General features: G+C 40.4%; 3 protein-coding genes across 4 annotated transcripts; 1 reads left to right on the top strand and 2 right to left on the bottom strand.

Moving 5' to 3' along the window:
* Window positions 1–3,778: 3,778 nt before the first annotated feature.
* On the top strand, window positions 3,779–33,372 carry BRCA2 (BRCA2 DNA repair associated). Its single transcript, XM_086476354.1, has 18 exons — window positions 3,779–4,966; window positions 5,860–10,545; window positions 11,696–11,788; window positions 13,952–14,021; window positions 14,410–14,828; window positions 15,827–16,017; window positions 16,627–16,814; window positions 20,043–20,213; window positions 20,521–20,872; window positions 21,566–21,721; window positions 24,112–24,256; window positions 27,572–27,693; window positions 28,731–28,932; window positions 29,167–29,333; window positions 29,428–29,563; window positions 30,193–30,449; window positions 31,387–31,539; window positions 32,737–33,372. Exons 1-18 carry the CDS (start codon window positions 3,787–3,789, stop codon window positions 33,370–33,372), a joined length of 9,324 nt encoding a protein of 3,107 aa, XP_086332480.1. The 5' UTR covers window positions 3,779–3,786.
* Window positions 33,371–49,226, bottom strand: N4BP2L1 (NEDD4 binding protein 2 like 1). Of its 2 annotated transcripts, none has more exons than XM_086476372.1 (5): window positions 49,095–49,226; window positions 40,165–40,289; window positions 39,230–39,318; window positions 37,935–38,011; window positions 33,371–35,856 (listed from the first exon to the last, which is right to left on the bottom strand). In XM_086476372.1, the coding sequence occupies exons 1-5, from the start codon at window positions 49,214–49,216 to the stop codon at window positions 35,706–35,708; spliced, it is 564 nt and encodes a 187-aa protein (XP_086332498.1). In that variant the 5' UTR covers window positions 49,217–49,226; the 3' UTR covers window positions 33,371–35,705. The 2 variants fall into 2 exon arrangements, with proteins under 2 accessions (XP_086332498.1, XP_086332491.1); XM_086476365.1 differs by having other exon boundaries at window positions 33,371–35,934.
* A 9,369-nt stretch (window positions 49,227–58,595) lies between these two features.
* LOC104345568 (NEDD4 binding protein 2 like 2) lies at window positions 58,596–100,148 on the bottom strand. Its single transcript, XM_009950054.2, has 10 exons — window positions 100,126–100,148; window positions 97,090–98,561; window positions 87,727–87,851; window positions 83,589–83,677; window positions 83,164–83,240; window positions 79,508–79,651; window positions 63,099–64,909; window positions 60,421–60,506; window positions 59,665–59,710; window positions 58,596–58,759 (listed from the first exon to the last, which is right to left on the bottom strand). Exons 2-10 carry the CDS (start codon window positions 98,559–98,561, stop codon window positions 58,599–58,601), a joined length of 4,011 nt encoding a protein of 1,336 aa, XP_009948356.2. The 5' UTR covers window positions 100,126–100,148; the 3' UTR covers window positions 58,596–58,598.
* Window positions 100,149–131,373: the final 31,225 nt, after the last annotated feature.

Raw genomic sequence — 131,373 nt, forward strand, 5'->3', positions numbered from 1 at the left:
CTATTTGGTTATGTGTTTATATTCCTTGAGCCAAGAATAAAAAATTCTGTCACTTTCATTCTAGGCTCTCCTGTCTGGCTATTTTTAAAAGTTACTGCTCACAAAATTAAACTTGCAAAATCTGTCTGTAGACTGTATTCTCAGAAATAACCTGCTTTGAGGAATATTTTTGCTGTGTTTTTTAAAAAAACCACCAAACCCACTTGGATCCAGCAGCAGTGGGAGTCATTCGAAGAGAAGTCAAACCTAGGACTTACAATATGCTGCTTATCTGAGGGTTGGTTGGTTTGTTTTTCTTCCTCTTTTGTCAAAGTTTGGGGAGTTGTTGTTTGGCAATAACTTCTTGTGCTTAGTGACTACACCAAGAGTTGAAATTGAATATTAATTTCACTCCTGTGATAGTGCTAGGGAGAGTTCTTCCATAATTGTAATTTTACTCTGCGTGTATGAAAGCTGAATGATTATTTAGACTGAAAACCAACGATGGCGCTAATAGAATTCAATTACAAATTTACATTTGTTTCTTAATTAGCTGAAACGTCACAGTTAACAAACCGTCACAAAATAAGCAAAAAGTCCTCCTTCCTCATATCTCCTCTGCTGCTTTTTGAGAGGCTTGCTTACAGCCAACTGCTGAACCTGTTCACTGCCCTTAAACTGACTGTGGAATGGAACCTGATTTGCATTGAAAATGGGGATTATCTGCTTATTTATTTTCGAGTGTACCCATGAAAATGTTACCTCTCATTTTGAGAGATGCAGAAGTAAATGTTTGTAGAGTTTTGTGTTCTCCTGCTGAAGTGACACTTACTGGCCTGTCTTTGGTTTACAGATTTTGCACAACTTTTCTTCCAACCATGATAGATGTCCTGGGATGAGTGATACAAGTATGTTGTTCGTACCAGAGACAGTAAATGCTGAAGATGACATCAAAGATTTTGGTATGCATTGATACTTTACTACTGAGTATACTGTGAAGCAAGACTGAGGGTAAAGTTACGTTGTATGTCTTGAGCTGATCCTATGGCTTACGTCCTCTGCCAACTGTGTGCTCGCACATCCTGAACTGATTCAGATTTGTAAACCAAATCTGGCCATTAAAAAGGGAATCAGTTTCTGTTGAGTCAGTGAATTAAATCAGGTTATCATGCTACTGGATGACAACCAGATTAGTACTGGTGTAAGTGAAGGCATGAGACTGTATGGGAGAGCTGAGAGAGAAAAATGGTACAGGCTCAAGGGGGAGCAAGACTGCTATTTCTGGCTGTTGAATAGGGTTAGCTTTATCATGAAGTTTCACCCCAGTACTCATTATTCTGTGGTGAGCTTGTTTTTGAATTTTGCTGTATCCTTTCTTCATTTACTTCACCTATTAGTAGTTCAAAACATGACAAACCCCTTAGGAAAATGTAATGTTATCCTTTTTTTAATGAATGCAGAAAATGCTCAGCCAAGGGAAAAATGTTTTCATTCTATATTCTCAGACCATGTTAGTGAACCAGTGAAAACATACACTTCAGTGTGAGCTTTTTGATTTTTGTTGAGAAATGATGGCAGAAGGGAAGAACATTAACAGAAATTTATTCAGCATGCATGGGTGTAAAAGGGTGCTGTAGAGACTGACACAGGCTAGACAGCTGATGTCTCCTTATCTGAATTGAATGGACTGCCCCAAAAATACTGTTTGGTGGCACATGTGAGAACTGTGAAAGAATCTGCTTAGAATTTGATGAGGTTGGCTGAGATTACTAGGGTTAGCAAGCGTGGTTGCTTGCAGAGAGATATATACTGCTGGTTTTGGATTGTAGGTTCAAACATGGTGAGAAAAAAAAATGGGAGTTGGTATAAACATATTCAAGCAATCTGTAGTCTGTAACATGCTTATAGAAATGAAAGACAAATTGATATCCTGTGCTGTGTTCCAAAATGGCTTATTACATCCCATACTACAGCAGAGAAGGCTAGTTAAAACACAGTGTCTGAGTAAAAGTCAGAAGAAACATGGTTTTTTGAAGTACAAAATGTTTGCCAATGTCTGTCTTCCCCCACCCCCCCACCCCCCCCCCTTCCCCTTTTGGTAATAGTTGCATTTGAAGATGCAGTGTGACAAGCAGGATAGCTCAAACCTCCACATTTGTAGCTTTCAAATGTTGGTTTTCTCTGGAATAGTGTCATATGATTGTGAAAGACAATCAGGTTTATTAGGTATACGTTTTGTTTCAGTCAAAGAAAATAAGAGAGATCATAATATCGATTTGAATACCTACATGATTTTAAGGATATAATGAGATTATTTATATTGTATCAGTTGTGTCCTTAAGAGCAGTGAGACTGAATATATGCACTCAGTCCAAAGTACAAGAACTACCAAATATTTCAAAGATTGTTTTTTTGCTGGATTTTTTTGATTTTTACTTGTAATAATTTGGGGGAAGAGGAAAACATTTTAAACTTTACATTTGGTGTAACCATGGACTGCAAGATACACAATATCATGTATTAACACTTTGGAATTTGCATATAGTCATTAAGCACATTCATTTATAACCCAACCATTCATTCCTAAGGTTCATGTCCCTAGTTTAAGTTAAGTCTAAGGCTGGTCACTGTAACGCTGAGCTTTAGACATCTGGCCCTTGTAGCAGAATTGAAGCTTTACTGTAGGTATGGATTCAGAGTTAAGATTCTTCAAATATATAATAATCAGCATGTTGACTGGGAAGCTATTTAGTTGAGAAATTAAAGGGAAACATGGAATTCTGTAACGTTTTACGTACCCTGGCCTGTTTCCCAAAACTTCTTATTTAAACTCTTTAATTCAAAAAACAAAACCATCTTTCATTCCCTTTATAGCCCTGATGAGAGTAAATGGTCTGTCTTTAACCTCAGTGTCAAGAACTGTTCATGATGTAGGAGGAGTAGGTTCAATACCCTCTGCTAATAAGGATTCAAACCTGAAATGGGACCGTGTATCCTAACAGTCAGTCAATATATGACAATTTCTTTGATATGAAAAAGCCTTAAAAAGTACTTTCAAAATAAAACCTAGCTATCTTTTTGAATTTGAAATACTTTGATAGGTAGGCCTAGTTTCATGCATTTGAGAGGGCAATATTTTTATTTGGTATGTATAAGCTTTTAAGGCTGCCGACGAAGTAGAATTTAGTTTTTTTCCCACTGCATATTATTTCTCTACGCAAACAAAAAATTCTCATTATTTTTCTAATATTTGTGCCAATCATTTGGAACTTGTTAAAAGTTTCCTCATCAATTAAAATAAAATAATTTTCCGAATCCTTCTAGACATTATACTATTCTATATCAAAGCAAAAGATAGTTTAATAGAATCATCCTTAAATAAGTTTCCTTAGCTGTCAGTTATGACAAAAATAGGCAGCTTCGTAAGGTGTTTGGTGCCTACCATCTGGTATAAATTTTGGAGGAAAAATCTAGACATTTATATTCTAAAATTTCCTGCTTATTCTCCTGTCTGTAGAAAAAAACCCCAAACTTCTTCTGAGGCAATGAGGTTTCATCTTGGAAACCTGTTTAATCACCCCAGTCCTCAGGAGACCTCCTGTCTCTAACAGCTGCTGTTGGAGAGTAAGCTTCTTTAAAGACATGTAGATTTATCTTTCCAAACTCACTCCTGAGTAAAGGTAATTGCCATGAAATTGAAAGCTGTATTTTCTGATAAAAATTCGATGCTCTTCCAAAGTTATTTCCTAAGACTTAATTTTTTTTCTTTTCCTCTCCCCAACTTCTCTAAACTGTTTAGAGTCAGAGATGTTAGATGTCTTGTTTGGTGAGATGAATAGCTTTGAGGATACGTTCAACGTGCCTGCGAAGTCCAGTGGAGCTCTTCTGCTGATGCCACATGCTCTGGATGCGGTAGAGAAATGTGAAATAAACACAGATCAAGCACAAGGAAAGGGGGATGTTCCTTCCTGGCAGCCTATTGGAAGAAAAACTGACATTTCACAGGAAGTGAAAACAACGAGCTGGACTGAAAAAAGCCACTCTACTGAAATGAAGGGTTCTTTACTCCAAAACACAGATGAACCTACAGGGCATGGTAAAGATAGCTGTTTAATAGAATGTGAAAAGGAATTGGAGTCACTTAGGATCGTGGGAGATATGCAAGATTATAGGACACACAAGCCCTCTGAGAACGAGAAGCCTTTGAAAGAAGACCTGCAATCTTCGTCGAGCCAGTGGTCTCAACTGAACTTATCCGATCTTGATGTAACTCACTTGGAAATGTCTGTATGTAGCTCTCCACCCTCGGACTTGCTTAGAGAGAAAAATTTAGAAAAGAAGTCAGTACTAGTGAGCAAGGATGATGCTGTGGAAGCATCTTTACTGAATACTTCGGGCTTGATAAAAGCACAAAAGCTGTTGAGTGTCAATTTGTCAGAAAAGCACTATGAAGTGAAAAATTCTGAAAACAACCCAACATCAGAAATAACTCCAGTAAAGTCTGTATCTCTGAGTGTTCGAGATCCAAAGTTAGTAAAAGGTTGTGTAGCTGAGAAGGTTTCCAAAATGAGCTTCTTGAACTGTAATTCTTTTTTAATTGAAAGTACAAATGTCACAGAGTATTCTGTAGTCTACAATGGCAGCTTTTCCAAGCATTTAAAAGCAACCTCTAAATCTGTCGTAACGGATGTTCTGTCTCACCCACTTGTATGTAGTGCTACATCTCCGGATAATTTCAGTGACTTAAATTTAACAAACAGGGAAAATACCCTTACAAAGTCCAGCTTTAAAAGCCTGAATACATTATCCAGCTTCAGAAAGAGATCAAAGAGATTTATTTATACGATAAATAATACTTTATTGTATCAAGAAGAAAAAATACAGAAAGGACTAACATCTGAATCACCTACTCATCATGTATGGCCACATTTGGAATCTGATTCGTGTGAACTTAAAGGCTGTCGTGTGGCCAGTGTTGAAGAGCAAGGTACATTATTAGGCTTTTCGTAATTTGTGGAGCATTCTGTATTGATTCATTAAGAAGCTTTTATGTAAATGTTTCAGATAAAATAATGTAAAATCTTGTGTTCGTGGCAAAGTAGCTCTGCAACTAGGAATCAAGATACGGAATTGGTCTGTTATAATGAAGTGACAGAACAGCATTATTTTCAAATAGTGTCGTGCTAACGTATTGGTTTAGTCTTGGATTAGTTTCTGGAATAGAAACTTCCTCCTTGAACCATTATTCTAATTGACAAGCTTAATTATCTTTGTCAATGCTGTTTAGATGGCCACAGTGTCAAGGGACATCCGGTCTGAGTTGATAACTTCTAAGAGACCATAAAGAGTGGCAAAGCTGTATTATTATTTTCCTAAATTGAGGGGATTTAAGACTGTATATCTGTTTCTTCCAGAAGCACAAAATATGTTCAAAAACCAAATTATATAGTGAAAGCAAGCACATGTTCCTATTTTATTTGTTGTTCTTGCCAGAAGAATTACATAATATTGGGAACTGACCTACTTCTCTTCAAAGTATGAAACATCCTTATGTTGAGACGCAAGGAATGGAAGCCTATCTCTTCAAATTTCATTACAACTAAAAATTGATTTTTTTTATTTTATTATTTTTACCTGATAGTGTGAACTGTGGGCTACTCACTTATTTCTGGCTATTAGAACATGATTAGACTAAACAGATCTCCAATCTTGTCCAGGCATTTACGTTTGAAAACAAAAGTGTTATTTATGGTACCAGTGTTAAGCACATGTAGAAATGATCTTATGGGCCAAAACTTATGAAAATCTGAATTTGCATTTGTTTGAATAAATAACTACTTTATTAACATGGTTTTTTTTCTGTAATGTCTTCTCTTGTAGACTGGTTGTTTCTTGCTGAGGGAAAGCATTTGCAATCGACTATCAAGGAAAATAATTTCAGCACTTGTACTTTAAAAATGGATATAATGGGTAACTCGTCTGGTAATTCCTTCAAAGATAGGCTGAAGCAACAAGACCCGAGAGTCTTGGAGGAAAACGCAAGAGAGGATCACCCTGCTACATCAATAAAATGCTTAGAAGTATCTAATACACAGAAAGAAGACACAACAGATTCTTTAAATAGTGAAATAATTTCAAATATAAAACGTAGAGTTCTAACTTCAGCGTGTCTCATGGCAAGAAAGCGTTCCAGATTGCTCCCTAAAGGCCATTGCTTAGAGAAAGGCACAGAAGGCAAGTATATGAGTGCTGATGTGAACGATGGAGCTACTGTACCTCAGAGCCTTAAAGAGCCACTTGCGTGGCCTTCTCCTAGGGATAATGGCCGCTTGATTGATATGCACCCCGACGCCACGGCTTTGACAAACGGCAGCTTCAATGATACTTTGAGTCAGATCAACTTTGGCATAAGTGGAGGCAGTAGTGATTTTTGCAATAAAATACCAGCTGATAAAAGGCACGCTACAGACCAGTGGTCAGTTGTTGACTGTAGAGAGGTACTTGGACCTTTGGGAATAGACTGCTCAGAAGATGGTAGTACTGGATTAAAACAAGGGGACAAAACAGATGCAGCTGCCTTTTCAGAAGTTGTAACTGAAAATCAAGAGCCAAAGTCAGTTGAAAACAATGAAAGCCCTCAAGCAGCTGCTAGCAATAATGTAGCTGGAGAGACTGCTGAAGATTGTATAGATGACAATTCTTTAAATGAAGTAATTTCTGAAGAAGGTAAACAAGTAGCACCTCTGTATTCCAGCACAAAGTCAAAGGAGAACCTAAAGTATAAAGGGAAATCATCAGGAAATCTTAACACATGCAGTTTGAACCTGGGCTTTGGTGGCTTTCAGACAGCTTCCAATAAGCAGATTAAATTCTCTGAAGTTAGTATAGCAAAAGGCAGAATGCTGTTCAAAGATATTGAGAATGAATACTCTGAAGCCTCTTCCACGGAAAGAGTCAGAAGTTTTTCAAATCAACTTAAAAAGGAGAATAATTTTTTCTCAGATTCAGAAAGCAAGTTGGGCAGTAATTTATCTGATTCTTTAGAGTCACAGACAGGTTTTCTTGAGCCCAGGCATTCTCAGTCTATTCCACATAAAGTGGGCTTGTGTAAAAGCTTTCCTAGAAGTCAACAGTCCTTGCAAGAAGCAAATCAAACTTTGACAGCCAGTCAAGAAGCTGAAATTGCTGAACTTTCTAGTATCCTGGAAGAAACAGGTAGTCAGTTTGAATTTACACAGTTTAGAAAGCACAGTAACATGGTACAAAGTCATGTCTTTCAACAGTTTGGAACAACACATGGAACAACAAATGTGGAAAAGACTTCTGAAAATCCAGTAAAAAATGACAGGTGTTGTACTAGGCAGGAAAACATAAATGAAGACTCTAAAATGGTGGAATACAAAGAAGAAAATGCAGTGGCTTTCCATAAAAATGACAAAAAGCTTACTTTTACTAACTTAGACACACATGCTGATGGGAGCTTTCCAGTACCTAAACAGGACAGCTTTTCTAATTATGGAGGCTTTATTTCAGCTGGAGGTAAAAAGATAAATATTTCTAAGGAGTCTTTGACCAGATCTGCAGAGCTTTTCAGGGACTTGGATGATGATAACTATTTGTTTAAATCTTGTGAAACTAGTACTAGATGTCACAATTCAAATGGGCATATGTCCTCTAATGGTAATTTTGTCAGATGCTTGACAAAAGAAAACAAAGGAAAAACGGTTTGTGTTTCAGATTTCAAAAGCAGAGGTGCCATTTCCCACCATGCGCAGAAAAAAAATGTGGACAATATTAGCACACAGTTCAAGGAAGATATGGAAAATAGAACAAAAATATCAATAAATGATAATGAAAATGTTGATTTCAGTAGTACTAACGCTATCGTCAACAGTCTAACATCCATTAAAAAACGTAACCAGAATCATAAAGCTTCCAAACAGTTCTTGAATCAAGGAGATTGCCAAGTTGAAGGTAGCTTGCAGGAGGACTCATCAGATGTAACATGTCTGGGAGATGCTACGAAAACTGCAGAAGAATGCAGTTTATCAGATGAAATGGAAAACCTGTCTCCTAATCAGAAGGGAGAAGACAGAAAGGAAAATGAACGCTTGTCACAAGATTTTCGAACTCCAGCCAGTGGCGATATATCCATTTCTGATGCAGCTTTGGATCATTCTCTGCACTTGCTGAATGTACAATGTGGAGAAAGAGATGTAAATGTTCTGGAGAACTCTGATAAGCAAAAGACAAATCATAAAAATATGGAAGGAGAAGCCACCACCCAGGATATAAACCTGTTCATGAATGAAAGGAGAATAAAAACAGGTTCTCACCATCATCATCAAATACCTTTCGAGCAAGAAGTGGATGTTGAAAAAAATGAAGTGAAAGGGAGTTATCTGACTGCTTTTCATACTGCTAGTGGCAAGAAAATAACAATTGCTGATGGATTTTTGGCTAAAGCTGAACGGTTTTTTGCAGAAAATGTTGATGAAGGAAAGGAACAAAATGGCAGTTTTGAGAACCCCATAAAGAAAAGGAAATGTGGTAAAAACTGTTTCAAAGATTGTAATTTATATAGTGAAAGCATTGCTCAATGTGATCCAGAAAAGCTTAATTTTAATAAAAAGATTGTTCCTGAAGTACCTGGAGATCAATTTAAGGCAGTTGAGAGCAGTCCCATTAAACACGCTGTGATTCGTGATACTGTTAAAGCAGATACATTTGTTAATCCAGGTGAGGATTGTGGAAGAAGTTTGGTAACTTCATATATGTATAAAAAAGCTGATGTCAGACCTGGAAAGTCAGGACTGGAATCCCTTCCCGGACAGGAGAGCGATGCTTTAAGTAGAACTCGTTTGTCTGAAGATGGAAAACTGTTGGCAGTGAAAGAGATGGAATACTCGCCAGAAAAGACGGATGATGGTTTTCCTGTGCACTCTGCTGCAACTCTGCATTCAATGAAGGTATCAAATGACCTTGAAGATAATTCTGTGCCTGGAGATACAGAAAATACTTTATTTGTTGGGGATAGTAGCAACAAATCTAATCAATCCCTGCCCTTAACTTCAAAAAGTAGCTGCGCTTATTTGAACTGTAACAGTAAGGAATTTGACTTAGAACATTTAAATGAACCTTGTGCTGGTACAAACTGCTTCACAGACACCATAGTTAATGCCTGCCAAAACCAGTCACTAGACAGTCTTCCTAAAGGTGAAACTAATTTAACTGCGTTAAAAGAAACAACACCTAATGTTGAAAATCAAAAGGGTGATCTGAAACAAATTGTGTTTAGTACAGCAAAAGGTAAAGCAGTTTCTGTTTCGGAAAGTGCATTAGCAAGAGTCAGACAAATGTTTCAAGAAGACTACAGTGAATCTGTAAAATATGAAATGGAGACAAACTCAAGAATTAATCAAACAGAAATTGCTGGAAATTCATCTTCCGTCATTCATGCTGAGTGTCCTAATTCTGCTAAGTATTTTAATGCTGCAAGAAGTGAAGAGCTTAATTCAGCCACATCCCATTTTATTGAAGTAAATGCAAGAGCTAGTGAAAATGGTCACCAAGATACGGACATGTTTGCAGATGCAAAGTCTGTTTCAAATTCTCAGAGGCGATGGTTTGAACAGAATATTAAGCTTTTAGGGCACTTGCCTGGTCCAGATAAGCAGATAAAGCAGGCAGATTCTTCTGCAAGCAATCTGGGATTTTTTAGTACAGCAAGTGGTAAGCCTGTACAGCTATCGGAAGAGTCACTCAGGAAAGCTCGACAGCTCTTTTCAGAAATGGAAGGTAATAATAATACGTCGCATGAACAAGAAGCATTTTCAGTTGAGGAAGCTGTTGAAAAGTCTGAAACGCCCACTGAAGTAGTTCCTAGGAAAATGTGGACAGCGTTACCAAAAGGGGAAGAAAATGCCAGCACTGAATTGATTTCAGAGCCTGCCTTTGGGTTCAGCACTGCAAGTGGAAAGCAGGTAACAGTCTCTAAAAATGCCTATCAAAAAGCAAAGGCAATTTTAAAAGAATCTGATGACTTTTTGAGCAGTGGGCTTTGCAAAACAGATCAACTGTATTCAACTAAAGACAGTGGTCAACATGTAAAATCTTTAACTGATGGAGTGATCTCAGAATCCAAAATTGAAAAAAGCTGCAATGAAGACTTTGACTTAAAAACCACCTACCTTGAGGAAATGACGTCTTTTCCAAGCACTCACCACGTCAAAATGCCTGAGTACGTACCACATAGTAAGAAAAACAAGCAGTTAACATCATTCAAAAATAGCTTTCAGCAAGAGAAGACTAAGGCTTTTGGAAAAGGGCAGCTGAATCTGGGGATGAATACAGAGCCTGCAGCTGTTTCATGCAGTGCTACTGCTAAAGCAGAAATGAGTCTTCTCCAAACTCCAAAATATTACCTGGAAGTGGAGGCTGTAGAAAGTGCAAGAGCTTTTATGGAAGACGATTTTTCTGATTCTGCACAGTCCTCCAGTGGCAGACTGGATAAAAACTTTCCGAATAAGACCTTTGGGAAGAGGCACTTTGAAGAAAACTCGCTCGGTAGGTCTTTGTCTTATATATGTTCAACTCCGTACTTCTGCACAGTGGGTTGTTTGAGGGGTTTTTGCATGTCACATTGATTTTTAGGTCATACAGAAGTTGAAGTTGTTTCTCTAGGTGTCAATGACAAAAATTCTTGTTGCTGCAGGCAATAGTTGATCCACTCTTCCCAGCCTTAAATGCACAGTGCAAGCTGAATTTGTGATTGGTAATTTTGAAAGTGTGCGGGTTTTACTGTTTTATTGTAAAGTTGCAGAAGGAAGCCACTGCCTCTTTTCTCTCTGAGCAGGCTTCCTTCTTTTTTTTTTTTCTGCACAGATCTACTGTTTTTTCATTGAAAGACAAGTAGTAGTACTTCCATTATCGCCTTGTTTTGCTCTGTAGTTGAGGACAAGGTTTCACTTGTATTGAGATTGCTAATCACATGAAAAATAGTTGTTAGTCTAAAAGTGCAGTTTCTTACCACCTGAAACTGATCTGTCTCGGGGATGAAGCGTTGGTACTGAATGCTTGCACAGTCACCCAGGCCTGCTCAGGGACCTGTGCTAGCTGAAAACTGTTTATGGAAGGGCAGATTGCAACAGTGTCACTGCCCAGCTGCACAAGTGCAGGTCGGGCAGGCAGGTGTGGCAGAGCTTGGGTAGGTGTGAAAAGGCAGATAGGGCGCTCTCAGTCCAACCTGAAACAGCTGTGCCACATCCTTAGTTACAGCATCTGAAAAAGATGTTAAACATTTTTTTTTTAGAATTCTGGAGGGACTCTGATTACTGAAAGTACAAAAAAAAAGATGCAGGTGAGCTGTGCTGCTGAAGCCTGCTGTGGTGCACTTCCTGAGGCAGGCTGCCTCGAGTATGTTTGATAACTTAAGGTTCACAAATTTTGATTTATGTGGGACAGACCTACTGAGCACGGAAGATTCTGCAACCAAGTTAATTGGTAATGAAATATACAGTCATTCTGTACGGAAGAAACTTTTGCAAATTGTAGTGAAGTAGCTCTGTGTTCAAAAAGGCTGTTTGATACAGACGTGTGATCTGAAAACTTGCCACTTCTGCTTGCTCTGACTTCTTGAATGTTTTATTTAGAGTAAGTTATACAGCATTGGTAAGAAACTGAACTTAAAAGGAACACCTGTGTTTTTTTATCCTAGGAGAACCTCCAATTAAAAGACAGCTACTGCTTGAATTTAACAGAGCAAATAATCCCCCCAGATCGCTAGAAGCTTTGAAAAGCACCCCTGAAGGTAATTTTAGTCTTCTTGTGTTCTAAGCAGTAATCTGATGCTGGTTGTTATCTTTAGAATTCTTTTAATTTCCAATAAACTAACATAATAAGGTTGCTTAACTGCTTCTTTTATGAATATAGTCCTGGAAATTCAGGGAAGCTGCTATGGTGGTAATGTCTCTGCTGACTTGAAATCACATGGTTAATAGTATGTCTTACTGTGTAAAATCTAAATGTGCTACAATGTACTACTTCTGCAACAACTCTGGTTTAATTTCCAGCTCAGTAGGAATTAATTCAGTTTCTCACAATCCTAAATCTCACAAATTCTAGTGTAAGAATATATTTTCATAGAACCATAGAATGGTTTGGGTTGGAAGGGACCTTAAAGACAGTCTAGTCCAAACCCCCTGCCATGGGCAGGGACACCTTCCACCAGACCAGGTTGCTCAAAGCCCCATCCAGCCTGGCCTTGAACACTGCCAGGGAGGGGGCAGCCGCAGCTTCTCTGGGCAACCTGTGCCAGTGTCTCACCACCCTCACAGTGAAGAATTTCCTCCTAATATCTGATCTAAATCTCCCCTCTTTCAGTTTGAAACCGCTACCCCTCGTCCTGTCACTGCACTCCCTGATCAAGAGTTCCTCCCCACCTTTCCTGTAGGCCCCCTTTAAGTACTGGAAGGCCACTGTAAGGTCTCCCCGGAGCCTTCTCTTCTCCAGGCTGAACAACCCCAACTCTCTCAGCCTGCCCTCACAGGGGAGGTGCTCCAGCCCCCTGAGCATCTTCGTGGCCCTCCTCTGGACCCGCTCGAGCAGGTCCATGTCTGTCGTATGCTGAGGACTCCAGAGCTGGATGCAGCACTGCAGGTGGGGTCTCACCAGAGCAAAGCTAGAGGGGCAGAATCACCTCCCTTGACCTGCTGGCCATGCTGCTTTTGATGCAGTCCAGGATACAATTGGCTTTCTGGGCTGCGAGTGCCCATTGCTGGCTCACAGTCGGGTTTTCATCCACCAGCATCTCCAAATCCTTTTCTGCAGGGCTACCCTTGATCCACTCATCGCCCAGCCTGTATTTCATTGATCTGTACTTTCTCAATTAAAACCTGTTATCTACAGGAAAATGAGAAGGTACTGGTAATTTCATCGTGTAATGATTTCTGAAGAATATACTTACTGATAGGTGTCGACATTACAGATGCTTTTAATATTTTAAGCCAGTAATATAGAGGCTCATGAAAGTGAAACCAAGTTTTTAAAATTCAAGTTATGCTTTATGTGAAGCTAGTTAGTGATTAGGGTATTAGGATAATGTGATTTTTTGGCTACGGCTTTTGGTTATAGAGTAAGCCATGTTCTTTTAGGAACTTGTTCTTTCCAAGCACTGCATGCTCTCACCTAGAATTCAGTGGCAGGAGTCATCAAATCTATTGACTTAACCAGTATATTTGTTCCTGAATTTGTCCTAAATCTGTTCTAAGCATAAACCCCATGGTTTAAAGAGTTTTAAATGGAATTTGTAAGTTCCTGCCAGTGAATAATTGTATACCCTTCATATGTAAATATTAACCTACCCTGTATCAGGATCTGAACAGTGTTATTCTTTGGTGGAACAACTGAAAACAGTTCTCATCTCCAGTACAGCCTTGCCTCTGACTTCTACAACATTTGGCATCTGGTGTATGTGACTTCTCATGGGACAACGTCCTCTTTGCAGCCAAAGGGCATAGCACAAATTAGTTTAAATTCCAGGCAGATGTGATTTAGTTATGTTGATAATTCCAAGATGAGTATGTCCTTCAGTGATGAAAGGAGGAGTTTGTGCAAATCTGCCCTTTTCTAAATATAGAAAAATGTTGCTAAAATTGAAGGGTGAGCCTACCTGGAATTAAGTATACGATAAACATTACCCTTTCAGGAGCCTAAAGACATCTTGCAGGCTCACAAACAGAAAGAGGGACTTTTGAGAGTTCAGCACTGTGGTCACTTGTCCTTTAGATCCCTCTGCAATTAGTGTGAAGATGTTTTATAGAAAGATTTTATTTAGGGGAGGGGGAGAACAAAACTGTTTAAATCTATTCTGGAAACTCTTTTATATATTTATAACATTAATATAGATTAAACATGCTGTAATTTTCTATCCATGAAATGTACAATTTCAAACTTTTTTTTAATTATCTTACAGGCATTTTCAAAGACAGAAGAAAATTTATGTACCATGTTCCTTTAAAACCCATAACTTGTCAACCTTTTGGGTGAGCAGTTTATATTTTAGAGTTCTTCTAACACAATTTCTTAAAACCTCACAAGCCCTTGTAACTTTTTAAAAATATACCATAATAATTTGCTATGCAACTTTATATAAGACTAATGATTTTACTTCAAAATAAACATATTAAATTACTGTATAACACACATTACTGCTGTAGACCACAGAGATGCTAAACAAATTTTACACTTGAATTTCTCTTCTCTCAATAGAAATTAAGTATTCAGTTTTTAAAATGTCCCAGACTGATATTTTGTCTTTTTATTGATGTAGTGTTGAAAGTTGCATCACTAAATTAAGAATATGGAAATCCTGACAAAGAGTTTTGTCAGGAAGCTGAATCCTGTGTGTTTAAGTGATTTTTGTCTCTGTAGGGCTACTAAAGAACGACAAGAAGTCAAGAATCCTACCCTCACTCTACCAGATGAAGACTTCAAAGGATTCAAATCTAAACCTGCCATTTTTCAGCACTGTGCACTAAGGCAGTCTTCAAACGGTACTTCAGGGGTTTCTACTCCACGTAAGGCCCCAGCGAAAGACAGTGAAGAAATGAGAAGTTTGTACAAATCTGGCAAAACTGCTAAAACTTTTATTCCACCCTTCAAAAACAAGCTGACATTTGCTACAGGTGAACAATGCAGCAGCAAAAGATGTGACTCACCGATCAGCAAAAACAGGCCCGAAGAGACAGAATTAAACCAGACCGCAGCGGAACAAAATACTGCTGAACCTCGGGATCACCAGTCTTGCATCCAGCATGCAGCAGACACTGACCTAGACAGTGGCAATTTAGGTATTTTCAGATTTTGACCCCTTCACTATTGTGACTACTATCAGAATTGAACCTTTAAGGGTTTTGCATGTTCGGTCAGACTTTTTTAAATAAAAAAGAAGCTTCTTTTTAAGCTTTTTTTGGCAGGAAAATTAGGAAATAATTACTTTCCTAATATTTTATATTGCACTCCTAATAACACATATGCAGCTCATCTCCAAAGTTAATTAAGGGTATGAAAAATTTGTTTTCACGCAGTGCTTCAGAAACAAGATGGCTTCTGTTTCATTTGATATTTGATTTTATAAACATTTTAAGTAAAATATTCTAGGAACCTTAAAGGCTAGCCTTGCTACACTTCGTTCACTTTTATGGAAGCTTGTTTTCATTCACTTTTCGAATTAAAATATAAGCTTGACCATATAAATGGCCGACTGTGTAATTTTCAAAGAGGCAGAGTTTAAATGGCCAACTGTTCGGCTTTACTTAGTATGTGGGCTTATAGCTTCTAAACACTCTTGGATGTCCCAGTGTGTATAACTGCTGTAACTATTACAGTCAAATAGTCTGGATTTTTTCAAAGGGCTAGTTGTGTATATTTGAACAGGTGCATGAACATTTGCATAATTAGATCCTGTAATTCCAGGTCAAAACCTCAGGATTATGGACTTTGTAGTTATCATCCATTAATTTCTGTTCATTTGGAGTTTTCTATGAAGACAGAGTTCAGTCTGAGAAAAATATGTGGATTTAAGATTAGTTCAGGGACTTACATATTCATATTCATTTAAAATCATTCACTTGATATAAATATTACTCAAATGCCTTCAGCAAACACCGCTTTTCTAATGCATTAAACTTTGAATATTTACAGTGTTGCAGTTTCTAAAACTCTGCACAGTGGCTTAGAAAATACGCTTCTCTGAATCTGCTTTTATAGTGTGACTGTATATATTAAATGGATGGATATATACTGTAAAAAGTTTTTGATGGTTTGGGGTGCTGTTTTTTCTTTGCAGCTATGGTTAAGATGATGACAAATCTCCGCTGTGCCAGAGATCTGCAGGAAATGAGAATTAAAAAGAAATACAGGCAAAATATTAGCTCACAGCCAGGCAGTCTCTATGTCATTAAAACATCTGCCAGAAATAGAATATCTCTGAAAACTGCAGTGGAAGAGAAATCGCCTCGTTTTTATCCTGCGGAAGAGGTATAATGATATGTGTGTCTTTCCTGGGATCTGTTCCTTAAGACAAGCGAACAAAAACGCAGTACCTTTTGAATAGATGCGTTCTTCAGTTTTGAGATGAGTATTTACAAGAGCTGTTATACCAGTTGCTACAGTTTTTAAGGAGCTTTGCGTATCCACAGTTTTTAAGACTATTCCAAATAGTAAGGGTCATAAATGTCTCTGTAGTGTTATAATCAAACAACAGGAGCATCAAAGGAAAAAAATGCACCAATTGTAGTTGCTGTTGACTTTTAACCCATATGAAGAGCCGTTTCAAGATAACAGTTAAATTTTAAGCTTAGGTAGGTCGTATCAAAAGCCTCTTGCTGTTGGTACAGTAGAAGGTGCAAAACCTATTGAATTTTTTTAAACCCTTTTAAAGCACACTGTGATGCTGTTCTGCTATAATAATTGCTGGGAATTCCTCCATTCTCCTTGGATTGCATAGGAAATGGCAAGGTCAGACCAAAGCTGTCTCAACCTCAGGGAAATATTTTATCTGAATTTATAACATTAGATATAAAAACTCTCAGCTGAATTCTTACTGTATTGTCATTATTTTGTCTTTTTAATAATTTTTTTTTGCAGCTTTACACATACGGTGTTTCGAAACATTGCATGCAAGTTAACAGCACAAATGCTGAATCTTTCCAGTTTCTCATCAACGACTTTTTCAGTAAGGAGTATTTATTAGCTGGAAATGGGATGCAGCTGGCTGATGGAGGATGGCTAATACCTACAGATGAGGGAAAAGCTGGAAAAACAGAGTTTTACAGGTACTGTTACTTATGAACTTGAGACAAGTATGGTATTTGTTAGTTAGAATAAATCCAATGCAGTGATCTTTTTAACTTCTGACTGCTTTTTTCTGTGCATTTTTAGTACACACCTGTTAGTGTAAATAAGGATATTGTGGGATTGTAAATTTACTATGTAGGTAACTGTTTTCAGTGATCTTCACTGACCATTAAAGAAAGCACATAAGAGTCCATTCAGAAAATTTCTGGGGACTCTTTGACAGTGTAAATGGTCTAGAAAAATATTACTATTTTCTGTTAATTCAGCACTTTACCACTTTGTTTAATTAGCATTATTGGGTTTTGATTTTTTTTTTCCAAGGAAAGCAATTTATTTCTGTTGGGCTCTAGAGTTTCTTGATCGGAATGAAGGTGGGCTAGGAGCTTGGGGCTTCTTTGGCAGGTCAGGGCTGAAAATGTTTTTTCAACATAATTTTTTTAAAGCTGATGTATGATTTGAAGGAAGCCAAGACTTCAGTAGCAAATCATTCAAGCTTTCTTTTGAGTATGTGTAAGAAGGAAAAAAAAAAAAAATGCACAAACAACCCTTGCTCTTACACTCTTCCTGGTCCTTCTGTCCCTCCTTCTGCAGGTCACTTAAGATGAGCTGAAAAAAAAAGTGTGTGGAGTGCATCTCTCCTAAACACTTTCATAAAAAATGATGTTTTGTTTTACTGTAAGCAAGTTTGTACATTATAACTTCATCAAAAGCATGTGCAACAGAACAAGGCACTACCGGTGTACTGTTGTTCCAGCAAAACATCAGAAAATAATTAACTGTTATTTTCTGATTTCCTCACTAAATTTGAGATGCTCTTTTTTCAAGTCAGTGCCACTGCTGGTGTTCACTTGCACAAACATTCAAGGCAGGGACCTGTATTTGAGTAGTATTTGTAGCCAAGCATGCACTGCCAACCTACGTGGTATCAGAATTCAAGAGGTTTGCAACATTCGCTTCCCAGTACCAAAGTGTGACAGAGATAGGTCTGTTCCAAGCTCAAGCACTGCTTTTTCTTTTCTGAAAGTTTGAGTTGTTGAAGTTGGTGCCAGGAATCCAATATGGGAAAACTGACTAGGATAAGATGTGTACTTCCACACTGTGATCTGTACTTCCTCATGAAATAGAAATTGCACGCTGCTCTGGAAGTTCTTGAGTCTCTCTGTTTGACAGTGAACCAAGTTTATCTCAGAGCAGTCATTAAAATTGTGTTGTTTTTTTTTTTCTAAACACTGTAAGGCAGAGCTAATCCTCCCACAGTTCCAGTCTGCACCCCGTGGCATTGCCTGCCCCAACAGTTCCATGGACAGCTGGGGGACTTGTAGGCATATGCATTTATGTAGTCACTCAGACTGAGTATGCAGAACTTGACCTAACTTGTTACTTGTCTGTTTCCTCCCTATTTGGCAAGTATTTTGCTATTGGCAATGCCATCCCTGAGTCTGCGTTTCCCTCCAGTGGTGACACAGTTGTTGAATGTTTTGGGGACGTACCTTGCTAGCTGGAATGTTCCTGCAAAGCCCTTATGGTAGATGCATAAAAGACTGGGATGTTCATCCATGGGCAGTTATGGTGCAGGGCCTCTTGCCTACGTCTCAATGTTCTGGAGTTGTGTGCATTCTAGAAAGTGTGCTGGTCATTCTTTTCTCATGCAAAATTGCTATTTCTAGAATGGCAAGCAGCACTGCCACACAAATTATTAGGAAACATGAAGTTTGAGGTTGTTTTTGACAAGAAGCAGTAGATCTCTGGGAACAATGCGTCAAACTGGATCACTGTATTTGCAATCTGCTGCTCAGACATGCTGGAGGTCATCTTGATTAATTTCACACAACTTTACTGTGAAGGGTCATTAAAGTATTTGCATAAAACATCTTATGCCTAGATGTGCCAAATATGCAGTCCAACTTCTTGTTCCAGAGGCAGCTTGTCTTAGTAATCACTTTCAGATGTGCTCCTGATTCTGTGGTCAGGCCATCAGCTGTATGGCTTTCCCCACATTCGTTTTTCAGAAACAGAAGAGAGAAACCACCACCAAGCTGCTAATTATCGCAGCATAGCCACAGTGGTTTTGGTGCCAGAACCTGCTCTGGGTGACAGTGTCGATCTGACCCTGAATATCAGATAGCCTCTCGAGCAGTTTGTAGAGGTTGTTCCCCAAGAGGTTGCCTTCAGTTGCTGTATCTTTTCTGGATTTGTTATGTGTTAAAGCATATTTAGGATCTTGATCTTGAACTGAGTTCTGGCTTTAACTCCCGGATTGCACTGCCCTTCACAGGAGGTTACAGAGTAGCTCCTAAAGTCTGAGATTGCTTTGCTCTCTTCTGATGTAGCAATAATTAATTTGGTGGTCATGCCCGCTCCTTACCTTCCTGTATTTGACTTTTAGGCTTTTTTTAAAATTGTTTCATTTTTTTCACCCCACTGCAATACAGTTCCTTAAAATCTTCTTGAACTTTCTGACAAGTCAGAAATTGACTTTTTGATAGGACCTAACTTGTTCTAATCAGTCCAGTGGCTCAACTATTTGAATGTCTGGTCTAATTCTTTCTGTTCCTGCTTTCATGAAATGGCCTTCCTAGTGACTGAGAGAGCTGGAAAAAATAGATGCTTCCAGCCCAACTCATCCAGGTCATGGTGGTACAGCTCAGACTCAACACAGAGTTGAAGTCCATTTGAGCAGTCACTCAATGGAAAGAAGAAAGTTCTTCAGTTGCAACTGAAAGTTTTTTGAAATGTGTTCTCCACATGCATGCTTAAAAAAAAGAAACAAAACCAAAACACCCAAACCACCACTCTAGAAACTATGAAGCAGAGGGGGATGGATTGTAATGAACTCATCAAGCAAGGAGGAGAAATTCCAGGGCTGAAAGGGAGCTGAGCACACCTCTGTCCCTCTATGCTAAGCACGTAACTGCGTGAAGCAGGCAGAGCATGCCCCGGGAGCTACTGCTAGCGTCAGAAGTCTCCATTTCAAGAACGCGTGCGTGTATGCACTTGCGTGCTGCCAAAGGGGCTGAGGTCAAAACTTCGGTATTCAGACAATAACCAGATCAGGTTATGGAATGTAACCTTCCTGTTCTCGCTGTGATAAATATTCCTTTGTTAACGTTGCCTATGTACATCCACTGAACACAATGCTAGGGAAAAACAGGCAAGTAAAAACTTACAGTGGATTTTGGGTTAATTTATTAACAATTTATCTGCAGAGCCCTCTGTGACACTCCTGGTGTGGATCCCAAGCTAATAACAGAGGCCTGGGTCTACAATCACTATAGGTGGATTGTGTGGAAACTGGCAGCCATGGAAGTGTCTTTTCCATGTGAATTTGCTAACAGATGTTTGACACCAGAAACAGTGCTGCTGCAGTTGAAATACAGGTACGTGTACAGCAACGTATGTGGAGCTGTAATCTGTGATACTGTCTGCTTTTTCATAACATTAAAAAATAAGCAACTCTACCTTGCATTTACTATTTATCAGAATGCCTATATTGTTACTTATGCACATCAGTATTAAACATGTAGTGCATGTTATTTGCAAAAATTTACATAATAATCGCTTTGCTACAGTGGTACTTGATCATGTAGATTGATGAAGCAGTAGTTTGCTACAATTGTTTTTAAGGAAAAACAATGTGATGGATTTTGTTTGCTATAACAAAGCATTGTGAATTCTTTTTTGTAGGTATGATTTGGAAGTTGATAAAAGCAAACGATCAGCAATCAAAAAAATAACAGAAAGAGATGATGCAGCAGGTAAAACACTTGTACTGTGTATTTCTAAAATCATATCACTGGACACCGTTGTATCTTCTAGCAGTAGCAATAACAATGTGGAAAGTAAAAAAGCAGCAGCAATAATTGAAGTTACTGATGGCTGGTATGGGATTAGAGCTCTTCTGGATCCACCTCTCAAAGCTTTCTTGCATAGAAGAAGGCTGACTGTTGGTCAGAAGATCATAGTGCACGGAGCAGAACTCGTTGGCTCTCAGAATGGATGTACGCCACTGGAAGCCCCAGATTCCCTTATGCTAAAGGTAAAACAAAATATTAGTTCAGCTTGCTTGGATTGACCGAGGGGTGTGGTGGATGCTATTTAGCTGAGCCATGTTTTGTAAACAGAAAAAGTTTTGTCAGGGCTTTATAAACAGACGAAGTTTTGTCAAAGTTTAATAACCAGATTTGTAAGATGCAGCACAAGGTAGCTGACGCTATCCAACAGGGCTGGAAGAGGAGTTTCGAATACAAAATTCTGCCAAGTGTTGCTGTGTGTTTTGACAGTTCCAGCTCCTTAATTTGGTTAATCACCAAGTTACAAAAAGGATTTTATCCATCACAGACAATACAGAAGTTGGAGGAAGAATGAGGGGAAAAAAAAAGGTGTGGGCTTGTGGGGGAGGGCGGGACGTGGGTCTTGACTTGTTTGAGGATGATTAAAGTGCTGGGTGAAGTTTCAGCATAAAAATTTTGCTCCTCTGGTATAAAGCAATGGTTTGTCTCATAGGTGCTTATTTCCTAGAGAATTTTAACTGATCAAATTTTTAGTTCCTGTTTCAAATACATTATTCAATGTGAAAAGAAGCCTTGAAATTGAAAGGTAATATGTTCAGGTGCAAAAATGAGATATTCTTAAAGAGGTCAGTGTAAAAATAGTCTTTCTTCTAGATAGGAGTTGGTTATCTTTTTGACCTACCGGTGACAGTTTATCATTCAACATGTAACTTGTTCAGATTTCAGCGAACAGCACGCGATGTGCACGATGGCATGCAAAACTAGGATTTCATCGGGATCCCAGACCTTTTCCTCTGCCTTTATCATCGCTTTACAGTGAGGGTGGTGCAGTGGGGTGTATTGATGTGGTTATTCAAAGAACTTACCCTATTCAGGTATGGTATAAGCATTTTATGAATCTAACAGGTTCCATGAGATCTAAATTCTCTTAGTTAATTGCTGTATCATTCCTCGAAACAAACTATTATAATAGAGATAAAAAAGTTAAGAAACGGTACATTATGTGTAAAATGAACAGGACTGGTTCTTGCAGTGTGCATGTATTTAGCATTTCAGGACTGGAGTATCCTGCTGTGAGAAGAATGTGAGTTTGTGCTTAGTATCTTCTGGTTGGCACTACTTTCAGCTTCAAAAAGCCAGAAATAATTGAATTTGAGTTCTGTACTCTAAAAAGCACAGCGCTTGTTTTAAGGAGAAAAAAAATTGACAATTTCAACTCCAAGCAGAAGTGAAACCAAATTTTTTCTATTAACATACGTATCCCTGCAAAGTTTTAAATATTTATAATCCTGAGTAAGATTACATATAGCTGGCTATATTGTGTAAGATCTAGTATTTAAAAATATTACTGAAAATACAATGTGATTATGGTGTAAAATAGAGTGAAGATCTTTTAAATACCAGCTGATATCCAGACATTTTGAATATGGTCAGACTTCACTGTAACTACCTGCTTTTATAACAATACTAACTACAGAAGGAAACAATATTTTTGTTGATAATCAGTCCTCTTAATGTTAACAGTTTAACCAGGATACAACTTCCAGATTTTGTTAACTTTTTGCAGAGTATGTTGCACTTGGCATGTACATACAGCAGGTTTTTTCCATTGCTTTCTTGCTGAAGTGTTGTACAACTGTTGGTTGATGTGGAACAAATTCTGCAAAGATAATAGCAATATTTGGTTTGGATCAGTACTTTGATATTTAGATCACTACTTTAATGGAGGAAACTGCAGCGCTTACTGTGTGAACTGCCTGATAGACCTAGCATTTATTTAGGTCCCAGAAAGGGACCGTGATCCGTAACCGCATCACAGGAAATGGCTTCCAGGCTGGGGAGGAAAGCGGGACTTTGTATCTCGCTATGTCAAGAGATTGATGTGCTGATGTTGGTCTTGCTGAAACATACCAAAGTAATAGAAACACTTGGGCTGTCTGTATCCTTTTACCTCAAGAGTCAAGGAATGTAGGACTCACAGCAATGGTAATTAAAGGTGTCAAACTGAATAGCGCAGGAAGTAGGTGGCACTCAGTTAATGAGGCAGGCAGTGCCTATTTCAACAATTCACTGCCTCATGAGGATTAGTCCTTCAACCCTGCCTCACCCTGCTCTCATCTCTTGCTGCTTCTCTGTGCTAAACATGGACCTCACCTGATCCTGTTGCTTAGCTTATTTAATTCACTAAAACAGAAGTAACTAATAATAAAAAACCAAACAAAAACCAAACCCAACCCCAACACACTGCTGGCTATTGAATTAAGAAACGGATGTGGTCTACTCTGCTCTTGTGAGACCCCTCCTGTAGTGCTGCTCTGGGGCCCCCAGCACAGAAAAGACAGACCTGCTCAAGCGGGCCCAGAGGAGGGCCACAGAGATGCTCAGGGGGCTGGAGCACCTCCCCTGTGAGGACAGACTGAGAGAGTTGGGGTTGTTCAGCCTGGAGAAGGCTCCAGGGAGACCTTAGAGCGGCCTTCCAGTACGTAAAGGGGGCCTACAGGGAAGGTGGGGAGGGACTTCTTAATAGCACCTGTTGTGATAGGACAAGGAGCAATGGTTTTAAACTGAAAGAGGGGAAATTTGGATTAGATATTAGGAAGAAGTTCTTCACTGTGAGGGTGGTGAGACACTGGCGCAGGTTGCCCAGAGAAGCTGTGGCTGCCCCCTCCCTGGCAGTGTTCAAGGCCAGGCTGAATGTGGCTTTCAGCAACCTGGTCCGGTGGAAGGTGTCCCTGCCCATGGCGGGGGGGGTTGGACTAGATGGTCTTTAAGGTCCCTTCCAACCCAAACTGTTCTGTGATTCTATGATGAGATCAGATACATGCTAGAGCCAGTGCAAGGGAGAAGCATCTAGTCTAGCATGTTAAAACAGACAGCAGTTGATTTGGAAAGAAACTGGGTAGAATGCAGTTCAGGTATACTTTTAAGCATTGAGTTTGATTTGTATCTTACTGGATCTACCAGTGGGATCCACCTATCTTCTAAATTACATCATTGATACCTATTCTATAAGCTATGGTTTCTTCCGCTGTTACATCATGGAGTTTTGACTACTGCTCTATTCTGTCTGTGTATCTTTAAAGTGAAGATTTTTACCAACCAGTGCTGTGGGGTTTTGCCTTTTATCTATTATACTGAAAGAACTTACAATCTACTGCCTGTACATCTTTTAAAATATTTTTGCTGAACAGTGAGTATTAGACAGAAGCTAGACAGGGTTAAAAATTAAGAAAAAGTCTGGGTTTTGTTTGAATCTTTATTTCAGTGGGTGGAAAAAACATCAGCTGGTTCATACGTGTTTCGTAACAGTCGAGCTGAAGAAAGGGAAGCTGCCAAGCATGCAGAAGATCAACAAAAGAAACTGGAAGCTCTGTTTGCAAAAATCCAAGCAGAATATGAAAAGCATGAAGGTAAAGCTTTCCTTGTTTCAGAACATGTAATAAGAACACAAGAACTTTTTTGGCGTTTACAGAACAGTTTAAAGAAACTGGCAAAAGCTTCTCTGATGATACAGAAGCAGAGATAGGGTATTGGGGTGTTTTCTTGGTTGGTGGTGGTCTTGTGTTGTATTGTTTTAGGTTTTTTACTTTCTATGTATCAAGACCTTTCAGTACAAAACAGTTATACATTTATTTGCTTGGCTTTGCAGCTATCTAGGAAGCTTCCTGAATGTGTTGGTAGCCAGGCTACTAAAAAATTACCATTGAGATAGTGCTCAGGAAAGTGCTACAGAATTGTAGAATTGTTAATTCCATTCTCTTTAAAGACCTGACACTGTAATATTTCACCCAGAGGCGGGCGCTGCTTAGGAAGTATCTCAGTAGACCTGAACACCAAGACTGAGCATCTTTCCTCACAAATATTCCAGGACTGTGGAGATACTGAGGTCAGTGGAGCCGCTAAATGGGACATGGACTCTGGTGATAGAATGTGGAGAAGGCTGAGTTGCTGAATGCCTTTTTCACCTCAGCCTTAACTAGCAATACCAGCCTTCAGCAATCCCAGGTCTTGGAGACCAGGGGAAAGTCTGGAGCAAGGAAGACATACCCTTGGTGGAAGAGGATCAAGTTAGACACTACTTACATAAACTGGGCATACGTAAGTCTGTGGTCAGTGATAGGATGAACCCACAAGTGCTGAAGGAGCTGGCTGATGTCTTTGTGAGGCTGCTCTTGCTCCTCTTTTGGATGATAGTGGTCATTGGTAGAGGTGCCTGAAAACTAGAGGAAAGCAAATGTGTCTCCTGTCTTCAAAAAGGACAGGAAGGGAGGACCCAGAGAACCAACTATAGGCCAGTCAGCCTTACCTTAATCCCTGAGAAAGTGATGGAACAACTAATCCTGGAAACCATTTCCAGGCACATGAAGGACAAGAAGGTGGTTGGGAGTAGTCAGCAGGGATTTGCCAAGGGGAGGTCATGTTTGACCACCCCGACGACCTTCTGTGATGAAATTACTGGCTTGGGTGGATGAGGCGAGAGCAGTGCATGCTGTCTGCCTTGACTTCAGCAAGGCTTTGGACACACTGTCCCTTAAGATCCTCACAGAGAAGCTGATGGGCATGGGCTAGATCAGCAGCCAGTCAGGTGGATTGAAAACTGGCTGAACAGTTGGGTCCAGTGTGGTGATCAGTGGCACAGAGTCTATTTGGAGGCCAGCAACTAGCGGTGTACTCCAGGGATCAACCCTGAGTCCAGTCCTGTTGTAACATCTTCATCGGCGATCTGGAGGATGTGGCAGAGTGCACTCTCGGCAGGTTTGCCAATGATACAAAATTATGACGAGTGACTGATACACTAGAGGATTGTGCTGCCATCCAGATGGGCCTCAACAGGCTGGAGAAATGGGCTGACAAGAACCCCCTGAAGTTCAACAAAGGGAAGGGCAAATCTTGCCCCTGGGGAGGAACAGTCCCATGTGCCAGTACATGCTTGGGGCTGCCCAGCTGGAAAGCAGCTTTGCAGAGAAGGCCCTGGGGATCCTGGTGGACAAGTTGAGGAATGCTGCCAGAAGGTCTAAGGAGGTGATCCTTCCCCATTGTTTAGCACTGGTAAGTCCACATGTGGAGTACTGTGTCCAGTTCTGGACTCCCCAGTACGAGAGAGACACAGATATACTGGAAAGCGTCCAACAAAGGGCCATGAAGATGCTTAAGGGATTGGAGCATCTCACATAGGAGGAAATGCTGAGAGAGTTGGAACTGTTCAGCCTAGAGAAGAGAAGGCTCAGGGGCATCTCATCAATGTGAAGGGAGGGTGTAAAGAAGATGGAGCCTGGGCTTTTCTCGGTGGTGCCCAGTGACAGGGTAAGAGGTGATGGGCACAAACGGAAACACAAGAGGTTTCCTCCGGACATCAGGAAACCCTTTTTCACTGTGACGGTTACTGATAGTGTTGCCTAGAGAGGCTGTGAAATCTCCATCCTTGGAGATAACTCAGAAGCTCGCTGGACTTGGTCTTGGGCAGCCTGCTGTAGGTGACCCTGCTTGAGCAGGAGGGTTGGCCAAGATGACCTCCAGAGGTCACTTCCAATTTCAGACTTTTTCTGAACTGGTAATGGGATGATGCTGCACGCCTCTGCCAGGGCTTTCGAGCAGTAGCGCCAGGTCTGCTGTTGCTGTAAGTGCCGCAACAGGCTGCTGACTGCTACAGCTTCGTGAAGCTCACTGCTGCGCCAGAAATGGGTTTGCTTCCCCTTAGATTTGATTCAGCTAAACTGGGATGAGGAAAGGTATTGGTATTCTTGCCACACTGAATATGGGTTCCAGCTTCCTTGATAATCTGGTCTGTTTTTTGGGAGGAGTTTTTGTTGGGTTTGGTTTGATGTTTTGATTATTTTTTTTTCCCCCTCAGGAACAGATAGGATTCCATCACTAATGGTAGCCTGTGCAGTTCAGATGTCACAGGGTCCTATTTACAACCCAGATAGCCTCTCCCTTTCTGTAAATCTTTCTTTTCAGTGATCTGTAGCACTGAGATGTTCTTTAACTGCTTTCTCAGAACCTGGAGTCCCTCACAAATAACAAGGAAAAGACAAATAAAGCCATACCCTAAAAAACCGAAACGACAACCCCCCCACTGAATTCTTTGTTGAAATCAGAGATTTCTTTGTAATTCTTAACTTCACTGATATAAACTTCCACATACCAGTCACCTCATTGTGGTGTTTTATGTTTGACTGGTAAACTTGTCTATGCTGGAGCCTACTACGCTGAAGGAATGAACCAGAATGCTAGCTAGCAGCAAAATGACTTGCCTAAGAGGAGGGTGATAGTTTAATGTAACGAAGTTAACCTGGCTTTTAGCTGGTGTCCTAAGGAGGCTTCATGTGCAGGCCTGTGGTCACCTGTTGTCCCAGATCTTGGTATCTTTGAGACTTCTCTGCTCCAAGAGAGGAAGTGACACGTACAGAAAATGCGATCAAGTATTAATGAAGTTCCATGGTGGCCCTTCAAGTCTCCCACGCTCTCCTAAGTGCAGACACTGATACTGACTTCCCCAAAGTTTGTTTAATATTCTAATCTACGTGTTATGAATGAGTTTTCTTGTTTTCTGCTTGTATTTTTCTAATAGATAGATACACACGTATATTGGGTCCTATATTGGAGTGTTTTGTATTTTTATTCTGGCAAGGCCTAAGTACTATCATGCTTCTTGCATAATTATATCTTCTTTCATTTTTTAAGTGTGATGGTTGTACTCAACATAACGGCTTTTTTCCCAGCAGAGAGAGCTAGCAGAAGAACACCCAGATCACACAGAGTCACAAGACAGCAAATCCGTAATTTGCATGATGGCGCAGAACTTTATGAAGCAATTCAGAATGCATCTGATCCTGGTTATATGGAGGTGACTGTCTGTACCACTGGACTAATTTCAAAATTCTTGTGGAATAAATTACATTTTAATACCTCCTGCTAAAATCAACCCTTAAACTATTATTTATTTTTGCTGCTTTTTGAGATTTTTCTACAGCATCCTTTTTGCTACATAAACTAAGATTTTAAATTTTGAAAATATCTTAATGAAGGCTTGTTGAAATAGATCAGTAATACCTTGGATTGCAAAACAGAATGCTGGTTTCTCTTGATACAAAAATCCAGGATACAGCACAATTAAAAGTTAATGTTATTTGTAATTTTATGCCTTTGCTTTGTCTTGCATATATGAACTAAATGCATCTCGTGAGTCTTGAGTTTCGCACTTATCCTTGCATGCTGTTCACTGAAGTGCTTGAGTGATTATGTTGTCATTGTTCTCTTCATTCCCTGTTCCAGTTCAATCACAACTTTTAAGTGTTTATGCCTTTATTAATAAAGATGCGGGTGATTAGTCCCTGCCAGCTGTTAAAAATTAACTACATGCCTCATGTTTTGCAAGTCAGGGTCCTCGACTGTCACAGAGCCATACGCTCTGTGACTTTATTTGATAAAATGTTAGCATAGCTGTGGGGCTACAATAAAGGCATCTGGATCTTGAAGGCTTGTTCAGAAAGTGTAAACCACTGTCAGCTCAGAGGTAGCAGCCTGCTGAGAGGTGCAACTCTTATACAGAATTTTTTTCTAATATTTCTTTCTTGTGAAACAGGCAAGCATGCCTGTTACATTATTCACCTTAGTTACGCACTCTTAAGCAGTTTTTCACTAATTCTCACTTAAGAACTGTGTGTAATGTAATACTTAAACAACAGAGCACCAGCTCCGTTGTGTGACTGGTGACTCCTGTTGTGTTGACATAGCTCATTTCAAGTCCTAATAAGTGTTGTATCAGTTGAACAATAGATTGCTTGTAAAGGCAAACTCCTAAGAAGGAGGCTATCTAAAAATCTCAATGGGATGCTCTTAGTTAATAAAAAAGATGCTGAATACATCTCCTCTTGGTTACAGGGATACCTCAGTGAAGACCAATTAAAAGCTTTGAATGCTCACAGGCAGCTGATGAATGATAAAAAGCAAACTCAGATACAGGAAGAATTCAAAAAGGCTTTAGAGTCGGCAGAACAGGAAGAAAATGGTTGTTCCAAAAGAGATGTGTCTACTGTATGGAAATTATGTGTGGTAGACTACAGAAAGCACGAAAAACATAAAGGTTAGTACTTGGAAAATTACGAATAACTGTTATCTAAAAATGGTAAGTGGCCAACATAGCAGGTAGATTTGAAGAGTTTCCCAACAGTATTCTAGCTTGCACATTAATATTTCCAGTTTTATTTGGGTTTTGGTTTGGGGCTTTTGGATGGGAGGGAGTGTTGTGGATTTATTGTGTTTAAAAGCCTTCAAACTTGTATTGCCCAGCTAATAGTTATTAATCTGATACTATTAGGAGTGATACTGAGTATCTGGCGTCCACTGCTAGATGTTTGCTCACTGTTAAAGGAAGGCAGCCGGTACAGAATCTACCAGCTGTCAGCATCCCGGTCCAAAGGAAGATCAGACTCAACTAACATACAATTAACAGCAACAAAGAAAACTCAGTATCTACAACTATCAGTAAGTGCATTACGTACATCAAGACATACGGTTAAAATGTATCACAGTCTATATAAGTGTCTTGTAAATACTTACAAATTGTGTGTTTCTTCAGGTGTCACAGGAGGTGCTGGCACAGATTTTCTTTCCACGAAAGGCTCTAAAGTTCACCAGTTTGTCAGATCCCTCTTTTCAGCCACCGTGCGCTGAAGTTGATTTAGTTGGAGTTGTAGTTTCTGTTAGCAGAACAGGTACGTTGTGGACCGCATTCATGTCCTCCCATTGAATAAGCACTAAATTTTATATTTCAAAAGCCAAAATGATCTTGGTGTTGTACCTGCATCTCAGGCCTGTGAAAACCTGCCAATATAGCTCATCATTGTTGATATGCTGGCAGGTAACTGTTTTCCTAAAGCAAAACTGTCTTTACTTACTATTTGCTCAGGATTAATTTAGTAAGGGAGGATCTAAGATCAGGAGAAGCTTTTCTTAATTTTTTTTTCCCATAAATGGTGGATGTAAATTCTCACATCTGTGTTCCGCATCTGCGTGTACGTGAGCTCCCTCTTTTGTGTACAGAGTCACAGAATGAGCGGAGCTCAGGGCCAGGTGGATAATCTTCTGATTAAAAAGGAAAAGCACCACAGGAGTATTGTTTTTTAAGCGCTGGAACACAGACTTTGAGTTGTTTTCTGTAGTCAGTAGGGAGATAGTGCAGAATATGAACGAAGCATGAAGCACCCATTACCATGCAGACAGGCTGCCATGTTACGTTTATCAATTCTCTTTCAAGATGTGACTGTTTTATAGGTACAAATTGCAATAATCAACCTTTACTTGAATAGCTGAGGTATAATTCAGACTTTTTTCTTGCTTTTAGGTTTCACTACTATGGTGTACTTATCTGATGAAAGCTGTAATTTAGTGGCAGTAAAGATCTGGGCAGATCTCAGACACTTCGCTATCGAAGATATAGTTGTGCGCTGTTCGTTCATTTCTGCAAGCAATCTCCAGTGGCAGTCTGAATTCAGGTCAGAAATTCCTGTGCTGTTGGCTGCGGAGCTTTCTGTATTCTCAGCCTGTCCAAAGGAAACCTATCTTCAAGAGAAGGTTAACGAACTGAGAAGCTTGATAGAGGTAAATCTGTAGATTTTTAGTTTAATGATTAGTTTTAGTTCCCACTGTGTTACATTCTTCACCAAAAAGTCCATTAGTACTAACGCATCTTTAAAACAAGTAATGCACATGCTGTGGAATTTGATGGGATTTTCTGGGAGATGGAGTAAGGTGTTAATGGACTTTTCCTGGAGGACTCTACGTATCACCTACTGAATGTGTTTTGATTTTTTTTTAATTCAGCTCGACCAACACTGTCTTCAGGACATGCCACAGAATGTTCTCTGGCTAGCAAAAAACACTTTACCTGTCAGTTGGGAATCTGACATGGACAGTTTGGCTCTAGCCTTTTAAAAGTTGAAATTTAGCAGAATATATTCTGTATCAGATTGTTGATTTCATTATTATTTCAGTTTTCTAGCTGTGCTAAAGAGCACGCCTTGGTCATGCATTCTTACTTCTTACTGAAAAATAAGTTTAAATACAAAAGGATTTTTCCTTGTTAACAATAAAAGGAAGGTGACAGGACAAGAGGTAATGGCCACAAACTGGAGCACAGGAAGTTCTGCCTCAACATGAGGAGGAACTTCTTTACCCTGAGGGTGACAGAGCACTGGAACAGGCTGCCCAGGCAGGTTATGGAGTCTTCTTCTCTGGAGATACTCAAAACCCACCTGGACATGATCCTGTGTGACCTGCTCTAGGTGGTCCTGCTCTGGCAGGGGGGTTGGACTACATGATCCCCAGAGGCCCCTTCCAACCCTCACCATTCTGTGAGGCTGTGTGATATTTCCCTCCACTGAAAGTGCAGCTGTCTTTGAAGTTGTTGGTTTGATATAAAATAAACTTCTAGTGGGATTGCGATGAAAAAATGAAGTACCAGATACTTTGTGAGCACATAGCACTTACACAATTTGAAAAACAACTACTCTGCATTGTAAACTGTTCTCCTTTACAGAACGTGGCCTCCTTTTGCTCTGATGCAGAGAGTAAATTGATGAATTTGCTACGAAGAAATCACTCACTTACACCCGGGTTAACTAAAAGATGTGTCTTGGAATGCCCCTCTCCTTCCTGCACCTCAGGTCTTTATGCAGAGGACAGAAGTCTGGTAAGCTGCTGGAAATTCAGATTGTGTTTACACTGACAGTACGTACAGTAAGGATACAAGCAAGTTTCATACCGATAGCTGGGGTGGATGGTTTCCCTTCTCACTCTGCTCCATACCTTCTCTTGGGGCAAGGCAAAGCTGCTCAGCAACCTCCCCTTGTGGCCTGTGTTTTTCACAGCATACTTTAAATATTCTGAATTTTATATAAGTAAAATGAATCATCCTTTCCCTATAGAAGATTTATCGCTTCCTTGGTTCTGCTGTGGAGATTATCTGATGTGGATGTTACTGGAAGGAAAAAATCTTGATCTGTGATTTTTTTCTTTCACAGCATTCTGTAGTTCCTACCTTTGTTTATAGAATTTACCTCCTGGTCTTCTTTTCTTAGATATTGTTCACGATTTCCAGGATTTAGAAGGGAAGAGGTATCACCTAGTAAATATTTAGATTTTCTAGCAGTCTTGACAAAAATTGAGTTAAATTGTAGTCAAGTTTCCCATGAAGGCTGCTGGTGGCACGTTGTTCCTGATGCGGAGTACTGAGTGCAGTCAGAACAAACACCTTTCCGGCCACTAGTTGCGAGGGAGGCAGAAACACCCTGATGTGAGATCAGTTCCTGGGGACTAAATTTAAGCTTGTAAGGTGTCCTTTTCCATTTCAGAGAGTACGCTAATATTTAATTCTGAGGGTTTAGTTTATATCTGTTCATTAAATACATTAACCAAGTTAAAACAAATGAGACTTTAAAGGTATTCTCAGGTTAAGCATGTGTTTGAATGATGTGCTGTGCAGCGTCCATCTTGTGTGTATTGTTATCTTCAAGTGTTCTATCCCTCTTCTTCAAAAATGTTTCCATTTTTCCCTATGTAACAACCCGTTGAGGATATATCCTTAACTCCTTTTTATGACTGCTTTGATTTCTTACCATCTGCCACATTTAGCTTAGATGGCGGAAAAGAGACTGTAAATGTGCTGTCCTAATGTACACGTAAACAGTGATTTATCAGGCACCAATACCTGAAAGAATAATACTAGTCACCATCCGAAGATACCAAACTAAAGTGAAGTCAGACATGGATGATGACAGCATTTTTGTATTAGGGGTTTCTTTTTTCCCCCTTGTTCTGTGGAAGTAATTGAGGAAGCTAATGAAACTAGATATTCTGTTCAACATAAAGCGCTTCTCTTTTTAACTAGATCTCTTCTAAAATGGAAATAAAGCATCCAAGCCCTTTGTCAACCAGCACACCGAATACGAAACTTGTCACACAAGGGTCAGCCAAAACGCCTTCCTCTGCTACAATTAATCAAGACCATCCCAAAAACAGCAAGAAGAGAAAAGCTATGGACCTCCTCAGCTGCATACCTGCCCCTCCACCACTCACACCACTGTGTTCAATAATTTCTCCATCTTTAAAAAAAGCATTTCAGCCTCCACGAAGTTTGGGTTTACAGCGTAGCAAGTCATCAAAAGAAACAAATCAGAGTATTGGTCATGTCACCCCCTGTAGAAAATGGAGGGAAACTGTCCATCTTCCTGAGAATGACCTGGTTGCTGATGAAGAACTTGCGATGATTAACACACAAGCCCTCATGAATAATGTAGCAGAAAAGAAGATTGATTGTGTACATGAAAACAGCAATACAACAGCTAGTAATTTATCTGGTGATCTTTTGCCCCAAAATAGTTCCAGGTCTACTGGGGAAGCAAATAACTCATCAAAAAGCAGTTCTGAAGTAGCTGAGGCTGTTCAGAAGGATACAAAGGAACCTGAGGAGTCGCTACCAGCCCGCAGAATGCTACAAAGACAAAAACCCCGAAAATGCTACTAAAGGCACATGTACAGTATTGTATATATTTCAAATTCAAATTATTTTTACACTTTGTACATTAAATCCTGATTGTATTTAATAAAGTTACATTACAAAAACAAAGACACATATGACATGACGCTTCATCTGCAGAATAATTTGGAGTTGAGTAACTATACAAACACATGTATCGGACAGTAGCCTCTGTGTGGCTGCAGGTCTGGTGGCATTTTGCAAGCCCTGGCTTTGACTTTGATGTGTTCTTAAACTACAGCAGGATCTTTGTGCTGGTCTAAGGCAGTTACCTGCTGCAGTATTAGAATGGCTGGTTGGCTGTCAGAAGTGGCACAAGGCAAAATAAACAATTCTCTTAAGTTTATCGTTGCCAAATGTAACACTTAAATTCTGAAGTATTGCTCCGTGATTCTGGCATGTTGTACTTTCCCCCTCAAACTCTGCCTATAGAACAGCTCTGATTATTTAACAGATTCATAGCGAAATGCCATACAAAGGTATTAATGATAGATCCTTGGTCAGTGTTTAAAGAAGCACTTGAGACCACTGCATCTGAAATCTTTCTTTGATTTCATCATGAGAGCTTTCTACTGGGAGTGCGTTAGTACTTGAGTTCATTACTTTGTTCTCATTAATTTCAACAGGCAAAGCTGCTCAGAACTGGAGTTTCTCCATGGGAGGGGGAAACAGTCCTGCTAGACCGGCTGCCCACTCCCCGTTTCAGTTAGTTCGTTGTCAGGCTGCCTCTTGCCCTGCTGCTTCCCACCATGCGCGGGTCAAAGGAGGGAGGATGCTTCAAAACCCAGACCACCAGCTCCTACTCAGCAGCCTGTCAGGGGTCCTGTGCTGTTCCCTTGGCTCAGGTGTTGAGCTGGGGGGTGGCTCCTGTCACCAAGCTGAACAGTGTAGCAGGACTGGAGAACTGTAGTGGGCTGATACAAGCTTGCTGATAGTTGTGTAAACCTTTGTGCAATACTGCAGAGTTCCCTAGGTCATAATTATTTACAGTGATGATACTACTACTTTAAATGCAGCTTGTGTAGAAAATGCAATTCAGCTCATCTACTCTGTCCTGAAGAAAGCTTGGCTTTTGCCCAGAAACAGCAGATTTCTTTGTAGCTCCTGTACTTTCCTGTCTGCTAAACTGCTAGATGAGTAGCAGCTATATCCATAGTTCTTAATGTCCACTGTCAGCTGTCTTCATTTCCTGCTGCAAAATAACTCACTACTGCCCTGTTCCGTAAGCACTGCCTAATAATCCACACTTACTTAAAAAAAAATCACCAGCACAAATGCTGAGTTTCAAAAATGTTTCACGAGGCTTCTTGACGAGGACATAATCAGCAGAATTTAACAAAGCGGTTAAAATCCCGCAGGATCGCTTCCTTCTCACTCATCCATCAGAAAGTGGCTTCTTAGCACTTAGTGGTGGAAGGAGTTGATTTCTCCCCTTTACATTTTTTTTTTTCTCCTAAGTCATTATTTTGTACTTCTGAGTTAGTTTGGGTATTTGGTAGCCTTGCGCTTCAGCTGTTCAGAGCTGCTCCTGTAGCTCTTCTTCTGTTCCTACTCAGAAGTCAACATGCACTAGCTTAACACTCGTGTTTCCTTGTAGAAGCCTCCGTACAGGGACTCATCTCGGGATTGGTTGAACTCCTATGTCTTGGCAAGGTAAAGGGCTCGGTCTGGTGTGCTCAAGTGGTTTGCCTCCAGGCTGGAGAAGCTGTTTAGCTGTGACAGAGCTGAGGTAAAGCCAGCATGAATCCAGAGAGCAGAGGTACAGAGAGGGAACATCGAATCTTGCTACAACCTGTTAAGAGATACCTTTTCCACCATTCGCTTTGCCTCTTAAAGCTTGCAGTAATGCTCCAGGCAAGAGGGAGTGGGAAGATACAACAGATTACACAGCCAGATATAAAGCATTAAAATTGCAAGAAGTGACAACCACATGGAGCAGGAATTGGCCACATGGCCTGTAAGAAAGAATTTAGGAGTATTTATTGTTATTAGGGTCAGGGCATGATGTAGGGAAAAAAAAAAAACAACAAAACAAAAAGTGTGTGGTACAGCCAGTAAGTTTCACCGTAAGCTTGAATGGATTTTCATGGAGGAAGAGGGATGAGAGGAAGTACAGACTGTACTGGCGACAGTGCTCTTTTAAATTGGTCAGTTAGAGTTGTAAGGTCATAATCCAGTGCCATTTACAAAGCTTTGTTAGAAATAAAAATAATTTAGAAATGTAGTAGAAAAATACAAGAATAAAAAACAGTTTAGAAAAAAATTTAAAACTAGAGACTGTTATACCCTGCTAATTAAAACGCACTGACGAATCCACCTCTTCAGTTGAATGACACAGTGTTTGTACGTGCCACGTGAGGTCTTCTGTTTGAGAAGGCTGGCGGGGGGTAGGAATGGGCACCCATCCTGTAAGCTGCACCTGGTCCCCTAGAGCTTCTCTCATCTCGGCTTGGCTTCTCAGACTGAAGAACACTGTGGAAGGTAACATTGTGCTCGTATTGTTCCTTCATCCATTCTATCTTTTGTCGAGGGACATGATGAATATTTCTTCTGTAGAATCAACATTACCAGAAATAGAAGGATTTAGCTGCCTGTGTATTAGAGGTTATCTTAAGCTTGCTAAGGTTCCTGATCTGTTCAGGGTAACAGTTCATGTCCCCGCTGATCCATTTCTAGCCCTTTTTTTTTGCCAAATTGATCTTCACTTCCACCTACTTAAAAATATTTTTGTGACGGCTGAAAAATGTAATGCAGGTATTTTTCTGGACAGCCAGGACCCAAGGTTAGACAAGTGCTTTGAAATGTAGGCCAGGTAAGAAGGAACTATGTAGAAGACCTGTGTATTATTTTATATGGGTTTCAGTGTTAACGGCTTGTCAGCCTCAGGGTGAGCTGTTACAAATCTGGAGAAACGCAGCCAAGGGCTACAGGCAGTCCAGACACTGACTCATAATCAACAAGTGTAGTGGTCAAAAACCTGTCATTGCTTTGTCTGAGCACATGTGGGGAAAACCCTTAGTGATGTCGGTCATGCTCCAGGGCAGTTGTAAACCATGATGAGCCTGGGAGGGGAACAGGCTGGTCAAACACGTAGGGCTTTCTGGCTAGACCTGAAATGGCTGCAGTCTCCTGAGATGTTAGTGGGAATTTTTTTTTTTTTTCCCCCCAACACTAGAGAAGAGAAGGCACCAGGGAGACCTTATAGCAGCCTTCCGGCACTTAAAGGGGGCCCACAGGAAAGGTGGGGAGGGACTCTGGATCAGAGATTGTAGTGATAGGATGAGGGGCAACAGTTTCAAACTGAAAGAGGGGAGATTTAGATTAGATATTAGGAAGAAGTTCTTCACTGTGGGATTGGTGAGGCACTGGCACAGGTTGCCCAGAGAAGCTGTGGCTGCCCCCTCCCTGGCAGTGTTCAAGGCCAGGTTGGATGGGGCTCTGAGCAACCTGGTCTGCTGGAAGGTGTCCCTGCCCATGGCAGGGGGTTGGAGCTAGATGGTCTTTAAGATCCCTTCCAACCCAGACCGTTCTATGGTTCTATGATTTCTGCTTGTCTGTGAGTTTACAAACTCTGTTTGGTTTTGTCATGTAGCTCTATTAGGCACAATTCATCATCTAGAATCTAAGTTTGTCCTGCATCCATATTTTCAAAGCCCTGTGGTGTGCAAATCCTGCATCGCTCAACGTGTTTTTTCCCTAGTGGAATTCAGGTGACAGTAACACAGCAGGCTGCCAGCTGCAGCATCTTGCTGGTGGGGCGGCACGAGGTCCCCCAGCAGCCAGTGCCCTACGTGTGTGCGCAGCCTGTGCTGGGACCAGCAACCGCCACAGACCATATTGCCAGTAACGACACAAGGTGGGACCTAAACGGAAGCAACGCACCGCGGTCCTGTCAGCTTCTGAAGCCAGTAGATGGGCATGCACTTGCCAATTGGTTAAAGGCTAGAAAATTAGCCAGCGTGGAGTTTTTTGTCATCTAATCATTAACCCTGCACCCACTAGCTGAACTAACATACTTAGAGCCGTATTTGGCTGCCTCTACACCCTACCTGCAGAGCTGACGCATTCATTATATCCCTTTTGTGTGTGTGTGCTAAGATCTTTAGAAAGATCCTCTAGAACCTCGTTTCTTGACTACACTTAATGTAGCATCCCCCACTTGCTACAGCAAGACAATCCTTGTTACGGATAGGAGTTTTAAGAACAGAAGGCTGAATGTTGTCTATACTGCTTAGACGTGGGTTTGTGCCCAGACATATAGTGCTGGTCAAACTACAGAATGAAAATCAGGGCTCCTGCCCGAGAAGCTTGCAGTAGAAATACAGGCTTCAGGGTGAGGGGTTTGCTTTTTCTACTGCCTCACTTCAACATGGTCAGGCTCTTTCAGGGCTGAATTCAGTGCAAACCAAGTACTGAGTAACAGAAATTTTCCACGACAAACCTTGGTAACTTGGTTACTTTTTAGGGTATATGAAGAGGAAGAGGGATGACCTTCTCAGAGCACATCAATAAAATGAGAAGCTGTCTGCTGTATCAAAGAGAAGATGTACCTTGTCAGTTCTTGCACATTGAACTTCCAGGGCGTATCTGGTTCTTGGAATGTAACTTCATATCTATTTTCACGTGCCTGAAGAAGGACACAGAAGTTTCAGCTGTGTGGCTGCTAAGCTCAGGAGTAGCCAATCTGCTAGTCCCAAGATTTTCTCTGGCTAAGAGGTGTATTGCATGTACCAGGAGCCAGAAAGAGGAAGATAACCATGACTCCCATCAAGGTGCTGCTCTGAGTCCCAGCTATTCATTTCCTTCTACATCAATGGATTTGGGTCTCCCAGCAAAACTTGCCTCGGCATTGCCCCCTGTCCCCATCCCCCATGGCAATGGAATCCTGGCACCTGAAATCTCTGGAAGTCACAGATGGTTCAGGAGCCACAGGTTGGCCACACCAGGTGGGAGCTTCTGGGAGTGTGAGGTCAACATCTACCAGTCATGCTATTTCCAGGCCTCGATTATTTTAAGGTAAAGCAACACATTTTTATTTATATATATATATATATATATATATATATATATATATATATATATATACATGCACAGGTGTCTGTGCATGTGTGTATATGTATTTAATTATTGATTGCTTTTGGGCTTTGATTTGGGGGAAAGGAGGCAGGGAAATCTGTTGACTTTTTTACGTCTTGCCCACCTCCGGCTGCATGTGCTTCCTAGTCACCCACAAGCATTCACAACTACTGCTGGAGCAGCACGTCCAGGCTTTCCAGCACCAATATTAGTTCTTGCCTCTTTTGTGCTCCCATACAAGCAAAAGTGAGATCCAGACAAGACCACAACCCAAGGACAGAAGCACGAGCATAACGTTAACAGGCCACATTATGAAACTGTACTAAAAATATTGCCATCTCTGCTAGAACTCCTGACAACAGGTACCAGTGCATCTTCAAAGGCTCTTTATGGTGCATTTTTCACAAGTCATGAACTAATATTGTAAGTCATATCTTGATATATTTGTCAACAAGCAGTTTGGGAACTGTTAAATTCATGTCACTACTGGGGAAGGGGATGACCGCCAAGAAGTAACAGGGCAAGTTCAAAGACTGTTAATCTTTTCAAGTAATTTTGCCTTCGCTGAGTTATATAGCTGCCTAGATAAAACAGCCAGACTGGCACCTCTTCCCCTATTTCGTCACAATATCAATCCTTAACTATAGTTAGAGAACTAAGGGAAAATGGACGTAATTCGTTTTAGCCATGTTAAGAACAGTTTCAGTCAGATGACCTCATAAATGTCACAGCTGAGTGTATAAAAGCAATAAATCAGAGCTTCCCCTACCATCATCACATACGGCTTCATTTCCCAAGCATGGATGTTGGTATTATCAATAATAACCGGGGTTTTCCCATTCTTCATTGCTTTGCGTGCTGTAATGTAACACATTTAGTAAAGCTAAAAATGTATTAAGTAACAGCCCGAGCCGGGTCTCACTAGCCCCAAAGCATCCTCTCTTTGCCCAGAGCAGGCACGCTTGGTTCCCCACCAGACACAGGTTTGTAGCTACCACCCAAAGGCGAGCAGAGGTCAGTGCCCAGCAGGTGCTCTCCTGGGGGAGGTGATGCAGCCGCTGGCTGTGCTCAGTAGGAAGATCTGAAGCTCCCATAGAACACACTTAGCGGTATCACAACACTAGGTACTTACAACAGGTAAGCATGACTGTTACTTGCAAAAGATCCCCGTTAATGTGATCTCAAAGTGCTTTCCATTGCTAGAAATGAGTTCAGAGCACAGCCACAAAAGCATGTTACATTTTTCTCTCTGAAGCAAGAGACATGGATTGTTTCATTCTCAAACTTCTAATTAGGTTTGCAAGTGTTCCTCCTGGCCATCACTAACCCGCGCCCTATAACACCCACTTCCATCTAAGAAGTTACAGTCTGAAAGACGCGGTGCATGCAGCTGTACTGAGCAGCTGCTGGGCTGGTATTTGCATGCCACCTGCCCCCACCAAGCTTCAGCTACCTAACAGTCACCATTTCACTTTCTAAAATAACATCTATCAATCACCAACATTTTTTCATTTATAAATTTCTCTCTTACAAGTCAGAAGAAATAAAAGTCAGAAGTGGTAAACGTATTTTTTTAACCAGAACCCCATGAGCTGCACTTGTGACAGCACTTTGAGATCCTTCATTTTGGGGGGGGGGTCTAAGTTTAAAGATGGACTGAAAAGCAAAGCTATTCTGCAAAGCCCCTGGGTCGAGTTCAGTCACCTCTCTTTTGGTTCCATTTGTGTGCGTCCTCTAGGAAGTCAGGATCAAATATGTACACCCCATTTTCGATAAAGAAGTCATCAGTACTAAGAACTACGGCACTGGGATTGTCACGTTTCAGTCGTCTGAAAAAAAAAAAAAAAAGATGAAAGAAGGATCAGTATATGCTAACGCATGCCTTTAACAGAGACCACTGCCTCAAGAGCCATATGAATGCTCTGCAAATACACACAGTGCTTCGTTTGAAAAATTCCAGCTTAAAGGATCTGAAAGTAACGTCATCAGTAGATGGACGTACAAGAGGAAAGGAATGGAACTTAAAGGCATGGCCTTGATTTCTTTAATTCAGCAGAGAAATCTACACTGGACTACCAACATACGAGTCTTTAATCATATTAATAAATACATTTTTCTTCCTGAGTTATCGGAGAAGGTGCAATTGTAAATACAAAAAAAAAAACCCAAAAAACTCAAACCTGCTAATCCCATGGAAGTTGGTCTCAAAAGACAATTTGACCAGAGGAGTTTTGCCACAGAAATATTTTTGAAGATAAGCAGGAGGAATGATTCGTTGTTTAGTAAAGACCGTCTATATTACCTCCGGTTTGTTTTGTTCTTTTTTTTTTTTTGGCTACAAAGCACACAGAACTTTTTTTTTTAACTTGCAAACAAATATCTGAGTGATTAGTCAATATTTCTTATTATTTGTTCCAATTTTATGGTTCTTTCTGCTTTTCACTTGTCCCTGTTTTACTTAATCCCCCTCTCAGAGTTGAGCAATTTTTATTTATTTTCAGTTTAAACATGTTTTATAAACAAACCTGAATTGCCTAGATTTGCAGCCCCAAATGCAACAGACCTATTAAACCGCTCCCCTGTGGTCAGTGGCACAGGACAATCCCCCTTCTCTTCATACTGATGTGTCCCCCAGCAACGCTCATTCAGCCCCGGGGTGCCCATGGAGGGTGGACGCGTGTCCTGCTGTAAGCTGACCAGCCGCCTTGCAGACAGTGACTGGCTCTACAAGGTGGAAGTGCTGGCTTATGCGGTGGTTTAAATATGAAGCATCCCTCTGCCAGTCATTAGAGAGCATTAAAAAAAAATCTTCATGCAGAATTGGGTTCCCATTTGTGTGCTTTTGTCCAGACTTATTTGTGTCCACGGACAGAATTGTCTCTTTTGTACAATCAAGGGAGTGTTGGAGCAGGAGGGAGTCTCTGCAAGAAGTCAGGGAGAGCCCACGGCATCATCTCACTGCTCTCTGTCTCCCTAAGGCCCAAAGTGTCTCTGGATTTTTCATTAAAACTCTGGAAGTAAGGCTGATCAAGAAACCTTGTGGCTCTGAGACTTGCATTCTGCTGCCCTGCTATCTCACGCCACACATGGTCTCCAGTCCCTGGGACTCATTTCAGCTTCCCTGATAAAATGCTTCTCTTCCACCCCCATAATCTGCAAAACAGCTATTTCTCAATATCTTATCTAATGGAGCAACAGCAAGGGAAAAGGTGCCTCCAGGTTATCAGCAAAAAACCAGACACACAGACAGAAAAGGCTTAATTCTGTCATCTCTAGCTCTGCCCTAACCATTTACTTACTAATTTCGCCCTAATCTCCCTGCTGGCAGCAATTCTTCACTAGGATTGCACGTTGCATTTAGCTGAATAAAGGTCAGCTTCTGACTTTGTTCCGCCTCCACTGTAACTTCTGCCATCTGCTGATTAACTAAGATTATTTTGCGGTAGCAGCCGCCCCAGAGAGCAGAGACTCCCGCTGACGGACTGGCCAGGCCTGGGCTCCAGCCACTGCTACGTACCACTTAGCACCTACACGTCGTCATTATCTTCTAGCTCCAAAGAGCTGTTTTACTCACACAATTACTGCTGAGCAAACAGATCTAACAAAAATCATGTTGCAAACTTAGCAAACAGTCAAATCGCTTTTGCTTTAAGTTTGTTCCCAGGCAAAGAATTCTTATCATGAAAAGCTTGGGAGCACCTAACACTTATCTGATTCCTCTTGTGCTGATAAACTGATAGATGCAGCTCTCACTATAACTCAGCACCTCACCTTTCCCAGGGCTTTACCCATCTAAGTCACAATCTCTTCTCTATAAAATTGACTTTCCTAAAACACATGGTGCCCCTTTAGCTACTGATAGGTACGTAAAATCATACACATTAATAGAAGATCTCAAAATTATTTTTTTCTTGCTCGGTGTTTCTTTTAAAAATTTTCTCAACCAGTGCAAATTAAAAAATTCTTTTCTTAGCACATACCTTACTGAATTTTTAACACATACACGCACACTCGCATGTGAGCTTTGGGATTAACCCGTAAGCAATCTAAATAGTGTATGACTATCTGTAAACTCAGGTACTATCCTCATATCACTGGTAATTACAGTAGATAAAACTTAGGCTTCAAAGCAGGAAAAACATGGCACAAAATATGCTAAGAACTCCGAATTACTGTCACATTTGCTATATACATACCAACAAACTCCTACTAACAGCAACACAAGAAAACATTATGTGGGGAAAAAGATGATGTTTTACCTTCTGCTTATTTTGCTGTTTCTAACATTTAGCTTTCTAAAAACCCAAACTGACACTAAAATTTATGATCATTTTCTGTAACCCCCTATTGCCCATGAAGCTGACAAAAATCCTGTTTCTTCTGTCCCCTATAATTTCAAAGGGCACCCAAACCTCTTTGGTATGTTCCTTGAGAAACAAGGCTTCTATGATCTGCAAAGGACCACAAGTCAGTTTAGAAGAAAGGTTTTACATAATCACATCAGGCTCCTAGTCATGGTACACGATAAACATGCCTGTATTTTAGCAAAATATACACCAGCTATGCAAAATGGGAGGCCTTGTGACCAGTGTCATTAATTACCAAATTTTGAGCAGCACTGTTAAAAGAAAATTACTCGTTGCCTTTAGATCAGTGAGTGTAAAGCATACTAAGGAGGAAAAGAAAAGTGAAATCTCTTTGCAAGATCAAAGGGTACATATGAGCTCTGTTTGCATTTTTTAAAAAAGCCACTGAAGCGCTGCATTGTGATAAGCAGCATCTGTCAAAGTTCAGTATTTATTTTCCTACTTGGAACATTTAATTGCACAGTGTTACAGCTCTCTGTCTTGCGGTAGGTACAAAACACGGTATGCTCTAGATCTTGCTAAAGAAAAGTTTGCTGCTGTTTCAGAAAATACAAAGGATAAGAAAATGAGAAGAGAAAGGAGGATGTTTCCTCTGCTTGTAACAAATCTCCCCAAACCCTTTTTCCCCCTTCTGCACAGCAAAGATTGCCACTCCAGGTACCATGTCTCGGCTGATACAGTTGGGAAAAGAAAAAGGCTTTCAGATGCTTCTGCTCTTCGGCTCTGACACAACAGCAGCAAACTTCGTGTATCTGCCGGCAGGGCCGGGGAACTGGTAAAGTCCCTGGAAACATGAAGCTGTGCAGAGGCTTCACTGCCCACACCAGCCCCACCGCCAGCCCGGGCAGCAAGGATGCTTCTGAACCGTGCGTCTTGGCTAGAGTTGGTGCACACTCATCTGCTGCCTCACCCTGCTCAGATTTATGATGGCTGCTGTGATTTAAAAAAAGGAGAATCTTTCTGTTGAAAATACAGCTGTGTTTCTGTTTGACCGCAGTAGCACCACCACCACTGGTCACTCTTCCTAACACAGAGCATTACCATGGTGTTTAAAAGCCTTTAGTTTCAACAGAAAATCAGAACTATGAGATGTGGAGCACATGCCCAGCACTGTATCAGCTGCCTGCCGTGCTTTAACAACTTCTAGTGCCCCGAGGACTTTGCCCCCGCTGCTGGCAGAGCACACACACACCTTCTGTCTCACCCGCGGGGGTTAAAGCAGCGGCTGTATCTTGTGAAACAACAGGCCGTGTGTCTGATTGGAGCGGTTTTACACAAAGTAAATGTTTACACTGTGGTGCCACCTGGAAGCAGGAGCTGCAGAGCTGAAGTCCATGAACCCTGTCAGAGTTGCAGCAGGGTTGGGGTGCTGGTAACCGCAGTAGGGATGGCCCAGGGCTGGAGATGCCAGGACAAACTGGGCAAAAGCAGCGGAGAGACACAGAGAAGGTACAGATTATGCCAATCCACTGCGTTCAGCTCTGGGGCCCCCAGCACAGGGAAGACATGGACCTGTTGGAGCGGGTCCAGAGGAGGGCCTCGAAGATGATAGGGGGCTGGAGCACCTCCCCTGTGAGGACAGGCTGAGAGAGTTGGGGTTGTTCAGCCTGGAGAAGAGAAGGCTCTGGGGAGACCTTATAGCGGCCTTCCAGTACTTAAAGGGGGCCTACAGGAAAGGTGGGGAGGGACTCTTTGTCAGGAAGGGTAGTGGTAGGGCGAAGGGCAACGGTTTCAAACTGAAAGAGGGGAGATTTAGGCAAAATATAAGAAAGAAATTTTTTACAATGAGGGTGGTGAACCACTGGCACAGGCTGCCCAGAGAGGTGGTAGAAGGCACATCCCTGGAAAAATTCAAGGCCAGGCTGGATGGGGCTTTGAGAAATCTGATCTAGTGGAAGGTGTCCCTGCTCACTGCAGGGGGGGTTCGAACTAGATGGCCTCTAAAGGTCCCTTCCAACCCAAACCGTTCTGTGATTCTATTCTATGATGCCTCAGTGCTAATGGATCTTTTCTTTCCTGTTCTGGAAGGTCACTCCCTCTGTGCTTCATAAGGGTGCACAAGAACAATCTCATTTCAAGTGATAAATCATCAGCAGTGGCTGAAAAATTGCATGTTTGATCATGCCCAGCCTAGTGCTTCAGCAAAGCTGCTAGGTAGAGGGTCACATGTCACCTGAGTTGTGCGTCACTGCAACATATTGTAGAAGAGCTGGAAATACAGCCACCGTGCAATAAAGAGCCTGTGGGGGAAGCAGGTATAAGCTTGTACGTGGCTCATTTGATTTTTTGAGACATTTTTGGAAGCTATACCTGCTATGGCACCTCAGATAACTGTTTTCTTAGTAGTTGCCTCCGTCTGATGACAAAATCCATACTGTGAAGTCAGGAGAATGCGTTCAGGAGGAGGGTGTTACACACACCTGGCGGAGGCTATTGGAGATGCAACTCCCAGCTGCCCCTCTTCTCCTACGTCCTTCTGCTGGTGGTGCCATATGGTGAACGGTTAGAGGGAGATGGTCAGGGTCACCTAAAATACATGGTTCAGGGAAGTGTACGCTGAACAGTGAAACAATTGGAAAGGTTTAGAGCTTGGTGGTGAGCAGACCTACTCCTTGTTCTGCCTTGACTATTCAATATATCACAGGTGGATCTTTTGCTGTCTTTACCAGAACCCGAAAACCAGACCTGAACCAATCCGTACCAATGTTTTGCTGCTCTGAGCTAGCGGAGCAATTGGGATGGGGAAATCATTTTAATGAAGATGCCATAACTAAATCTTACAAGGCTGTGTCGAAACAGTGCTGGGTGACAATGAAAGTCCAGGGAAACTAGTCACAGATGCGAGGTTGTTCCTAGGATTGTGTGACAAACTGAAAAGAGGCCTTTCTGCTGGAGCTATCGCTGGGTTGCAGTATCACCAGTGATAACATTCACGGTTTGTGACACTTCTGAGCACTGTAAAGATCACAGAATCATAGAACAACAGGTTGGAAGGGAATTCAGAGACCACCTTGTCCAATCTTTCTTTGCAAAAGCGCGGTCTAGACAAGAGGGCCCAGCACCTTGTCCAGCTGAATCTTAAAAGCGTCCAGTGTCAGGGAATCCACCACTTCCCTGGGGAGATTATTCCAATGGCTGATTGTTCTCACTGTGAAAAACTTTCCTCTTATGTCCAATCAGAATCTCCCCAGGAGTAACTTGTATCCATTACCCTTGGTCTTTTCCATGTGACCCCTTGTGAAAACAGAGTCTCCATCTTCTTTGTAGCCACCCTTTAAAAACTGGAACATGGTGATAAGGTCTCCCCCTAAGCCTTCTTTCCTCAAGACTGAACAAACTCAATTCTCTCAACCTTTCCTCATATGACAGGCTTCCCAGTCCTTTGGTCATCTTTGTGGCCCTTCTCTGGACCCGCTCCAGCCTGTCCACATCTCTTTTGTATGGCACGGACCAAAACTGAACACAGTATTCCAGGTGTGGCCTGACAGGCACTGAGTGGGACAATGTCTTCTTTGTCTCTGCTGCAGATGCCGTTGTTGATGCAACCCAGCATCCTGTTGGCTTTCTTTGCTGCTGCAGCACACTGCTCACGCGTATTGAGGTGGTTGTCCACCAGGACCCCCAGGTTCCTTCCCACAGAGCTGCTCCCCAGCTGGGTAGATCCTACCCTGTGCTGCACTCCTGAATTACGTTTTCCCAGATGCAAGACCTTACACTTGCCCTTGTTGAACTTCGTAAGATTGTTGTTAGCCCACTCTTCCAGCCTTTCCAAGTCTTCCTGCAGAGTGGCTCTCCCTTCCAAAGTGTCCACTTCCCCACCCAGTTTGGTATCATTGACAAACTTCATCAGGGTACACTTGATGCCATCATCCAGATCACTTACTAAGATATTAAACAGCGTTGGGCCCAATATTGATCCCTGGGGGACCCCACTTGTGACAGGTTGCAAGTTTGAAAAAGAGCTATTTGCCACACCACCTTCTGGGTGGGGCCTGTCCACCAGATCCCCACTCACTGCACAGACCGTCTGTGTAGACTAACGCAGTTTCTCTAGGATGTGCAAGCTTTAACTGAAATACCGTCTCATACAAAGAATGAATGAATGGAGGCATGTGTGAAAGAACCAGAAGAAACTCCAAAGCAAAGGTTAAAACACACTGACAACCAAGAACATTGTTAGCAGCAATAAAACTGGGAAAGGCAGTGTTTACACCCCCCTCAAAGGCCAGCACTCAGCTGAGGCCCAGCACGGGTAACTTGCCACTGGATGACCTGCGCTCGGAAAGCGGGAGGACCAGCAGCCACACACACTTTCCTTTTTCCCCTTGTTCCAAAAGGGGGAGAGGCTGCAGCTGAAAAGACACCCAAAATGAGAAAATAAAAACAATGGGCAAAAAACCTGTGTAAGATTTGTGGAGCACCAAGTAAGCAAAATTCAGAGGCAAAAAGATGGCAGCATAGAAACTGCTGGCTGCAAGATGGCATAGCCCAACCAAAACCCACCATGTCACCACGAACCAAGAGGAACCCACAAGAGAAAGTGAGGGTGGGGCAGCTGGAGGTCCTTGTCCTCCCTGATTTGGGGCAGACCACCTGTACACATGCACCTTGGTGCTTGCAAGTATTTAGCTGGGATATTGTGAGTGAATAAAATCTGAGAGAATACAAATGGGTAAAACGAGCTTACCGAGAGCTTTCACAAATGTATAATCACCTTCCTCCTCCAGCAGGATCCTGCACTGAGCTTTGTGGCAGTAATTTTCTGCAAACATCGCTGTGCTTAGCACGTTGCGTTTACCAACACCAAAAGGGACATAATGTGGGAATGGTAAATCTCAGAATTTTCTTGGCACAGCCCTTTCACAACTTGGACAGAGTTAACGGAGATGTACTAAACAGCGTTTTTACAGCTGCCCTTTGATCTGTGTGCTGCTGAATGGCTAAATGCAATGACACAATTAACAGGGGCGAGGAACAGAGTAAGTACCTCAAAGGTTCATCTCACAGGGGAGTAAAACAATGCTTACAACTGATTTTGTGTATCTGTCATTAATAATTAATCTTCTGTTTTGACCTAAAAAAAAAAATGAGTCAGTTATTTCCATTGCCTGAACATATGGCCCCAAATCATTATGTTCTTAATGCACTACAAGAAGACCCAAACCCTGCTGAAGGAGAAGGGCCTGCACTTACACTATCTCTTTACAGAGACACATGTATTTTGGGTGTCAGTAAAAATACAGCATCTGGCTGTTCATTAAAGAGCTTGGTCTTGCAGAAGGCCTGTGAGGCAGAAGGCACAGTGTGACAGGAAGGACTGCACTGAAAGGAGGCAACTGTAGATTAACCCAATGTATTGCATGGCTTCATGCTGCCACCTTCCACAGCAGAGCCCTTCCTGTGGCAGCCCATGATCACAGCACGGGTTCCTCACCCAAGCATGGGAATGTGAGTGAGAAGGCAGCAAATGTTCCTCTTTTGATGGAGAGTGGGTGGCACAGCAACCTGTGAGATATCAGACTGTGAGGTTTTGTAATACCAGGTTATGGCTATGCCGCAGTGCCATCTCCCAGCACTCCTCTCTGGGTTTCTCCACTTATTTTTAATGTCTTAGGGCTGTTGGGGAGCGGACCAGTCTCCTCTGCCCATTTTATACACCCCCACAGCTCTGACCAGGGGTGCAGGACGTCAGGAAAACAGAAGTCAGAGTTGTCAGTTTTCACAGCGAGAGAGAGGAAGTGCTTTACTGTGTTTATGATTAACCACAGGGAGGAAAAAAAAAAAAAAAAAAAAAAGAGGCATGAGTCTGGTGCTTTTTAAAGAAACAACAACTGCTTTGGCTTGGATTATTAGTCCATATTACTAGAAGCATCTCTTTTGTACCGCTCACTCAGAACATACAGGGATATACTGCTGATGAGAGACTAACGCATTTACAGGAAGTTGGCACAATAAAGCTTCGAGCCATTTCTGAAGACGAAGGCGGTTTCTAGACATCTGTGCTTACTCAAGGTTCCTAGGAGGCTCCCGCTTCCCTCCCGAGCCAGAGAACCAGCTCTCAGTCGGTGCCTCACCCTTCTCCTGGTGACTTGCAGCAAACGTCTCCCCTTCTCCACTCCCCAGCAGAAGCCAGGTGGCCAAAGGCCTCCCTGAAGCACCCACTCTACAGGGAGGCTCATCCACCGCCTGCACAGAGGTGGGGAATCGAAGGACGAAAGACCCGCCATCACCACGACAGCCAAAATGGCTCCAGAACTGCCACCTTACCTAGCCAGTGTGCTCTTCCCGCTTCCCGGCAGCCCCCGCAACAGCACCAGCTTCCCGCCGAAACGGCGCCGAGGGGGCTGCAGGCTCAACCCCCTCAGGGCCTGAAGCAGCTGTTCATCCATCCCTCACCACCACCACCATGGCGGCGCCGGCAGGGGAGGCCCCGGTAAGGGAGGCGGGGGGGGCGGGAGCAGCCTAGCTGCTCCCGCCCCCCCCCCCCCCCCCCCGCCTCCCTTACCGGGGCCTCCCCTGCCGGCCGTGAGGCGGCGGGCGGCAGGACCCAGGGTTTCCTCCTGCCTCGACCCACACGGAGGGCGGGGGGCGAAAAGTCGGTTCCCTGAGGGGAAGGTGGGTTTGGGATCTTGAGCTTCCGAGGCTCTTCCCCTGTGGAGATGAAAGGTGCCTTAAGGAGAAAAATACAGGAAAGAAATTACATTTAGGGCTCGTAACAGCAACGCCGTGCAGCTTTCTGCCGGGAACATACCCCAAGGTGTCAGCTTTACTTATTTCAAACCAAGATTAATCTCCAAATTCTCAAACAGACCAGAACACACGCCAGTGCTGAAAATACTCGGCCCCATGTGCTGCACACAGGTACTGTGAACCATAGGATAACACCAAATCCCTTTCAGAGGAGTGGAGCGAGCTACAGGACCCCAGATAGGGACTGGGGTGGGGTTTTTTTGTTTTGGTTTCATTTGGGTTTGTTTGGTTTTTTTCCTTTGACAGTGATAGAGCTATTTGGAGTCACACACACACCCCCCCCACCACCCCCGCAAAAAAAGAGACAAAAAAAGGGGGAGAAGAAGAAGCGGGGGGGAGAAGAAAAAGGGGAGAGAGAAGAAGGGGGGGGGGGGAGAGAGAAGAAGAGGGGGGGGAGAGAAGAAGGGGGGGGAGAGAAGAAGGGGGGGGAGAGAAGAAGGGGGGGGAGAGAAGAAGGGGGGGGAGAGAAGAAGGGGGGGGAGAGAAGAAGGGGGGGGAGAGAAGAAGGGGGGGAGAAGAAGGGGGGGGAGAGAAGAGGGGGGGAGAGAAGAAGGGGGGGGAGAGAAGAAGGGGGGGGGAGAGAAGAAGGGGGGGGAGAGAAGAAGGGGGGGGGAGAGAAGAAGGGGGGGGGAGAGAAGAAGGGGGGGGAGAGAAGAAGGGGGGGGGAGAGAAGAAGGGGGGGGGAGAGAAGAAGGGGGGGGAGAGAAGAAGGGGGGGGAGAGAAGAAGGGGGGGGGAGAGAAGAAGGGGGGGGAGAGAAGAAGGGGGGGGGAGAGAAGAAGGGGGGGGGGAGAGAAGAAGGGGGGGGGAGAGAAGAAGGGGGGGGGGGAAGAGAAGGAAAGAAAGCAGACAAGGATTTCAAGCACATGTAGCTAAATAACTGCCCTGCACTGTGCAAATGACCCTGTGCATCACACTCACTACACCTACTTTACTTTTCAAACGTATCATCACATGAGAAACTATAGCAAGTTTAACAAGATTTATTTCCCCCACAGAAAACGCGACCTGCTTTAACTTGATCACCACACAAGCCAAGGAAAGAAGTGATAGTTTCCAATTAAACCAAAAATATTTGTTGTGATTCCACACTCCCCCTCTCAGAGCCATACACAGTATTGACCCCAGCCTGGTTAGAAGCCAGCCTCAGGTGTGCCACAGGGACGTGCCACCACTGATCCACAACACTGAAGCTTTAGTTTAAGTTAAGCAAGTTTAAGAGCTTGCGAACAGTGCTAAAGAGAGAGCTCGCGTACCGTGAGAAAGCTTAGTTCCCTGGGATGTGGCACATCAACGCTAGCTGAATCCAGTGGGGAAAAGAAGTGGCACGAAATAAGATACACAAACTTTGAAATTCAAAGATACCAGTTTTGGGTTGTTTTTTTAAAGTAAACAAACTGGCAAAACCCAGCTTTTGTCCATACAAGAATACTGTGAGATTTTGAAAACTGTTTTTATTTTAAGCATTCTAGAAGGTCAGTATTCAGTAACAGAAAATATAGGCATTCAGATTTCTCTTTCAGTAAATACGAGTAGGTAGAAAATATTAACCTTTGACTAGTGTTTTCTTGAAATCAAACCAACAGTTCTGTTGCCACAGGTACCTCAGCTAAGTCCGAAGCTGCGGTTATGGCCAGCATGAATTACCTTTCTCCTTCCCATTACATTTTGCATAACATTCTGCTGGTAGAAGAGCAGCACATTTCCAACCAAGGAAAGAAAAAAAAAAAAGAAATTATCACACACGTACATGAGAAATGCATGAAAAAAGTGCAGCCAGTAAGTGTTGTACATTAATTTAGAAATACATACATCTTTCACTGCTTAAATGTATATGCAGTATTTGTTGAAGTGGAGAGTGGGGACACACTGGCAATTTAGACCATGGTGGAACTTCAGCGCAGCTGCACTCAGGTACTGGCTCTTCAGCTGATGCACATTGAAAAGGGTGTAGGGAAAGGCAAGAAAGATGAGACAAATGAATAAATGGATAAATATTCTGGACCTGGAAGGTGTGGAAGAGGGAACGATTACTTCTGACAAGCACACACAACCGAAGCTTCCTTGCTTCTTCTCTTCTCATTGATCTTTTCTCATCCTTTTCACCATGAGGTAATAGTTGTTTTTTTCTGTCGCTCCCTCTCACTACAAAGAAATTTCCAGCCTTATGTGTGACAATTTATCTCATAATTGACAAAGACTGCTCTTTCTGATTAAATTAATTTTCTCCTTGATTATTAATTAGTTGTCTTTTGATTTGTCAGTTCACCTCCCTCCATTCTGTATTGCCCGTCTCACCTTTGTTACTTGCTATTTCAGCAAGCACTCCTGATTTTTCTCAAAAAAAGTGATCCTTCATGATCCTTCTGCCCCCAACAGCCCCTTCTCTCTCTAGTCCACCACACCACACCTCTTGCTTTCTGCTTTCCTCCTCCTGTTCATGGTTGCACTCATGTCCTTCTGCGGGTGAAAGCAGCAGCCACCTCAGCATCATGAACCGAGTCTACCCACAGCAGTCCGTTTCCAGGCATCACAAGCACTACTTTAAAGACAGATGCACAGAACATGTCACATTTTATGGACTAGAGCAATACATCAGAGTAGTTTTGTGCTTCTCCAGAAAACCGACAGAGAGCTGGTGGAGAAGCCTTGCCCTGTGTACAGCCTCCACAGAAAAGAGAATGTAGATTAATCCAATCACACCTTGGAAAAAAACCCACAAAACAAAACAAACCACCATGAAATTGTGGTTTTAAAATGGGATTAAATGAATCACCTATGTAATTTAGCTGACTATACATACGTAAGTATTTCCCACTTTTCTGATACCTCTGTGGGCCTTACATAGATATTTATAGGAGCAAAATTTTACATTTTTACTGTCAAGGTTTTATTAATTTCTGCTGCTCGCCTCCCCCAGGAAATCAACACTCCATCTGTGCTGCTGGGATAATTTCCTCCTCAGTAACAAAACTGTTACCAGTAAGGTTACTGTTATAGTTGAGGAATAAACATCACCCTTAATTTTGAAGGAAAACCCCAATATTAAAAAAAAAAAAAGAAAAAAGAAAAAAGGAAACAACTGCTCTTAGCTTAAATTTTTTCCTCACATTGTAGGAATTTTAAGTAAAAAATGGAAAAAGGAGTACCACTAACAGAAACATCAAATCACTGATTACTAGTGTTAGTTATGGGTCTTATCAGTCTGCCACAAACCACACGCATCCTTCCTCCAGTGTGTTTGAGTCAGGTCTATAGCGAAATTTTCTCCTTATTTCTATAGTCCCAAATGAGTGTAGTTGAAGGGAAGCATTAAGCCTGGTCTCAGGAGAAAACAAGGTAAGTTGTGCACCTCTGGATGAAAGAACAGGAGTGACTGATGCAGACTTACTCCACTTGAGGTCATAAAGAGACTGGGATGTAATTATGACTGACAGGATGAAAGGCAGAAGTAGGGCAAGACACGTAACAGGCACCTTTCCCTGCAGGTAGGCATCACTACCCATTCACATTCTGGTTCGTGTGGCAACATCTTGGATCCTGATACAAGTGAAGTAAATGCCAGAGCCTGAAGCTCACAGCTCATGCTGACAGACACCTCGTTTCTGCTTACTGGTCTCCGCTCTCAATCTCTTTGTACCACACTTGAAGATGTACTGAGAAAGTATAAATGATAGAACCATAGAATGATTTGGGCTGGAAGGGACTTTAAAAGACCATCTAGTTCCAACCCCCCTGCCATGGGTAGGGACACTTTCCACCAGACCAGGTTGCTCAAAGCCCCATCCAACCTGGCCTTGAACACTGCCAGGGAAGGGGCAGCCACAGCTTCTCTGGGCAACCTGCGCCAGTGCCTCACCACCCTCACAGTGAAGAACTTCTTCCTAACATCCAATCTAAATCTTTCCGTTTAAAGCCATTACCCCTTGTGCTATCACTACAAGCCCAAATTGCTTCAGAAAGTGACCTTCTGCCACACACATAACAAAGTTATCTCCATTTTGACTTTTATTACATGAACAGAGAGGTTGGTATCAGGGGGCTGTGGGGGGAAAGATGGCCAAAGAGTCACACCAAAAAACTACAGTGGTTACTTTCTTCCAGGTTATTCCTCACATTTAAAATCCTTGATGGCCAACTGAAGTCCTTCCATGGTGGAATCAAAGTGAGAAGTTTCTGAAATAAAAAAAAAAAAAAAGAAGAGGTTCTGCTGAAATACCACAACAGCACAAACTGTAGAAAGACTTCAAGAGTTGCAGGTCTGACCCTCAGACTGAGAAGAGTTCACCTGTCTGGTAATTTTAAGTGTCTCTCACACTCAGCTGTTGGTTATTTCATTAAAAGTTAAAAAGAATGGAGAGGAAGCAGATTATAGAAAGCAAAGGAAAAATTAAAAATGCAAGGAGAATGGAAAAGGAAGAGAAGAAAACTTGGATACCAAAACGAGTGACTGTAAGGACCTAGCAATCTCAAGGCTGAAAAACAAGAAGAGTAACACAGTGGAATTGTTTTTTTTTTCCTCTACACGTCACAAACACTATATAACGAACAGCCATTCACCAATACTACTATACTATAGCACAGCTATATTATGTCGCAAATTTTTTCCCCTGTTACATTCACTCAGGACCTCTCAGGCCTCCAAGTTACAGAGTTCATGTGAGGCACCAGCACAGCCTGATGGTTACTCTTTTCTGAGAGCTCCAGAAACACTGTTCTGGGCAGCTCTTATTCCCCCTGGTAATTATACCCTCTGCCTAAGTAAATTTTGGGTCAGGTTTTCCTGTGAAGCACTGTAAAAGGAAGGTGAGGTTTTCTGGTCAGAATTCTGTGCACTGTTTCATGCTTCATTCTGTTTAAAATTAGTGGTTAAATGTCAAATGATAGAGAAAATATTTTTTTATTATCACTGTATCAAAGTAGCAACTGGAAGAGATTCGGCCATGGGATGATTATTTTCTGTGGCAGCACTGGAAGGCTGCTGTAGTCTGCTTTGTATCTTTTAGTCACTAGCCAAAAGACAGTGTCCCAGCTGTATGTTCCTGCTCCTTTGCCCGTGTCCTGCTGATCGCATGGCTCTAAGACAATTTGTTTCAGCTTGATGGTCCAGACTGAAAACTTTTTGGATGTCTTCATGCATTGGATGGTAGAGCTGAACTGCTTCACTCTGGCTGTGGAAGCACCATGTCCAGCAAAGGAAAGTGACAGGAATAACATGGCCAGGGAAAGGAGGAGTGATAACATATGTCATCAAGAGATTTGTCTCATCAAAACCACAACCCTACCGGGCTGCCATGGAGGAATTCCTCCTGCCAGGAGTTACTGACCACTATGCTTCAAAAAGAAACACGCCAGCTTTTATTTTGCAGTAGTCCTGCAGATAAATGCTTAAACTGCCATCAGGTTTTGTCTTCGTGTTCTACATTTGTATGGCATCTGGCACTCTCGACTCCTGGTCTAAGGAGAACTTCTAGGCACCAAAATAACGCTGTTTTCACTGATCTCAGCACTTTTTACACCAGGAACTCTTGCTTAATCTGCAGAACAAATACAGATGTGCTGCCAATGCTGCAATAAGGAGCTCTCACAACAACTTGAGGCTAACCCTGTGTTTTCACAGAGGAACACCACCACTGTTCACGCTCCCATTTGAGTAAACACACCCTTACACAATGTGAATACAGAAGCATGATCATCTGGCTAACAGATTCAGTTGCACTTGGCTAGTAATGCTGAGTTTACTTTCCAAGCTAAAGGGACTGAAATGATCGTATTAGCTCTCCAGTTATTTTCTATGATTTTAAAAGCTTTTGGTAGGAATGCCTCAGTTTTTTTACCTTTTTTTTTCCTGACATTTGATGAAATCAAATCCATTTCAACATTTATAGTTGTTCACTTCAGCAGTTTTACAACCGCTCCGGGTCATCACTCTTGGCAAGTCTGCTTTAATCAGCAACCAGAAGAGACTGATGCTGTGGTGAAGAAACACAACCTTATCCCTCAAAATGAGGGGCACCATCGACCAGAAAAACCACTCACCTACATTTGACAGTGCTTACACATGCAGGCTTCAGACGACCACCAGAATACCCACGTGGGGTCTGGCCAGGGGTCTGCATTATTTGATAACCTGTGCCTGACAGTGAGCCCAAGTTGACTGAAAACCCAACAGATGCTTTTTGCTTTTCACATAGTTTTTTAATTTTTTATGATTTTTTTTTTTTAAACACCCTAACATTTGTATAAGCTTAAAAGTAGTCTTTCACCTGAAGGTATGGTTGCACTGGAGGTATGGTCCCAGGTATCAGAGCTGCCTGCCGCCCAAGCAGGAAGCCCTGCACACCCTGCCCCTCACGTCTGCAACAGCACAGCACCACCTGCTCCCTGGCCCCAGCTTTGGCACAGAGTTGGACCTTGCACGAGATCATCTAAATTCACCAGCCCAGCAGAAAACTAGTCATTGTTAAATCATAGCCTTCGTGTTGGTCAGCGAGTGCTGGAGCTGGTAACTGAGCAGGGCTGGGAGGAAGGGCACTTCCCGCTTTTGGCAGCAGTGAGCCATCACACCAGCTCAGCCCGAGGCAGCAGACCACTGCTCCAGCTCCAGAACAGCCTAAACCCATTTGACCTCTGATGTCTCATCCTTTCCCTCCAACAGCCATCAGGACTTCCCCTGACTCATTTCAGATGTTGAACTAAAAAACAAAACAAACCAAAACAAACCCCCACCACCCCCAACTAACTTTGCTCCTCCTCCCAATACAAAGCCCCAACCAGCTTTGCATTCCCAAGTCAAAGGTTTTGCTGAGCACCAAAGCTGCTGCAAGGCGCATGGGACTATGCGGCCAGGACCAGAGCAAACCACCATTACATGGGCTTCATCTGCCAGCAGTGACCTCCAGCTTAACCACAGCACCTCAGCACAGATCTTCATGACCAAGTCCTTCTGAGCAGAGCATGCAGTGCCTTTTTACCTTTTTTTTTTTTTAAGCCAAACACTGACGGGGAGTCTTCTTTCATGGCAAAGTACACAGTGCTTTATTCTATATGCCCTAGATCTAACATAAGCCAGCGTAGTAGCATATTAGACTGCGATGTCACATAACAAACTGGGGGTTAACGATACTTCGTATCACACCAGCAGTCAGTGACTGGCTCACAAACGCACAGGGCTGCGGATGACTTCTGCTGCACTTGCGACAAACAGGAGAGGAAGACTGAAACAATTCTGGGAGTAGAATGGCAGACAGACAAAGGGGGTAAATCTAATAGAAAAAGAGAGTTTGTTGCATTCAGCAAATAGATAACGGTGGGGACAATAAGGCAGGATGCTCTGCTGGCAGATGACTTTCCTTTCTTGAAGTACACAAAGAAAAAAAAAAAAAAAAAAAGATTTCCAGGTTAGTCACAATTTTCTTCAGGGAAAAGAACAGAGCTCTCCCAGTTTTGTTTCTTTAGCATAAAAACATTTTAATCAACAAACCTGAACATTTCTGGGTAGTAGCTTAGGTTACAAATCCACACGAGATAGCAGTTATGCATATCATAAGCAAAAATCTTGTCTGTGGAGTATTCACATTTGCAACATTATAAATAAGTAACTTCTAAATATTTGTGGCTGACATAGCGCTAAGTATTTGGTGAAAATATTTTTTTATTTGCTTACCAAATATTTTAGTATTTGATTATGTAAGAGGACAATACCACTGCCAGATATTCTCAACATTTCTTAATAATCTGTGCTGACAGCACCTTGCAAGATCAGTGCTGTCTGTACTACATGGTTCAGAGATATTCCCCTCATCTGCCCACATTGGTCATTGGTACAGGCTAATCAGCAAATGACCTGCAATGTCATTTTTTTCATCACTGACATGAAAATGCATATAATCAAATCGACCCCCATTCAAGAGGTTTCAATTCCAACCCAAACTATTCAACTACTTTACTTCTATCGTGAACCTCCACTGTGAAAATTAAGAAACCTCCTAAAACATCAACTTCTGCTTTTATAACTGTCCCAAAACAGTGCATGTCCGCCTCTAACTCCTCCTCCAGCCATTGACTTATGCTCAGGACACAGACCGCTGGCCAGACCCCATATGGATGATATTCCAGCGGTCCTGTGACATCTGGATCGGACTAATTTAAGCCTCAGGATCTGGAAATTTTTTTTCTGGCTCAATTTGCCCATGGTACAACTTATTCTATTTCCACGTGCCTCAGTTTACTTGTTTTAAAACTACAGATTAATCCATTTTCCACTTTGGAAAGAACAACTGATGGAAAATGATACAGAAGTTTAACTAGCATTTTCCAGCTGGATTCAAAAGTCCCTCCTTCTTATCACAATCTACCTAGAAGATACCTCATAAACAAATTGGAGAAACTTTGCCAAGTTACCAAAGGGTTCAAAAATTCACACGACAAGCATGAACATGATAGCTACTCAGTAGCACACTGTCATACCAAATGACAACGTTAATGAAAAATTAACACTTCAATATATGAGCTCCTATTGCAACCTCTTGCTGCTGATTTTCTACTGAAAAGCAGAACTGTCACTTTTTTATAACTTGGTGAAATACCATTTCATTGCTCATACACTGTTCTTCACAATTAGACCCTTAATGGAGTCAGCATTGCTCTCCAAGCTGAGGAGATGAGGAAAATAGGACTGAAATGACATGACTCACAACAGATCACCACAGTAATCAAACTGGGAATAAAGTCCAGCTCTTAGGCATCCTAGGCCTCTGATTCCACTTCACCAGGCAGGTTTTAGATTTCAGAGAAAAAAGTCACATGGCTTTAATAACAAAATGCTGCCTTCTCTTTTCCCCATTCAGGCTTAACCCTAAGGCGAAGAAAAATACCAAGTAAGTTGGGTGATACTAAATGACCTTAAGAACATCGTTTGTTATAATTTTTAAGATGTTTGGTCAAATCTAGTACAAGAATGAAACACGTTCACAAGTGTGACTGATTACCTTTTCCTTCATGCAGAACTTAAGATGGTCAGTCACGACTGATGAAACACAGCATCCAGACAGCCAGTGCTAGTGTAAGTCATTATGTTCTCCTCTCTCACCCCTTGAAAGAGCTCCATTTCTGGAAGTGTTTCAGAAGAGTCTTGATTCTCTTGGCAATTTTTATTTAGATCTTCAAGACTAATAATGTCATCTAAAAAATAAAAAAAATTACAAACTGCAGCCAAAGACACCCGAAATTCTCTTACGTAGTCTGCCATTTATACTATGTCAGGATAGAGTATTTCTAGAGGAAGCTTTTATTTCATCAGAACACTCAATTTTGCCTCCTAAATGGCCTACAAAATAAACCAAATCTTTCATATTTGTCTCGTGTGTGTATATTCCTACTCTTAGGCTTCCTCTCAGCTCTCTGAGAGCATCCTTTTCTCTTTTTTAAAATTCAGAAACTTCTCTTGTATTTTAGACAGCAAATCCCATCAGCTTCCAGGGAGCTACTATTGTGTATTTTTAATCTCATGTTATGGAACTTGTGAAATTATACTAAACTAACGTGGAAATCATGGAAAAAGACAAGCAGCAACCTTATCCCATAACCTCCACACTGCAGGAATTAACGCATGCCAAAGTCCAGAGCTTCCCATGGACCCTGATAGCTCTTGCTGCTCAAGTGTGTGACCTATTATTATGCTGGCAATTTTTAGTGATTGTTAAGTTTAATTAAGTTGATGGTGCTCAGACTTTCAGAGAAATAGTCTAAAGAAAGTCTCCTTCCTGCTAAACATCTTTCTCATCTGGAAAGGGTAAACTTGAGCTAAGTATTGGACTAATTCCTTATGGGAAACTTTAAAAGGCAAGGAATTTCAGCACTTGCATTAGGAAATATGAAGTGATGATTCACAGTAACCGTAGCTCTACCATACTATGTACACAATCAGTGGAGGCAGAAATTCATTTATCACACCCTAGTGCTTTTGCACAAAGAGGAGTGTTATCACTCACTTGTGCTGAAAAACTCCAACACACTTCAGCATCACTATTTTCTTTTCTGAACAAGAAGAATTTTAATACAGCTTTTGTAACACAGAACACACTTACCAGCCAAGGCATTTCCATTCTGCAATCCATTTGTTTTCTGTTTTTCCTAAAATAGATAATAATAGTCCAGAGAAAAGAAGAAAGTATGTGACAAGAGATTTGGGAAAGAACAAGGTCCATGCTCTACTTTATAATTACTATTTCATTGTATTTACAGGATTTTCCTCATTTCCACTACCAGACACTATAGTGCTCCTTAAAAAAAACCAAGAAACTTTCACAAAGCAACAGCCACAGTGGGGAAAAAAAAGTAATTTGTAAGTTAACGCTTTCTAAAATACTTTGTAAGTTAATGCTTTTCTAACTAGACAAGGATAATTATTTTGCTGTCAGGCACTCAGAATGACTTCTCTGCTACAACTCTTTGTAAAAGTAGCCAAGTAGAAGTGGAGGACGAAATTTGCTCAGATGACGGGAGAAAACCATAAGAAGGAAAATAACTGGACAATGGTAGGTTGTACTTAATGACATAGGCCAGGTCAGGAACAATTATCAAGGAAAAGGATTTTTTTTTTTTTCCCCTCCTTCAACTACTTCGTATACTTTGTATACATTTCCGAAGCTGGTGTTTCAAAACCTGAATCCTACCATGGCCTCAAGCCAATATTCTGGAAATATCCAAAAGAGTACATAAAACATCCATCTCCTCATTGTGGTTATTAAAAAACAAAGCAAATTTACTAGCAAAGAACATCATGAATTCCTCTTTACATCTGGAATATTGGAAAGCCTTCCAGAATCCCCTAAAATTCGTACCTCCACAGAGGTCTTCCACAGTAAATAGATCATCTTTGAAACTTTCCAGTCAAGAGGAACTATATAATCATCAGGCAACAAGGATTCTGCAGAAGAAAATATTTTTTGCAATTGAGTGTTCAGGTCTCTCCGTAGCCAAAATATATCAGCGAATTACAATTTTTGCACACATCATATATAGAGACTTTTAAAAAATTCAGCAGATATTTAAATGAGCCAGCAGCAAAGTCAGAATCTAGATTTTCTAGAATCTAAGGCCAGTGCATGAGACAGGAAGGAGGTGGAAGGAGATTTGGTTTTGGTTTGGGTGGGTTTTTTAGGCAAAGACTTTCCTACCATACTTTCATTCCCCCCACATACTCCCCCAAAACTAGGCACAAACAAGAAAACCAGAAAGCTTTCAGCCCATAAATTAAACAAAATGTAACTTCAATAACAACCTTTACATTTTAAAACACTGAATTATAGGAATTTGTGTAGTATCACTAAAGAAATTACTTTCTAAAATGTTTTAACTCTAACACTCTTTAAAAAGCTGAAAAGAGATTCTTTGTAGGAAAACACACGGAATCACAGAATCACAGAATGTTAGGGGTTGGAAGGGACCTCGAAAGATCATCTAATCCAACCCCCCTGCCAGAGCAGGACCACCTAGAGTAGGTCACACAGGAACGCATCCAGTTCAAAATCTATTCTACACTTATATGAGAATCATACAAGCAAGTCCGTCAACTAAATCTTCCATTTATAAATAACCAAAGGCATTTATTTACCAAAAATTTTCCCTTCAAAAAAATTTTCAAAGAAAATTGGCTGCAATTGCCAGTGCTGCAAAATACTACAGCTCAAATGTGTACATGACTAAATAGTAGCCTAGCAACATACAACAGGCCACAAAAAAGCCCAAGAATTTTTGAAACTATAAGAAAATTATAGTCAAATGAGAATGTGGCCAGCCTTCTGCAGATAGCAGTTGCAATTCTGATGAGAAAAAAAAAAAACAAACAACGAACCCAAATCACAAGCTGGCAGGGCTTCGGAGAGATAGCGGGGTGGGCTTGTATTTCTTAAAGGTTATTTCCAAAGGAAACTCATTTAAACACCAGAGAATTTCACCTGTTACTGACTCAGGTTAGTGAGCCAAACGTCAGTCTTTTCTACCAAGTGTTTCTGAATGCCTGTTTTTTAATTTTTTCCTGGAAGATCCATCTTGAAGGCATGGACAACTCCCTCTAAGATGATGAAACTTAAGATCACAGATATGAAGACTCGCCAAGTTTGGAGGAGAAAAATATTTAACATGTAACAGTTGAGGACATCAGCAGTACTTCTCTGCTCTGTTCCAGCTCCCTATGGCAAGTTCTTTGGTGCGTGGTGCCAGATTTAGATAAAGCAGCACTGCATGTGCTTTGGGGACCAAGCTGAGTAGTGCTGCCAGTGGTTTGCATCCCTGTTCTGGCAGGTAGCACTGCCTACTTTACAACAGGCATTGTAATTATAATATAATACATAAAATTAGCATATTTTACAATAAAAACAAAGAATTCTGAGGTCAGTTTGGGCAGATAAACAGACATAAGCTGCTCCTCAGTTGTCATCTTAAAATTTTCATATGAAAATACATTCTACTGAAACAAACAGGCGTAAAGGGCTATGTGCTGAAAAACTGGTCTGTGTTCTTTAATCCTATGTGTTGGCCAAATCAAAGTTACAGTTTCTCCATTGACTAAATTTGGACCAAAGTCATCTCAGAACTTTATGCACAGGGAACATGGCTCTTTCAGGAGGTGCATACACAGCACCATTCCTAGGGGGATTTCCAAATAAAGGTCTGTTGTTGCTGGCTACAGCTCTGCAGGGTTACATTAGCCTGCATTAAAGTTGGAAATAATGGTTGCCACAGAACTCCTTTGAGGAGTGATGGTCAGACTTCTAACTGCTAACTCAAAATTATTATACTGAAAGTACAAAAAAAATAGGTCAACTGGAGCTCTGGAAGGCAAGTATACAGCACTGTGACACTTCTTAATCATGTACGATTAAAAAGAAGGTATTCACTAGCAGAAAACGCATCTTGCAAGTTTGACATTCAATTTGAAATTAAATTAGATTTTGGGAAAGGTTTTCAACAGTATCTAAGCCACATAAGAGTGTACAAAAGCTTTACTAAACAATGATAAAGGAATGCTACTATATTAACCAGTTGAGATATAAAACCAAACGCGCAACCTTTATATAAGCACACATTTTGTACCACGTGTTCATTTAGTTTTGTAATCAACACAGTAAAGTCTTACTCAGTAGGATGCATTAAAACATCAAGAGCTTCATGCTTTGGATTTAAAGTTAGCAAGTTTTCCTTACTAATAAGACTGCAAATGAGGCCAAACCAAACAGCACCTTTGACAGAGACTAAAGAAGATTTTAGGTAAAAAAAAAAAAAAAAAAAAAAATGACCACAGCAGCAGTGATTCCTTTCAATAGGATTAATATTTAATTAATTGGCACCTGCAATAAAAATGAGTATTTAATGATAGGGGGTTTTGTTTGTTTTTTTGGGCAGTGGGTTGTTTGAGGTTTTTTTTGTTTATGGTTTGGGTGTGTTGTGGTTTTTTGGGGGATTGGATTTTTTTATTTTTTTAATTTATTTTATGTAGGAGTAGTAAGAAGAGTATTACCCAGTGGAAGACCTGGAGAACCAAAGAGCTGCACAAGTTGAAAAGCAAATCCTAATGATAAGGGAAGTCCCAGAAAACTACATTTCATATTCACATCTTGATTATCTTCAAGTTGAGAGGCCTCTACTGGCTCAGGGTCATTAGCTTCATGCAAATTTTCACCGCAGCTTGCCAATATACTCCAATCTTCTGGATATTCAGAAACAACATTAACATAAGACAAAATATCTGGTTGACTGTTTGTAACCTCTGAAGAAGCTTGTTCACTCTCACCTTCTTTATTATCAACTACCTGTTGTGGCTTAAGAGTTCTAGCTTGCTCCTCTTTCATCCCGGAAACTACACAAACCCTGCAGGAATATTTTGGCATAGGAGAAAATTGTCCCAAGTGAATGCAAGGAATTTTGTGTAACAGAGCATCTGCATCCAGGATGGGTAAGGAATAGGTGGCCTTGGTGCCACTGTAAGGTGCAGAATATTCCTGCAATGCACGATCCTGTTCGTGTTCCTCTCCACTGTCCTTGCTTAGAAAGCTCTTTTGCACCACTTCCAAAACACTTCTTTGGGGAACATCATCTTTTGCGGGGACTTCTTTCCCTCCCTCTGTACTACCAGCAAGCTGTCTTGGCAGATTAAACTTTGGTGCCAAGTTGACAATTCTTCTGTGTCTTTTCCTCTTCGATGTAATTGGTGCAGCATCATTTCTTGGAACACTTACTTCACTCGAACACTGCACCAAGGCGGCCCTGGCTTCCACAAGGGAATCAAAGTGCACTTCACCAGCAGGGGATGCCGATAGACCATTGATTATTACATTGCCAGCCTCCCCAGTTACTGTTACCTGATTGTTTTCCTTTACCAGCCCTTCATTTGACCGATAGCAGTTTAGCTGTGTTGAACTGTTTGTATCAGTCTGTTTAGGTTTTCTCAGTTTCTGAGGTCTTTGTTCACCTATAAAGTTGTCCTCAGACCAAGAAGAAAGAGAAACTTGTGCATCAAAGCCCAGCTGCAACTCCTCAGTAGGTAAATTAATTGAAAAAAAATCCCAGGCATTAGAGCTACTCTCTTTTGCTTTTAATGCAGCTTTGTCCTCTGTGTTATTATCAGGCACGTTATCATGTACGTTTGGTTCGCAACGCTGAGAGACTTCTTTGTCTTCGCCATTTAAATGTAACAGCTTAGCTTCCGTGTCAGGTTCACATGTAATTTGATATGATCCGAGTTTGGTTTGTGCGCTTAACAGTGGCATGTTATAATCTCCAGAGATGCCTTCTGTTTCCTGGATGGAATTTTTATCATTGCTTATTTGTAGGAAACTGCTTCTGCGAAGGTTTTCTTTGTGCCTTTGACTCGTTTCCTCATCATCGAATGCATTTTTGGTTAGGTTTTCTGTAGAAAAAGGTTTTACATCTATTAGAAGTGAACCGTTACTTTCTACAGGCAATTCATTTTTCAATGCACTGTTTGACATCGTTGAGACCTCAGACACAGCGACGGGAAACCTTTCTCCTGAAACCACTACAGCTTCTTTTAGGCTTTCACCATCACCATTAGGCTGCTCTTCACAAATTGTTACTGGATCCTCTGGACGTTCACTGAATGTACACAATGGTTTGCTGTTTTCTTCTTCCAAATCATCCTCTTCACTTTCTGATGTGTCCTCCTTATCTGGAATTGGTTGACGAGCTGCTCCGCCTAATGTTTTCTTCATAATTTCTGTATGATTGCCTTTCATTTTTCTGTTTCTTTTTCGCCTTTTCCTCTGCTTTGCTTTTGTCAACAGGTGCCCAGGGCTCTTTAAAATTGTCTCCCTATGTGAAAAAAAAAAGCAAAAAACTAAATGTAAAAAAAAATAATTCAGTAATAATGTATTCATGGTGTTCAATTTAAAGAATAGGTACTTTATGTTAATACAATGATCAAACATAGATCATCTGCTTTTTTAAATAGATAAAATCTCAAATAAAACCTTCTATTGATTAAAGAAATGTGCACCTTACAATTCAGAACAGTCTTGAACATTTTAAACCAATTTAAATAAACATAGCTGCCATCTCATTAATGTAGCTTTACAAAAAGTATCACAAATCTTTCAAGACCAAACAACGTATTTCCGGATGTTTTTCTAAATGGTGCTTGAATAATAGATACTAAAGAGCTACTGCTACTCTGAAATTTCATTAAATGTCATGCTGAGCAGAAAGGTACTAAGTGGAAGACATAGTAAGAAAATTTCACCCATTAAGATTAAATGGACTACACTTAGATAAGCTGGACTCAAATTCAAAACATACTAACCACAAATTTGAATAATGTAAAGGTACAGCAACTACAGCAATTCTGACATTTACTGCTCAGTATGTGTGGATGCATATGTACTTGGCAAACATATTTCATATTTATTAGCAACAAAATAATACGCTACAGAAAGATTAACACAGTTGTCAGCAGCTATTTCACAATTATGCTCTTTTGAGAACATTTGGGGGTTTTTGTCTTCATTTCTCATCGGATTTAACAGATAGCAGCCCTAACAGTGACTGAAATCTTGATGTCAGCCTGACAGCCAGCTAACCCTGAAATGAACACATGTAAGAAAAACCTAGTCCAGAAATCTAACTTCTCCCTATGCAATTCTTCAGAGACATGAAATTTTTCAAAGCTAAGTTTGACTGATAAATCTTACTATCAAAGACCTGCTCCTTTTCTGTAATCCTTTGCTTTTCTGTAACCCTTTGTTCAGGATAGTACTTCACACAACAGAGCAATAGCTAGAAGAATTATTGGCCAAAATTAGTTATTTCTTGGGCATTCTTATGTAACATAAGCTGGTTTAAGTGCTGTATTCCGAAATTCTTAAGAAAGGAATAAAAAAAGAATGACTGTGCATGCAGAGGGAAAGCCAGTCACTAGTAGGCAACCTGGGACCTAAAGGTCACCTATGGAAACATATCCTTACCCTTTATTCATTCTTAATTTTCCTTATTGTTAGGAAATTCTTTCTAATTTGAACTCTACAAAGCAAACCCTCCTATTTCTCTGAATGTGAGGCAGCCTTCTCAGCCTCAGTATAGCCACAAAGTTACTTGACTGGAATAGGATTCAAAAGTCTTGGTGCCTTGATACTGGTGCAACAAGCACTACGGATCTGCAAAAAGATCTTGTTGGAAGGCACACAAATTTTATTGCCCCATAATGGCATCCAGATGAGATGTTTTTCTAAGAAACAGGATTTCTTTCAAACTTTGGCATTCAAGTCCATATGGTGCTTTCCTCTAAGTAATGAAAACTGACTTCCCCTTTTCCAAATCAGTGTATTTTCAGTACAGCACCTTATGGTTTAAATGCAATGTCTACGCTGCAGATGCTTGAAGTTAGCCAAGCCAACGTCCACTCTGAATTCTGTTCGCAATACATTCCCTACTCGGCAACGTGCCCTCTTTCTCACAAATGAGAGGGACATGGGATGCCAGACAAAGTTTTAGAATTGAACAGATCTTATGTGTCTATTGAATGAAAAGATGCAGAAGTGAAGCAGCTGCAATGGTAGTTGCAGAGATTATTTTCTTATACATAACCCAGACTTGCAGAAATTATATACTAATCACAGAGTGTCTTAAATCCTGACATTAACTTCCTTCTTCAGTGATGAAAATTCATGACTTGAAAGTGATTTTTCAGAGAAGAAATTCTCTGAAGTCTTCAGAACCATAAAACCCCTTACCGGTGAAATAGAAAATAATGTCCCATTTTTGTTTTTAATGGAATGGGGAATAAAACATCAGACCTGTGCACCAGTTCCAAGTAGAATTTAATATTGTACCTAACGTCCCTTGTGCTGCATGACAACTCTGCAGAAATGACAACCAAATTGCCAATGTCAGCACTGGCACAGGAAAGGAATGGACTTCTCCAGTCTTGGTATTATTGTAGCTATACTCCTGCTTACCACTCACTTCTCCCAGATGTGAATTTGTGCTACTGCTGATGGAAGTGAACTTCTCTAATACTGATTCAAGCACGTTTCTGGTGCTTAACTCCTGACACATTTCAGGACAACGCTGACAAACATTCTTAGGCTAGGATGCCACACCAAAAGGTACTGTAGAACTTTGCAGAAATAAGGAAAAAGTCCCAGATGTCAGTACATTTTGTCTCCTCACCATTAATTTGGAATCAGGAAGGAAAACCACACTGGACAGGATTCACTTTAGAATGCAAGAACAGCAGAAATACATCCACAAATAATGGGAGAACCACTCAGATGATCCAGAGAAACTAAAGCTATTATTACATTGAAGTTGTTGCATGTCAAAACAATCATGACTGCAAATGTTGGTCCAGGTTGATAACTTAGCGTACCTGGATATGACCTTCAATAGTGACATTCAACAGTTCGTAACAGATACAACTATGTAATTTCTATGCTTTGGAAACATGGAGGTTTTATAGCAATTCAACAAAATTTGTCTTCTAAAGGTTTGGATTTCCTACAGAAAGGACTAAAGCAAAAAGGAAAGTGATAAACTACTAAATGCAAAATAATAAAATTTATTATTCACTTTTCCAGGCAACTTCTGTTTTCCAACTGATTTTAAGAAAATGCTGCCCCAAAGAAACTCTAATGCATCGTGTCGGCATAGCTAAAAATTTCCTGCTTGGGTTATACCCAGTATCATATTAAGTTTTTTGCATTTAATGAAGTAAATTTCCTACTAGTTTTCTTTAGTTTTATCTTAGTTCCTCCTCTTTCAGTCCACCTACATGCCTTTTGAGGAGTTTTCCTTATCGTAAAACCATATGGCACACAAACACTGAGAAAATTCAAGAGCCAGCATGAAGATCGACTTCTCTTCTTTACAGGGGCATTTGCTAGTGAGTTGTTTTTAAACACACAGAGAACAGGCAAAAGGTAAAAGAAAAAAGGTGCAGTTTCAGTTGAAAATTTTGCTATATGTTATGGATTTAAAACAACCGGTTAATAAAAAACAGACCTGAAAAGACACGATAGTATTTTGTTGAAAAAGGAATTCCCTTTCTGTAACACTCTGAAATTTCTCAGCCTACTGTTAGACAATATTAAAAGCTTTTTGCTGTACCTCTGTTACATGTGAGTTCAAGGTTATAACCCACTGCTCAAAATAGCACTGTCCAGTTTGATTGAGAGCCAGTGCTCAGATGATGCTCTTTACTGGGAAAACAAATGCACTTTCATGATTGCTGAGGCAAAACATGTCAAGTAAACGATCTAAAGAAGTTCATCACATTTTGCTCGAAAATGGCAAAACCAGAAAAGCATTAGTTATTTGTGGCTGTACAAACTTCAGCTCTAGCGTACATCTAAGCTGATGTCCGCTTCATATCAAAAACTGCCTGCAGTCATCGCTGTAATAAAATACAGAGGAACCGATAAATTTAAAAAGCAATTCTATATGACATTTAGCAATGAGTTATATGCTCTTTCAGAAGTGTATGTTATCATTAATCACCAAAGTCTCTGGAGTGGATTTTCAACATGGAAATTACAGCAGAGCTGCTTACATAAAATGGCATTTACTGGGATACACTTCACTTTCTCCACTTGCTAAGTCCAAGAGCATTGCTGAATTCCTTGTGACCTAATTTTACTTCAGCAACAAACAGAAATGAAGTTATAGTTTTGGAATAACAAAAAAAAAAAGCCATGGTACCAGCCTTTTCATTACTTATCTTTCCTTTAATACTGAAATGAGTGATAAAGATCCAGTTCCTCAAAACCAAATGGAATACTGGTACTAGGTGATCAAGCAACTGGAAAAATACACATGCAAAACAACTCGTCAGCATTACTGGGCTGCCTGAAAGGCAAAATTACATTAGACAGCTGAGCATCCAACTTGGCACTTTACTGTTGCTGAAGAAACAGTCATAGTCACCCTTTCCTACTTTGTTCGAGATGTTGCTCTTGCACTTCTCCTACCTGCCTTTTGCTGGCTCTACTACCCTCCTTGAGACATCGATCTGGAAAGTGCACAGAGAATAGCATACAACTGGTTTGATCAAAGCATGCCTTTAGAAGCTGTTCATTTAATTAAATACACGGCAAAGTGCAACCACTTTACTTTTCAAAGTAAAAAACCAAACAACCAAATAGAAAACCCAACCAAATAGAAAACCCAACCAAATAGAAAACCCAACCAAATAGAAAACCCAACCAAAACCCCCAAGTTGCTGAGGTGCTAGTAATAGCAATCCAGTTCCAAATGACAGTCCATTCACTCCACAAGAAGTTTCAAGTGGGGTTTTTGGTTGTTTTTTCAAGATCTGACTGATCTTTGTCCTGCCTGGTTCAGGAAAGTCATAAATGTCTCCTGACTGAAAATGCCAATCTCCAATTTCGGCTCCTTAGTCATAGAATGTGTTGATCAGCGTTACGGAAATCAGTCCTGAACATACTGATTGATACATAGACGTACAAACACACTGAAAATTCTTGTGCCCAGTATCAAGTATCTACTTCCTGAACAAGTGAAACAATTCAACAGCCACTTTCAACCTCATTTAGGTGTCACAAATATCTCACCTGATACAATCCAAAATTCTAACAAAAAACCAAACAAACCAAACCAAACCAAACCAAAAAAAAAAAAACCAGCAATAGAGGTACTGATGGATGCTAACAGACAGAGAAGAGACACCATTTTTTGTTTGATGGGATTTCTCTGCACCATTCAGTACGGCTCAATGTTAAAAAGCAGGCTAAGAAGGAGAAAGAACAGACAAGGTGAAACGCTACAAGTGATCTGAGTCCATCTTAAGGTGATGCACTTACAATACAGAGAAGAAACTGCAGCTGTATCATCAGCCTTCTCACCCATGAAGGCTCATTCAATCAATTTTCATTTAAGTTCTCTTAATGTTTAGTCTTTCAAAGAGAATATGATGGACACAGATGCCAACGTTATGCACTGGAATTACAGTATGCATCATCTTGTCGAGTTTGACAACATCAGTTCTATTACTCGGATGATACCAGTTCAAGCATGAAGACAACCCCAACTGAAATTAATCCAGACTAGACAAAAATATGCTGCTTTGACAAGCAGTTTGGAGAAATAGGAACTATAGTCAAACCTGCACTCATTAACAAGTCTGGAGTAACCTGCTGTGCAGCAGCCCTCCTGAATTTTCTGTTGCTATAAAGACATTTCTATACGAGATTTTAAGGAACACTTTCACAAATCTGTAACAGGATAGAAAAATCCCACCTTTCCAGACAATGATCAGTCTCAGTTTTTCATTAACTTCTGGGCAAACTATAGCTCTACTGCACACGTGGATATGAAGCAATTAGTTCTCTCTAAACACTAAGCACCTTCCTCTCAGCGACACTAGAGCACGCTTTACACACGGCATCTTACAAAGCTGGTGGTCCAGGCTGAACACCATGAAGCACACTGGTGAAGACTGCGACTAACCAGACAAACATTATCCACCACAAACACAAACCCCATTTGCCTAATGGCCAATTCACAGCTATTGAAAAAACACAAAAACTGCAGTAGTTACCTTAAAAATCTCAACCTTTTTCTTTCTAAATGAAAGCCAGAGTTGCTGTTACAGATATAACATATTGCATAATGTGCGTATAACCTAACCAGTTCAAACACGACAGTATTGAATCTGAGTGGATCCTTGATTTTAGGAGAAATAATGTCTGTGTTCAAAAATTAAATTCTGTGAGCCACCTCACAATCCATTTTTCAGCTCCTCTCCCTTAAAATCTACTGCTTTCCAGGCATTATGTAATTCAACTTGAGAAGATGTAACTAGGAAAATGCATTTACTGAGGCTCTCATCACGTTGTGAAATAAATCATGTCCTAAAATGTGGTCCATAAATAAGACAGACTTTCCATGTGCTAATTTCTAAAAAATATCCTCATTGTGTATTTTGGCCAGTACAGAGTCTACTCTTTAAATAAATCAATCAATCAATCACTATTTTAACCAGAAAATAAAGAGAACGAACTACGGTGATATATCATCCTAGTACCTGAACAGATAGACAACAGCCATTAAACAAAATATAGATACAAGGTTTTAAATGTCATAAATAGATTTACAGGGTGAAGCATTGGCCTTTTCTTGCCAAGGCACATTCACAAATACAAAACAAATGTAAAATGAAGTTTAAGATAAGACACAAGCAAAATCAAGGAGGAAAAATATGGGTGGCAGTGTAAGAAAACAAGAGAGGTACAATGAGAGCAGAATGGAATATTTAGAGGTATGTAATAAGCTATTTTCTGTTAGGAACTTTCAATGAAAGATGACAGATTTTAGCTGTATTTAAAATACTTAAATCAACAAAATTGTAGCAAAGTCATGTAATTAAAGCACAGACCATAATTCTGTGAACAAATGTATGAGAACATGAAGATGCTGCAAAATTAATGAGGCTAAGAAAAAAGGGAATGAAGAAAAATATACCGTATGACAGAAAATACTACTTTGAGGAGAACAAGGAAAAAAATTCAAAAGGACAGACTTGGGGCAAGAGGAATATACATACTCAGTTTTTAAATCAGCATCAGTTTGAACTGAGGCATTAAAAAACAACAGAGATTAAGGTGTAGCACTCCACACAAGTTTATAATTCAGGGAAGACAAGGGAAGGGGGAGATAGATCCAGTTATGAAGACACCTGTGGCAACTGAATACACAGGACTCAGATCAGACAGATGAGAAAGACGCAGTTCAAGAATAAGAGGAAAAAAGTTACAAGAGCAAAACAGTAAAGCAAACAATATCAGTAAATATTAACTAACCAGCCTCTAACCCAGATTATAGCAACATTAAAATTCAAATACTTGTAACTGCAGACAATGTTGCTGTTCAGAACATCTGCTCCAGGTATTGCACTCATTCCATGCACCTCAAACACTATATGAAATATCAAGAGCTACACAGTGCTCAATTATAACTTGCATTCTCTGAAAGGTATTACACCTTCCTCAACAAGTCTCAGTACTTTGTCATACTGGCATCCCGCTTTTACTCACTATTTCTACATACTACTCTCTGGTATTAACTCATTTCCCTTTTAAACATCTTTCACCAAAAGGACTAGAGATACCCAAAAGACACAATGAATTCCCCCTTAAAGATCATTACATTTTACAAAACACCCTTGTATTATTCCTAGAGTGCTGGGGATAAATAGATGCAGAAAACTGTCTTTCAATTCTGCAATGTAGGAAGTGTCAACGGAAGTCTCTATTTGGTCAGAAAATAAAAGGCTGCTTTAGTTAAACACTAATATATTCCAGTATCTTCTAAGTCTGGAAAGACAATACAACTAACAAAAGACAAGCGGTCACGGACACTGCCTGAAGGAGAAAAAAGGCAATCGGGTAAAGGTGTTGTCAGAACTTGTGAGCAACTCTGCCAATACAGCTATGAAACAAAGTAACTGGAATAAATGGCATGGCCAGTTTTCCTGCTGCAGTTAAAGCCAGAAGCTTGATGCCCACCTGAGGATAAGAAGCGAACCATGGACTGCTGTCCTAACGCAAGCCTGCATCTGACACCAGGCAGCAATTCTCTTAGCTATTTAGAAGTCTTCTCTGACAGGTAAAAGCTAACTAAGTCTCTTCATATTCTGGACATTGCTCTTACTATATCCCTTAGAACAGAGTAATTTATGTCAGAAAGGGCCTCTGGAGATCGTATGGTCCAACCTCTGCTCAAAGCAAAACCAGCCAAGATCTTGTTGCTCAGTGCCTTGCTCAGACAAGTTCTGAATACTCCAAGGATGGAGATTATACAACCTAATATCTAATCGGAATTTCCCACGTTGCAACCTCTACCCATTGCTTCTTATCTAAGAGGAGCCTGGCTCCACCTTTACACTCTCACATTAGGCAGGTGAGGACAGCATTAAGCTGTCTTAGCCATGGCCTTCTCTTCTTAAGGCAGAACAATACGTTTCTCCCAGCTTCCTCTTGTACCTCACGTGCTCCTGGCCTTGACCACCCTCTGCTCAACTCACTCCAACATGTCACATCTCACTTGTACCAGTGAGCTCAAAGCTTGACATTCTCAACACACGCATCACAAACTAACCAGGTGAAAGACAAACTCACTTAATCTACAGCTCAATTCCCTATGGAGCAGTAGAAAGATAAACCATAGTTAGATAACCTGACTCACAATAAAACCTCTCCTCAAGATGCAGGACCAAAAAGGGCAGCATTGCGGACATTATCTAGTTCTAGAAACAAGAACTCCATCTAGATTGCTGGAACAAAACAAAACCAGAATGAAACACAACGCTCTAACTGTGCCTTCTATGCAATGCACATGTACACAGAATTTCCTTTATACTCCTATATATAACGCAATTTTGCTGCACAACCATAAGCACCGTCTTCTAACTGCAGTTTTCATAAAGTGAAAAGAGTTTTGAAATTTCATCACGTATACTTCACTGAATATTTAGCACATGTACCAAACAGCTGCAAATGAAGCTCAAATATGTAAAAGATCCGAGATCTATACTTTTGTGGCCAAGATCCCTGTAAAGCAGTATATTTATCTTATAAGCAATACAGGAAAACTACCAAGAAAAAAGCTAAATGGGGGGAAAAGTATATAGTCAGTCCACTGTTAAGTCAGGTTCACGAGCCTTCAGAAACTCATTGTGGTTAAGAGCAAGATGTGGGATAAACTATTCAGTAACTTCTGACAGATTATTATGACCTATAGTGTAGGTTACCAAAACCTATGGCTGATGAGTAAAGAAAAAAAAGTTACTAGAAGTATCATGAATAAAGTATAGCCTAATAGCATTATAGGCCCATGACCGATTTGTAAATGACACAATAAACCCCGTAGAAGGAAATGTTTACTCAGTGAGCTAAAGCAACACTTCTCAGTCTGTTAGCAATCTGAGACTAAACAACAACCACTAAAGAATTCACACTTTTTTAAAATCAGTAGAGTTAGACAACATGAAGCACATGATCCTAAAGTTTTGCTCAAAATATTTTTCTACTACGTTTCCTTAAAATCCTAGAATACTTACCGAGTTAGTATCAGGAAAGTATTTCAAAAGGACGAGCAGTACGATAGACACAATTATAAAGCAGTTACTCTGATATCAGTTGGAGGGACCACAAAAGAATAGTTGAATTCAACTAACAGCTCAAAACCCAAAAATATTTAACATCACTAAATAAAGACTGCAAGTACAACTGAAAAATAAATTACTTCATGGATACAGTATGTTCTGACTTACACAACATGGTATTGTTACAACAGCGCTATGTATCAGTAAGGTACACATTAAATGGTCAAGCACTGCCTGCCTACTTGAGAAATGAAGAAAGAGCATTATCAGCTAAAAGGAAACTGCAAAGACCCATTCGAGATGTAATACTTCAATGCTTTTATTATCCTTGATCTAGAGTGACATTGACAGTCCATATCAAGCTAAAAACATCACTTGCTGCTTCTCTATTCCTACAGAAACAAATTAGACAAATTTGAGGTGATCTGACTTGGACAAATCCTGTTAGTTACTTTATCTTCTAAATACATACAAGACCAGCTATGTTTTCACGTATTTTTCTGTGAAGTCAAAATAAGCTGATTTACAATTAAGTTCAACCAATTAGCCTATGGAAACAAAAAAAAAACAAACCCCAAACTAATTGATGCACAAGTAGATTCTCACCAAGAAAATGATTACTAAAGAGCTTTAATCTCTGCTCTTCATTTCAAAAGGATGAGAACATAAAACATGGAAATGAGAAACTGTCACTGCAGAAACACTGAAGTATTTCCATATCTGACCTATATGAGACATTGGACCAGTCTTTTTATTCAATTACTTAATTTCAATTTTATGAACTGCATTTCAACACTATGTCTTCTTATTGCTCTTGACTAGGAATTGTAATGTATGTCTGTTCTTTTTGCATGGAAAACCCTCAATTCTCAACATACACCTTGTCAACTCATCTCTGTGATGTACCAGCACAGAGGGAAACATTTCTTCAGAAAACTAGATTGCTGGGAGGAAGGAGCACTTAAAGCTACAGGTTTCACATATGAATGTGGAAATACAAAACACATTTTTTTTCTGATTCACTGAAAATTAATCCTACTGGTCAGCTCAAAGACAAAAATACCGACAGTCTAAATTAGATTAGGAAAGACAGACACTAACCAACCAAATACAAATGTTATGGGTTCCATCCCAGCTAGACAAAGCCCGGTTTTCAGTTACCTATTAGCAGAGAAACAAAGAAAAACTCCCATCTCTGCAGAAGGTTTCAAGAGACAGATGACAAAAGACAAAAAAAAAAAATCAACTTTCTTCTTGAAAAATTTTAAAATAAATAAGCAGCACAGCAAACTACATTAAAATGAACCTAAAGAGGACATGACTACAAGAACAGAATTCCTCACAGATCATTTAACATCTTATGTTAAAAGACCAAAAAGTGTTTCATTAGGCTGTTGTGGTTTAACCCCAGCTCACAACTAAGCCCCACACAGCCGCTTGCTCGCTCCCCTCGCATCAGGATAGGGGAGAGAATCAGAAGGGTAAAAGTGAGAAAAACACATGGGCTGAGATAAAGACAATTTAGTAGGTAAAGCAAGAGCCGCGCACACAAGCAAAGCAAAGCAGGGAATTCATTCACCACTTCCCATCGGCAGGCAGGTGTTCAGCCATCTCCAGGAGAGCAGGGCTCTGCCATGCATTTGGGCAGACAAACGCCATCGCTCCGAACCTCCCCCCCTTCCTTTTCCTTCCCCCAGCTTTTATTGCTGAGCACGACACCACACAGTGTGGGATATCCCTTTGGTCAGTTGGGGTCAGCTGTCCCGGCTGTGTCCCCTCCCAACTCCTTGTGCACCCCCAGCCCACGCACTGGTAGGTGGTGAGAGAAGCAGAAAAGGCCTTGGCTCTGTGCAAGCACCGCTCAGCTGTAACTGAAACATCCCTGGGTTATCAACACTGTTTCCAGCACAATTCCAAAACACAGCCCATACTAGCTCCTGTGAAGAAAATTAACTCTACCCCAGCCACTCCAGCACATCGGTCTTCTAGGGTTTGGTTTTGTGGGTTTTGGCCTGGTTTTTGTTTTGTTTTTCATTTTTTTCTTTCCATTTTTTTTTCCCTCTCCAAACAGAAGAAAAATAAGAACACTAAATCAACCGTCAAAGACAATGCTGATGAAAACTTTTGATAATTCAGGAAGTAAATTAAAACAAGAAACAGTGTAGGTGACACAGTAAAACTAGATTTTTTTTTTTCTACAGCAACATGTAATCCTACGTAGCTGATGCTAACTGGTCAGCTATATGAATGAAATTATGTACGTTCTGCAAATCAATTTTCATTTACATTTCCTGTTTAAAAGAGTAGGATGTTAAAACTACAGCTGAGTATCTTAACTATTCTGTTTAGATTTACTTACCAAACATCTCATTAGTTTGAAGTATGCAGCAGATACTTAGAATGTGCATTCATGACATTAAGGTCCTACACGTTAGTTACACTAAAAAAAAAAATATTCTGACGCTACTATTTCACGAGATACAATGAACTAGCAATTTACTAAAGTCTAAAACAACACAAAACCTTCATTCTAGGTACATTATCATCATCAACAGGTGTGCTGCAGAAAAACTACACCAGATAGTAAAAAATTTTTATATCACCAGTCTAAATGAACAGCAAGTTCTTACATTTTTGTACATACTTTTTGACAAAGTAATTTTCCTTGTTTGTGAGGCAGCAGGAGAAATTCAATACCTGCAACATGTATTTCATATCCTCTTTTCATTGTATTTACATATAAATATTGTAGCGTAAAAGCAACTTCTGAGATACACGTATGACCGTGACTGTTAGATCATCATGAAACATTAGCATAGCATGAAACAAAAATGTGTTACACAGACAGTAATTCCATTGTGTTTTCACCTCCTATGTCATATGTACTTACTTTGGAATACAGCTTTACAGATTAAGCAGTTTACAAGAAATGTTTGATACAGTGCCAGGTTTCAAAGCATTCCTTTCTTGTTATGTGTCTTGCAAACTGCCAGCTTATTATCAATCAATGTGCTTTGCATCTCAAAAATACTCACCATTCCCAATAATTTATTAAAAAGATAACACAGAAATGCTGCATCATTTTAAAGTGGTATGAATTCACATCTATTTAAACACAAATTTCAGTTATAGAACTTAAATATCAATTAAATACTGCTAACAAAAAATCCATTTCCTTTTAAAACTGAAGATAGAAGATACCAAAAGATACATAACATCAATTTACAATAATCAGCTCTTTCTTGTCACACCTTAGCACACTGTGTGAATATTACATAAAGCCTCAATAAATGTCGTCACTTTATTACGGCTTAAAGTAACACAGAGTGAATAAAATGAGTCTTTCTAAAACCTTTTTACCTTCCTCCCACTTGAAATATGCTTTCATGTTTAAATATAAAAAACTTTGGGGTAATTAAAGTATTAATGACCATTTACCATGATTTCCATGATCTTTTTGAGACATGGAAAAAGATAACCATGAAAACTAAAATGCAGTAACATAATTGGTATGAATAACAAACAATGAAGGAAAACAATTAATATAGTTGGAGAGCTTATTTTTTTATATATATATATATACACACACATAATTCAATATATTAACAATCCATGCACTACTGAAGCATTTCAAATAATTAAAACAACTAGTAAAATGTGAAACTGCACACATCAACTTTCATAGTTAATAGAATCTCTTATGAAAATGTTATTGCAGATATACATTAAATTGCACAAATTTAGATTTGCACAATAGGTGTAGAAAACCACAGAAAGATACTTCATTATATACCTGGATTTTCGACTTTCATGGTATTCACACTTTAAAGATGAAGTAATTTTTAGGGCCTATTCAAAGATTTTTCTCGAAGTAAAAAAAATTACACTGGCTTTGGAATTTTCAGAATTCTGATGTCTATGACACCAAATTAGTAATAGAAAACCATGAAAATTCTCTTAGCTACATACTCACGTTCTTGACAAAACTTCCTATTCAGGATTTACTCATCCAGTGTATAAGGAAACCAAGTGTTGTTAGACCTGAAGACAGGTTATTTCAGCTAGCAGGTTAGTAATAGGGCTCATCTGTATAAAATCCTACAAGCTTGAAAAGAATAAAACCTGTTGCATTGAACTACTAAAACAACACCAAAGACAAATATTTTATTAATACAGCAAGCTGTTAGAAAGCAAGCAAAGTGAAAACTTACAAATTCATCATTTTTAAAGAGAAAAAGGGTGGTAGATTAGTCAATCTCCATGCTGGCTCATTCGTTGTTAAGTGCTAAACAGATTACATTGGCTGTGCCAAGATCAGGAACGCAACATGGTTTTACAGAGTTATTGCCTCTATTTATATTGAACTGATGCACCCCAGCTATGGACTGGGACTTGACAGCCTAATGCTTTAATACTTCATTTTTATCATAAATGAAAAAAAATTGACTTAGAAAGACATAGCTGTGAAATTTCTATGTTTTAGTAAAAAAAATGTAGTGGTTTTTTTTTTATATCAGCACAAAAAGTTGGTGGTGCGCAGCCATCATATATTACCACTGAGAACAAACAAATAAAAAAAATAGTTCAGGTTGCGAAGTTTAAGGCTGGTGAATACTGTATTGAGAGAATGTTGCTTCAGCTGCCAGATGAGCTTCTGAGACAAAAAAAAAAAAACCTCAAACACCACAACTGAAACCAGAAAATACATGCCAAAATTTTACCAATTGGCAATACATGCCAAATAGAACAAGAGGGCCATCCACGACACAACTGGCTTAAAAAAAAAAAAAAAAAAAAAAAAAAATCTCTTAAAAGATAGGAAGACTAAATGACAATCATTACAATTGGTTATTACATAAATAACCTCTTATTCTGGGTCTTTAATTCTTTTTTAAAAGGTACCTAATATGACCTCCTCTTTAAACAAAACTGCTCAACAGTTACTTGATATATGACAACATCATTGTCTTAGGTTTATGAAGGAAGACTCTGCTATATGTCATACTATATTAAATATTTTACTAAAATCAAAGTTATTACAACTGTAATAAATATAGTTTTAAAAAACATTTAATGTACAATTCTATTTACATGCAAGTCCATTAAAGGAACAACCTCCAGAAGAAAATGGTCTTGAAACAGGCCTATTTAAAACACAGAAGATCCACTACTTTATTGGAGGTGATGACGATGTGGTTTAGAAGGGCAAGTAACAGATTTTTATTAACTGACTGCAACTGTGTTATCGGCTACTGGAAATACTGAAAGAATTCCATGAGTCTGTATTGCCTCCCCACCTATGTCTTCGCTGCAGAGGTGGCCTTTGAGTGTTTTTGTGCGGAGGTACCACTGAATTCATGACAATAGGTATGGATATTTGATATTCATATCGTTCCAACATCTGAGCAATCTTCTCACGAGTGACCCCATGTTTATTCCTCCTACAAAAATAAAAATTTAAATAAATTGTCTGGTGTGTTTGTATGTTTACAGTATTTAAGAAAAAACTTAATTTCACAATTTTCTTCTTGCTTTTCATATTTGAAATTCCACTTTTATTACACTGTATCCTCATTCTCTCAGTATACAACTTGTGTTAAGGTTATTTTAACAGTTCACCACCGTATATATTAAATAACAGAAAACAATAGTCATTCTTTTTCATACAGAAATGTGATGTTATTCACCATGACTCTGTACCTAAACAACCCTAGAAGGACTTTGCTTTCTATTTATTCATCAAATTTTACACTGTACACTAGCTAACGAGTAGAGGGATAAATAATATGATGACTACTACTTATGAAAGCAATGTTCAAACTAGCATTAAAAAAATGAAACTACGTGGTTTCAAGTCTTAACTTTTTTATTTTCTTTCCTCATCATATACATCTCTATACAAAATAAGAAGCAATTTCAGTTTGAACCAGAACAGCATGCTAGTAGGTAAGGGTATCATGAGCTCTTACTGTTACGTGCTGTAAATTTAGAGATATACTGAAACACATATAAGGGAAGAGAGGCCAAAAGTGTTGTGCTATTCTTGCAGTGTTTAGTGAACAGCTACTTTCAGTGAGAACTTGGCCTATTAAGAACCTGAGATATTAGACATTACATTAGACCATATCTATCATATAGGATGTTAAAATCCATGTTAGCAGAAAATTTCACTGTCTGCCAAAAAGAAAACTGCAAGGCTCATGCACAAACTGAATGTCAGAGAATCACCAGCACTGTAACAGAACTGAATCCAAAAGAACATATATAAAACCAAAACAAAGTGTTTTGATTCTGTAGACGAGCATTTATCATAACCTGATATATTCTTATCACCAAGAAGCCTTGTCCAAGCAGAATTATTTCCAAGTCACACCAACAGGGAATATCTGTCACTATTAAATGCTTCTTCACTAGAAGAATCTCACATACGAATATACTGGCAAAGTAATCCTGCATAGACAGGACTCTTAGAATCAGCACAAGTTTACTGAAGTCAATACCAAATTGCAGTTTTATGATCATACTGAAGGAAAAAGTATTAAGTTAAACATGTTTGCATTTCACTTCTGTGAAGTGACACAGCAGGCAACTTTTTAAAAATTAAAACAACATCCGTCCCAACATGCCGACTATACACAGCATACCTGTCACTCCCCAAAACCTTGAATCAAACGTATGTTGGGTTTTTTTTTAAAAGTTCTAGTTCCCAACTGACCAGCTACTCAGAAAGCATACAAACATGACAGAGGGTAATTTTTTAATCAGTGTTGGATGAAACAAATTAAAAAAAAAAATTCTCTCTTCTACCCGTGATTTTGCCACTTGTTTGTTCTCTCACCTGCAGTTTTCAAGACTTCCTAAAAATGGTATTGAAGTACAAAATCCTGTATATAAAGGTCTAAATGCTATGCAAGAAGCCTTGAGCACTCCTGCAAGACATACGTCTGTGGAGTGAAGAGGTTTTCACAAAAGTTATGTGCACAAAACTAAACTGAAAGCAAAATCACTGATGAGTGACCCCAAAGATAATTTGTACCTCACTGGCACACTGGGAAGAAAGACACTGACATCTATTCCCCACCAAAATGTCTGTCATGTTCTCGACTTCAAGAATTCACCCAGTGTTGACCCAGAGAACCTTCTCAAACGTACTGAGCAGAAACAACCCTATGAAAACAGTGTCTTGAAATCCACCTGGCTTCTAGAATACCCACATCTTATATCACTTGATAAAAGTTACTAACAATCTAGACAGCATCACTAAAAACAAATAAATGAGGAGCATGTATCCAAAATACAAGAAAAGTCTTTTGCTAATTAAAGTAGGAGGTAGGGTATTTTTTATCCCAGCTACCAGAAACAAAGAGTCTTAAGTGACCCTGTTTACAAGGGATTTAGAATGTATGTACTCCAGACAACTAAACAGAACTACCCAAATTTATTATTAGCATAGTATTTGCCCAGGTACTGCACAAAATGTTGAGCTCAAAATTCATAAGGGCAATCCCAAAACTAAAATAACATCTCTATCGCTATTTTTTTCCCAAACAGACAAATATGCGGGGGGGGGGGGCGGAACCCACACAAAACAACTGAAAGATTGAGCCCTCCTCCAAAGCAATTGAAAGACAAAATGAAACCTCACATCATCACCTTTCCTAAACTCTCAAAAAAATAAAGTTTCCAGACAATAGGCCTCTATTCAAACATTGAAAGCAAGTGGAGCTGCTAGAACACTTCTAGGAAGCTCCTACGAACTGGTAGCAGCACTTCATAGTTCAAGCGTTTTGCTTTGGTTTTGGGAAAGACAGAAATTTCACTCCTACAATTAATGACTGGACAACAAAATTCAACGGTAACAACACTTCACATTTGTGTGTCCTGTTACCTGTGAGGACCATGTGAAAATATGAACTCTGCTGGAAAATGAGTCTGTCTCAAGTAATGGAAATTTCACATTGATCATCTTAGAAACATCTGATTACTAAGACAGCTTCCTAATCTGGCTGTGATGCATCCCAAACTAGGAAAACTTATTAAAATTCATAGATGGAGACTTCATCTCCAGAAACAAGTTAGTGGTAGCTTAGAAGCAAAAGGTGAAAACTTTAAAAAAAAATTATAAACACGATAAAGTCCAAGTCAGTAATGTTAAGTATTATACACACATACTTCATGCACTGTAGGGGCTACTTTTCAAAGCTGAAACAATTATAAGCCAAGTGAGTTGGAAGCATATAAAATGACAATCAGTGAGAGAAGTCTTCGTGATCAACCATGAAAATATTACATTTCAAACAATGAAATATCCCTAAGTTGGTCTGGTACTTCACAGATTCCTAAAGCAGATACATCTGAGACAAGAGAGATGTTAAACAGGAATAATAAGCAGCTTCCCAGGCACTGTCACAACCCAGAAGTCCAACAACCTATGTCCAACAGTACTCTAAGGCAGATCCTCTGAAGACTGGGGACAGTTTCACAAAATCTTGCAACAGAATAATCTAAAATATGAACTTTCTTTGTAACCACTGCTGATTAGTAACGGACTACTGCTCTTTGACACCGAGACATCTATAAAAGCAGACAAAACAAAGCACTTATATTGATGCACTCCTTGCAAAATGCATAATTTCTTTTTGTCTTCTACCTATTTATTGCCTTCAGCATTTTGTAGTATCAAATTTGTCAGAATAATTGTTCACTATAAGAGCAGCGATTCTTACAGAGGTCAATCATTTTTTGACTCATGTCTAAAAATTTTAGTATCAACCTTTTGGGCCGACAAGACAGGACCTCTATTTGTCCATTTGTTTATCCATAACACTTCCATCTAAAGGTATATCTCAAAATGCCAATTTAAATAATGTACTACATAAATATTTATGTTTGCATATTTATGTCTATCCATCTCGATATACAAGTACAATGATTTTTGTAATATAAACCTTACTTCTCTAATTCTTCAGGCTCAAACTTCCACCAAGTATCTGGCTCATGGAACTCCACTCTGTATCCCTTTTCTAGAGCCTGCAGCAAGCAAAAAAAGCGATATGTGTATCATTATTACATAAAATGTATAAAATCTACAAAACATAGACCAGCATAATAAACAGATGTAGTTAACTTAGTAATTCTGCTGAATTTCACTCACCCCCAACCTGTCTTAGCTTTCATTCCAGGCTAAGCAGATTAGATCAAGTCAATCTTTAAATTGGTCTGAACTATTGTCATACCAATTACTGATAGTATTAATAGGCAATCTCTCTTTAGAAACTTCAGAAAGAAAAACATTTCTGGACAAAATAGACCAACTTATCACATGTGAAGGTAAGTCTGAAGTTGTAACAGATGATACAATCACACACCAAAACCTACCACTTCCACATATGGCTTCATTTCCCAGGCTTGAGTATTAGTGTTGTCTATTATAACTGGAGATTTTCCCTGCTCCATTGCTTGCTTTGCTGCAATGAAAAATAGTGCAAGTTAATAAACAACTATGTAACTCAAATAAAATGGTAAATGTAAATAAACTGTTCCAGCTGGTTTTTGCACTAATCTAGTCTGACTGAAACACACTGTTCTAACAAAAGGAATAAAAGCACTGAAAGGTAGAGACAGAAATGGAAAGAAGCAGAAGCAAGAAGGTAAGAAAAATTAAGCGAAGGGCATAAAAAAATAGGTGGTGGTGACTTGATGCAAAGAGGCAAATGGAAAGCAAAGCAACACAACTGCTGCTCAAAGTCTATGGCCTGCTGGGCATAGAAATCCCAACATGAAACCATATCCCGGTTCCAGCTTCACCAGCCCTGCCAGATTAACACATGGTGAATTCATAACTGAGACCTGTGGTTAGGTAATGCAGCTCTTCAATGAAATGCTAAGAAATAGGTGATCGTCACAGAAAGGCATCACATATCTGAAACATTTCTAAGATCCATTAAAAAAAATATTACAACCATGCTGTCTCTGCTTGAATAATGTTTGAACTCACTGGCCAATTTCAACCAAATATAAGTGGGCAGAATCTTCAGGAATGATAAGCTGCTTCCAAGTTCTACAAAACAGCAACTGGTAAGAAGGCACATCCAAATTAGCATCTTTATTGACGGAAAGACAAACAGAGCACAGCCATGACGCAATTTGTTTGGCAGGATCCTCAATGCAGTAGTATGCTTTTAACTCTGGACCAGCAAGAGTACACTGCTTCTTACCCAGGAGAAGCATCCTAGAAATTACTGTGCAGAACTGAGATTGGCTGGAGGACTTTAGGGGACAAACATGCAAATCCCTTGGCTACCTGAGATTCGCCAGCTCCACAGAAAACATTTTATTGTTACCCTGATGCCTAAAGTGGTATCTTTTCATAAGCCCAAGACTGCTTTAGTCTTGATAAATCAATTAAGCATCTATCTCAAGCCTAAATAAAGCCTAACTTTGATCCTGAGATCAGGCATTCTTATAAATCCCTTAAAAGTTAGTCCAGAAAGCATTCTCGGAGGACTCCTAACTCCCACTACTAGGACTTGTGCCTGAAAACCACAACATTGTACAACCACTTTTTTTGAGCACCTCTAGAAAGCACGATTATGACATTCAGCTTCTACATAATGCTACACAGGAGACTTACCCAAGGAAGTGAACAACTCAAGTTCTATATCCTGATCAGCTGGATATCCACCTCCATTTTATACAAACTGGGACAGCAGTTCAGCCGTTCTTACCAGAAGTTCAGAAGAACTCCTGCAGAGGAGAGTACCTAGAAAGGGTACTTGAGTATCCCACTTTTGGGACAAATAGGCTACCTTAATTTTCATTGTTTTAACTTTCTTCACCTTTTTGTTTTGAAAGCAAGACCTCTGCCATTCTTTGCAGTGACGGACACAACTTCCAAGTCTTTAGAAAAGAACTACTTTAGCATCAATCAGTAAATAAGGTTCTTTTTGCAGCCTGAAACCAAGCCAGAAGGAGAAATAGATTTCCAACTTATGACTGAGTATCAGATTCATGAAGAAGATTCCTCAACTCCTCCTACAACTACTCTAAAGCATCTTACAATTGAAAACGAGGCTTTTATAAAAATCTATTCCTCAGCTTCTTTGTGCCTCAGTTAATCAGTAACAGTAATTCCTTATCTATTTTACAGAAGCATTGTGAAGATTTATTCCATTAAAAAAAAAAAAACCAAAACCAGTTGCTCTGATGCTACACATTCAAGCCAAGAACAAAAAAAAAAGTTTTTCAGTTAGTTCTAAGCACTACTAGCAACGTGAACCACAAACACATCAAGAATTTCACATTTCAAAATTCTTGCAGGAAAAGAGAAAGGATTCAGTCCTTTTAGAAGACACACAAAGGGTTAAAAAGAAAAGCATTTTGGTTGCAAAGCAAAACTCTGAACCTCAGGAGATACCAGAATTAAGGCTGGGTGTGTAGCAACTATAGCGCATATGTATTACTATACTGCCCTTAAATATGTGTTCATACTCTGTTTTCTCCAATATACTCCTACCACTTTCAGCACATGTGATGGAATTGTTCTGTAGCTGAATCAGGGGTATGTATCAGATCATCAGCATGACCCAAGCACTCTTTCTTCTTTTTTTTTTTTTTTTTTTAAGTAATTGTGAGATAAATAATGAGTAAGTCAGGATGACTGCAAAGGGAGAAGGATCATCTTTTGGTGCATGTTCTTGAACATCATCCCACCTCTTTCCAAGTGGCCACTCCTTGGCACCATCTTCATTTTTTGGCTGCTCAATTTCAAAAGTTACAGATATCACGTACAGAAGTGACATGAACTCACCTGAATATGAAGACAATGAAAATTTATTCTGAATATACAAAGTTAAATTGCTACTACACAACCTGAAGAAAATACCAAAACTACTAAGTTTGGCATCCGAAACAGGAAGATGATCTTAGCAACTGTGCCTTAGGTTGTCAATGAAAAATTTAGAATACCACTAGTGCTCACAAGAAAGTTAAGATGATGAACTAGATGAAAGAACTGAAATATCTGAAGCTTAAAACACAAAAATAACACTCATACAAAAAAGTTTCACAGAGAATGAATAATGTTCCATTAAACAAAGTCAAAGTAGTATGCATTAAATGAAAAGTGAGAGCCACAATGAGTGCAAGGATCAAAAAGCCCAGATCTGTGGAATACCTGCCCATTTAGTGAACACTGCTCAATCTGTACACTGAATGAAGCAGGGATCTGAGTGAAGCAAAACCCTAAGTTACTGGAGAGAACTAGGGGTTTATCTTGATGGAAATCAATCCACGCAATGGGAAGAAATTAAATGAACAGGCTGAGAAGTAACTTTGCAGGTGGAAGGAGGAAAAAAGCAAAGATAAAATATGTTTCAACAGAGCACTAAGAATCAATGGAATAAGCTATAAAAAGAAAAAAAGTATTGCCCTGGCTTCATTAACCTGGCACAAATGATCTTTCTGAAACCCGAATCTATAAAAGAAAACTGGGAAGCTGCCAGAAAAAGGGAAAAATCCTGAAACATGCATTTCAGAAAAGACTCATAAAGGTAGCAAGAGGACAGTCAACTTTGTAATGAAGATAATAAAACCATCATTAATTTGCAAAAGCTTGTGAAGAAAGATTATATTATAGCTACAACCCACTTACATATTCTACCATTTTGTTTTAACTGTGGATCTAAGTGCTAAGTGTGCTGATATAATCTCTGAGATAAAGTTTTGTTTAAAAGTAAATAAGGTATTAATTAATTGTCACTACCAAAACCATAACCAAACAAAAACAGAGTTTAAGAAGCAGACAAATCCCATCTTGACCTGTCAAGTCAAAAATGTTAAAAACATACCAAAGGCAGAGAAACGTTCCAGTAGTACTGGCATGATTAATAAAATTGGAGACATTTAGCAAAGCCACAAAAGTGAATTCAGAGGGCCTAAAACCCTGTAAGAGTGACACTGATTTCACAATTAAAATAAAGAGCAAGAATCTGTCTGCTACCCTTCTTACCCCAGGTACCTACTTCCTTACCAATTACACCCAACCTTCGGACACTGTTAGATATTAAGAAAGATGACTCAATTAAAGCTGTTAATCTAGACAAGTGAACTAAAATCTTCCTCAGAAAAAAACCTGTTCTATAAATTTTGGATGAACCTCAGATCAGGAAAGACACTGGAAAAAAAACAGGATACTCTGATATTGCCCACTTTAAAAAGGTTCAATTCTGCCATCAAGATACTAGTATCAAACGTAACAAATCAGCAGGTCTTAGCACAAAGAAGAGAGATTTTCTATTTTTAGCTTTGAACCCTCTACAAGTTCAAAATTTAATGTATATATACACATTAATTAAAACATAAAGAATACTTTAAATATACACTTCTATATACACTATACTAAAAATATATATATACACTTTTTCATAGAGACGATTAACGCACACGCACGTTACGCGATACTTCTATTTTCCAAGCATATGCAAAATTTAATAGGATTCCTCTTATGCATTCAAACCTCTCTTCTGGTTCCAGTCATGGGCATCACCAAGGTGAGCAGCGTTGTATGTATATCCATCTTGTTGACGAAAATAATCATCGGTGCTGAATATAATGCCATCACGACTTTGACCAAGCAGAATACTGTTAAGCAAAGGAAAAGGCAAAAATATTTTAACTTTTATTTTTCAGATAGGAAAAAACCAAAAAGACACAGAAAAAAGAACATAGCTAAAATAAATTTAACTGTGCCCTATTTCTGAACTTCTTGCAAACTTCAAACAGGTTTATAAGAGTACACTCATACGTATTACCAATAATTCTAATCCAAATTAAAGCAATATATTTTCCCCTCTCTCTACTATTTCTGTATTTCTTCTGTTATTTCTTCTCCTCCATCCCCAAGAGACGTTTGTACCCATCTAATTTATAGTTATATTGCAGTAAGTTCTAAGTGCCTCATAAAAATTTAATACATTTACTAACATTTTCCATATAAATTCTCATCGGAATTATCTCTAGAAACCAATCTGATCATGAGGAATCTGGATGCAGCTCAGAACTGAACTGGATGTTTAAACCCTCAGCACCTTAAACTCTCAGCATGCCCTCTTCTGACCTTTGCCCATGCTGCCTGCACATACAATGTGGGTTGAACAGGAACAGTAAAACAAACTACAAATGTTTACGGCAACTTCCCTATTTTCAGGAAAAAGTAAAAGATCACAGTACACTTTCAAGATTGTCCTACCAAATGAAAGCCAGGATTACAGAAGAGTGCCCATATTCCTTCAGATCCTATACTCTTCTATTCCAGTTCTATGTCTTCTCCCCCAAACTGGTGACACAGTCTTACTTGCCTCTATTTTCTCATCAACTCTGCCACTCACTGGATTTACAAGCCACTGGAATTCACCATCCAGAAGAACGCAATCTTGTTCTCTTCTTTTTTTTTTTTTTTTTTTTTTTTTTTTCTAGGTTACTTTTCTGAAGCTTTAGCAGTTGACTATTTAAGAAAAGGCCCCAAAAGATCCACTATCAATGGAGCCCTACCCTGGCTGAGCTGCAGGAAGCTGCTACATGGGCTACCACGTCTTGTAGAACTGTAGTTTCAGTCTAACAGATGACAAGAAATTTAAGATAGGATTTCTTCGTATCTCAGTTTCTATCAGGGAATGATATTGTTTTTCCCCACCATTCATACTTTAGTGCTAATAGGGTGATAGGAAAGCCATGCATTTTACTATCCCTGCATGTATTACTTCACACCAGGAGAGAAACAATCACTTCTCAAATCACTTAAACCACTTGATTTAGAGTGTTTTAGCTTAGTGTCCTAAGGCAATGCCATTCCATGGTGACTTCTGGACATACAGTCCAATTTCAACAAAATCTGACTGAATATTCTCTCAAAAACACTTTTTTATGGAGGGAAAACAAACAGGCAAACCAAACCAAACCAAATTTGTAAACAAATGGATAAAATGCAGAGATTCAAATTAGAATCCATAAAGATAAAAAAAAAAGAAAAATATTCCAATGCAAATTTCACGTTTACCCACTCTTCCAGGCCTGCCATTTCCAAGCAACATAGATATTTTACTAAAAGTTTACTTCATTTGTAGGTCAGAATAAGTTGCATTACATTCTGCTTCTCGCATAGCTAACGTTAAAGATTACAGGAGAAATTTAAGTGTATTTTAGCAAACAATAAAAGACACTGGGGGGGAGCCAATGAGGGCAAAAAGAGGAACTCAGAGGGATACAGTTGCAACATTCACTGTTAACTTGTTTATTTTTACTCTATATTGTAATATTTTATATTACTTATATGTTTATTAATATGGGTGATATAGGAATACTATAAAAACCCATTAAGCTTTTCTAGAATTCTGTACTTGCATTGTCACGAAACACCACAGCCAAACCTTCTAGATACATCACAGAGCTGGCTTTTGGATTTAACTAAAACTCATCCTAAATGTTGCAAATAAATACCTGCGAGTCAGAGAAACTGATTATAGCGAAGTTACAGGTAATAATTAACTGCTGATTGATCAAGAACATCAGAATCTCCATCAAATCAAATTCATACTAATCCACCCCAACGAGCAACCCCCATTCTGACAAATGTAAACTTTCTTTTCAGAAAGCCCTTGGAAATAAGGATTTAAAGGAAAACCTTTTAAAACTGAGACAACAGCACAATTCTGTTCAAAGTCTGATCTACAGAATAAGTGTGATTACAAAACCTTCTTGACTATTTTCGTTTTCTATAGTATATTCAAATCTGAAAATAGAAAAAAGCCAGTTAGTGCCACAAAGCATTTATAGCCCATTGCAGCACCCGAATATCACCGTCCTACGGAAATTTAGGCAACTATTCCCGCTCAGAAACAGGCAACATACCCAAAGGCTACAAAAGCCAAACTGCACTAGCAGTAGGTGGGATTGCACTACTGCTGAGGTGGCAGGAACAGAAAAGAACTGGCCAAATCCCAAATAATGTAGGGGTACAAATGTATGTTAGTTCTAAGTCACCAAGCTTTCCTATATATATCTGCAGGAAGAGCTACTTAAGTTTAATTCCTACACAAGGAATTTGCTATGTTTTGCCACCTACAACAGACCAGTAACGGATCACAGTTTAATGACTGAGACATAATTACATATTAACTTACATTCCTACACATTTATTGTCCCACAACAACGTTGTTGGTTAATTTTACTTTTAAAATACACAGAGCTGTAACAACAAAATTCAGATTAGCGAGGACCAGAAGAAACTACTCATGAGACAACCGTCAAGTAACGTGATCAAAGCTGCATACAAGCTGTTTTTTCCTTCCTGGTCTTTCTCCCTTTTCCAGAGAATTAAGGTTACCTCAGGACAAAACAGCAATGCTATTTCCAAAAGCAGGGCATGACACACCAAAAGTAAAGCCACTTTTTTTGGACGTTGTTCAATAATTATTTTTGTTAGAGCCTACGTGTTTTAATAGCATCTGTATTACACTGGCTTAGGAAAGGATTTGAAGCCTCCTTTTGTTCTAAGTAGATGAAATGGCACCAGTAAATCACAAACCACACACAGAGCACTTTTTCAGATCTACTCCTCTCTTGTATAAAATATTTAACAGGAATTCATAGTCATTAAGTTACTTGGCCATGACTCCACACATGGCCCAATTCTCTTATTTACAGTATGTTTGCTACATTTGCCAATTAATAACACTAGAAAAACTGGATGCATCTTCCACACTCACCTTTTCTGTGCTGAACATTTATACTCACATCTTAAAGAGTAAGGACCGTCTGCCTCAATAAAAGGGATAGCAAACAGTAACTGGGATTCTTCTACTAGCTGAGCAGACACACAGACAGCCCTGCAGCTCCTAGGAGCCTGACCATCAGGTGCCTGTAGGAATGTTTATGAACTGGTGAATCAACACTAATGGGACCAATGGGGCATTCATTTTTATTTTGATTTCTAGGAATGGACACTGTTTGGTCCATATTCTGGAGAACAATTCACTTACTCAAATTCTTCTGTTATATCTTCCAAACATCATTAGTAGCAATAAAGAAACACAGTGACAAGGGTTCGGGAAACTTGCAAACTCATCAACAATGTTCATTCTTGAAATATTTTGTTACTATTCCTTGAAGTTCAGAACACACCATAATTTATTTATGAACCTATATAACTGGTGTAATAGATTTAATATCACAAACTATGTTTCCAAGAATAATCCTAAAACTATATAATCTGGGAAGGCAAAGTGACTATCAAAGAGACCAGAGTTAACAGAACCCTTACTCTGTACTCAACGTACAAGCTATCACAAAGTAACGAGTTTATGTACCGAAACTTCAGTTATTACAGCAATGGTCATAGCCCGTTTCTAAATTGTGAAATTAAGATCACAAAACATTTTAAAAGCCTGACAATACATACTAAGAATTCTGAAAGTAGTAAAACTTGTAAAATTTAAAACACAAACATACTTGTCAATGTCATATGGAACAATTCACATACTTCTAACATGTATTTGGAAATAAAATTTATTCCAGGCTCATGAACTATGAAGCAGAAACAACAAAGAGCACATCTATGCAAAGAAAGCAACACTACTATCCAAACCCATCTAAAGAGATGGTATTCCACTTTTGAGACACAGAGAAAGAAAAAAAATAAGATAAATCCATTTCTAATAAGAGAGTCAAATTACAGATGAGTCAGCATCAATCAGTGCATGTGCCTGAACCGAGTAGCAGTATTACCCAACTGCTGTAATCCATTTTTTTCACCCTGAACCCTGCAATTGAACATCCACCTTTGAACACAGTGGGACAGTGAAATTAGAACAGATATGAAAATTAAAGCAGCTCATCTACTTCTCCCTGACATGCTATCTGATCTAATAGAAGATACTAGCTTGACATACAAAACTCATCTCGAAATCAAAACGCTCACTTTAACTAGTCAGCAAACCAATACACATTCATTCCAGTGCACGTACACGTACACACACAAATCCTGCCTTAATTTTCCTTCAAAACTAAAGCGGTCTCCCAATCTGCATCCTAGTTAGCCTACTTTGATAGCTGACTTTATAATAAAAAGATCTCTTACAATCGTCTATTTAAAATAGCGAACATATCACAGATGAGGAAAAAACCCCCAGACAATAACTAAATATAATTTTTAAAACTGCAGTTGCTAAGCTATGTAAATGCTACTTTAAAAGCATTGCTTGTAACACTGTTTAAAGAAACACATAATTAGAAACAACAGCACACAATTGCTTCTACATCCAGGTACAAATACTAACTCTAACTCTTCCATTCAGAAGATCTAGCTCTCAGGAAGAACGGCCACAGATAAAGATGACTGTCTTTATATATTCCTGACAATGGATTTAATTCAAAATGTACTTCTTAAGTGACACCAATATTTGTTCTTTCAATCTCATTAAACTCCTTTTTATTCAAATTCATGTTCAGATATTTATGGAACAATGGAAAATTGCAATTGCTGCCAAGTTCAGTAGCAAAATATCCTAAAAATCCAAGTCTGTTTTCTTGTAACTTTTTCCAGCATTATAAGATCACATCGTCATCTGCTTCTAATTGTAGCAGACTTTTGTTACTTGGGCTAAAGATACCATTGCTGGGTATTCTGCCTGGCCAAATTGGTTTAGAAAATTTCTAACTAAATGGTCAATCACTTCCAAAACTAAGGAAGAAATATAGCGGTTTTATCATGTTTTGTTATTCTAAGCTTTTCTCTGAGAAACTTTGATTGAGGAAGTGAAATATGGCAAAGTACCTATGTTTGGTTTTCCTGCAAAAATTTTTTACAAACCTGCCCAAGCTGTAGGACTTTAAAATGTCACGTGCACAGAAAATAACAGTAAAAAGTACTCTTTTTTGTACAAAGTAGAGCAGAAAATGCAAAGATCCTCACCGCAGTAAACCCCTTCCTGAACAGAGCATTCTGGCAGTAGCAGAAAGCTGATTCAGTACCAACACTGCATCATAAGAACACACTTCGCCCAACACCATCGTAAGAACGGCAAGAGAAGGAACAAAATTGGCCTAAAAGACGAAGGACATAGGAAGCATAGTGGTGGTATAAACACTGGAACAAGCAACTTGGTACCGACAGCAGAGCTGGGAAACAGTGACAAGGCAAAGAGTGAAGCGCAAGAAATTGCTACAATAAAGGCTGGAATGAGATAAAGCCACCAGCTGAAACATGGACAGAATGAACCCAGGAAGAAAGTGAGTGGAGAAGAAAGAACTGAGAAATCAGCTTAGAGTTTAGGAGCAGATGTAGGGCTAGTAAGCACAGACCAAAAGCTTGGTCAGGAACAGGAAAACAAAACAGGAACAGGATAAAGAGATAGGAACTCCAATGAGCCTCAGGAGGCTGGCGTTGTCTAGGTCAAGTGAACGCAGAAAATAAATTGAGAAGATGAGGGGAGCTCCTCAATGACCAGGAAACCACTAATGCTATGCTCATATTTAGGGCAAGTAAAGACAAGGACCCAAGGAACTAAACGCTGCTCAGCCTCACCTAACCTCAGCTCTTGAAAGACAATGAGTGCATCCTCTCGGAATCTATTTCCAAACATGTAAAGGAAACGAAGCTAATCAGGAAGGGTCAACGCGGGGTTTGCAACAGATAAATCATTCTTCACTGACCAGAATGCACTCTGATGAAGCAACTGCATTTGCGGATGAGGACAGTGATGAATGTAGCATACTTGAAATCATCAAAGCTTCCAACATCATCTCCCAGTCAGTAACAAGCAAGAGAACAGCAAGGGATAACAGCAGGACTAGTTTTTTCAGTATCTTCATCATTAACCTGGACGATAAGAACTTGCAGATGACACCAAACTAGTAGCAATGCCCGACATACTGAACAGTAGGGCTTCTATCCAGAAGGCCATTCAGAAACTTGAGCACTGGGCTAAGCAAAACAGCATGAAGCTCAACAAGGAAAAGAGCAAAGTTCTACAACTTTGAAAAATAAACCTAAGCATCAGTACAGGAGGGAACGCAACTGGTTGAGTGGCCCTGCTGAAAAGGATCGGAGGATCACAGTGGACATCAAACTGGAGATGAGTGAATGGTGTGCTCTCATCAAAAGAAGAGCAAACGACATGCTGGGCTTTATTAGAGAAAACGTGGCCAGTAGATCAATGGAAGGTATCATTGACAATCTACCTGGCTCTTGTGCAGTCAGTTCTGAAATACTGTGTCCAGTTTGGGGCTTCCCAGTTAAAAAGATATGCTGAAAATCATGAAAGGGCTGAACAGATGGCTACCAAGGGCACGTGACCTACAAGGAGAGGTTAATAGCAGTAGGGCTTGTTCAGTCTGGCAATGAAGACAGAAAAATGCCATCCAATATCAGCCTATTACAGTGAAGAAGCCTATACCCTTCCCTGAAGGGAAGCTGCAAAGATGATGAGCCAGATTCTCCCAGGTAACAGCACACATTATAACACAGGAGAACAAACTATGCCTTGGGAGCTTCAGTTTGGACATTAGGAAGAACTTCCTTACTAAGAGGGTAGTACTGCACCAGAAAAGTTTGGAGCGACTGTGGAATCTCTGTACTTGTAGGTTTTTCAAGATCAGCCTACAAAAAGACACAGCTGATCTGATCCAACAATGGTGACAGACCTGCTCCAAACAGAACAATGGAGTAGCTGACCTGCACAAGCCTCTTCCAAAAAACATGCCTGTGGTTACAAACAGTTGGGATTGAAGAGTCAAAACAGAACACAGACCTCAGTGGAAGATTCAGGACAGGCAAGGGTCAAGTTTGGAAGCAGGAAGAAAAGTGCCTGTATTTACAAACCTTTTGCACAAATACAGACAGGAATTCAAGATTCCTGGATCCCACTACTGCTCTGCTGTCATTTCATACTCGGGAAACCCACCTGCAAGATGCATCTCATACCCTTCTAGTGCTGATCCACACAGATGATGTCAAATTTCTGCTTTTCCTTCATAGTCATTTTGCTAGCACAAGTGTACAGGTTTGTCTGCAGGTGCTAACAATGCCAAGCCTGCAAAGATACCTGTGGGTACTAATATGACATCAGAGGACTGTATTTGCTGTCCTACTCTACACTGCAGAATTCTACAATGTTCCACAGAAAAACACCTTCAACTTTATTAAGACTAAGAATTAATTAATAATACATATGTTTTCTCCATCGGCAGCCATTAATTCCGGGATTTTTCTTGCCCCCCCAGGTACCTAAGACCCTGAGATACGATTTGATGGGAATTAACAATTGCAACCAAGTGTTGAACATATGAAACTGCATATAACTGAATACACAGAAAAACAAGTCCCACACAGTTCAAACTGTGCACCCAAACTCGGTGACTATTTTTGACCTTGATCTCATTGTGCCCACTTTCCCCATCTGTTAAATAAAACTTGTAATTTATCTCACTAGTAAGAAATCAAAAAAAGCTGAATCTGTGTTCATAAAAACCTGAAGATACTTAGAATCTTTCAGATAACATGAATAATATAATTGGAGAAAGATTCAGAGACAGTTCAGCACAGCAAACATGGAAAACAAAATATCTGATATCTTCACATCAAGTATTATCCAATTCCTGCACTGAATGAGGCAGCATTTTTTCCACAGCGTTATTTTTTTTTAAAGTTTTCTATGTTGCTTTCATATATTAAAGGAATTATTGCAATAATATCCACACAGGCACAGGCAGCTTCAAAAATGCAGGTTTGCAAAATAGAGCAATCAGTAATTAGAAAATATTATAGTTAAAATTACATAAACATGTAAGTTACAAATTTCTAATAGGTATTTTCTATGATATGAAGATCATGATCTTCCAAATATCAGGAAAAAACCCCACAAACAGCAAGGTTACTCCTTTATAAAAAAACAAGGAAGAACATGATCACATATTTATTTCATAGACCCTCAGCATACCACAGAAGATGACCACAGCAGACATCTCATTTGTGATCTACAGTTTCTGGATGAAGCTCAAGCAGTAAGTACTGATACAGTAACTTTCTTTTATGCAAGAGAAACCTACTTTCACTTAATACAGAGTGTCTGTGCTGTGTGTCAACTTACTGCTTTTTAAACCAGGCCAAAAAAAAAAAAAAAAAAAAAAAAAAAGTGAAAATCCAAGTTGGAAGTGGTACCTGCTTTTAACCCTGTCAGAATTCAATAAGTATATTTTTAAGGGAAAATAATACTTTTCTTGTGTGTTGTTCACAAATAAACAGAGAAGTTAACAGACCACAGTATGAAAAAAAGGGAATGAGATTATGCTCAGTTTCATCAGCACACTGAAAACAAGTTAAGTATTTTCTGAGCAGCAAAATCCTTCTAATGGTCTTCAAAGATTTTTGCATGGGCATAAAAAAGTACTCCTGGTAATTTGACTTCAGTCAAGTCAATGCTGTTAGATCTGATGGAAGATTTTTTTAAAAGAAGGAATATAAGAATTAAAAAAAAAAAAGTGTTAGACCATGAAAGAGTCAGACCATCACACACTAGCACACCTCAAAGTTTCAGCATAAAAGATTATGCAATTTAGTGGATACAGACCATTTTAAATTTAACACAAAACAACTGTTCATCAACATTCTAAAGGAGACAACAAACCCAAGGAAATCTTTTTAATATTTACTGTCATTCGTCCTCATTAAGCAAAAACAACTGCAATTTAATAGCCTAATTTACAAATATCAAAGTTTGCCAAATGCTTAAGATTTTTTTTTTAATTCTTATAAAAATTGATTTGAATAAGCTTGAAATTCAAAATTCAAATTTGATTTCAGTAAGCTTCCTAAGTCTTTACTTACCGAGAAAGCGTTGACTTCCCTGAACCAGGTAGGCCTCTTAAGAGTAGAAGCAATTTCTGTGAACAACCAAATCTTTCTTCAGGTAACTGCAAGGAAGAAAAGCCGTGCATTCCTTCTGTATTGTCAGCTTTCAGATCCTTCCAACACTTTTCTCCGGTTTCACAGAAACCATTATTTTGGAGTCCATTCTGGTCATTATTTTGGAGTCCCCTCTGGTCATTATTTCCATTTCTGAAGACCTGAGTAGTATGGATATCAATATGACCAGCATAGTTGGTACTTTGATCAAGCGATAGACCATGACTGTTAATATCAGTATTTCCATGGTAACCATGATAATTTTTGTAAGAAAGTTCACCATTCTGAGAAGGAAGAGGATTTGTTTTTTGTGGTGGGAAATTAAGTCCCTGAAAATGCGACTGATGACTGAATGTAGGAGGAAGAGGTCCCTGAGGTACTGTGAAAGACTCTGTTGACTGCCAAGCAGGTCTGAATTCAGGCACTGAGTAGTTCCAATATTTAGAATCTACTTGTCCATTAAAGGTATTTTCAGTTCTCCAGCCACTCGATTCTATGACAAACTGCTGCTCATCGCTCGTCTTCCGACTGTTCTGTTCCCCCAAAATACACTGTCCATTCTCGTAAAATGGTTGTGGGCTGCCCAACAATACACACTGATAATCCTCTTGTGAGGTTTGACTATAGTTATATGGAGAGTATTGTTCCTGAGAAGTTTCAGTGGTTTTTTCCTGAAAATTAGTATCTAAACTTTCACTTTCCAGCTGGTGAATTTCTTTATAGAACTGGTCCAGTTCATCATCTATTCCTGGTACAGCAGAAGTAGTCGTCTGCATCTTCTTTACCTCCTTTCTTTTAGCTCTGTTTTCATGCAACTCACTCTGATCTCCCTCACTGCTGCTACATTCATTGCAACTGCCAGATTCGTCCTGTTTGTTACTTTTGGCAGGCTTGTAAATCGGTCCGATAAATTCTTTGCTTGTAAAAAACTCTTCATCTGATGCCTTTCTGTATACGGAGAATGACATACTGCTATTTTTAACATCATCTTCACCGACATTATTTGTAACAAAAGGGCTTTTCTTTTCTTCAACTTTAGTGTCACTTACTGGCCCAAATGGAGGATTTACATTCTGCACAGTTTCTGAATCAACTGGCTGACTAAACACTAGATTATTTTCAGGGAGCATTTCATTCAGTGTTCCCAAGACACCAGTAGGTATTTTCTCTTGCTTCTGCATTTCATGTTGCCCTTGGTTATCTGAGGCATACGCTGGTATCAAATAATTTGATGTTGTCTCAGCATCCACCTTCTCCTGAATATCTTGGTCATCATCATCATCAGAGAGTTTCTCATAAGCCCCTTCTGTTGACTTCATTTTTTTATAACATGGTTCAATTGTGATTTCATCCTGACACTCCAAGAGCCTTACTCTATTTTCAGCATGAAGCATCTTAGAAAAAAATTAATACATTATCAGCATGCACATTTTTAAAGTTAAGTCTAAAAAAACCAGAAGTTATTCAGGGCTACTGTATGCATCCCCAGACCCCCCACGGTCACAACTAAAATGTACTCCACCAGAAGAAAAGCAGACATCACCTACCAGTAGTACTGTTTAAACAAAATTGCCACATTGCACATCTTTAGCAAAGAACTACAGTAGTGCCGTACCAGTCTAGCAGTCTATTTTATGATATATCTTAAAAAATTTACAAATCACGCTTTTTAAACACGAATATTTGAAAAATTAATGACATCAACAATCTGTTTTCTACTGACCTGTGTTAACCTGCCAAGTGTTATAAATCTTTTCTACAAGATAAACATGTGCCATTTTCCAATGCACAAAATGATGCCTGACATCACTACTAGTATGACCAACAAAAATGCAAGTACTTCAATCATGAGGATTATTTCCTGTGACACAAACTGAACTCAACTAATTCATTTAACACCAAACAGATGCTGGATGGCATTTATAATTTGGTCAAATAAGCCTTAGAATTAAATCTGCAATCTGATATTATGTTTCTGGTTTTGGAACAACTAAAGACCTTTGTTAGGGACCAAGGCCACTTGGTTGCATGTTTTCTAAAAATAAACACAAAAAAGCAATCCCTGCCCCAAACAGACCGCATTCTAAGAATGAGCCAATTAGTTCCCAAAAAATTCAGAGAGATAAGAGTAATTTTAAAAAAAGCAAGATGGCACTGAGCACCGTGACACACAGTCATGCCATTATCCATCTAACTATCAGAATTACTTGGCTTTACTGCCATATTCCCAAGGTCTAGATAGAATGCAATAAAAAGCAAGCAATTTTATTATAAATAAAGTGTCAAGCAGTTTATTCAGCAAACCCCTCCCCCAAACGAACACAGTACCAAACAAGAAAGAAAGTATTTCTCCTACTAGGGGGTTTATTCTACTGCTTTTTGTGAACATTTCAACTTTCTATACATACATATTAACAAAATGTCACGTGCTTTTCATTCTGGACAAGAAATGAAAGGGGTTTTTCCTTTATCTGAAAAGGATCCGTAGGTAGTATTAAGGGAACAGTTGTAAGTAACATTTATCAACTCATGTTCACTTGCAAAACCAACAAGAAAAGGTGTTACACTGGGCACTCTCACCTACTTTCCAAAGGAAAAGAATCCCGCCATCCTCAGTCTCAAAACACCTAAACCAAGGAGATTTTACTGTCTGCATTTGACTTTACTACTTGGAAGACAGCACTAATGTCTGGAGGGGGAGAAACACGGCCATGCAACTAACCCTCTTCCTCAGAATTGGAACAATGCTGTGGGTACTATGGTCTCTCCTCCTCTCACAATACACACGTTTTATGTATTCCTCCAGCTTCTGGATTCCTCCTTTTTGCAAATTAGAAAGATATTATATGAATCATAGACTCCAACCCCCTTCTATCAAAAAATGTTACTCTACCTCCACTCAAAAACAGGACAGGGGGAAAAAAAAAAAAATTGCTTTATTATCTTCTATGTACTCACTTGTCTTCTGTGATGGTGTTTAAGCAGAGCCCATATTCTGATGTGGAATGAAAACAGAGAGCATGTGAACACTTACTGCATGACAATATCTAATGATGGAGGATGCTTCTCTGTGACTGCCCACATACAGGAATATCCTTTCTTGCTAATCTTTAACAGACTTCCTCTGACTATCCTTTGGGACAGTGAAGTTGCATGTGAAAGCACCTTCCCCTGCATTCTTGGGGAGCACTGTATGTACTGAGAAAGTGCAATCTATGTGATAGCCTTGCCTCTTCAATGGGATAGCACAGGTCTGCCATGTTTCTTTAAAGAACTGGTTGTAAGCATTGAACCTGAGCTAGCATATGTGAATCACCAGGCTGGCACTTGCAACACTAAATTATCACTTTAACTAACCTGCCAAACATCACGAAGACTCAAACAAGTAACTCAAGGCCTTAAGCTCCACCAGTACAACAAATTTCCAAATGGAAAAAGGCAGCGTATGTGGCAGAACTTACAGATCGGCCTCGCTCGCACAACCACCTCTTTCTGGGTGCGGAGGTGACAAAGCATGTAGGCCAGCGGCCCTCTCACGGAGCCAAGCCACACCCCAGAGCCGGGGGAATCTGATGGTGCTCCCGCACCGGCCTGGTAGCGGTGGAGCCGCCGCTGGGAGCGGGAGGACTGAGGCGAAGGGGCGGCTGCCGGGAGCCGCCAGCCCCAGCTCTCGGTAGGTGTGTCAGCCGCTCCCTCCCTCCCTACCCCGCAGGGTAAGGCCCCTCCCGCCCCACAAACGCGTCCCTCAGCCCGGCGCCGATGTCCCACAACCTCAGCAGCCGGCTCCTGTGCGCCATCATCACCACCACCGCCGCCGCCGCCGCACTGTCCCCTCCCCGCCCAACCGCGGCGGCCCGAGCACTCGGCCACGGTCTCCCTTCGCCACGCTCCGGCGGCAGCGGTGGTGGTAGTGGCAGCGGCGAGAAGCACCTTCCCGGCCCAGCCCCGCCGAACAGAAGCCACAGCCGCATGCGGGTGAGGAGACCAACCTCAAGGCAGCGGCGCCCGCCCGTCCTCCGCCGCCTCGGCGAGCAGCGCGCTCCCGGCGGGCGGGGGGAGGGGAGCGCTGGCAACCCCTCGCTCTCAAAATGGCGCCGCCTCCCTTCACCCCCGCAGCCCCCGGCTGTTACGGGACTTGTAGTTCTGCCCGGCCGGGCCCCGGCCTGCGGCTCCCAGCATCCCCCTCGGCGGGGGGCCGTCCCCCGGCAGTGCCGCGGAGGCCGCAGCCGGTGTTCAGCCCGTGGGGGTCGGGCTGTGAGCTGCGGCGGCCGCCTGCTGTGGCGAGCTTCCCTCCGCAGCCCCCGTTCCCCTGTCCCCGGAGGAGGATGATCTAAGCCAACACGGGGTTTAGGCTATTTCAAGCTCTTTCGGGGGTTCTCTCAGCGCTCCTGAGGGCAGAGGACGTCTCCGCGGCTTCCCAGTCTCGGGGGCTGCTGGCTGCACTGGGGTACAACCGGCAAGCCTGTTTCTTTCGCTCGGCGTTAAAACATCTGGCGTTTTATTCTTGGTGGAAGAAAAAATATCGGCCGCTGAAAACAGAGGGCAGAAGCTCCAGGCAGCGGCCTTGTTGGCGTTCCCCCTGCTTCGCTTTCCCTCTGTCCTGCTGGAGCCCTCCCTGTACCCACACGCGGGCTGGCCCTGGTTTCCGTGGTGAGGTCTGCCTGACTGCGACTGTCTGACGGTTGTTTTGGTTTGTTTTAGATAACGAAACAAACTTCGCAGGCCTGTTTTGCCCAGACGTGAGGCCTGTCCATATTAATTTAAAGAAAGCATATTTTTTGGCTGTTTTCCCAAAGGGGAACATTCATTGTAGTGGGTTACGGGTATCTATGTAGTAGATTAACTTACTCTGACCCCTACGTTAAGGAGAAAGTGGTTTCTTCTGTAGAGTTTTGAGGATCAGAACGTTTATTTTGCTTTAAGTGGTATTCTGAGTTTTGTGTGAGAGCAACAAAGAAAGATTTTAGTAAGACTATGAAGTTCTGATGAGGATTGTCCCCAGTGTAGGAGCTGGCCGAGTTTCCTAGACATGTGCTGTACCTCTTACATGAACTTGCAGCTTCTCCCTACAGCATAGAGTGTATTTTTTCCACGATGCAGCTACATTCTGTTTTTCACATCTTGTGGTAGTGTGAGAAACAAACCACATTTTTTCCTAAGGAACAGTCTTGCAACAGTAATTCCCCAATTTTCATTAGTGCACGCAACAGCCTCTGTGATGTGCCCAATCCAAGTATCTGCAACGTTTGCACTTTCAGATGACCTGAATAAGTGATGAATTGTATAAAGTCTCTGAAATTAGTTTGTTTGCTATACAAGGTAAAAAGAAAATAGTGATTGTTAAAATCGATGCCAGGAATTCCATCCAGTTACCCCTGTGACCAAAGCATAGTCTCCTTTCCTGTGCTAGATGATAGTCTTGTTTGGTTAGAAGGTACGGATGTGTCTTTGGTAGCATTTTAACTTGGGTCAGAAGTGAATCTCCTGATTCATCCCATTTATCATGCTTCGTAAAAGTTAACGCTCTTCCAATTTAAAAGCTACCAAAATGTGTGTTGTATGAATGCCACAATCGTAGCATCAAATAAATTCTCCGTATTGATTGCACTTCACGGTGCTGCACTAGTTATGTAGACATTGCCTGCACCACAACCAGATGTGAGAAGTCTGTGTGCGGCTTCTTCTAAGGAATAAGGGTGGCTTAACCTTGTCAATCTCTTCCAGACTGGAAAAACAAGGTGTGAATTCTGGAAGACAGGAGCAGCCCTATGTTTAGATAGCCTTGCTGTGGCTTTGGGGCCTGCATTTTGTGCCATATTTTGGAATCCATGGTCAAAGATACAAATTCTAAAGCTATTTTGAAGTAAAGAAAAATTCAGAGGGAACTGGTCATTGCTGCTGTAAGGAGTTCAGGAAGGAAAATAGGAAATGTCATAAAGAACTGACCTTTGCTACCAAGAAAAATGTAGAGACACAAGATTATGGAGGAGAATATTATTGCAGGTTGGTAGAATATTTCTAACACAAGCATTTCTGGAAATACAAAGGATTACACTGCTTTATTCTTCTACCCTTTTTCATGAGATTGTCTAAAGATAAAAAGGCTAGTCCTTAATTTTAATGTTAAAAATACTTCACAACCAAGATTCTTGATTTCTTGGAGAATTCTTTTCTAATAGTAGTACTATTGATTATTTAATCCTAAGGAAAAAAACTATTTTCCATCTGAAATAGTAATTATTTTCTTTCCTACACAAGCTAAATCATGAAAAGCCCGATTTAACTGTTTAGAGAGAATAAGAGTGTACTGCAGATGAATATTTGAAAGTGGTATCTGGAGATCAAAGCTCTCAAGTGCTTTGTGTTGCATATCTAGTAATTGTCTCTGATGTATTTCGTTTTGGGAATTCTCCCAGTACTTGTGCATCTAATTAAATAAGCCACATATTGCAACTGACAATACTCTAATGTCATTTTTTGAGCCTCATTGAGGGTAATAAAATATACTTTCTCTGATGATATTACTACAGCTGCTACAGATCCCATATGGGAAGATGTTGTACTTATTTCAGACAAAGCTACAAACAACAGAATCCTCAGGCTGCACTAGATGATAAAAGAAGTTCCACCAGAAACATCGTCAGGAGAAGCTGATACAGAAGGTAAAAGTACTGTCCAAGGGGCTAAACACTGTCATGGTGAAAATATTGATGAAGAAGCATTAACGGATCATGGTTTTTTCTTTGTTTGCAGAGAAATCTGAATTGTAGAACTTCATTTTTTTTTCAAATGTTTACAAATTTGCTTGGAACTCTACCATGTACCTCTACTATATGTCACCCAAATCACACTTGCTGTAACGTACAAAAGTCATCTATGATTTTGGTGGAAACTTCTCATAGAAATAAAAATATGAGAGTGTAGTACTGTTGTTGCATGGGTAACAAATTATGAAAAATTACCTATTCTTGTGTTTCTTGACATTTAGGCCATCATCTGCATGTAAGCTGGTGAAACGTTGGCTTTAACAGATCTAAGAGAAGAGTGACAGGAAAATTTTCCACTTTATATAATCAGATTTTGATTCAGTTTTCCAAGTGTCTTGTAAGTTTAAGTTGATTTGAACATTATGGGTAGCATCACATTTTGTGTGTGTAAGGAAAGTAAAGAAAGTTCTGTGAAAAAAAATTGGGGTTGACATTATGTATCTGGAATGTTTGATCTTGCAAATGGAGCATTTTCTTGCTGTAATTTTTGCATTTGATTTCCTTAATTAAAAAGGGAAGATGGCATCTGTCCACTTTGGAGGATCATCCTGATTCCTACATGATTTACTGCTGCAGTTGATGCTTTAGCTCCATGGCACAGATCACTGGTGCTTGTACTGAAGTAAGCAGTCGCACTAACAGACTGCTGTCTTCTGCATCAGCCGTAGTTCAGGTTCTGCAGAAGAAAATGCCTTAGGGTGCAATTTCAAATTACAACTAAACCACACTAAAACTAGACTACTGTCAGCAAAGGTGCTTCTGCTATTCTCATCCCATACCGGGGGATGCCTCGCTGTTTTCCTCTCTCCTCTTCTAGTAGCTTTTATTCTTGTTTGACCCTGGAGACGGCCAGTGCTCCTTCATCACTGGTGGGCCCAGACTGGCCAGTGCCAGGGAAGCAGTGGGAGCAAGTAGCTGGGGAGGGTGCAGGGACTGGTACCCTCCTTTCAGCAGCATTCAGCCGTTGGGTCAGTTTAACTGTGTCACCTCACCCTCACCCTCACCCTAATCGTTACCAGCCAACATGACCCTGCCCACCAGGTTGCTCTATCCAGTGCCTCCTTGGCATTGTTGTTGCACTCCAGTGTTTTTACTCACTGTGACTGCCCATCTCTTCCCCGTCTCTACTGTTCCTTTCCAACGTGATCTTGCTTCTTGCCTGGTTCCCGTAATTCCTTTACATTCCATAGTCCTGTATCACTTCCTACTACGAATGCTATTCTTTTTTCCCCTTCCATCCCTTTCCATTTGCTTCAGGGTGTTTCTTCCTTCTGGGTTTTATCGCTTTCCTCTTTCCTACAAAAGACTAATGTGCTGCCTTTATCTTCTCCTGCAAGTCTGGAACACAGCATCACAGTGGCATCCATTTGCTGAGGGAAAGCTACAGAGGATACATACATTCTATGCAGAGACAGAGGCACACTGTTTGGGTATGCTGTAATGGCAGCAGGAAGAGGAATGTTCTTAAGATTTCTCAAATTGCCAGTTCCTACTCCATCTGTAATTGGAAAAAAAATCAAGATAAATATCCAGCGGGTACTACTTGAGGGTTTTTTTACAGTTAAGGGTTAATAAGGAATGATAGCTCAATCATTTAGATCTTATGCCTTGATCTTGTTATCAGACTTGATGCAGCAGACTACTCTTTCTTCTTCCCGTAACACTGTTCTTCTTCGAATAACACTTTAATAAGGCATGCATTCAAGTTCAAGAGGACTAGTTGCACGCTTACACTTCATCGTGCCTCTTTCTAAAGGATAATCGCCTTGGGTCTTAGTTTGTCTTGCCACTCTGTGCTTCACTAATCTTGTCAGAAAAAGTGAGGATTCAAGATGAGTTAGGGAATACAGGGAATAGTCTTGCATAATTATTTGAATTTAAATCAAACTATATCTAGAGAGAAATTCTGGTGAACATTAAGAGGACTGGTTTACTCTGCCAACTAGGAATATTACTTGCCAAATGGTTTTCTAAAACATTTGTATGGCAAAGGGGTATGCTGATATGTAAATTTCAGATCAAAATTTCAGTCATAGAAATTAGGTAACACGTTTTGGTTTATTGATTTCCACAAATAATTTTTTATTATTTTCCAATTTAAACTTGAGAATTAACTTCGGAATTCTGTGTTACAGATTTGATAAAGTCCTACCTTTTTACCAAAAAATATCCCTGCTGGCCTGCTGGTTATGGGAGATAGGAGTATTTTTTGATACATGCAATAGATTTTAGTAAGTGGTAGTTAAGCCACGGATAGACTAGCATTTCTTTTGATTATGATATAAGTAGTTTTGCCTTTCAATATTGTTGTTTGATTCCGTTCCAGTATAGGATGAACCCTTCTGGAGATAAAAATAGTGAGGAGAAAATAAAAGGAATATGTCATTATTTTAGAGCTTCTTGAAGTCTTTGATTTAATGTTTTTTTGGCTGAAATCTGCATGATATATGTATTTATTTATTTATTTATTTTTCTAACAGTAAAGCACCTGTTCTGTGAGTTAGATCTCAAGCACTATAGCAAAACAGAACTGAAAGAACTGTAAGATTTAACCTTTGTTTTAAGGCAGAGTACTTTAGCAAAGATAGCAACTGCTGGCCTACAGCAAAGCTGAGCTTATAGGTTGTGAAATACTGTTGATGTGTTTCAAAGAGCATGGGAAATTTCTTGGAAGAGGCACTCAAGGTGAAGGTCCAGGCACTGCTTAATCTGCAAGAATATCTAAATAACAGCTAAAATTTATATTAAAATGGAGGAGAGTGGGTATAATGCCTTCAATAGACTTAAATTCAATAGAATATTAAAATAAGTAGCTTCAAACAGAGGGTAGACAGTGTAATGGTAAAAGGAAAAAGTGTGAGTAGAAGAAAAAAGAGCATCAGATAGAGCAGCTGAAAAACACCCAGCATTTTACACAGCAGAATTTGTTTAAGTATTTAATGCTTAGTACACTGATCACTGTTTAAGTGAGAGGAAGAGAGGTGATGAAATACTGCAGAAGCTTAGTGCAGCATGCTTAGTTATGGCAATGTTAACGTCCCCACTGTTTTGTAGATTGCTTGTTCCTTTTAAATATGCAGTTGTTACCTGAAACTACTTTTATTCGAATATTTCAAGTTTAACAACTGAGATACCTTTCAGATATAACTCACAGTAAAAATGTCTTAATTATTTTCCCCATTTTGTCATACTAACAGCATTGCTTAAGAATATTTAGGTTATGTACTCTCCCTCTCCCACTTCCTGTCCTACGTCTCAGTTAAGGATGGAAAGCATTTTAATCAGTTAAAGATAACTCAGAAGAGAAACAAATTTAATTCACTTTCAAACTGAGCTAATCACGAGGAGGACTGCTAGTAGACTCTCAAAATACTAATCATCTACTGTCATACCTGTCAGGAAGGGACTAAGTGAAGAACAATATTTTTTTTTTCCAGACTACTGTGGCTTTTTAGATGCTGGCTGCCATAGATTATGTTGGTGTTACATTGTAGGCACACGCTGTGCCAATGGCTGCAGTGGTCAGTGGTCAGCAAAAGATTCCAAGACATTAGAAACAAAACAGCTGTTAAGCTGTTCACACTAGAATGGAAAACAGACAAACAAACAAATAAAACCACCAAAACAAACCACAACAAACCAAACCACCAGCAAACTGATATTACAAGCCTTAAAGATTTGTGTATTAGTGCTCTCTAACCTACTCCTATCAGACAGCAAGGGGGTTAGATTTGTTTGGCTAAAGCATAAAAGATGCACTGGTTGGTAGTGAAATAAAGCACCATCACTTCCTGACTGCAGCAGAGACAGGTTCTGTTCCAGAACATTAACCATCTCACTGATGTTTTTCACTCCTGTGGCTACTCTAACATGAAACATTTTAGTGTTCTCTTCCTATACGTGTCCCCAAAGCACTGACCTCTTTGGGATCCTGTCTGACGAAAAGAGGTCAGAGAGAAAGATACATCTGCAGCTGACTTGAGATGGCACGATTTGGGAGGGGGTAGTAGTTTTTGTTTTAATAGAAAGATTTAATTCAGTAAGTCATTTAATCATAGTAGTGTGCCACTGTAGCTGTTAGCTGTTACATGGAGAGAACAGCGAGTAGGCGGAGTGAAAGGCTTCCTGCAGTCCTCACCCTGAAAAGTAACATAGTATCATCTCCAGTAATTTTTTTTATTATTTTTTTTTTAAATACTGCACAGTACATTATTACTCTTGTCTTTTTATTAGAAAACAACAACAACACAGAGGTGGACAGGTATTTTTAGTAAAGTCAGACTTGTTAGCACTAAGATTAAAGTGCCTTATTAAACTTTAGAATTAATATTGCACATGTATTAAAACTAGTAGCTGCTGAGCATCATTTATTCAGCTGTTTGATTTTTGTTTACAAGGAGACGGTGCTGGAAATAGCACTCACAGAGACAGTAAGAGTCTAAAAATTCCAGTCATCTTAAGTCACTGTTTCCATGTGGTTTCCTTGCAAATTACTTATGAGACATGAGAGACACTAAAATTAGTTGTGAAGCTAACTCATATTCATAATAATGTCAGCCATATAGCTGAAAAGCCAGCTAATAAATGAATAAATGTTCTTTCTCTGAGGCAAAGCACTACATCTGCAAGTCAAAGGTTTGTATAGGCACTAACTCTCCCTCATAGATGGCAAAAACCCTTTTGGTGTGAAGGGCTCAGTGTATAAATGACATGTATTTAATTTGAATTGTTTTTTTAGTAAAATATTTTTGATGCAATTATTCAAGAGTCATAATTACAAGAGAAACAAACAGAATGGAAAGGTGGTTAAGAAAGGGAATTTAAATAAGCATGGTAAAAAGAAAAGGTGGAGGGGGAAATGCACCCTTCTATTTTTTAAACTTTTTCAATTTTTTCTTTTCTGTTCTGTGTTCATTTTGCCCAAACCATTTCTAAAAGGAAATAAAAGCTACTTTAGGATTCATTTAAGTGATTTTGATTTCTCTTGGGTAACTCATGTCATGTTAGAAATGTACCTTGTTGTTTGCATTCAAAGAAAACCCCATCAATTATCTTCCCTTCAAATTGTTGGTTAGTTGTGCCCGCCCTTCATCAGACTCTGGTGATTGTGTGGAGAGGTTTGTTCAACAGTTACTCTTAAGTCACATAATGTTAATCTGTAAGTAGGAAAGTCAGTAAAACAATTCACAACTTATTGCTATCAAAAGCAGGTGTTCTTGGTCTCTGCTGTGTGGTCCCTCCCTCCTTCCTTGTGTTAGTTCTCCCTCCTGTGAGCTGGCTGAGCTTGCTCGCCAGGTCAGAGTTTTGTAGTGTGGTTAAACTAAACTAGCTGCTTCTGCTGGGGAATAAAAAAAAAATAAAAAAGAAAAAAAAAATTTTGCTCCCCCCAGTCTGTTCCTTCCCTTGTTCTGCCTGGGACTATAGGATTTTGTTAGGCAATTTTATTTTTTCACTGTAGTGAATCAGTAGGGATTGCTGAGGTGTGCAGTGTTGAGTCATTCTAGGACCCAGCTTCCTTCCAACCCTTCTTTGTCCCACAGTGAGATGCCAGTGTGGTTTGAAAGCCTGTGTCCCTTCTCACCTGTTAGCTTTCTTCCTGAGCTCCCTGTCTGTTCAGTCCTGTGAGGTGTATCTTAGAGCTCTTATTTAAATAAAGGTATGACTGGTACAGTTAGGATATTTGTCTGTTCTGTTTTGAGGCATCTTAAAAGTTGAGATATGTCTTCATATACTTCTTCGGTTCAAGTCCATGAGTGAAAAAATGGAGGAACTTAAAGGCAAAACATAAGAGAGATTCGTCCATGCAAATGCCTCAGGGTTACTGTAATGAGGAAGGAGACAGTAAAAATGTTTGGTGAATCTTCTAGTGATGATGTTACCTTGACAGTTGTTCCTGCTCCTATTCACACTGAAAGGCCGACACCATAAAAGGGTAAGATCACTGGGCCCATGGATAAACCTAATGCCTTGGGAAAGTGCCATCATAGGTTCTGTGAAGGGAGACGTGACACGATCACAGACTTCAAGCAGGTGTGTGAGTCAGGAAGTATGTGGACAAAGACAAACCAGGGAACATACTTGTATTTTCAAAAAGCACTTGTGCAGGTTCCTCACTAAAAGCTGTTAAACACAATTATCATGGAATTGGAGTCATATTCTGAGCTGGAAATCTGGTTGAAGGTTGGAAGCAGAGAGTACAGTTGAATGGTTACTTCCCAGGGTGGAGAAAACTCAGCAATGCCCTCCTCTGGAAGTGTTTGCGTTTACTGATGTTGTTTTACGCAACAAGGGCAGCTTTGTCCCTTAGAAATACACAGAATCTTCTCAACAATGAAAATGCCCTTCGGAGTCAGACCAGCAGTCCGCCTAGCCCCATATTTGGCACTGCCATCAGTGACATATGTGGCTTCATCAATGACCCAGAAAAGGGGGTGCACAGTGAATGATACTTGGATGCTGTTAAACCCTTTCGGGTAATCAGATGCTGTGCTGGTGGGAAAAACTCCAGAAGGCCTCGCAAAACTGAATGGGTAAAAAGATGGCAGATAGGCTTTAAAGTAGATTGGCGTAAGGTAAAGCGTAGAATTACCTGTCAATCCTGGAAGTTTAAATTTATGAAGTCTTGAAGTCACTGTTGTCAGCTGTCTGAGATCTTTGGCTCACACTGCAGCAGCAACCAAAAAAGCCCACTAAACAACAGAGATGTAAGGCATCATCAGCAAGAGCACAGAGAACAAGACAGAAGGCGGTGCTGCTCTGAGGGAAATCTCAACGTGCTCCTATCAGAATGCAGTTCTGGTCTGCAAGGACACAACAAATTTAAGATATCAAGAAAGAGAACTAAAATGATCCAAGGGGCGGAATTGGCAGTCTGACAAAGTAGGGGCTAAAAGGGTTTGGATTCTGACTGTGAGAAGACAAGGCTGAGAGGCATGTGATGAAACTTTACAAATCAAAAGGCCGTGTTTAAGGTGAATGCAGAAAGAGGGTTCCTGACACAATGGGTACCGGGCTTCTACAATCTGTGCCTAAGTAGGCCAGAAAATACACAGTGTCAGCAGGTTCAAAAAGGGATTAGACAACAGGTCCATAAATGGGTTCTAAAGGGGACTGACAGGTATGTGCCATCCACACACAGACCAGACATGTAGTATCCCTGTTACAGCAACTGCAGGTGTTGGGAGTGTACAATGGACCCAGAAAGTAAGCAGGTTTCCCTAAATTGTATCTCCTTTGCTATTATTCTTGTTTTATACAGAGGAATACTGTTACCTCAAATTCTGTGTTGAGGTTCCCTGCATTTGGGGAAATTGCAAGGACCAGCAAACTGGAAATGTAAGGTATTGGTCTCACTTTGGGAAAACTATGTTGCTGATGGTGGTGGTGCTGCTGGTTACCAAATATGGGGCTAGGTGGACTGCTGGTCTGACTCAGAAGGGCATTTTCATTGTTGAGAAGATTCTGTGTATTTCTCAGGGACAAAGCTGCCCTTGTCGCTGTAGTCTGCTACTTCAACGCAATGTTTTTACAGACAGAAAGCTGTGAGAAGAATACTGCTGTGTAGGATGTTCTTTGACTGGGATGTTCACCGTTGTCGCTGTAAGCAAAATATTTATGTTGTGGAAATATTTTGAATCTTTCTCAAGTATACACTTCCTGAAAGTAACATGCGTTTATCCTTACTTTTGCCTGCACTTTCAGGAGGTGGCAAATCTAGCAAAAACGAGCCTGCTGACAGTCATCGGTGCCCTGTGAGATGTGACATTTCTTGTGGGAGAGACCGAGTCCGCCCTCGGGAACACGGCCAGCGCTTGCACAGGTTGCACGGAGCAGCTCTTCTCTTTTAGGACCGCACCGGAAAGGGACCGGATACTTGATACCCCCTGCTGCAGGCACGGTAGTGGTGCCTAACACTTTCCTAACGATTTTCTGAGGAAATTCCTGCGCGACACGGCTAAGCCCACCCAACGAGGGTGTAAGGAGGTCTTCCGCGGCTTTGCCGGTTAGCTCCACACTGCCTCCTGCCGCCCGCGGCGCCGGGCCGGCTTCGGCCTCAGCCCGGCGGCGCCTCCTGCTCACGGCGCGGCCGCCACAGCCGCGGCTGAGGCGGGGGCCGGGGCGCCGCAGGTCGCTTCCCACCTGCCTCCTTGGGCGGGAACCGGCCGCAGGTAACGGCCGGGCCGGCGGCGTGGAGGCAGTCGAGCGGCCGGCGGGAGGAGCCGTGTGGGACGGGCTCCCTCCGGAGGGCCGCGCACGCTACTGCGGCGGGGTGCCGGCAGCCGAGCGCCCGGCGCCGGTAGCGAACACGGCGCGGCGGAGTTCCGCGCCTCGGCGGTGGCTAAACCGAGAGGGTGTGGGAAGAGGGAGGAGTGAGATGTTACCTCCAAAATGTCGGTTTCTGACACTTTAAAGAGTGTCAGCGCAGGAACGGGGGGCAGAGCGTCGCCGCGGGGAGGCCTCCTCCGCGAAGCGCCTTGCTCCGCTGCTGGAGGCGCTCGCCGCTGCGGGCGTCCCGGGAGGAGCGGAGCGCGTTCGGTGCTGCTGCCGCCGGCTCCGCCAGCGACACGGGGCGGAGTATGTGCACAGGGAGCGTGTCAACACACCGGTCACGGCCAGTTACACACCTGGCTTTGCAGTTTCAACAGCCATGAGGATGTTTAACTTTCCTGCTGGTTTGCGAGTGCCCCCGCACACGCGCGCGGGCTCCATGGGGAACGGGTGCGGTTCCCAACCTCCGGTGTCGTATCTCGGTGAGGCCAGAGAGATGGCCGGGGGGACCGACGGGACACTGTTCAACCTGCGTCAAAAAGTTACATCCTTGTGTCTATATTTAGCCTGTACCCGGGGCTAAACTGTGCCAGCTGCTCTGTCACCCGACAGCCCCTCACCAGCCAGGGAGGGGAATCGGGAAAAGGAGAGCAGACCTGTGGGTGGAAGCGAGAACAGATTTTAAGGAGAGAACACCAGTACCGACAGAGATAGACAGAGATGCTCAGCCAAATGAATATCCAGCCACCACAATAGACAGGAGAGCAGTCCTCGGGAGCAGGGGGGGAGCTAGAGGGGGAGCAGGAGGGACACTAGGGGAGACACCAGCCAGAACCCCAGCAGGAACCCCACAGGAGCTCCCCTTCCTCAGCAAACCTTCCCCCTTTGTAAAGACCATGACATTACGGTGAGGGCTACACCTGTAGCTCACTCGGGTCAGCTGCCCTGGCTCACTGCACGCCGCTGACGACCTGCCCAGCATGGCTGGGCTGTGGTTCTGTCGCAGCCAAACCAGGACACCTTGACTGCAAGGGCAGGATCCTTCCCAGTAACGAGTAATATAAAATTGTCAGATGAAATATTCCCCTCTTTTCTGCCTGGGCAGTAGTACTTTTGTTTTCAAGAAGAGTGGGACAAACCTAATTCACCCAAAAATGTAAACAAGGGGAGTTTTGGGGCCTGAAAAGTGATTTTTTTTTTCCAGCAAGAAATTGATAGTTTCGGCACTTTAGGACTGAGGTAGCCTGTATTAAAGACGAGGCTGTTTAACTTAGTTTAGAAGGTGAATGAAAATAAGGCTCGCTGGTTACGTGTTGGCAGAAAGCCTGGGGGAACTTGCCCCAAGATTTGAAATAGCAGTTACAATGTCGTGGCTAATGTGATATTTAAGTGCATTTCTCACACTGGACAAAGCTCTGAGGGTGTTTCAGCAGATTTGCCGAGAATGATTTATGTTTTTAAAATCATAATAGTCTAAACACTTCCACGTTCTCCTTGTGCGTCATTCACAAATGCAGCATTTCATCTGTAGCAGTGAGAAGAAATTACATCACTTTTCTGTTTGCGTTTTCCTGCCAGGGCGCCCCTGAAACTCCTGCACTCGCTGAAGAAAAACCAAAGGGTCCACTTCTGCTACTTTTCCCGCTCTTTTTCTGCAGTTAAGCAACTTTATTCCTTACTGTTTTACAATAATCCTTTAATGATTCGTGGCGTTTTGAGGGAAATACTTATTTCGCTAATTTACACAGCGCACCCCAGCAGATAACCGACCGTAGTCCATCTGTCAGCTGGCTGCCCGCTCCCCCCTCGGCCCGGGCCGTTCGCTTTAACCCCCGTTCGCGGTCCCCGATCCCGCCAAGCGCTACCGGTTCCGCGGCGGGCGCTGCCGAAGCGAGGTGCCCGCCAAACCTGGAGTTCGCGCCGTCTCGTTTCTAAACCGAGCTCCTGGCTTTCGGCAAGCCTCCGTACGGTGCCATGCAGCTACCGACGGTCTTCCGGGGGAGGCCGGCTCCGCTGCAGGCCGCCCCGGCTGCGAATGGAGGGCAGCGCTGGGCCCGGGGGCGCGAGCACGCCTGGGGAGGGGTCCGGACTTCTAACGCCCCCGCCCTCCTCCATCGCCTGGCCGGGTGCTCCGCGGCTCCTGGCGGCGGCGGCGGCGCGGAGGGCCGGGGTCGCTGGGGGGTCGAGGGGCGGCGGGCTGCCGTTGAGGGGAGCCCTGGCCGCGGGCCCGGTGACCGGTGGCTCCGGCCGGTGCCGGCGCGCTGTTGGCGGCAGCGCGTGGCCGGCAGGGGGCGCTGCTGCCCCGCTCTGGCCGCGCTCGCTTCCCTCGGCGGTTCCATTGGAGCAGCCGGAGACAAGTTGGCGCCATTTTGAAGCCGACAGGGGGACCGGGGCGAGCTGCGGAAGGGGAGGGGGTTAGAGGCGATTGGCTGCGGCTACGGCGGCAGCTCCTCTCCGAGCCCGGAGCAGCGGCAGCGCGGAGCGGACCCGCCTGGGACCAGCGAGGAGAGGCGGCTGCGGCGGGGTAAGGAGCTCGGCACATCTGCCGCGGTTACCCCCACCCCGTCCCCGCTCCATTTTCCTTTCCCTGTGGCGGGGACGAGGGGCACCCGCTCGGACCGGGACCGAGCTCCGCGGCCAGCACTCGAGGAGGGGGAAGCGGGGGTTGGGGGGAGACGTCCCCTTGGCCCGTGGTGGAGCTCCCCCTTCCCATCCCCCTCGCCCCTTCGCGGGGCTGCTCCCCTCCCCCCTTCCCCGTGGCCGGCGTCACAAATTAAATTTGCTGCCCCCCCCCCCCCCCCCCCCCCCCCCCCGCCCCGAGCCCCCGGCGCGGCGGGGCCCCGCGGGGGGGGTGACCTTGGCTGGGGTGCGCGCTGCCCCCCGCTCGCTGCGGGGGCCTGAGGGTCACCCCCCACCCCACCCCCCAAGGTGGCCCGGCGGGCGGTGTCGCGCGCTCCGCGCGGGTGGCGGCGGCGGCGGGAGTGGGGGTGGCGGGAGGAGGGCGGCTGCTCGCCCGTTGTGGTGAGCGGTCGCGGCGGCCTCGGGTGTCCCCTCCCTGCCCCTTGTAACCGTCCTAGTCCCCACTCGGGCTGCACCGGGGGTCCCTCCCGCCGCCTGGCGCGGCTGCCCGGGCTTGGCGAGGGGACCCTCCCCTCCCCGCCTGGGTCGGTCTCCCCGCTCCGTGCTTAGCAGTGATCCTCGGCCGGGAGGAGGTGGCGGCCGCCGAGGACCTCGGTTTTGTGGGTCTCTACTTGTGCGAGACCTTTTCTTTCATGCTGCCTTTTTTTTTTCTTTCCTTTCTTTCTTTCTTTCTTTCTTTTTTTTTTCCCTCCCACTTTGCATTAGGCTCTGTTAGAAAGCACTCGGGAAGGAAGGGGGGGGGGGGTTGCTGCCGCCTGGTAGATGAAAAACTATGAATTTTACATCTGAATTGCCAGATGGAGAATGGTTAATTTATAGGTTATGTATTGTTTACGTTGAGAGTCTCTGGTCAGGAATCTAGGTCTGTAACTTCATCCCGCTGCAAATAAATCACTATCTGTTCTTCAAAACAAATCAACAATTAATGACGGTGAACACTCCTGCAAAATTAAACTGCAGCGGACCAGCTCCTACAGAGCTGGATTTTGTCGTGCAAGCCTTATTCTGACTTTTATGTTTGATTCCTGCGCGGTTGCTTGCCGAGAGCTGTGATTATTTTGTTAGGCTTTCCGTTTTCCCATTTAACACAACTGCTGAAGTATTCTCGTGTTTGTCTTTGTTTTGTGCTTGCTGGGTAGGTGCTTTGGCTGTAATTGATTTCTCTTTGCTGGGGAGGCAATAGGAGGAGTGTTGAAAATTTGAGTGGCTTTATAGTTGAAGATGGGTGTCAAATCACATTTTGGGAGGGAGATAAGATGACATGCATTCCTTCAGGTTTTCCCGTTCCCAACTAGTGGAATTGTTCTGTTCTCAAGTGATGGATATTTTGCTTGGTATGTCTTGTATGTAATATAGATATGCTCTAAATATTATACGTACTTGTGTGAAGTAATACCTCAAAAAGATGTGAAACAGCTGAATGTGTGCTATGTTCAAGACCACCCTAAAGGAAAAGAGTGTGACAGACGGTCAGGTAAGATAGTGTAACAGCGGTGTACGTATCGTGTTCATCACCGGCATTTGAAAGCATGCGCTACTGGAGAAATTAGTCTAGTACTTTAGTACTTGCATAACATCTTGTGTCTGCGTTTGAAGCAAGGTAGTACTTTATTACTGTGAGGTGGGATTGTATGGGTGGTGGGTTTTTGGTTTTTAATATAGTTGTTATACAGCAGTATTTGCCTTTGTCTCTTGCATTCCTTTTACTAGTTACTAAACAAGCTGGTTACACTGGAGTTCAGTTTTTCATGAAACAGCTAAAAAAATCATAAAATGGAAAATCGTCTGTGTGTAACACTTGTACACTATTTTTTTTCTTGTGTGCCATATAGATATTGGGTTTAGACTGTCTCTAGCGAGCTTACTTATGGACTTAAATTGAGCAAGTCAGCTAAGTCATTATGAAGCGGTAATTAAAAATATAAAAACGAACAGTCATTACTAGCATTCGGAAAAGTATAGTAATGAATATGGGCATGACCTCAGGCATTATCCATTTTTGGCTCTAGAACAGGAGGCTCTGTCACCTCCTGTAGATCGAAAGAGATGCATTTTCTTTCAGGATAGGTTGCGCTCTACCGGGCTCTCAGGTTATGCTTTTTTCCTCTCTGTCTCATTCTTCAGTCACACAGTTTATATTCATACAGAAGAATAAGAGGTTGTATGGGTCTGTGTAGGGGTCTTTTAGTAAGGGATTTTCATCTAGAGGTTTTTGGAGTAAATGTTTTTTCTTCAAGCCTGAGTTTGGAAGAGGTGATAAAGGCTACTTGTTGCACAAGGAGAATTTTCATGGGAGCAACCAATAAGAAAATGTGAAGCTGAACAGGAAAAGCATGCAAAGTAGGAAATGGAGGAAAGTACGATACTACAACTCATTACTTTTCCCTGCCAATTTCATTCTAATATCCCTTTCCCTCACTATTACTTGGCCCAAATAGATACCTTCCTCTGTCTTGTCAGAGTCCCCCCTGCCCCCCCTTCAGGCAAGTTCCGTTATTAGAACCAAGAAGTAGTTCGGTGTCGTACTGACAAGTGGTAAGATACTGTGTCATACTCCTGTTAACAAGTTTCTAAAGTAATGGTGTTTTTACTTTTAGCACAAAATGTCAATGCTGAAACCTGAAATAATCTTCGTAAAGACTGAGAGACTATTGGAGGCTTTCAGTCAGTTTTGAAACTAACTGGTGTGGGAATACTGAGGAAACTTTTTTACTTTTTTAAGAGGTTGTGTTAGTGTGACAATCCTTGGTGGTGAAGTGTTGCATTGATTTACCGGATTTGTAGATCTTCTGAACTATTTGAACAGCATTAACATATCCTGGAAGGAATCATGTGCAGGCTTTTAAAGAATTGCAAAATATCTGTTTAAAAAAAAAAAAAATCTCCTTGTCCTCAGAGGTTGACCACCTAAAAGCTAAGACTGTACATGTGTGTAAATGACATATCGATTGCTCTTCTGTTGGTGACACCCTCACCTGAGTGTAGTCTCATAGAACACTTGATTTTTATTTTTTTTTCCTGCTTAGTTCTGATACTTAAATATATCGAAAGTGCAGCATATGAATGAAAATAAACATTGATATTTTAGCAAGTTATTTATTTATTTAAAAAACTCTTTGGAGCATTTTGGATTCCACAATAAAAATGCTGTTAATATGAATAATTACTGTAACACATCTAACTTGAAGCAATTCCATGAAATACAACTGATATTTTAGCTAGGATTTTAATAATCAAAATGTTAACGCCTCCACTCTTCTTAAAGGTTATTACTGTCTGTCTCTGCATATACAACTTTTAAACCTTTTCTAAAGTATGAGGAAGTCCTTGAAGTAGGTTCTGAGGCTTAAGACCTCCATAACTTTGTCCGCATCTATGGAATTTACTTTTTCACATCCCATCCCAAGCATTGGAAAAACATTCTGCATCATTCTGCTTGTTTTACACTGCCTGATTGTCAACTCTGTTATTTCTGCTCATGACAGCTTTGGTATTAATATGCTTCAAGAAATAATAATTAAAAAAAAGCCATACCTCATTGGGAACAGATGGGCATGTTTGTACTAATCATCTTGTGTCTGTCACCATTTATATAGTAGTAACGTAACCAGGGATCAGGACCCCATCTGGGGTTTTCTCATTTAGACCCTGTTCTTTAAAGATCGATTCCAGACAATACTGTGTACTTTTTCTCCGACTTAATTAGAAATCCTTGTGGATGCTTCTATTGCTGAAATGAGATGTTCCACTTGCACGCTTTTTAATGGACAAAAAAGACAAGAAGTTAGCAGTTAAAAGTGTTATTGTCTTAATTGCTTCCATTCTATAGTCACCTGAACTACATTTTGTATCTCTTTTTAAAGAGGACTAGATTCAGCTAAAGCATAATTATTAACCACTTAGAAAGCAACTGCTGAGTGAGGTTTTCCACCTTTTGTGTGACTATGCCAATTGGTTGTCCACAACTTCTTTCAAAGCAGCCTCTGGTTCTCTCTGAGACATCCCCAGTGTATCCACATTGTAGCTCAATTCAACATCAAGAGTCAGGGTTCCAAAAGTCTTAGACAGGAAGGAAAAAAAGCTGTTCAAACCAACAACGAATTAATTAATTTTTAAAGGAGAAAAAAAAAAAGAAAATGAACAGTTACCCAGTGCTAATGTACTGCTCGTGAGGAAGTCTTTAGAAAAAAACCTACACTGCAACTTTCTGTATGTAATCATTGAGCCACTTTGAGTTTGACTGTTCAACTTCTGTTGGTACTGCTTTGATACTTGGATGTAGAGTTTCAGTGAAGACAATCAGATTTCTGGGAAGTCTGTTTGACATTACGTTCGTTTGGTTTCCATTCTTAACAAGAAAAGAATTGAGTTGTCACTTATGAAAAGTGAGCAGAAGATACCTTATGGAATCTTTTATCTTTAGGGATTTTTTTTTTTCCCCTGAATCTACCTACTTAAAATTTGAAAGAGTTTTCATGGGAAAAGTGTGCAGAGGTGCTAGGTGATTTACCGTTAGGTGTGGTACTGCCTCTGGTAGTTATTTGGTGGTTTGACAGTTCAGTGTGAAGCATTGTGGGTTGTTCATTCCTGTATGTAGAAACAAAGTGTATAGAAGAGACGATAGCTTTTTATGCCATCTGTTTGTGAAAGTTCTTGTGTGGAACAATATCTATGGACACTCTGTGTGCTACCCATAGCTTTTCAAAGGTCTAAGGGACACAAATCATGGATGTCTAATTTATGGTATATAATTAAATTTGTGTTGGGTTTTCTTCCTCTGAGAGTATGAAATGGTCACAATAAGGCTGTAACATTTTGCTTTCCTGGTTTTTGGAAATGAAAGAAGGAATGAATAATCCAAATGATCAACTCTTCAGAAGATTCATGAGAGAGTTTTTCAGAGAGCGAGCAAGTAGGAGATGCATCTCCTTCCATTTACCCAGCTTAGATTATGCAGTCGGTAGTTCTTGGAAGCATTTCTGTAACTGAGAGTATTAAGAACAGAGACTTGCATGCATGCACAATTTCCAGAAAGAAATATTCTGTGCTTGTTTTTAATGACTGGTATATCTGTGCTTTGAGAACTCAAAACATTTTTGAAGTCTTCTCCAAGTTACAGATGTTGCCTGTAGTAAGTTTGCTGTCGGGGTGTTTGTACAGTGTTATTTTTGAGCACATTTAGAGTAACTTTTTATTTCTTAATGGATCACTGCCCCTTTGATCTTCTATATTACATACAAAAATGCCTTAAATATTCAAATTACAATTTCTTTTTAAAAATAGAAAATGGTTTTAATTAATTTTTGTCCTTATAACTACGTGTTATGGTAGTCTTTAGTTAAATTTATATAAAACTTTTTTTCAACTTACTGTATTTAGGAATTAGAGCTGCATATCAAAGTTGGCAGACATATTTTCCAAAAGCTGGAAAAGTTGACATGAATTGACAGGGGACTGTGGGAGGGGAAAGCATATCTAGTGATTTGGATGACTGAGTGTCATTTTGGGATGCTGGAATTCTGTGTTTCTGTCAGTTTTGTGTGATCCCAGAGTAGTTTGTTTAAACCAATCTTTCCACAAGAGCTTATTAGTAGGGTGTTGATTTCCTGGGAGACAGGCTCTAGACCCCGACTACTTCTGCGTGGCTCAACAGAAGCTTTAGTTTCAGACATAATGCTGGATAATGTGGTATACTTTAAAAGTTGTGCTCTAAATTTCTAACTGTGCAGGCAGAATTGGTGGGTAGTTCTTAAATTTCAGTCTGTATTTCAGGCTACTCATCCATAAAATGGGAAGAATACCCATTTTTATGAATAATTTTGTTAAAGTGTTGTGAGAACAAGTAAATTCTTCTGGCAAGTTAGGATACTATGTTGGTGAATCCTGTACACAAGCCCAGTAGAAAATGAAGTCTCTTCAGAGCATGGTTTTAATAGGGTGTAATAAGGGGAACACATTAAATTACAAGGAGAAAAGTTGAGTAGCTTCTTTGCTTTGAATGAAAAAGTGCTGTGGTGTGGGAAAAGGTAGTGAAGGATCAGGTAAATCAGCTCCTTTGTGTGTATTCTCTTTCATACTGTGAAAGAAATCTAAATTCTGATGTTTCCTAACTCTTAGTAACTGATTTTGCAACTATTTTCATACTCTGCTGTTCCTTTTTAAGCAAACTTAGTAACAAATTCACTGCATGGATGTGCTTCTGTGAGTCACTAGGTTGTAACCTTTAGCTACATGTAGCTACTACTAATTAAATCAGTGGAATGCTATTAGTAGCGATAAATTTTTCTCTTTTAACCAGCATTAAGTGGGATGAGGTACAAGGGCTTTTTAGTAGATTCTTGCAAATGCTTGTTATTGGTAGAAGAGCAGTGTAGCACATGGTGGTTGCGTCTTGTACTGCAGGCCCTAGGAAGGACCGAGTTCTGCTGGATGTGTTTCCCTCCTGGCCCCACAGCTGATCTTTCTGCTCTGGTCTCTCTCTCCAGTGACTTCTCTGTCTTATTTGTCCTCTCATCTCTTCGGGCTTCTGATTCCAATCCTTCATTGTCCAAGTAAATCCTACTTCTCTCACCTTGTTCAACACTTCTTAAGACTTCCAGCCTTGAGATTCCTAAACTGTGGTGTATGGACTTTGTGTAGACTTCTTGGGGTTTTTTAGGGAGGGTGTTTGTTCCCCACCTCCAATTAACTTTGGTTCTTGGTTGCATGCCTTTCCCGTGACCCCTAAACTTTCTACTCTGTTTGCCTGATACAGCTTCTTGATCCCTGCAGCAGAGTTGGTAGAAGTGTGTCCGTACCTCAGCTGTTTCCATGCTAAACTGAGATTTTTGTCTTAAGGACTTAATTAAGACAGACTGCTCTTGAGCTGAGAATCTGGTGAGGTGTGGACAATTTCAGCTTTTTCTGCTAAAGAAGCAGCAACATCTGGCTGCGAGCAGACAGGTGAATTAGTGATGGATTCAGTTGTCAACAGGATATATCAGAGATGTTTGTTAATCTCGAGGGTTTGCTATGTTAACCTTCGAACTTCAGGGGAGTCGGGAGACAGCAGCCTATAATGGGTACATGGACAGTTCTTCTACCTTAAGTAATAGGTGGAAACTCTGAACTGTCATATCCTAGTTGTGTGCTTACAATCATAGTGCAAGCAGCTACATCTCTTTGTTAAGACTTTAAAGCTTGCTCCTTTCAATTGCAAAACTCATGCTTTTGACAATTAAAGATTAGTTTCTACTGAGTTTTTTTACTGTTACCTCCTCTAGGTGTACATGTGTTCCTAACTATTTCTATGTAACATAGACCAGTGGGGGGATGTGGAGGGTTTTTCGTTGTTTAGATTTGGGTTTTTTCGTTAATGCTGTTGTGCTTTAGATTTCTTGCCTGGGTAGATTTTTGTCCTTCTTGGGGGGTGGGGTGACATTGGGGTATTGTAAGGAAGTGATCCAGCCTAGTAAAATGAGGTGTGTGGCCTTACTACATCTCAGCACAGATCTGAGCCTGAGTGAAAGCACAGCCTACTCACTAATGCACACAAAGAGTTTGACTATTGCTGCAAATATGTCATAGAATCACAGAATATCTCAAGTTGGAAGGGACCCATAAGGATCATAGAATCAAACTTCCTGCTCCTTGCAGGACTACCTGAAATTAAACCATATGACAAAGAGCATCGTCCAGATGCTCCTTGAACTCTGACAGGCTTGGTGCTGTGACTGCTTCCTGGGGAACCTGTTGCAGTGACCAACCACCCTCTCAGTGAATAACCTTTTCCTGATGTCCAGTCTGAACCTCCCCTGATGCAGCCTTATTCCGTTTCCTCGTGTCCAAATGTGAGTGGTGAGCTGCCAACTGAAGGATAACTAAACATTAATTTCAAAAGGGAAAGCAAACCACAGAGTTTGAAAGTTTACTATCAAAAAAGTTGATGTAGCTGTAATAGTACATACATTCCTGTTTGTACCTAAGATAGGATTAAAGTATATCAATGTATACACACTTCTGAAAGGAGGGTGCGAAGAAGACAGAGCCAGGCTTTCTTCAGTGGTGCCCAGGCAGGGCACCACCCAGACAGGACCAGAGGCAATGGGCACAAACTGAAATGCAGGAAGTTCCCTCTGAGCATTGAGAAAACCATTTTTGTGATGAGGGTGACAGAGCTCTGGCACAGGTTGCCCTGGGAGGTTGTGGAGCCTCCATCCTTGGAAATGCTCAAAAGCCATGTGGATGTGGTCCTCGGCAACCCTTCTTGAGCAAAGGGATGACCTCCAGAGGTCCCTTCCAGCCTCGTCTGTTCTGTGAAAACACAGCCCCCCAGGGTTAAATAAGAGACCAATGACTGTATTGAAAGAAGTCACAGGAGAGAATAGATTATTGGCAAAGAGAGCTTACATGTTGTTTGAGGGTGGAGGTAGATGTCAAAGGTAAGTTAGACTTTGCAGATTGAAACTTCAAAAGAGTCTTATGCTTGAACTTTTTTTTTTAGGTGATGTACTGGTAGGTTCACATATGATAGCAGGTGACTAGAATCTGTCACTTGAAGTTTCTTCTAGACCTATGGTCTTAAAAACCTGCCGCTAATGCACTTAGTTCACCTGGTTGTAGTAAGTCTTCATCTAATTTGTCCTTTGTAATCACAGTTATGGATTCTTCCTCTGTCTTCAGGGACACAATTATTTTTTTCAGTCTATGGTTTTCTGTCACTTACAATGTTTTGCGAAAAGCAAATAAAAATGTTCTAGTTAGCTGGAAAAAACCCCTAACTTCATATAAACCATCTGGGTAGACAACTTCTATTTGTAAAACACCCAGATGAATGTGATTTTGGTACGAAGATTTCTGTATGCAGCCCTAATAGAAATGTGGGCGCAGTGTTATATAGAACAACATCTGACTTCGCAGTGCAGTACACATGCTTTCTTTTATACACAGTCTTTCTTCTAGGTCTTACAATTCAATCCATCTCGCTGGCTAGTGTTTTGGTGTGAGGCATTTAATTGTGGATTTTTTAACCTTATATACAAATTTGGGAATGGAAGAGAGTCTCATTTATATATACGAATTCTGACTTGTTACCAAAGCAATTTTATATTGGTTGTACATCTGCGAAATTTTACAAAATGTTGTTTTGCCTCTGTGGTAGCACGCTAATCTTCCTAATGTTAGGGTTTTTTTGTTTGTTTGTTTGTTTGGTGATGTTTTTTTGTCGTCCTTTTGTTTTGGTAAGGCTCAATAAGGCATTTTTTGCCAAATGAATGGTATACTAAAATAGTATGAAATGCTGTTTTCTCCCAAGGGGCAATACAGTGATTGAACTTGATTTTTACCTAATATCTCTCTATTGTAGTTATCTCCTGCTTTCTGTCATACTCCCCTTGTGTTCCTGATGGCTTCTGTGCCACTCTTGCATGTTTTGTTTTCTCCCTTTGTGTATAAATACTACAGATGTTACCTTGCGTTACATTATTTGAGAAGGTTATCCGAGGGGTTTATGACTTTTATTTGTTATGCTGTTTTGAAAAGAGTTATTGTAACAGAAAACAATAATTCCTTCCTCTTCCCCCATTCCTTTCAAACCGTTAGAGGAAAGAAACAAATCATTCTTGCCTCACAAATCTTAAGGTAGCTTTCCTGCTAAAAGAGGGCCGTGTCAAAATTATGGCTGTAGACTAGTGATAGTGTGAAATTTTGATAGCCAGTCTGGTTGTCAGTTCTTCTCTTGTTTTAGAGTACCAGTCTAAGAACTTTCTGTCAGTATTTCTGGTGATTCTGGTAAAAGAAATATTTTGCAAGGTGACAGGCCTGCTCTTTCAAATAATTATTCACATAGCCTACAACAGCAAGATACTAATCCCCTTTGTATGCTGATCGAGTTCTGCCATATTCCATTTGGATATTTTGTTTCAGTTATCAACCAGAAAGTTTTTCTAGAACTTTAATTTAAAAACTAGCAGTCTTCCTCTAACTATAAGTTTTTCCTCAGTCTGAACTATTTATCTTTGAGCTTGTGTCTTATGGTGGTTTGTTTTCTTTGGGTGGGAACTTCCAGCATTTCTGGGTTTTATACTGATTTCTGCTTCTCTTCCACTTATCCTTCGGACTGTCTCTTCTTGTTACCTCTGTAGATGTGCTTTCCTGATGTAGTAGACTTTCTATGCACTTTTTCCAGTTTAAATTACCACTGATAGGTGCTGGTACTTGTACATGATATTCCAAGCAAGTTCTTGCCAGTACCTTAAAATCTGTGTTAGATGTTGAGGTTTTTGTTTTGTGGGGTTTTTGTTTATTTTTTTGGGGTACCTTGTCTACAACTAATGTGATGTAGCACTAGTATATAGTCTCATGGTGATTTTCTATGCCTGGACCTAGACATAGGACCTTCAACCTCTGGGTTTTCCCCTTTTTCCCCTGATTTTCTTTCAGACTTAAAGACTTGTTTGAGGGCTCAAATGCAGTCTTTGTACTTAGAAACATTTGTTTCTCTAATCTTGTCTTTCAGTGTTTTACTGAATGACAATCTGATCCGTTGCTGCATCCATCCATCTATGAGTTCCAGTTTAATGTTTACGTAATAAATGATTTCCAGTGCAAGGAAAGTGCAAATTGTTTTATCGCAGAGCAATCAAACATAAATTGTCCCAGGATAATATGATAACCTTGTAACTTACATTTACCCCTGTATTTAAAATTTTTACTTTAGCAGGCAGATTTTTTAAACTCTTAAATATTATTGATCTCAAACTAGTGCGTCTGTAGTGACAGCGCTGCCTTTATTTTCTTTTAGTATGCCTACAAGTTAAAAAGTTAATCTAAATTTTTAAATTTGAAGTGTACTACACCTTAATTTTTAAATACTTTAAAAAAATTTGCATACCACCCCAGTTCGTGAATTCTCAGATGGTGTCTGTGCAGTTGCGTTGATTTGCGAATGTGAAGTTAAATGTAGACACAGTAACTTCTGATTGAATATACCCATTACCAGTTGCCACAGGAATGAAGTTTTACCTGCAGTTTCTTTGAAAATGGGTATTCAGCTGACATGTTAGAGTATTTCAATATCTCCTTGATACCCAGTCATTACTATGCAGTAGTATTTTTTTTTTTTCCCCGCTTGGTTTTAGCTATTGAAGTGCAATTATTATTTTTTTTTTTCATTTTATTTGTAGTGACCATTTCAGTTTGGCTCCAATTCTGTCCTTATTTCTGTATTTCATAGTCATTGTGGTGTATCTTTCCTGTGTTGAGCGCTCTGATTACTACTTACAACTTTTACTAAGTGGTTGTTTGAATTCACTTTGTAATATGAAAACTTTCCTTGCACCCCAGTCAAGGGGAAGACCAGTTTAAAACTCAGTTTTGTTCCTTTGGCATGGACATTGCCCGTGACCACTGTGTTGGAATTGTATACATCTCCAGGTCACTTCTGCTTTCAGTTTGTGCCTTTCAAAACAGGGACTTCATTTACGCACTGGTTATTTCAATTTAATATAAACACATTGTCTCTGGATGTTGGCAAAATCACGTCCTGTGGGATTAAATACTTAAGTGATTTTGTGAAACTTAGGTTTTCTCATGTGTATATAGGCTGGAGAACAACCTATATCCTGACTAAGTGTGACATAGAGGGTAGTTGACCTCTCGACAAGAGGTCTTTTTTATTCCAAGTTGCCCCCCCAAGAGCAGTGTTCTCAGGTGCAGTAATAGTTAATGAGGAAGCTGATACTGCCAGATTTACTGCTTCTCCTTAGTATTATGCTCAAAAGTACAGATAGAATGTTGTGAACACTTCTTACCTTTCTGAAGTCCCCCTGTATGGGTGATGTTGGTAGTTTCGCACAGTAGAATGGAAAGAGGATTATCCTGTGACTGATTCGTGTGCTATTGGTTTGCTACTGTGGAATACTAGAAGATGTCCGGAAGGTTTATGGTTATGATCTCAACTGATGCTGATAGTTCACCGAGTTACACTCTCTGTTTCTCTGGAGATATAAACAGGATTGCAAGTGTGTCCATTCACAAATATATTTTGAGCACCAGTGTGTCAGATTTCTCACCAGCACCGGAAAGGCAGGGTATCACAAAGGCATCCCCTAAAGGAGCCATGTGAATATGTCAAGGTGAGGTAATGTATGAAATGAGTCTTCATTCACCAATGGTGGACTTAATGGGCTTTTATGAGCTTTATAGTCTTGCATGATTCTCCTTGAGTGTCATTGCCATGCTTTATTCTCAAATCTCATCAACATTTTTTCAAAGTAGTGTGCCTTCACACAAAACACTTGTCTCAGTTTGGTGCTGATTAGTTTGTGTCTTCTATATGAGCAACTGAGTTAATTTTTTTTGGTTTACTGCAGTCATAACATTAGCAAGAAGGATGAGAGAAGTCTGATTTCTTGAGTTAGGTCAATATATGCACTTTAATTTTAGTCTTTTTTGGACCATGCCCTTATTGTAGTTAATTTATTCTTTTTTCTGACTGCATTCTTTCCTAAACTCTATTCAAATCATCCTGAAGTGTAGGCTGAGATGGCATGGACATAATAAAGACTTTTTTTTGGTAGACTTTATTATTAAAATCAAGAGACTGTAGAGAATATGTATATTGTGGCTTTCAAGAAGCTTTAAGTAAGTTTTCTGGGGTGTAAAGAATATGCTATAATACTTTTATGCTAAAGACCACTCTTTTCCTAAATAGATACTTGTATTCTAGAGGATGGGAGACTAACATCTCTTTAGACAGCTCTGTCAGATTTGTGACACATTGAGTTTAGTTTACTTCATCGTGGACTTATTCTTGGGCATGACTGAGCCATTAACACTCAACTGAAGGTCCTTTGCATGGGCTATATCATATTACAAGTTTTTCAAAGCAGAAGTGACTGAATTTTTTTTTTTTTTTTTTTTAAATTGAGAGTATCAAGAAGACCTAACAAGAAGTGTTAGCAGCCTCTCTAATGTAGCTGAACTTCATAGTGTTTGATAGTGACCTTTAGTATGTGAGAAGGTTTTACCCTTTGAAGGTTAAGGTGAAAAGGTCATTGTCAAAAACTTAATGGCTTTTTCTCAGGCTTCATTTCTCTGCACCTGCCTTTCTCCCTGCTTCTCCTCCCTACTGGAAAAGTATTATCTTTTCACAAAATCCTCTACGTCCAAGCTGTATATCCAACACTACATTTCTGATTTTGTGACTATAATGACATCCTGCCTATTTGCAGCTCCTTCTATGTATTCTTTTTCCATTTCTTTAAGGAATTGTATTTTTGAAGAGCAAAATAAATTACTTACTACAGGACTGGGAATGTTTAGGAAGTGTATTTGTTGAAAATTGTCATGTTCCTGTCCAACCACATTTAAGTTCAAGACAATTAGTGTGACTTATTCTACTTTTTTTGGCAATGTTACCGTTTTTGTTATTTCACGTACTTTGCGTTCACTGTTAAACACTCGAGGGATTGGTCATAGTCTGCTTGTTATGCACTTGCCTTTTTTAAGCTTTTATATAGTGTGCTTGAACACCTAACAAGCAATGAGGGGGAATGTTTTCCCTAGTATTTGGCTGACTGACAAATATAGTTCAGATGTCTATTTTACTAACATTGTATTTTGACAGTCTATACACTCTTCACTCTTTAAAAAATCTTAACCAGTATGTCTTTGGTCTTATGTTTTTGCCTTTTTCGTTCTCAGTCATAATCTTTTGCTGTAGTCTTCCAATTTTTATCTCCCTGTTGTTTCTTTTCCTGCAGCCCTGCACAGAAATAAGAAATTATAATTGTAATGCCTACAGTCCGTTTTACTTAGTCTTGGGTAGAAGTGTGAAAGCAGAGATCCCACAATAATAGGGTAATCTTGTTTTTCCTTAGGTTGTTGATTGGTTTAGTGGTGAATTCTGTTATATAGTTTCTCATTCCTTTTTTAAAAACTGGGTTTATTTCAATGAAAATGCTGTTTCATAAATGGCAAAAAAAAAATGGCAATTTTGTTCTTGTCAGTTTTGCTTTTAATCGCAGCTGAAAAAATGCTGAAATTTACACGTTGGGTCACTTGTATCTTGTGGAAGCTGCAAGTGTCTACAACACCACTGGAGAGAGCTGTATGCTGAGATAAGTTGGTACTGAATACTGTCTACTTAATCTTTGGGAGACTTTCTTTAATGAAGTTTACAAAAAATTCTTATCAGCAGAAATGGGGACTTGCCTGGGGTCATTTCCTAACTGATTGCAAGGGGGGAATGCCATGTTCTATGTAAGTTGCTTCAGATTTTTTAGCTGTGCTATCATGGCTTGTCTTAATGTGTTAGTTCTTTTCCTGAATCCTCTAAATCCTCTGAAAGTTATGAAAATACCTCCTTTTGCACAGTTACTACCTGCACATCTTTTCATTTTCAAGAAGGTGTTTAGTTAATATTTTAATAAAGAAACTTGATGCACTTTGCCGTATTTTCTAATGGAAAGTTGAAAACCAGCATTTCCTAACTTAAACAGGTGTTATTACTTATGTATTGACTGTCAGGATTGTTCTTAATGAGAATTCTATAGTGAAACCCAGTACTTTGCATGTAATTTGCTGGGCTGAGAGTGTTACCTTTGCCTTATAATGTGGTTCTTCATTCCGGAAGACCTTTAATTAGTGGTTTCTGTAAATTCTTCCTCTATCAGTCCTTACTATGTGTAGTGCTGCCTTACAGAAATAGGAAGCCAATGTTTTCTTAATACTATGAATAATACTAGTATCTTGATTTAATAATAGTTAAGGAAATAGTATAACATAATACAACATTTCTAAAAGAGAATGGAAAGTGTTTTTCTAGACATTATATATGAATCAGTATGAAAAATGAGATGGATTTACATGAGTGCACTTGGTTCAACACTCTAAAGTTTTCTGTTGTACTCAACAGAAGAAGATTAGCTGCCAAGTTTCAGCTTGGAGTGACTTTTTATAGCTGAGTTATAACTTCTTAGCAGTAGATTTATTATAGAATTAGATTTAATTTAGAGACACTTACATAATGAAAGTCTTTAACACCTAAGTCACTTCTCACCTTGATCGATTGCTGTCAATCTGCTATATCCAGCAGGACTTTACCAGGATGTAAAAATTTTCTCTAGGTGGCTAAAATCATTACCTTATTTGTGTTTCATTAATAATCCTGCTGAAGTAGAAAGATGCCTGCCTCTTCCACTTCTGTAAGTTGCTGAGCAATCTCTTCAAAATAACTTCTTGCATCTTTAGTGGAAATTTCAGCTTGACCAATTTCTTCATACATGCTATATTGTTGAAGCAAAGTTAGTGCTCTCAAAGTATTTGTAATGGTTTATATTTATTCATACAAGGATGTTACCTACTGAGGGTGCAAGAAATAACAAAACCTGGATATAAATAATAAACAGGTTTACAAGATGAAGACAATTTGACTTCCTCACGATATTCTCTGAGACAATTTAGGGATAATGTTCTTCAGTCTTCTAAACTGTCTTTGTATTCTTGATGGAATGGGGTGACAATGAGACTGATCATGCTGCTTGATTGTGGAGAACAGGTTGATGAATATTTGTGAATCTTTTTTTCTTGGCTATTTTCTTGTTGTTAGAGTGATAGGAACTGTGTAACCATATATATTTAAGTATCTACATATTGCGACTTTCTTCCATGCAAGCAATTTATTAAATTCACTTAAGCTTCTAATAGCTTTGTGAATGTGAAGAAAGTGTTATTCCCAGCGGCTCATTGTAAAATGTCTTGCGAACATAGAGTTAGAAGTGTAAGTATTTTTATAGGTCAGATTTATGCAAACTTTCTTAAATTTTCTATACCTAATTTAAAAATACTGATTTCAAGATGTAGCTACATAAATAATTATGTATAGTTCAGTTAAAGTACTGAAAAATAAGAATGATGAAGTTTGAAGTTGATTACTTTTTCTGGTGATCTTGTGTGTCCTCATGTTTGGATTCTGGATTTTAAAGAGGAGGTGATAGTAAGGCAGGAGACAGACTTGCAAGGAACGTAGGAACTGATTTGCTAAAGCTTCCTTCATCTCTTGGAAAAAAATCCTACAAAAATATCTGAAGGATTAAGATTTAAACACATATGTGAATCTCAGGGAAAAATACTGTTGACACGTGACTTCATGTATGTTAAGGCATAGTTTGTTTAATGATTAGCACAGTTAATTAAATCACCATAGGCAATGTGAACTGTCATCCAAACAAATTACAATTAAATGGAGTGTGGTTTAAGTCCTCCTTTTAGATCATTGTCTTAACATGCTGTAATGACCCTGCCCATGGCAGGGGGGTTGGACTAGATGATCTTCAAGGTCTCTTCCAACCCAAACCATTCTATGATTCTATGAATTATATTTATTGACCTGTTAAATATATTGCATAGGTACTTAATATGCAGGATATCAATCAATTTTTTATTTGCATATATGTAATCTGTATTTTATACTGTTGAGCAAGTAGAGTAGTTAAACTGTTCATAAGGAATTGTGTACTATATAGAAACCATCTGAATATTGAATCTTTTA

Source organism: Leptosomus discolor, chromosome 1, assembly GCF_034619465.1.
Source record: "Leptosomus discolor isolate bLepDis1 chromosome 1, bLepDis1.hap2, whole genome shotgun sequence".
Lineage (NCBI taxonomy): Eukaryota > Metazoa > Chordata > Aves > Leptosomiformes > Leptosomidae > Leptosomus > Leptosomus discolor.

Bases quoted from the DNA above. Each gene is read 5' to 3' on its own strand.
- BRCA2 (XM_086476354.1), top strand. From the start codon at position 3,787: ATGTTAGATGTCTTGTTTGGTGAGATGAATAGCTTTGAGGATACGTTC. The intron at 16,018-16,626 runs GTATAATGATAT...TTTTTTTTGCAG, and splicing joins GTTTTTATCCTGCGGAAGAG to CTTTACACATACGGTGTTTC. The intron at 20,214-20,520 runs GTACGTGTACAG...TCTTTTTTGTAG, and splicing joins CTGCTGCAGTTGAAATACAG to GTATGATTTGGAAGTTGATA.
- N4BP2L1 (XM_086476365.1), bottom strand. From the start codon at position 49,216: ATGGATGAACAGCTGCTTCAGGCCCTGAGGGGGTTGAGCCTGCAGCCC. The intron at 40,290-49,094 runs GTAAGGTGGCAG...TTTTTTTTTCAG, and splicing joins GGGAAGAGCACACTGGCTAG to ACGACTGAAACGTGACAATC. The intron at 38,012-39,229 runs GTAGGGGAAGCT...GTCCTTCTTCAG, and splicing joins TGAAGCCGTATGTGATGATG to GCACGTGAAAATAGATATGA.
- LOC104345568 (XM_009950054.2), bottom strand. From the start codon at position 98,561: ATGCTTCATGCTGAAAATAGAGTAAGGCTCTTGGAGTGTCAGGATGAA. The intron at 83,241-83,588 runs GTAGGTTTTGGT...TGCTTGCTGCAG, and splicing joins TGAAGCCATATGTGGAAGTG to GCTCTAGAAAAGGGATACAG. The intron at 59,711-60,420 runs GTACGAATTTTA...TATCTATTTTAG, and splicing joins TGTGGAAGACCTCTGTGGAG to GAAAAACAGAAAACAAATGG.